General features: G+C 47.7%; 3 protein-coding genes across 3 annotated transcripts in view; all 3 read right to left on the reverse strand.

The window, feature by feature from the left end:
• Positions 1-14,950: 14,950 nt before the first annotated feature.
• DIXDC1 (DIX domain containing 1) lies at positions 14,951-81,365 on the reverse strand. Its single transcript, XM_054998391.1, has 20 exons — positions 81,216-81,365; positions 62,384-62,513; positions 59,405-59,530; positions 56,977-57,235; positions 56,013-56,120; positions 43,479-43,591; positions 40,172-40,320; positions 34,553-34,642; positions 34,404-34,457; positions 33,102-33,152; positions 28,453-28,557; positions 26,037-26,090; positions 25,234-25,326; positions 25,072-25,143; positions 24,203-24,289; positions 23,901-24,062; positions 22,138-22,204; positions 20,332-20,440; positions 20,041-20,149; positions 14,951-18,982 (listed from the first exon to the last, which is right to left on the reverse strand). Exons 1-20 carry the CDS (start codon positions 81,273-81,275, stop codon positions 18,902-18,904), a joined length of 2,079 nt encoding a protein of 692 aa, XP_054854366.1. The 5' UTR covers positions 81,276-81,365; the 3' UTR covers positions 14,951-18,901.
• A 14,795-nt stretch (positions 81,366-96,160) lies between these two features.
• On the reverse strand, positions 96,161-117,897 carry C14H11orf52 (chromosome 14 C11orf52 homolog). The gene is made up of 4 exons (XM_054998642.1): positions 117,821-117,897; positions 104,070-104,110; positions 100,588-100,634; positions 96,161-100,217 (listed from the first exon to the last, which is right to left on the reverse strand). Exons 1-4 carry the CDS (start codon positions 117,850-117,852, stop codon positions 99,966-99,968), a joined length of 372 nt encoding a protein of 123 aa, XP_054854617.1. The 5' UTR covers positions 117,853-117,897; the 3' UTR covers positions 96,161-99,965.
• A 5,552-nt stretch (positions 117,898-123,449) lies between these two features.
• The window catches only part of HSPB2 (heat shock protein family B (small) member 2), a 6,081-nt gene continuing 596 nt past the window's right edge, over positions 123,450-128,934 (reverse strand). The window contains exon 2 of the mRNA XM_054998010.1: positions 123,450-126,102. Within this exon, the coding sequence (XP_054853985.1) occupies positions 125,660-126,102 (443 nt within the window). The 3' untranslated portion in view covers positions 123,450-125,659. The remainder of the gene's footprint in view (positions 126,103-128,934) is intronic.

Below are 128,934 nucleotides of genomic sequence, written 5' to 3' on the forward strand. Positions count from 1 at the left end.
GGATTTTATCCAGGAATCTAGGCGACAGTAGTGCAGCTGCTATCTTATTATTATCAGGGCTTTTTTTCTGGGAAAATAGGTGGTGGAGCTCAGGACTGCACAATGATGTCACTTTGGGTCAGCTGGAAGGGGGGGGGAGTTTTTTAAAGTTTAAATACCCTTGGTGAAAATAGTGCATGGCCAGTGGCCCCGCCCCCTGATTGCCAGACAGAGGGAGTTTAGATTGCCCTCTGTCCAGAGATCAGGGGGCGGGGCCGCCAGCCCTGTGACCATTTTTATCAGGTGCCGGAACTAGGAGGGTCAAATTAAAGCAAAATGCTGCAGCTCGATTGTTATCAGGAGCGAGGAGGAGCTTGAACATCACTCCCATCCTACAGTTGCTCCACTGGCTACCCATCCATTTACCATGCTCAGTTCAAAGTATTAGTTATTAAACAGGGTTAACATACCTGTAACTTATGTTCATCGAGTTCTTCTGTGCTGACACACATGGGGACTGCGCAGGCGCAGGCCAGCCGCCGGAGAATTTTTTAGAGCTTCCATGGCTCCGAAGGGGCCGTTTGTCGCGCGCCTCAGCGACCGTCTTCCCACCCAAACGGTCACGTGATCCTCCAGCGACCAACGGCCCCTTCCCTCAGTTCTCCTTTGCCGCCGCTTGACCAACACACTTAGCCGTAACACCTTAAAACACATCAGATTCAGTTACAGCCACCACATCTTTGTGCATTGGAATTCACAGCGGGGTAGGAGGGAGGGTTGTGTGTCAGCACAGAAGAACTCGATGAACATAAGTTACAGGTATGTTAACCCTGTTTTCATCTTCGTTCTTCTGTGCCTCCACACATGGGAGTGTACCAAGCTTCACACAATAAGGAAGGTGGGGTGAAGTCCAACACAATTTTATTGAACAAACAAGAACAACAACAAATAGAGATGCATATATACATCTATGTAAACTGTGCAGTGATACATCAGTACTCAATATTTACACATATATACACCCAAATACACATATATAGACTCTTTCACTCAAGGGTACCTAGCAGGTACGCCAAGAAAGTCTTCCCAAGACTCCCTCAGGAAAAAAGGGAGTGTAGGACAGCCCTGGCCACAGATACATCCTGCTCCGCATTGACATCAATGGCGTAATGCCTGACAAAGGTGTCTGCAGAGGACCATGTGGCTGCTTTACAAATGTTAACCAGGGGCACCCCCCTGAGGAGTGCCGAAGAGGATGCTTGGGACCGCGTGGAGTGGGCTCTGACATGAAGCGGGCAAGCCACCCCTGCCAGGGAATAGACCTTGCTAATGGCCGTCACAATCCACCTAGACAGGGTCTGTGAGGAAGCCCTGTTACCCTTGTCCTTGGCCCCAAAACATACAAACAGGTGAGGACTGGAGCGGAATCCCTTCGTCCTATCCAGGTAATAGGCTAGGGCCCTCTTCAAGTCTAGGGAATGGAGGGCCTTTTCCCCCTTAGAGGAAGGTCGAGGAAAGAATGCAGGCAGTGAAATATCCTGCGAGAGGTGGAAGGCGGACACCACCTTGGGCAGAAACCCAAGGCAGGGACGCAGGACCACCTTGTTGGGATGAAACACAAGAAAGGGAGGGTCAGACCGCAGTGCAGACAGCTCACTGACCCTTCTGGCCGACGTCACGGCCACCAAGAATGCTACCTTGTAGGATAGCATATCCACGGGGCAGGTAGCCATAGGTTCAAATGGAGGCAACATGAGACGTGAGAGTACCAAGGACAGCGACCACTGAGGCACTGGTGCCGACACAGGTGGGTAAAGATTGTACATGCCCTTAAGGAACTGGCGGGATTGTGGGTGAGAAAACACCGTAGCACCCTCAACTCGGGCGTGAGCAGCTGATATCGCTGCCAGGTGGACCTTGAGGGAGGACACCTTCAAGCCCAGGCCACGCAAGTGGCACAAATACTCGAATACAACCCCCAAGGGACTGCTGTCAGGCACCACTCCTTTAGCAAGTGCCCAAAGTTCAAACCTGCGCCACTTGGCCGCATAAGTGCGCCTAGTGGATGGCCAACGGGCGTTCAGGAGGACTCTCTGTACCTCGTCAGTAAAGCCTACCAGGGAGGAACGATCCGCCAAGCCGTCAGGTGCAGCTTCCTGGGATCGTGGTGGACTAGGCTCCCGTTTAGGAGAAGGTCTTGCCGAGGGGGCAGACTCACATATGTCCGTTGGGACATCCGCAGGAGCTTCGGGAACCAAACCTGCCGTGGCCAAAAGGGGGCCACCAGGATGCAGTCCGTCCTGTCCTCCTCTATCTTGCACAGGACCCTGGGAATCAAGGGGAACGGAGGAAACATGTAGTGCAAGCCCTGCGTCCACGTAAACTGGAAGGCATCCCCAATAGAGAGGGGGTCGCTTCCCGCCCTGGAACAGAACGTGTGGGCCTTGGTGGTTGCCGCAGTGGCAAACACGTCTATCACCGGATGACCCCACATCTGAAAGATCGGCCCAACGCACTCTCCGTTCAGTTCCCACTCGTGGTCCAGCAAAGGGACCCTGCTGAGGGCATCTGCCCGGGCATTGTCTGACCCAGCCACGTGTATAGCACGGAGCGACACGCCGTTCCTGATAGCCCACTGCCAAGTGAGCGTGGCTTCCCGGCACAGGGCCATGGACACTGTGCCCCCCTGCTGATTCACGTAGTACATGGCAGTCGTGTTGTCCGTCTGCACCAAGACCTGACGATTTCTCAGCAGTGCTGTAAGAGACACAAGTGCGAAACGAATGGCCCTTAGTTCAAGCACATTGATATGGAGGGTCTTTTCCCTCTCAGACCAGACATCCTGCACAGACACATCACCACAGTAAGCCCCCCATCCCAACAGAGAGGCATCAGTGGTAACCGTGACGTCATGGTGCTGATACCCAAAGGGGGTCCCTTTAAACAAGTTGTCATCAGACAGCCACCAGTCCAAGGAGGAGAGGATGACCCTCGGGATAGAGAATTTGAGGGACGGAGGGTGCAGCAGAGCATCGTACCTCCGCACAAACCAGTTCTGGAGAGGGCGCATATGCAGCCTAGCAAAGGGCACCACAGAGGTGGCCGCTGCCATATGCCCTAGCAAGCACTGGATAGCGCACACGGACTGGAAACGGTTCCTCTTGAACATGGACACTAGACCCCTTAGGGACCGAGCCCTCTCCAAGGGGAGCAGGGCCTTGCCCTCCACAGAGTCTAACAGTGCACCAATGTAGGACACCTTGCAGTTGGGCACCAGTTTGGATTTCTCAAAGTTCACCAGGAGCCCCAGGCGTTGGCAAGTGCTAAGTACCAAGCCAATGTCCCGCACCAGCCTAGACTCCGATCCAGCCATCATCGAGGTACGGAAAGATGGTACAGCCTTCTTCCCGCAGAAAGGAAACCACAGGGGCTACACATTTCGTGAACACTCGTGGGGCAGTGGACAGGCCAAAGGGGAGCACCTTATACCGGAAAACCCTTTGCCGGTAAACAAAGCTCAGGTATTTCCTGTGCTCCTCCCGTATCCCCACGTGAAAATATGCGTCCTTTAAGTCAAGAACCGCAAACCAATCCCCCTGTTTCAGCAAGGCGATCACAGCCGCCAACGTAACCATTTTGAATTTGGTCACCTTGAGGAAGGCATTAAGGCCCCTCAGATCTAAAATGGGACGTAAGCCCCCATCCTTCTTAGGGACCAGGAAGAACCTAGAGAAGAAACCCTTTACGGAGTCCTCATAGGGCAATTCTTCCACAGCACCCTTGGCCAAGAGCGACACGATCTCCGCATCCAGCTTGGCCATAGTGTTATTGACAGCTGTCAGGGGTGAACCGCACCTAGGCAGCTCAACGAACTCCAGCCCGTATCCCATTTCAACAATTGTTAAGACCCATGAGTCAGATGTTATTGACTCCCACTCAGGGAGGAGTGGACTCAGTCTGTCCAAAAAGTTCGGGGATACGGCTGGCGTGACCCGTCAGTACTGCCTCCCGGCGCCCTGCTGATCTCTCTGCTGGGCCGGTTGTTGTGCCAGACGAGGCTTGAAGGGCCGACGCCTCCTTTGCTGCTGTGCGGGAGGGTAAGGCCGCTGCTGGTAGGCAGGATACTGCTGGTAACCCGGCCGCTGCTGTTGGTATCTGCCCTGGTAGTGGTAAGGGCCGGACCGGGGAGCGTACCGTGGCCTGGAGGCGGGCTTGTCCGCAGGAGCCAGACCCAAGGACCGCGCCGTCTGCCGGTCCTCCTTTTTCTTCAGGGTCTCGTCGGTCGATTTGAAGAACAGCGAGTCCCCTTCAAAGGGCATGCTCTCCACCCTGGAACGCACCTCTTGGGACAGGGCTGTAGACCGCAACCAGGAGTGGCGCCTGAGGACCACCGCCGAAGCCATTCCCCGAGCAGCAGTGTCAGCAGCGTGGCTCCCAGCATTCATCTGCTGCTTAGACAGCCTGACAGCCTCTGTCTGCAACAGGGAGACGACAGCCTTCTGCTCAGGTGGGAGGTCTCGAGTGTAGGATGCCAACTTCTCCCAGAGGTAGAGCTGGTAACCAGCCATGATAGTCTGGTAGTTGGCGATCCTCAGACCCAGCGAAGCGACAATGTACTGGCGCCTGCCCATGGCATCCAGCTTCTTGCCCTCTTTATCGGCAGGCACCGAGGAGTGACCCGACCGTCGGGGGTTGAATTCCTCCGTGACCAAGGAGGAAGGTGGAGGGTGCTTCACCAACGCCGGCCAGGTGCCCTGCTTGATTTTATAAAGCTGCTCAATCCTCTTAGATGTTGGAGGCTGGTCACAGAGCACCTTCCACACCTTCTCCACGATCTCCTCAATACCCTCGAGCATGGGGAAGCCAATAGACGCCGGATTATCCCCGTAGATCCGCTTGAGGAGCTTGTCCTTGGTCTGGGGGACTGCCGAAGAGATGTCCATCTCGAGGGCCTGAGCCATCCTTGCCATGTGGTCGGAGTAGATGCGGAGGTCCTCGAATGGGGAGCCCGTAGATGGCACCAGATCGTCAGCCGGCGATGGCTCGGACCAGGACTCCGATTGGTAGTCGCCGAGGCTCTCCACATCGCCCTCCTCGGAACCGAGCTGGGATTCCTCACCCTGGGTCGGAGGGGGAAACCACGCTTGCTTTGACGTCGAAGGCCTCGGTTCCGACACGGAGAAACCGGCAGGTGCCCCTTCCCACTGGCAATGGTATGGCGAGGGAAGGAAGGAGGCTTGACGATGTCGGGACGCAGCGGACCGGACAGACCGGACACTGTCCCCGGACCGACGTCGCTCACGACCGGCAGCAGGTGGAGATGGACGGGCAGGAGATGGACGGCCCCGATGAGGAGACGGGCTCGGTTCCAATCTCGGCGACCGAAGGGCAGGAGATGGCCGGCTCCGACGGCGCGGGCTCGGCTCCGGCCCCGACGAGAACTCTGCGGGCACCGTCTTGAAGGCCATCGGATCCGGCACCGGCACGGAGACTTCCTCTGGTTCGGGGGAACCCAGATGAGGGGAAGGCGTGTGAGGAAGCACGATGACCTCCTCCTGGGGAGCGGGATGCGGCGACCGATGATGTTTGGTCTTCTTCTTCTTCTTTGCCGGTTCCGAAGAAGACCTCGGAACCGACGCGCTCCTCGCCTTCGAAGGGGACCTCGGTTTCGATCTCTTAGATTTTATAGGGATCGAACCGGTCGTCGGTTCCGACCGAGGACTCGGTACCAGGATCCTCGGTTCCGATGTCGGTCTCGGATTTGACCTGGTGGAAGATGCGCTACGGGGCGGCCGCACCGGTCCCTGCGCTGGGGAGGCCGCTCTCGACGCCGAGGTACTCGGGGGACGCGATTTCGACCCCGACCTCGCGGAGGCCACAGAGCCAGCTCTTGAGCGCCTTTCGGCAGAGGGGCTAGGGCCGGCCTTAGGTAACGGGGTCCCCTCGGACATGACCGACTGCCACAGAGATGAATTCAGTCGGGCCCTCCGATCCTGCCGGGCCTTGTTGGTGAAGCCCTGGCAGATCTTGCAGGCCGACACGTTATGGGTCTTCCCCAAACAAAATAGGCACAGTTCATGGCCATCGGTTTTGGCCATCTTGGTGTGGCATTGGAGGCAATGCTTGAAGAGAGCCGTTGAGGCCATCTTCAGGGGCACGCGAAAGAAGGGTCAAAAAACAGTCCGAGTCAAATTACCGAGTATTTCGTCAAAGTCCAGAGGGAGATCCGATAGAATAGTCGAGATCCGAAGTCCGAAGTCCAAAAGCCAAGATTAATCAGTCAGAAAAGCACGAAGCACAAGCACAGAGCGAAGCTCACACGTTCTCTCCAAGCGGCGGCAAGAAGAGAACTGAGGGAAGGGGCCGTTGGTCGCTGGAGGATCACGTGACCGTTTGGGCGGGAAGACGGTCGCTGAGGCGCGTGACAAACGGCCCCTTCGGAGCCATGGAAGCTCTAGAAAATTCTCCGGCGGCTGGCCTGCGCCTGCGCAGTCCCCATGTGTGGAGGCACAGAAGAACGAAGATGAACATACAAAGTTCTTCACGGCTTTGGTCCAGCATACCTACGGGACCACCTCCCTCCCTATGTTCCTCCACGGCAACTTCGCTCATCTGAACAGGGTCTCCTGCAGGTGCCAGGCTGCACACAGGTGAAGTCAGCAGCAGCCCATACAAGGGCTTTCTCTGTAGTGGCCCCTATCTTGTGGAATGACCTGCCTGAGGAAGTCAGAAGAGCCCCCACTCTCCTGGCTTTCTGTAAACGATGCAAAACTGAACTATTCAAAAAGGCTTTTTACTCAAATGGGAGGGCTGTATTGTAGGGAAGGGGTCTCAGGTGCTTCACTAATGAGTTGGGGATCGTAGACTTCACCACCATTTTTACTGCTTTAAATATGTACGCCTATGTACAACCATCGCTCCATGCTGTCTAATGTTAGCCCTAGAATTGTTTTGCTTCAGTATCTCTACTATGTCTTGGATCCTTGCTAATGCTATGTCTTTAAACTTGTATATGTTTACCTTATGGTATTGTATTGAAATGTACTTACTTGATGCTGATTGTATTAACCTCATACTGTGTAATCCACCTTGAGTCTCAGTGAGAAAGGCGGACTATAAATTACGTAAATAAGTAACTCCATTCCACTGTGTTCCCGCTGAAAAAAAGCCCTGGTTGTTATTATTATTGGATGTTTATAGTGTCTTGGTGACGTAGGAGTGCCAATTCTAGACTGGGAAATTCCTGAAGATTTGAAGGTAGAGCCTGGGAAACGTTGTGTTTGGGGAAGGGGCTTAGCAGGGATGAGGTACCATACAAAGCTCCCAAAAGAGGGAGGGGCAGAGGCTTATATCTTTCAGGCAGCGCTTTCACTGCATGAGGGATGTTTAGCTGACTTCAGTGGGCACAGGCCAGGGGTAGAGAGCTGGTGGCAGATTGTGCCCCTGGCACACATTGGGGAAACAAAAAATGGAAGCATCCCAGAGCCTCAAGCTTGACTCAATCCTATGCTGATTTACATCAGTCTTAAACCATTCCAGAGCCAATCTGCCCAAGGTTTGTCTGTCATTGTCAGAGAAAAACAGGGTTTCTCACCTGTAACTGTTGATCGTCGAGTCTCTTCTGTGCAGACACACATTGGGACTGCGCAGGCGCAGGCCAGCCGCGGAAAAGATTTTTCTAGCTTTAAGAGATGTGAAGGGGACGTTCGGATCCACCGCGCATGCGCGCCGGTGTTCCCGCCAATTTTGAATGCATATATATCCGAACGTCCCCGGCATTCCCTCAGTTCACCTGAGCCGCCGGAGAAACAATGGAAGAAACCAAGCACTCACAGCGGGGCAGGCGGGAGGGAATGTGTGTCTGCACAGAAGAGACTCGACGATCAACAGTTACAGGTGAGAAACCCTGTTTATCGTCTTCGTCCTTCTGTGCAGCCCCACATTGGGAGAGTAACTAGCATCTCACCAATGGGGGCGGGTGTGAGTGTCTACTTGAACAAGGACTGCAGGACAGCTGTGCCCACAGCCGAGTCACGTCGTGCATGCACATCCACAGAATAGTGCTTGATGAAAGTGTCTGCAGTGGACCATGTCGCAGCTTGGCAGACGTCCCGGAGCGGCACTCCTCGCAGGAAGGCAGCAGAAGCAGCTTGCGCTCGAGTGGAATGAGCGGTAACCAACAAGGGACACTGGACTCCAGCATGCTGATAGCAAAGTTTAATCGTAGACACAGTCCAGCGAGAGATGGACTGGGCAGAAGCAGGTGAGCCCTTGCGAGGGCCAGAGTAACACACAAACAGGGCAGGAGACTTCCTGAAACATTTGGTGCGGTGCAAATAAAACAATAAAGCACGCTTTACATCCAATGTGTGTAGTGCTCGTTCCCCTGGGGATGAGGGTGTTGGAAAAAAGGAAGGGAGGAACACCTTTTGCTGTAGGTGAAATCTGGAGACTACCTTGGGCAGAAACTCCATGCTAGTGTGGAGCATGACAGTACCAGGGAAAAACTGCAGGAAAGGAGGGTCACACCGCAGGGCAGACAGCTCCCCAACACGCCTAGAGGACGTGATTGCCACCAGGAAAGCCACCTTCTGAGTGAGCAAAGGTAGGGGACAAGAAGATAGAGGCTCAAAGGGCTGGAGCATCAGCCGGGAGAGAACCAGGGAGAGACTCCATTGCGGAATGGGATGGGCCCTAGGAGGGAAGGTCTTGAACAGGCCCTTCAGGAACTGCTTGGAAAGCCAGTGAGTAAAAACTGTCTTCCCATCAATCTGCTCATGGAAGGCAGAGATTGCAGCCATGTGGACCTTAACACTGGAAAACGCAAGGCCCTGGGAGCAGAGTTCCAGGAGGTAGTCCAGGATGACAGGAAGCGGGCAACTAAAGGGAGAAACCCCCTTCAGGGCCAACCACCGGGAAAAACGTGACCACTTCCTCTGATAGGACAACCTGGTAGACGGTTTCCGGGCATTCAAGATCACCCCAAGCACTCCAGAAGAGAGGCTCACTCGCGGTTGCCCAGAAGCCAGGCAGTCAGATTCAGTACAGCCACATCGTGATGCCACACCCCGTCCCTGGTTAAGAGGTCCGGGGCGTGAGGCAGGGGGAGGCATCGCCCCTGGGACAGGGAAAGTAAAAGGGGGAACCAATCCTGGCGAGGCCACCGAGGGGCAACGAGGATACAGTGGGTTCGGAAGGCCCTGACCCTGGAAAGAACCTTGTACAGGAGCGGGAAGGGCGGGAAGGCATAAAAGAGCCCTGGGGACCAAGGTATTTGGAAGGCATCCCCTAGGGAGTGGCGGCCAATGCCGGCCCGGGAGCAGAACAGCGGGGCCTGTTTGTTGCGGGCAGTGGCGAAGAGGTCGACCAAAGGCGTGCCCCATGTGCGGAAAACCTGGTCGAGGTAAACCCTGTTTAGGGACCACTCGTGCTGAGGCAAAAACACCCTGCTCAGCGCATCCGCCGAGGTGTTGAGATCCCCGGCAATGTGCACGGCTCTGGGAAGGACGTTGTTGACCATGGCCCAATTCCATAGAGTCGTTGCCTCCTTGCAGAGCTTGAGCGAGACCGTCCCTCCCTGCTTGTTGGGGTAGTAGCAGGCCGTGGTATTGTCCGACAGGACCTGAACCCTCCTGTTCCGAATGGCATCTGCAAAAGAAGCGAGGGAGTAACGGATCGCCCTAAGCTCAAGAAGGTTGATATGCATGGATGCCTCAGACGGGGACCAGATGCCCTGAGCCGAAAGCTGTCCACAGCGCCCTCCCCATCCCAAGTTGGAGGCATCGGTATAAACTGTGACCTCAGCTAGGAAGGGGCCGAAAGGACAACCTTCAGACAGGTTTCCAGGGACAGTCCACCAGGCCAGAGAGCGCAGCACCACCCTGGGGATGGAAAACCTCTGGTGCTGACCCATGGTGAGGGGGTTGTACCTCCGGACAAACCAGTTTTGCAGAGGCCTCATACGCAGGCGCGCAAAGAAAACCACCCCTGTGGAGGAGGCCATAAGGCCCAACAGAGTCTGAACCAAAAGGGCCGTCTGGTACCGGCAATGCATAAAATGCCGGGCTAAAGCAGAAAGCCTGGCCAACCGGTCTGGGGGCAGGTAGGCTCTACCCAGCAGGGAATTGAAATGGACCCCAATAAACCTAATGGCCATGCCTGGGGTCAGGATAGACTTATCCCCATTAACCACCAAGCCCAATCTAGCCAGCACGGACAAAGTGAGGGCAATATGGGCCTGGAGAGAGTCAGGCGAGGGTCCCACCAGGAGCCAGTCATCCAGGTACGGGTAGATAAAGCAACCCTGGGACCGCAGGTATGCCACTACGGTGGCCATGCACTTTGTGAACACTCTGGGTGCAGAGGCTAGCCCAAAGGGCAACACTGTATATTCATACACAGAATTCCCATACACAAACCGCAGGTATTTCCTGTGGCCCTCAAATATAGAAATGTGGAAGTAGGCATCCTTCAGGTCTAGAATGGCTAGCCAGACGCCCACTTCCAGGAGCTCCATGACCCGCGCCAGGGTCAGCATGCGAAACTTCTCAGCCTTCAAATAACCGTTGAGGCCTCGAAGGTCTAAGATAGGCCGGGAACCTCCACCCTTCTTATCCACAAGGAAGTATCTGGAGTAAAATCCCCATGGGGAAGTAGAGATATTGACCACCCGGACAGCACCTTTGGTAACCAACTCCATAACATTATTGTGTAACACAACATCACAACATGGAGAACAACGGGGAGGGAGAGAGAGAGGGGGTGCATCCGTAAACATTAACTTGTAACCATGGGCCACAATGGACAGGACCCAAGTGTCAGAAGTAACACGTTGCCAACAGGGCAAAAAAGGTCGAAGCCTGTCCAGAAACTGGGCAGCAGAGGAAGCACCCTCGGAGGCCAACAGGGGAGCGTTCAGGCGTAGTCAGAAGACCGAGGGCTTCTGCGCCGAGGTCGAAGGCTTGGGTGAAGAGGGCTGTTGCCTGCCCTTGGACCGGCCGGAGCGCCTGGAAGGGTGACGCTGCTGGGCAGAGTAGGATCGGTGACCGTAGGACTGGCCCGAGAAGAAGCGCCCTTGACGCTGCTGGTAAGGCTGGTAAGGGGTCTGGTAGGATCGGAACCGACCATAGCGATACCTCGGACCCGACGACTGGGCTGAGGGGGCGACTCCGAGAGACTTGGCCGTCTGCTGATTTTTCTTCATCAGGGAGAGGGACTCATCCGTTTTCTCCGAGAAGAGCTGGGGCCCCTCGAACGGGAAATCCTCCACCTTCGCCTTCTTCTCTGGAGGCAGGGCCGTGGACCGGAGCCAGGCGTGCCGACGCAGGACCACCGAAGTTGCCATCGCTCGCGCTGCAGAGTCGGCGGCGTCCTTGCCAGCTGTCATCTGCTGTTTTGACAGCTTCACGGCCTCGGCTTGGAGGGCCTTAACCAGGTGGCGGCGATCCTCCGGGAGGTCGGAGAGGTAAGAGGACAGCCTCTTCCACAGGAATAGATTATAGGATCCCATTATGGCCTGGAAGTTGGCAATACGGAATCCCAAAGACGCGGATGAGTAGAGTTTCCTGCCCACGCCATCCAGCTTTCTGCCTTCTCGGTCCGCCGGGGCCGACGAGGAACCGGAACGGAACCGAGCCTGACCCTCCTCAGCCACGATGGATGAGGGTTTCGGGTGATTGAAGAGGTACGGGCAATCATCTTGCTTCAAACGGTAGTACCTTTCTACCTTCTTTGCCGTCGCGGACACGGACGCCGGCGTCTGCCAGAGCGCGAGAGCGTTATCAACAAAATCCTCCACAGGGGGAAACGCCACCGACGCGGGGGACCCGGAATACAGTGCCTCCAGCAGCTTACTCTTGGGCTTGGAGGTCGTGGAGGAGACGTCTATCTCCAGCGCGGCGGCCATCCGCACCATTTGTTCGGAGAACAGCCTGTAATCGTCATTCGGGGACGACGAGCGGGGCCCACCCACGGTGTCATCCGGGGAAGGATCCGAGGCCGCGTCCGAAGAGCACTCCGACGGGGACGCCAGACCTTCCTCATCCTCGGAATCCGAAAACTCCGGCAAGGTTTGCGTCGGAACCGAAGATCGGTGAGCGGCCGGGGCCGACGGATAAGTTGCAGGAACCGACGGTCGCAGAGGCAAGCCCGGAGGTGGAGGAGCGGGTGCTGGGAGCCCGACTGGCTGAGCCGGAACGGAGACCATCGGAACCGATGGATGTTGCAGGAAGGGTAGCGACTGCTGGAACCACGCCACAAAATCCTGCCAGGAGGTCATGTTCCCAACCCCCGCGACCGGCTGGCAAGGGGGCAGAGGAGCAGGCACCGGCGCAGGCCAGCGAAGAGGCATCGGAACCGACGAGGTAGACGGCAGTGGAACGGAGGCCTCTGAAGGCGCCGGGGCGGACGGCAGGGAGCGCTCAAAAGATTGGAACGGTTCCGGGAAAGGCGGAAACGGCAAGAATTCCTCGGGAACCGACGGAGGAGGCGTGCAAGGAGGCGACGGGGTGTGGAGACTCACCACGTCGTCGGGTATCAGGACTGGTTCGGCCGGAGAACCAGGCAGCGCAGTCGGAGCTGGGGACAACGCGCGGCCCTTGGCCCTCGACTTCGCCTTGGCCTTCTTGGATGGGGGCTCCGAAACAGCCTCTGGAACCGAAGGCTTGGAGGAGGACTTCGGCTTGGGCGCGGAACGCTTCTTGGCCTTCCGGCTCGAAGGACGATCCCCGGAACCGGAATCAGGTCGGGCCTCCGGAACGGGTTGCCCCGTCGGTTCCGAGGGGAGCGGCTCTGGCGACTTACGAGACGGCGCCGGTGACGGAGCGGCGGAGCGTGGCCTATCTCCCGAAGAGCCCGATGGCTTGGGGGGGAGAAGGTTGGCATCCCACAAGAAGGCACGGAGCCTGGCCTTCCGATCACTCCTTGCCTTCGGAGTGAAGGACATACAAATGGAGCAGCGCTCGACAACATGCCCCTCGCCCAGGCAGATGAGGCAGAGCTCATGGCCGTCCGAGTGGGTCATCTTAGTGCCGCATTTATGACACTTTTTAAACAAAGATGTCTGCGACATAATGAACGGTATCTCCCGACAGATGACAAGGGGAAAATACCGACCAGCAGAAGAAACGATCCAAAACTCCGAAGAGACGCTGAGAACGAACGCTAGACAATAAGAACCTTTTCGACGGCGGCGAAAAAGGAACTGAGGGAATGCCGGGGACGTTCGGATATATATGCATTCAAAATTGGCGGGAACACCGGCGCGCATGCGCGGTGGATCCGAACGTCCCCTTCACATCTCTTAAAGCTAGAAAAATCTTTTCCGCGGCTGGCCTGCGCCTGCGCAGTCCCAATGTGGGGCTGCACAGAAGGACGAAGACGATCACGTTTTCCTGAGCCACAGAACCTTTTGCCAGATGCCTGCAGCAGCTCTGTATACACAGAGAGAAGGGCGAAACTGGTGCAGTCATGCCAATGTGAGGGGTCCAGTTTGTTATCTTCCAAGCCAAACTCCAAAGTAGGCAGGAGAAGCCGAGGTCATGGACTGCAACGGACCCTGGCAACAAGCCACATTAAGGAGAATGTGCTAACATTGGGGGAGCAAAGAAAACTAGAGTTGGCTGGACCAGTGGTCTGACTGTATCACTACAGTATCATGTCATTTCAGATGTTCAGGGTCAAAACAACAGGCTTAATTCTTTGCGAGGATCCTAGCTAGCAGCAGACTCTGGGTGGTCATCCGGAAATTCTGACGCCAAGGATCGCTGCTAGGTTGGAGCGCGCGCTCTGCTTGCTGGAAGTTACGTTCGTTTAACTGGCAATGAGATCTCCTGCACAAGCTTTTTCAACAAAGGGGGTAAACAAACGTATCCCAAGAGACTCCTTTTTTAAAACTTAAGAATATTAAGAGAATATGCAGTAGTATTTATGATTTGGAAAGACAGACATGGGAAAGAGATGCCAGTGCAGGCTAAGACTTAGTGTAGATTAACAACTTTTTTTAAAAAAAAAGGCACCTGCCAAACCTCAAGAAGGAAAATAAGCACAGCAATTTATCATGGCATCTAGCAGAAAACAGGAACTGTCCCTGGTAAACAGGAACAGCCGGAGCATCGGTTGCGCATTCACACAACCATCCACACACGGTAGAATGACTTTATAAACTCAGTAGTTTATAGAAAATTTAAAATGAAATATTAGTGATGCATGGGGGCGCTAATAAAATCATACTGAGTCAACATAACCAAATCCAATCCATATCTAAGTCCATCTTTCATTGGGTTCCAAACCTGCTGTTTGAAAAATACCTAGTTTGGCACAAAATAACCTGCTGGCTAGTCAGGAGGCTGAGCCTGGAGTGTGCATGTATGTATGTGTGTGTGTGCAGGCAAGAGATTTGACATCGCAGAATACCAGATATCAAGGACGTGAGGTCGAGAGGTGAAGTATACTCTCGTGTTCAGGGCACAGCAGATGCCACTGCGGTGAGGAGGGTTCACATCACAGCTCACAAACAAACTGCTTGTTCCTTGACTTAACTTGAAGCCATGTCTGAAAAAGCAGACTGTAAGTCACTTAAGAGGTGCTAAGCTGATTTCCATTGCACAATTTCTTGCAAAACAAACAAACAAAATTGGCTGGCATAGCTATTTTTTGTATGCAAAGTGCTGGGATCCTACCCAAGTATCTTCAAAGTGTAATTCCTCCAGCTGCCAAAGCTTCCAGCCACCCAGAATCCAGAGTAGGAAACACCTGTTGTGTGGCTGCCTGCCCACTTTCTTAGATCAGAGCAAGGTTGCAACTCCGGCCACATCCTCACCAACTGACGACCTTCTTTCCTCAAGGACAACACAAAGACACGATGCACATCTCTGAGAAGAGTTCTTGTCCTCTTCTGGTGCATTCGGAAGACCTCTCTCCACTTCCTGCCCCCCAAAAGTGAAACCAGACTCCATTTGTGAACTCTCTTTATTGAAGATCCCCCTCCCCTTTAAAGTCTTGGTCCACAAATCTAAAGCATATCCAACTCTCACAGAACATCAATGAGTTTCAGACCCCTCTTGGCCAGTGCATAGGAAGGTGAGAGTAATACTTGTTTTAACAATAATGATTGCAAACTTCAGCATTTTTATGGAAAACAAAATATTTTACACAAAGCTTGCATGGCTGTGCTGCAAGGGCATTAAACCAGAAGAATTTCAAAAGGAAGGAGAACAAGTACCAGATTTCTGGGTAGAAATGTTGAGGGTAAATCGGAGATAACAGAACTAGCGCTTCCTTTGTAATCTGTTGTACTGCAACCTCTCACTTTAAAGAATTGATTCCCCCCCTCCCCCAAGGCTGTTTTGGGCCTTTTCCACTGAAAGGAGAGCAAACAGAAATTGGTGCATGGTTACATTACAAATGCATAAGGAATTCAAACCAGTTTAAGTGTCATGGCATCTCCCAGAGGATCCTGGAAACTTTTAATTTCATGGGGGTGCTGGAAATGGTTACGCTTCCTCGGAGGAGGACTGCCATTCCACAGGGAAGAGAAAATGTCTGTCAAGCTAGTATAAATACACCGTTAGTGCTACTGCAGGAACACCAAACCAGGGCACTGTATAGAGGTTAGCATGTAGAAGGTAGATTTGTGTCTAGGGGGAGATGTCAGTAGTAGAGAAATACTTGGTATGCTGCAGCTTGAGAATTAATGCTAAAAGATCTGGGCTGTAACCATGTGTGGACCTATCTATGATATACTTAAGCTTCAGCGAATTCAATGGTGGCCACGCGGACGCCGGTTATTCGCTCTGAGCTTGGTGCTGTTTTGAAGCACTTTTTTCTTTGCTTCCCCCAAGTGTTGCAGCTTCCCAGGTGTTCCCCGTCTCTTCTGCGATCCTTACCAAGCCTGATTTACTGCAATGATTTGGGAATGATCGTAGTAAAGCTGGAATGGACACCGGGAGGGTGGGGAATCCGGATTTTCCCAATCCCACTCCTACCCGAACCGTTTTCCCTGCCCCGAGCCCAACAATAACCATTCTCACCATGCTTCCACGGGCCTTTTTCAAGCTTTCATTTAAAAATAGTAATGGGCATTGATGTCACATTATATTGATATTTCAATGACCCATAACGATAACCTGTGAAAAAGCCCCTCCCCCAGTGGCGTGAGTTGGGGAGGGAAATAGTCACTGTGGGAACTGGGGCGGGGAAAATACGGGGAAACCCCGCATTGTGGAAGCCTACAATGGTGGTTGCAGCAACAGAGAAACCACATGAAAACATCACCAGACGGAACAGATCTGTATCAAGCAGCCAAACAATGTGCATAATCGCAGCGAGAGCATCCTTCAGTCTTTCCTGAGACGAGGGAGGATGTCAGCCCCCTCCCTGCCTCCCACCCCAGATTTCTGGCTGTGGGGAGGTAATACAATTTCAGTGACACATGCCCTGGCTGAAATAAACCTAGCTGTTTTCTTTGTCTTTTTTTAAGTAAAGGTAACGTCATGCCATCATTTTGCGTCCTACTAAAGTTCATGCAACAAAGAAACCAGTAATTCCACGACAAGAAGAAGGTTTTTTCCCCTTTATCCCTCATTGCACTCTTTCCTTCGGAATCCAGCAGACGCACAGAGGCTTGCGCTCTGAATGCTAACAGCCAAGGTGGATTCTCACAAGGGGAGGGGGGGTGAGAAAGGCACTCCCGCACTTTCTGTACACTGAGGGTGTGGCATCACAAGCAGCACACAAATACTGTTTATACAAGAAATTGCTGGCAAAATATAAAACCATTAAGAACCTGTCGTACCTTCATAATAAAATAAAGCTAGTTATGGAAGCCACTTTAGGTGGCATTAACAGGATGCTGTATAAAACATATAAGCGTCCTCTAGAAAAATGGATAAAATACAGTGCAGTTGTGGGCGCAGAAATATACAGAAAAAAGCACTTGCACAGGTATAAAAATATACACTTGTCCTTGAACCATGACGACAACGTCAACAGATACAAAATAATTCCAGAAAACAGGAACAGGTATACAAAAGGACACATCTGGATCTATAAAATGATAAAACCAGGTTTCCTTCAAATGTTCAGCCTCACACAAAAGGGGACGCAGACAGGCTGACACAGAGATGCTCGTTCAGGGAGTGCTGGATACATGCATCAAAAACATGCAGGGCTGTAGCCCAGTCCTCAAAGCACACCACGGGGATGCAAGGGCTGGTGAAGCAACATGGAGATGGGCTGGTAGAGCACTCAAGGAACTGGAGGGGAGAGGCCGAAACCCCAGCTGACCAAGAAGACAAGCCTGCTTTGCAGTTCAGCAAGGCCCAGGGCATGTGGACAGAGGATCTCTTCCCGTGTTCCCTGTTCAATGATCTACTGGGCAATGATCTACTGAAAACACAGGAACCTGAAGCCCCACCCCAGCGGACTAGGCTGCATGAAGCTGGGTGTGTTCCTTCCCTGGTACTGACTCCACTCAGCCTGTGATAGCTGCAGCCTCTTGGCTGGACTACCAGAGCATCAGTTTGTGGAGAACAGTAGCCAGTACATGAAGTGCTGCTCAAACTACAAGACGCCGTTTCTTCCACAAAACCTGCCCTAAATGTTACACTCTGCCTCCATCTCTGTTTCAATTTGATGATGTTACACTAGAAGTCAGAGATCGACCGTGAAGAGAAAGGGATCTTGAGGGTCAGTTCACACCACTGTCTGCAGCGACTGAAGACAAGCAGAGGACGTGGTCACAAGAGAAGCCGAAGTGCCTGTGAAAACACTTTCAATCCCGTTTTGCTTGAGGCAAACAAGTCAGATGATGCCGCCATAGGAGAAGGGAGCCCAAATGACTGCTGACCGTTTTAATCCAGAGATCAGGGAGGGCAGGAGGCTGGTGCCTCACTGCAGCTCTCTTGAGGAAGGTTCGCAGAGTGATCCTTCTTGCACCAGTCCCCCGGGGCGGAGATCCACCTGAATCTGAACCCTCTAGTGAAGGGTTCAGTCCCCGTCCCACGTGGGTCTCAACACAAGCTGACTAGAAAAGATATTGGTCGGTGGTGGGAGTGAGGCAACGATATGAACCCTGAGCTCTAAGAAACAGAGAAGCCACCAGGCCACGGCCCACCCTTCATTCGTTTACCATTTGGGCCTTCCGTTTTTTCTCGCTGTTCATCCAAGAGCATCGAGAGGGAAAGAGTGTGTGAGAGAGAGGCATGGACAGGAATCTTTTCTGCTGCTTGGTCCCTGGAGAAGAATTCTTGCAGGTTTCAGAGCTGAAACAGGGAACTTTCTGTGAAGGCAACACAGATATCAAGGAAAGGAGCAAAGATTCCTCACCCACATCCCAAAACGAAACCGCAGTTGTTTAGAGTCTTCCAGGACAGCAAAGCAAAATAGCAAAACTGTACGGATCACCCTGATAACAACAACACGGAGCGCAGTCCAACCCGCTGTTGCACTTCAGTGAAGGTTCTGTTGGGTTTCTGGTGCTGACAGAGCAGGGAGAGCTTCGCTGCCAGGAAAGGAGTCTGATGCAAAGGAGACAGCTGCCATGGCTCCGCTGCGCTCAGGCAGGTGCAGGTCCATCCGAAAGTGCAAGGTTCCTTGCAACACTGTATGCCACCAATGAAAGCGATCTGGATTACTGGCAGCAGCAGGGACAAGAAGCAGGGAGAAGCGCACAGGTAAGGCCAGTAGAGATGGAACAGAGAGAGGTGGTTTCTGAACTTCACAACATTTGGCCACGGAACTCAAGTGCCGGATGTCCTCCCATGTGGAGAAACGTTATACCCGTCGTCGTTTTGCAGAGAAGTCCATCTCTTTCTTTTGGCAGTTTGAATCAGATGCATCCCAGTTCACACCCTTTTTGGTCAGTACCTGACAAGTGCCACAGCCAGTGGCAGATCTTCACGGTAAAAGGTGTTCAGGGATCCGATTAGTTCTCCCCATGGTCCTCTTCCACCCAGGCGACAATCTTCCCTTCCCACCCAGGGATGATGTCATCGTCATGAAAAACCTACGAGAAAGGCAGAGAAAGAACCTGTTTGAGGATGTTTGGGTATCTGCTGGTCACCAGAAATGGCACAAGGTCAGCAGCTCTCTTTGCACTAGGCTTGGGCACTCCAAGGACATGTCCCGATTGGCACAGGTATAGAAAGCAAGCTGTGAGCCAGGAGTCTCCAGTCCAAAATGCACCTCACCCATCAACTTGCTTGCCACTGTTCTTTCAGCCTCGACACAACTGACCTATGGAGAACGTAACCATACCAGTTTACCCCACAAAGCATATATAAGCAGTAAGTATTACTGCCGTTACGAATCGGATGATTATCAGTGTAGGGACTGATAATCACTTCTTTCCCTCCTTACAGATGGAAGTTGGCTGAGGCAGCCACAGTGAGAGCCAAGGCTGCCCTAAATGAGTCCACAGCAGAGCATGGACCTGCAGCCCAGGTGTCCGGAGATGCCAGGTGGTTCTCTGCTCCCCACACTCCCTTGGCTTTTTGGCAAGTGTGCCCTTGTTTGACCTGAAAGCTGAAGTACGCGTGCATACTGTGGAATCTCACAGGTTTTGCATTATTTTCTGTTTCCTGCAATGCAACGGGACTCTTTCATACCTGCACAAAATCAGCAGTAACACGCAAACAGGCTGCAGCCTAGCAAATGACAATCAGACTTCAATATTTAACCGCTCTGTCAAAAAAATTGTATTACCTGAGCTGAGTGCAGCAAAATTCTGTCCTCCTCGAGCTAAACCAAATAGGATCCCAGTAGAGCTCTGGTGCTCTACTGATGGATACCCGCAACAGCTGGTTTGTTTGCAGACCTCACTCTGCCTCGAGCCCTCAAGGGATGGCAGGAGGTAGGCAGGCTGTGCTTTAGGGTGAGATTCCTCCATCCCCTTTCCTCCCTGCCATGATGCAGGCCAGGCAGGAGCACATGGAGATAAGGAAGTGCCCTCCTCGGTCCACTTTCATTTTGTCTCCCTCTTCAAGCGGATGGTGCTCGGCATACAGTGCCCCCCTCCCCACAAAACAAAGCTGGAAGGGAGTCCCAGGCAGAGACTGCTCCTACCTCCTCTTTGACAGTGCCAAATTCCGGATCCAGGGCCTTGAAATGGTACCGGTGCATTCCTTCCCGATCAATAGCTGCTTTGAAGTCCCTTAGAGTCACCTCACCTAGCCTGTTCACACAAGAGCAGAAAGGAGGTTACAGATGGCCCCACTGAGAGCTTGTGGCCTGGAACTGGGCCTGGCCTCTTGGGTGCATCCAGCACACTGCCTGCAGGGAGAGAGTCCCACCGAGAAGCAAAGAAGCAAAGCAATTTCCCACTGCAAGGACATAAGGTAGGGCTGCTGGCCTTACCTCTTTGGTATGTTGACCATGAAAGGTGTGAGGGAACGATCCGTGAAATAAAGCACTTTGGTGCAGGTGCTGCTGCTCATCGCGGGGGTGCTGTGAGAATGAGGCAGTTCTGCAAAGAAAGGAAGCCATGGGCAGTGAGAAAACAGCCTCCCTAATGCATGGAAGAACACGCTTTGAATGCAGAAAACCCTGAATTCAGTCCCCATCTAAAAAAAAAAAATCCAGTAGGATTTTGGGTGGCAGAACTGAGGAGCACTAAAAATAGTTCTGCCAAGGCCCCTGGAAAGCTGCAGCTAGCAAGAGTAGGGGGCAGTGAGCAGATGGCCCAATGGCCTGACTTGCTATATAAAACAACTTCATACATTCCTCATACGAGAGGCTAGAGAAAGAAAGCATGTGCCCAGAGAAGCATCATCAGCCATCACCAACAGGACTGTGGGATGTTCCATAGCATTACACCAAGGAACTTTGCCCAAGATGTTCATGGCAAGTCCCAACCTATCTGAAGCAGCAGTTGGGGTTTCTCTTTGTTTGTTTGTTTCGCCAGGCTCAAAGCACAACTCCTGCCCCCCAAAATCAGGGGAGCAAAATCAGGGGAAGCAGTGCTCATATGTGGACTGCAAGGGCTGAATTTGCACCCGGGGTTCTTCTTTGTCTCCTTTTCAAAACAGTCACATGGATGCATCCTCATACTATATCTATACTGTTTTCCCATAGACGAGTTGCAGAAAGCGAGGCTGTGGGGCTCCTGCAGGGCATTTAAACAGGAAAAATGCAACATGGGATAGCCGCATCGCCATGGCATGGACAGTTGGCACCACACTGGTGCAGGCAGGGACACAGCATGGACCGTGGAGGCACAAACCCAAAGCACTGTTTGCTGATGAGCGGTTTAAATGCTCCCCTTTTCCTTTTGCTTCAAGCTTAATTTATTACTTATGAATTAGTTGCTAATTGTCCATTCTTGTTTGGGGGAGGCTGGAGAATTAAGTATGGCTTTACAGTTGAAGGCACACCCCTTCATTATTCTTCTAATTTTATATTGGTTATAGGAAATTATGATAATGTAAACATGAGCAGTGACTTTGCCTGCAATGTGAAAAAGCAAGACTTAACCGTACTGAATTCCCACTCACTCAACCCCTAAATAAGAGCAGATAATTAAAACTTGTTTAGTGAACACCATGGCTGGCTGTGAAGACAACAGTAAGTAATTAATTTGGTTGTAAATTAAAAGGACGAAAGAAAAATTGCTGAGAAGCAGAAGGTTTGCTGATGGGACTGACTTCCAAGCAAATATATAACAGGCCCGTCTGCTGGGTTTTTCTGGAACTCCAGTTTCAGCCCTGCTTCTGGCTTAGTGAGGAACAGTGATATTTCAGCAGTGCAAAACTACATTTCTGTAGACAGTCCCCAAAAAAACCCCTTTGAGTGTTTGGCCATCCCATCCATCAAGCAATGGAAGAGCACAGCAAAAAGAGGCAGCGCTACCAGCCATAGCCACTAGAGGACAGAACTGGCTTGTAATGAAGCCCCTTCGACATTGCAATGTGGCATTTCCTCCTTGATCTCCAAATATGAATTACGACGGTTCATCCTTTATGCCGAAGAACTGCCCAAGAGCTATAACAATCTCCTAACTACTGAATCCAGGCAGATTCCCACAAGCAAGCACGACGAAGACAAGGGGAACCACGGCTAAGAGAGGAAGACGGAAATGAGAAGAGGGGGAGGTGAAAGCTGTAGCCTCCAAAGCTTGAAACTGCCAGCTGGCTGGGAGGAGGGCGACTCTGGAACTGCACTCACTGGAATTAGAGGGCCAGGAGTCTTGGTACTCATTGGCTGGGTGGCGGGCAGGTGACTTCCCTCGACCCTAGGCAGGAAAAAAGGAAACCAAAAGAAAAAATAAAGGTAACGAATTCTGCACGTGCTCACAGGCACTCATTATTTGAAAGGAGGACCAAGAGTTTGGAGCTAATGTCTAGTGGTGGCGCCACCCAGAGGCCCAAGATTAACAAACTGAACTCTCTTCTCTGTGGATGAGGAGGAGCCGTAGAAAGTGATTTTTTTTCTTGACTGGGTGGAAAGGCCCACTACAAAACCCAGGGTCTACTGGGCTTCCCATTTTGACAGCCGACTCTCTACTGGTCCCTCTTCCCCCATTGCTGAGCAGAGCAAGCAAAGGAAGAGGACAGAGGATGTGGGCAGCGGGTCTGGTTTGCCTGCCACATAACAGCCAAATGCAAGAGACACAACCCCATCCTCCGACTGAAAGGTCACCGGAAAGAAAAACAACAGATGGGTTGCGCTGATTAAAGGTCCTAATATGCAAGCCTGCACCAATTGAGGCAAAGGCACTCTGTGTCCATCATGTCAGCAAAGCAACCCCCCCCCCCCCCCGAGGACAAAAATAGGCGGCACCAGGCTTGTTTCAAAGGCCCCACAGCAGCAGCAGCCCATAGAGGTTTCTTTAGCCTCCAGATGGCAAGTGACTCGTACCCTTTCTGCTCCTAGGAGAGGAATCTCCCACCTCAAGGGTGCAAGTAGTCTGCCGAAAGGTGTGTGGCCAACCAGAACAGGAACGGGTGCCTAGAACAGGGCACATCTCCCCATTCCACCTTTTTGAACCTCCAAGGGCAGCTATGCCAGGCAGCCTCCAGATGTCCTTCAGCTCCCTGTCTTCACATCCTAAACCAGGAAGAGATCCTGGGACTCCCCAAATCTTTCAGCCTCCTCCCTGCCCCTTTCTTTGATACCGGAAAGATATTTAGCTCTCGTTGGTGTTGGGAGTTCAATTCCTGCCCCTCATGTTGGCCTGCATTGCCTCACAGGCTGGCACGGACCTGCGTCGGCCTCCTCCCTTATCATGCAGGCAGTGCCGTTTGGGACTCCAGCAAGCCAAACGCGCCCTGAGACGAGCTGAGTCAGGGGAAGGAAGGGCTGCAGCTCAGGGCGCTTGCTTTGCAGCAAGAAGCTCCCAGGTGGAGCCTCTGCTCTCTCCACTTAGGGTTTCAGGAAGCAGATGACGGGAAAGGCTATTTTTCGCCTGAGGTCTTGGAGACCCGTTGCTGATCAGAGACTTTAGCAATGAGTGAGATGGACCCATGATCTGATGGTATAAGGCTGTTTCACTGGTGCACTGGGCCCTCGCCAGTGGTAAAGTGCATTGCCGCCAGTGCGCCATCCTTGTGAGCGTAGATGCACCTATGAGCTTAGAAGACCTGCCCTCTGGCTGATTGCTCTAACATTGAAGCAGGAAGAAGCTCTTTGCAGACCTGCGTAAGCAGGGACATCCCAGGTGATCAGATTGCAAGAGGGATCCTGGGGCTATGTGCCATAGACTCTCAGCACATGGCAAGCAAGAAGGGATCACAGATCAACGGTACTGGACCGGAAGGCCATTTCCTACTTTGGCAGGATCACAGACAATCCCCTCCCACATGCAGGTGACCTCATTTCATCCCGATCAAAACGTCCTGCCAACAGAGCAGGCGTGTTGCAAGAGCTGCTGACAGAGTGACAGCCCCTCTGGGTGAACCACCAAGCCAGGCCCCGGGAATGCCTCTTACCCTTCTCTCCTGCCTCTTCTGCACCTCCAGGCGGTGTAATCTCTCCATTAGGCTGGAGATGCCCTGCTCCAGGCTGTCGATGGTGTGGTGCTGGGGGTCGTGCCCACTGAAGCTGTTCCGCAAACTCCGCAGGGCCTCGCGCACCAGTTGCAGGTCATTGGTCTGGCCAAGCAGGTGGCAGAAATCAGAGAAGGCAGAAGCTGATGGCCTGCACTCTTTGCCCCCACGTTCCCAGTTCCCATCTCTCTGCCAGGCAAGGATATTCCACGGAGACCCAAGGGAGGAGGAGGAAAGATACTTACCCCTCTGTGAGTCGTGGAAGCTGCTCCTTTTCCTGAGGGCGGAAGGAAGCCATTGCTCTGAGAGCTGTGGTTGCTGTAGACAATTACCTGCTTGGCAAGATAAAAACATACCCCCAACCATCAGAGGCCAGGCCGGGCCTTCCCTCACAAGGAATTATCAAGGAGTCAAAATATATTAAGCAATCCAACTTCATTTGCCACCCTATTCTCTAGGTGATCAAGGGTGAAGATAGATGTAGTATTTGGGGGAGCACTGGAGACAGTTTGGAAGCACTCTCAGGGCACTCAATCCACAAGCACCATTCTTTCATCTCTGTAGGGCCCTGCTTGGGGAGGGGGGAAGAACCATTTGCAACTGGGCAGCAAAAGCTGATTGTGCCATTGGCTGGTGCCCATGATGACACTAAGCAACTCCCACCACCACTTCCCAGAGTCAGTTTGCTCTTTAAAAATAATGTCTCTCTTTTTAAAAAAAATTAGTAAGTCAAAGGATGTTAACCGGGAGCATATGTGACACTTTTTATACTTAAAAAGGTAGAGGGGCTGCTTGAAGCATGGGGGGAGGGGAGGGACTGATCGCTGAGCCAGTGTTTGGTGGTTTGGTAGACATCGGCCATTTCAGCTGCAAAGCCCGGAGGGTGCTGTGTTCAGCTCACAGCTGAGAAACCCGCTGTGAATCTTTTCATATCATGTCTGTCTTTTCCCAGCAGTCCAGTCTTAAGAAGCTGCTGTTCTGTCTACTGTGTGCAATCAGAAGTTGATCCAGCTAAACAACTGGAAAAGCCTCCAACACAAGCCAAACGAGGAAAGCCTCCTTCCACCCAATGTAGCCTCTGCAAGCCCTCTCCAGCTGTTAAAGACTCACGCACCTCCTCGGCGTCCTTCTTCATACACTGAGCCAGCAGGGCTTCTTTGTGCTCCAGCTCTCGTTCCAAATCTGCCTGTAGAGGGGAGAAGCGGGTCAACGGGTAGCAGGGCCCAGACAGCCGGGATGAGGGCAGGTCTGGCAGGCGGGGGTGGGGGTGTCATACCTGCTGGTAGCTGGCCTCGGAGAGTTGCCGCAGCATCTCATCCATCTTGGCCTGGTGCTGGTGCAAGCGCCGATCCTTCTGGCCCAGCTCCTTCTGCAACACAGAGAGAACGGGGAAACTCAGCAATAACAACATTCAGTTTATATACCGCCCTTCGGGATAATTTAATGCGGTTTACAAAGTGTGTTATTGTCACCCTCACAACAAAAGGAGGGAAGGGCATGCCTGGCAGTGGTCAGCACAGCCCATGCAGCTGTAGCTTCTTTGGAAAGGTCACCCGGGTCCCTGGGGTGCTGGGCTGCTTGAATGTCGCAGGGACACAGCACAACTCGGCCACAAGCCAAGGAGCCAAGAGAGCAAAAGAGGCAGAGTTGTAGAGGCACCAAGGACAGATCTGGGGGCTTGCCATCATTCCAATGGCCCCACAGCCCCTCCCGGACCCTGGAAAGGCAGGAAGACTCCCTTATTCTGACAGCGTAAGAAGAGCCCTGCTGGCTCAGACCAGGGGCCCATCTAGTCCCGCTTCCTGGCTCACACAGAGGCCAACCAGCTACTCAGGAGGGCCAACGACAGGGAACGGAGGCAGCGGCCTTCGCCTGCCCCTTGCCTCTGCTGTTCAGAAGCTGACTGCCTCTGGATGTGGAGGTTCCTTTTAGTCGCCAGGAGGAGCAGCCACTGACAGACCTCTCCTCCACAGATGTCCATTTCAAAGCTGTCTATGCCGTGTCCGCCGCTACATCCTCTGGCAGCAAATTCCACTTTTTAACCACTCGCTGTGTAAAGAAGCGTTTCCTTTTCCTTACTTTGCATTCCGCCAGCAGTCGATTCCTCTCTTCCAGCTTCCTCTGCAGCTCGGCCTGCGTAAATACAAGTTGCCCTGTGAGGTGAGTGTGTCGCTGGCCTCTAGGAACCAAGCCCAACATTCACAACACACCCCGAAGCCAATGAGAGCAAAGCATGGCATGAGCTTCACAGATGCACTGCCTGTCTTCCAGGCCCTTCAGTGCCTGTTGCTGTCTCTTCTACACAGCACAAAAGACAGGCCGATGGGTGTGGCTCTACTGGGGGGACAGAACAGGTCCCCCACTTAAAGCCCTGCCCTCTGTGCCCTCGCTTTCAGAGGGGAGGCAGGGCTTTTTCAGCAGTGGCATCGCACCTGTGGAACGCCCTTCCCCATGAGGCTTCTTGCTTTGTTTCAGGCACCCAACCAAACCTTGCCTGTTCACCCAGGTTTTAATTAAGAGACTGCTGGTTGTTGTGGGTTTTCCGGGCTGTATTGCCGTGGTCTTGGAGACTGGAAACACTTCGGAACAAGAAAGCGCATCTACTCTGTTCTTTAACCTTTCTCCTACGCTGCAGGGACACAAGAACCGTTCCAGCTTTTCTCACAACAAAAAGAATCTTCAAAACCACACAGGCGAACCGCATTTATGACCGTCTAGAACAGGCCCCCTTACGTGAGAGACCAAGACCACGGCAATACAGCCCGGAAAACCCACAACAACCATCGTTCTCCGGCCGTGAAAGCCTTCGACAATACATAAGAGACTGCTCTTTTCATGCCATTTTAGACGGGAAACTGATCTTAAGCAGTCAGCAGCCCTATTTTTATGATCTATGTTTTCAAGCTGGGCTGGGACTTGTTAAATGTTGGACTTCAATGAGTATCTTTTGATGCTTTGTTTTTATTGCTTCTGTTTTGTAAGTTGCCGAGGGCAGCTTCCTGGAAGGGTGGCATAAACACTTTCTAAATAAGTAACAAACTCCCCTTGTCCCAGCCCCGTGGCCCTAGTTCTGAGCTGAGCATGGGTTGCAGCTGGTTTTTAACATCAAAGTCCACCCTGGGAGACCCAGTCACAGACATGCGCTGTCTCAGTGCGATGTGCCGTTTGGCTCCTCTGTGCTTGCTGTGCGTGGCACACGATGATCTCGATAGGGCCTGGCGGCCTCTGTGGGGACTGGCAGGACTGGGAAGGCTTGCAGGCCTGTTCTAATTCTTTTTGTGGCCCACAAGTGTTGCCTCCCAGCTGGGTCTGAGGAGGGGCTTTGATAAGCCTGACTGTATGGAAGGAAGCTGGCCATGCCGGGCATATTCAGGAAGTCCTTGGTTTGTTGCAGTGCCTTTCACCACCTGGGTTTGGTTACTGCTGGCCCTTCAGCTCCACCAGCCACAGATCTGCCCACTTTCTAACTCACCCCAAAGCTGGCTGAGCCCCTTGCTCCATGGCCTCAACCGAGGCTGCCTGCAGTATAAGAAGAATACGCAGAAAGAAAAGAAGTGGAAGAAGCACAATCGTAATCACAAAATACAATTATATTCCACAAAATTACATTTGCAAACTCCACAAACGTGCAGAATCACAATTCTTCCGCTACAATAGGTAAATGTGATACAAAAAATTCAAGCTGCAATACATGTAGGCAATAGGCTATGTAGAGGTACCAGTCAAGAGTCCAATTAAAGACCGATCGTGGTCATATTAAGTAACAGTGTGAATGCGTATACAAAAGCCAGTGCTGCAAGCAGATAATTGGTGAAGTAAGTGGATGGCAACGAGTATGAGCCGGCAGTCTTTCTTCGCTCGTTTCAGACTGCAATGTCTTTCTTCAGGCCACCATATATCAAGGAAAAAATTTTTTCAATCCATTCAATTCCACCAGAGTACCGCATCCGTAATACCATAAGTTATCCAATTGGATAACTTATGGTATTACGGTGACATTGGATAACTTATGGTATTACGGATGCGGTACTCTGGTGGAATTGAATGGATTGAAAAAATTTTTTCCTTGATATATGGTGGCCTGAAGAAAGACATTGCAGTCTGAAACGAGCGAAGAAAGACTGCCGGCTCATACTCGTTGCCATCCACTTACTTCACCAATTATCTGCTTGCAGCACTGGCTTTTGTATACGCATTCACACTGTTACTTAATATGACCACGATCGGTCTTTAATTGGACTCTTGACTGGTACCTCTACATAGCCTATTGCCTACATGTATTGCAGCTTGAATTTTTTGTATCACATTTACCTATTGTAGCGGAAGAATTGTGATTCTGCACGTTTGTGGAGTTTGCAAATGTAATTTTGTGGAATATAATTGTATTTTGTGATTACGATTGTGCTTCTTCCACTTCTTTTCTTTCTGCGTATTCTTGTATTGGAAGTGGAACTCCCCCTCTTGTTTTGTTGCAGTATAAGAAGGACATGCTCACATGCTGGCTGTGCAGCTCTTCCTTATCCATGCTGGTTCTCAGCAGCTCTTGCTTCAGCTGAAGAATCAGGGCGTCCTGCTGGGCCAGCCGCTGCTGCAAGGCATCCTGGGAAAACAAATGCATCCTCTTAAAAGATCTACAGGTGCAACAGGGTGAGTGAGCAGCACAAAGGCAGAGGAGAAGGCCAGGTCACAGCAACTGGGTCTGGAGGAAAGAAACATGTACATATCACCCCAGGTGAGCATGTTAGGCCTAAGCCCAAACTCCCCACCACCACTGAGCTTGTAATCTGCTAATTTGCCAGCATCTGCAACGGCCTCTCTGCCAGTGGCAAAGGTGAAGAAATGCTTGGTCCCTGGAGGCTCTTTTAGGTTGGCACAGAGTCACCACCTGGCTGCAGTATAAGTTCCCCCCCCCATGAGGCAGAAAGAGGCATGTGTCAGCCACAGCCGCAGGGCTGAGAACATAAAACAATGAGTACTTCTCTGCAAAACCTCTAGTTACAAGTCTCTAAAGGTTTCACTGATCACCACAGCCTAGCTGTCAAATTGCAGGTGAAGTAAAAAGCCTCTGCCTGGACTGTGCCACTTCAGACTGCAGGTGGGGGATCACATGACTGCATGCAGAAATGTAGCATGACAAGGAGAAGGCTAGGCTAGAAACTTTCCCCCTGACACTGAGTTTTCTGTGTGCAGGAAATATTTGTACAGAGGAGCATCCTGTCCTGTCAGCCTCCAGCTACAGTATGAAGTGGTACAGCCCAGACAGAGGCTTACTACCATACTTGCTGTGTTCAAGAATCAGATCTATCCTGTGGGTCAGAAAGGAACTGATCCCTCACAGCCCTGGTTTCATTTTGATTTCTCTATAAGCAAGCAGCTTGGCTTACTTACTTGAACTATCAGAATTGTCTTACTAAAACCACCTCTGTCTCAGCATGAAAACAGCACCTTACTTGCTCCCTCTGCATGCCTGAGACAGATGCTTTGAGGGCCCCTCTCCAGAAAAAGAGGAATGCATTCCTAGGCAAGGAAGTGCACATCACATATGACTGCAATTTAAAGTCTAGATGGTCATGGGAAGAGGAGAGGATTTAGGGCCAAACTAGACGTGACGGTGTCCTTGTGGTCACCCCAGGGACACCACCACTATTTTAAAATTTTAAAATGCCATGAGGGTCCAATCTTGATTGGGAACACAGCACAGCAGGCTGAAGAGCTCTTGTTCACACTCACTCACACGCACACATACACACACCCCGGGTCTTATCAAGTGCTGAAGCAGCCATAATCCCCTCTCCCCTGCCGTAGTTTCAGTATCTGAAAAGGTGTAGGGGGAACAAGAGCGCTGTGCTGTGGACCCAATCAGGATCAGGCCCTCTTAAATCTCTTTAAAATGGCACTAGCGGTCTCGTGGTGGCCATGCGGATGCTGTGATGTCCAGCTTGGCCCTTAGATGAGCCAAGGCCCAGAGAACACAGGGAATCTATATTCTCCAGCTGAGCCAGGGCTCGTCTCTGCAACCTGCGCTTCATGTTTCTGTGAAACTGACAGTTGGCGCCACGGATCACTCTTTCGATTTCTTTCTTTTGCGACAGGGAAGGAGGAGGCAGCCCTAAAAATACTTCTTGCTCAGGAGCAGGTTATCACAGAGCTGGTGCCGCCGGAGGCAGACATCCCAACAAGGCAGGGATAGAAATACGCTCAGCAGCCGCCGCCGACCATGGCACAGCAATTGGTTCCCTGAAGCTGAAGCCCACAACGACCGTCAGAGAGCCTGCAGGGGGGCAGTCGACTTACGCACCCCAAACAAGGGCTGACGGTAACAAATTGCCCAACGACGGGACTCTCACAGAACCCACTTGTCTCTCTCTTTCGGCGGCCCTGTACCCCCCATGCACCTCACACTGCACAGCAATTACTGGAGGGAGATAGGAGGTGTGAATTCACCCCAAGCCCTTCTAGAACATCCTCATTTGAGATATTTTAACATCCCTTGGCACCAGAATCAATTTTCGGGAGTCAATATTGAGGGTTGTTGGCAACAGCTGTGAGTGGAGCTAAGGGGATGGGGGAAGCCCTACCACAATACTTATGGGGTGGGGTAGCTTCAAATATTTAAGCATCAGGGGGCCTGCGAGGTAGACCATTGAAGGGAGAATCTTATCCCTACGTCCAGTTGGTCTTCCTCCCGTGCTGTCTCCACTGTCCCTCCTTCCCTCACCCTCGCAGCCTCTCCTCTCCCTTTCCCTTCTTCCTCCCTCCAGCTGCTTCCACCCATTTTGCTCTATGTTCCCTCCCTCCCCTCAGCTTTTCTCCCCACCACCCGTCTTCCTTCTTGTGCTTCCTGCCTCCCCACTCTTCTTCCTCTCCCTACCAAACATACCTCAGGTTTCAAAACGAAACTGCAGCAGGCACTCTCGATCACCTAGGCAACTGCAGACTGTTGCCTGAGGTTGTCTAGGCAATCCAAAATGGCTGCAGAGATCTTGTGAGATTATCTCACGAGATCTCGGCATACGAAAACTTTAAAATTATCTTTTCTCCCCTCCTTTTATTTATTTTAAGATTTTTTTTCCTGCAAACCTGAGGTCTTTCCCTGATCTGTAGAAATACCCGGGGTTTTTTCAGACTTGTGGGCCCTGTGTGCAGATTTTTTTGATCCATGCTTTTGGGCCATGTCCAGAATCAAATACAGAGTTTTTGTGAACAGAAACAGAAGAAACACAAGACACTAAGTTAGGGGAAACTAGTTTGGAAATAGCAGAAGAACCCTTACTATTCAGCCGGATAGCCCCAATAAGTGCTTATGGGTTAATATGAGAAACCCCTTTTCCAAATTTCTCTGTTTGTTTGGAATTTAATTCCGTATAAGATAGGATACACATACACAGACTTCTGGATAAGGACGTTTCAACGGAGGGATTTACTTGGACAGAGGACCTGTTTTAAAATGCAAGGATTTTGGGAAACAATCCACACATCTAACTGTGAGTTCTCCATGACGGAGATTTGGCTTCTTTTCACAAAAATGTAATTCAAAGTGTATTAACAGCAGTGGAAGCCAGAACCCCCACCTGAGAACAACTGGATTTGGAAAGTCTGGGACTTAGCAGCAAATTTGTACAACAGCTCAACAAAACAAAGATCACATTACAGAGGAGTAGCAGCTATTAGATTACTTTTCTGGAAGGAGTAGTAGCTATTAGTGTTAGGGAATTTTGGGGTAGCCCCTTTTATCCTATTAAATCTCATTGATCTGGACTGCTCAAAGCTTGTAAGAAAATCTTTTTACACCCTATGTTTTGCATTTCTGATGCATTAACATTGTAACATAGAGGCCATGAGAAAAAGCACAGAGAGTTTACTTCCACTATACACTGAAAGTTAAGAATTGTTTACATCCACTGTTATTCAGCCCTGGCCTTCGGGCATTCTCTCCCAGTTATGTTATGAAATTAATGGTGCCATCTAAGAATGTTTTTATTATTGTATTCCTTTCAAATGCTGGCTATGAACTGTCAATCTACCATGTTCTGAAGGTCATATACCTCGACTTGATGTTTGTTAGAACAGTTTATTTACAGAACTGTGTGACATCTTATGAGTTGTGTACATTTTTTTCTTTGTTAACTGTAAGGTATAAAATACAGGTGCTGATGCTTTCCTGTATGCATCAGTTACTTAACTGATTGCATCAGGCTTATTGAAAAAATAAACCTTTACTTCTATGATCATCAGGTTTGAAGCCTTAATTTATTATTTAGACAATTAGAGAAGGGGGACCTCAAATTGGCAAACAGAGGTAATAAAAGGTTCTCCCAACAATTAGATTACTTTTTTGGAAGCAAAGACGCTAAGTAAATAACAAACACGTTATTTCAATAAGGATGTGAACAGGAAATGATGGGTGGGAGGAAGGGGAATGGACATTTACAGCGGTCGCTTATATTGTTTTGTAAAATGTAAATAAATAAATACATCTTTAAAAAATATTCCATCAGGAATTGATCGAGTTTTTCTTTGTCCTTTAGAACTGAATCCCAGAGCAAGAGCTGCTTCCTCCATTACTTTGCTGTTTGCAAAAACCCACGTTAGCATTAAGAAAAAGGCTCGCAGTCACACACGTAAATCAGCATTTGCACTCTCAGCACAAATGCAAACACTAATTAAATCTCTTTGTGATCCCCTCCCTCCATGTACTTGTCATGTTTTTAATTTGCCCCTGAACAGCATTACACTCTTGACGCTATGAATATATGTATGTAAGACACTTCATGTGTCTCACATAATGTCGCTATCAGCTCTGGGCCTGACCTAGAAGCAGGGGCCCAAAGTTCATGATTCCCACTCCACTGCTTTTAACACCCTCCACTTTTAAAGAAGAGAATGGAACCCACAAAAGCCTTCTCTGTTCTTTTAAGACTCACAATGTGGAAGTGGATGTTACTCCAGAAGTTGCTAGGAAGCACCTTTTTTCTCTACTGTTACAGAGGTGAATTTTGAAAGGTGCACCTAGCATGTCCTGCGAGCACCATCCAGGCATGCAGGAGAAAGTAAGCATGGCCCCTAACTGTGGAGACACCGAGGGGTGTTTCTGCAGGCCTTCATCTCCGACCCTGCCCAGCCACAAGCCCTCTCTTTCCTCACCTTCACTCCTTGCAGATTTCTGGCTTCTTGCTTGTGCTTCTGCAACTCCTTCTGCAAATATGACACAGATAAATTACAAAGACATCTCTATGTCATCATCTCCAAATCAGCCTCACCTTTCCCAGCCCTCCAGAGTTTTGTCCCTCCCATTTAAAACAAACCTCTTGTTCCTGAAAAATCAAACAATATTTGGGAGCAGGAATTATTTTAATGAGCCCGAAAGGACCGCAAAGAAGAAATCGTTTCCTGAACTAAGCCTCGCTCCCCCACCCCCATGGCCATCCACTGCTCCCTTAACAGCAAATGGGAAAGCCGTCCATCCCTTGACGCCTCCCATTCAGTCGAGCGCTGCGAACGCAGCTTCCAGCACCAGTTCTGGGCTGCCAGCCAACTTCTGCCTGGGCCCCACAAGGAACAGACGTGACAGAGGCAGCTTTTTCCTGAGCTGCTTTTATCTCCCCAATTAACACGCTTACATTCAGATGTGGGTAGAAACCTCAATGGTCACCCGGGATAGTTTTCCGAATACAGCACGTTTCAGAATAGTACTGAACAGTGCCTAGAGAGCTGGGCTTTATATCCCTCTGTTGTGGAAGAGGGAAGAGTGAAGGAGAGAGAATACAGAAGTGTACATGGTGATAATCAAACTGAGGAATACAATAATTAACATTGAATGCAAAAATCCTGTGGGACCTAGCACAAGTTTCTAGTCCTCATGGTTAAACAGAAAAGCCAGGAAACGGGCAGTTTAAGCCTAATATTTAGAAAACAGTTGCAAATTAGTGGTACGTGGGTGGAGCTCTGATTCCTGGGGCTAGGCACACTATTTTACTGCTGGTTTAAGGTTCCTGCAAGACTTCACAGCTGATGGGGGCCAGTGGGATTCTGGTCCCGGAATAGCATGAGCTGCACGGCTCACACAGCTGATTTCCAGTGGCAAGTGTAAATGTGCCCTGGTGGAAAAGATCTCGGCCTTTCCTTGGGACACATCTCTGGTTGAGCCTTACAGCCTTTTAACACCTGTATGGAGAAAATACATGCAGAATATCCTGCCTTGAACATTCAAATGGTCGAGACTTGCACGTTAGATTCAAGACTTTCACAACTCAGAAAGTGATTGTGCAAAAAAGCCCATGGTAGATAGGGGGGGGGATGAATTGGGCTAATTTATCCCCAAACACAGCTGCATACCCTCAGACAGACCCCTTAATAGTCTGCAGCATTAGGATGTTACTGAGTATTTTCTAACTTTCTAGGCACCAAAAAAACCTCTCTTTCTGTCTTCAGCCTGCTGCCTCTTACCTTGAGCTCCTGATTCTCCTCCATGCTCTGGTCCAGTCGGCTTCGGATTATAATCTGAGTGCAAAATGTTGCCATTACTGACAGGCACTTGTGCAGAACAACACACAAAAGCCGTTTCTGAAAGGAGACAGGCATTCGGACTCACTCACCAGCTGCTCTTCAGGGCAGGCCTCCTGTTCACAAAGGACAAACGATCTCTCTTGCTCGTCCTCAGGTAGCGACCCATTGAGCAGTAAGGCCTGGCGAAAGAAGAAAGGGGAAAAGACACGTCCAATCAGGTGCCTCCTTGGAAACGCACTACGGAAAAATTCCACCTTGTCCTGAGAGGATCAGGGCGGAAGGTGTGCCTGTGTCCATTTCAACTACAGGCATTCAGCTGGGGTGGGGGTGGGGAGGATTGAGTGCTATCCTTAAGACGACAGTTTCAGAAATGAAAGGCAAGGGGCTACTGCTTCAGCAGAGGGCCTTTTAGGGACAAGCCTGACGTGCATCCAGGAAAGACCAGTCTAAACAACAAATTCAGAATAAATCGAAAAGAGTCCAGTAGCACCTTTAAGACTAACCAACTTTACTGTAGCATAAGCTTTTGAGAATCACAGTTCTCTTTGTCAGATGTGTGAGAACTGTGATTCTCAAAAGCTTATGCTACAGTAAAGTTGGTTAGTCTTAAAGGTGCTACTGGACTCTTTTCGATTTTGCTACTACAGACTAACATGGCTAACTCCTCTGAAATTCAGAACAGTTATTGCTTGGGAGACTAACTCAGCAGAAGGAAGAGGGCTCTAGAGTGGTGAGGCAGCTGGGAACTGCTGGGATTGATGGGAATGGTGCCTTTGCTAAGCATTAACTAGGAATTGTTCAGGGTCATTTGACAGGGTGGTCTGAAGGGACGGAGCACACTAAAACTACAACAAAAATCTCTCTCTCTCTCTCTCTGTCTCGCTGCTAGCAATATGCAAACATCCACGTTTCGGCAAAACTCTCCACTGAACAGAATATAACAACAGTAAGCTTTCTGTCAGAAACAGAGCAAGGCACATTCTAAGAGACTGCAGATCTCTGCACTGATGGATGCGAGGCATTTCCAAAGCTGAGAGCTGTCTGTGTGGCTTTGGTTTCAGGCCTGGGTGCAGAACCAAGACGGTTTTAGCTGCCTTGGGGAATGATCTTCGTTTAACATTAGACAAAAGGCAGTCATCCCTGTTGATCCCTGTAAGCTCTATCAGTGGCCTTTGACACCGTTGACAGGTTCATCCCTATTTATTGGTTAGAATATGCAGTTGGTGTTAAAGGATAGGTCTTCAGAGGTTTCAGTGTTTCTTGTCTGATTGACACAAACAGTTTCCATTGGAGGAGCAGAATCAGCTGGCCGGGATCTCTCTTGGGTTCCATTCCGTCACCCAGGATCTTCATTATTTACATGAGGCTGCTGAATGAGATCGACTGGTACTGCAGGGCTGGGTGTCATCAATATGCAGATGACAGCTCTATATTTCATTATCTAAGCCTCCAGATGCATCTGTCTTAGCTGTGAAATGGTGCTTTGAGGCCATGGCCCAGTGGCTAAGACAGAACAAGCTAAAGCTGAATCCCGACAAGATGGAGGGGATGCTAGTCAGGAAGGCTAAAGTTTTGCCGGGTCTGGATGGATGTGCTGGATGAAGCAGAGTTGGCATTTGCAGAGCGGGTCTGAGAAACCGGTTGAGATAACGGCTAACAGTTCCATCCGTCAACTGCAGCTGGTTTGCCAACTCTCTCCACTTTCTTAGACTCAGCCATTCTAATCCATGCTTTCGTAACCTCTATACTACTGTAACATGTTCGGTGTTGACCTGCCCTTGAAAACAAACCAGAAACTACAGCTGGTTCAGCCCGAGGGGTAGCCAATGGGAACACATCTTGCCTATTTTAAAACACCTACGCTGACTGCCAGTTTGTTTCTGAATCCAGTTCAAGATGCTGATTATAACTTTTAAAGCTCTTTATGGCTCAGAACACACATACCTGAAGGACCATCTCTCCTTATATGCCCCTGTGAGCTAACTGTTGTCCTTTGCTTGCTACTTTCAAGTTGTTCCCACACTTAAGGTGACCCATTTGACATCTACTGCCGCCCGCTTCTTCTCCATAGTAGCTCCCACCTTGCGCAACAGGCTCCACGAGGAGGTATGGGGAAATTATCTTTAGAAGTTTTTAGGAGATGCTACAAGGCCTTTTACTTGCAAGGGCTTTTAATGACGTTTAAGCTGCAGGCATTTTGAGGACAGAGGCTGTTAATGAGGCTTTATTGTATTTTGTATGTTTTTAACTTTAGAATTGTAAGCAGTCTTGAACCACAATGGAAAACTTTTAATTAATGAATAAATTAAGTAGTTTTTGCAAGGCCTGGTTTCAAGAGAAGGTGGTATCTCCCAGCATGTTTGGCACTGGGAGGCAGGGTTTTGAAGACAGTTATATTACCCCAGAAAACATTCACATTGCAGACCACAATGGAAGCATAAGGGCCCTTCCAAATAGACAACAAACCCCACAAATATCTGTTACCACTAAAACTAGTTCATACACAGCAGAGGTGCTTCTGTGTAGAATTCTGCTTAGCCAAACTTACTTTCCTCCCCTTTTGGCAAAATGTTTGCTTTTACCTGAACAGGCAGAATGTCTGCGAACACTCTATGGCATCACAGCTCAATTCACGTTCTGGTGTGTGTCCTGCAGACAGCAGTCAGCTTTTTAGGTTATAAGCATGGCCACTGTAGGAGATATGGGAGAACCTGGCCATGTTAAAAGGGAGCCTGCAAGAAAAGGGCAGTCTCCGATCCCAGAGACAGGACTTGAAATGACTAACTCAGTGGCATAGACAGTCTAACTGAAATCCTGAAAGAACATCGGCTGAGTGGTCCAACTGCATTCTGCAGTTCAGGGAGACGGAAACTCCTGCAAAATACCAAGCAGCTGTATGTTTGCATCCATGGTGCCAAGGCATCCTCCAACTCTGCCCAGGAGGATATACTGCCAGAAGGAACTGGGAGGCAGGAACTCGTCCTCTAGGGAATGCAGTTTGCCTCTGAAGTGCAAAACTGACTATTCAAATCCAGTTTCTTGGACAGTGGGATCAGCTGTCTCCCTTCTCCTGGGAGATAAGGGGCCAACAATGCCAGGCAGCTGCCAGTCACAACACCAGCTGCCTCTCTTGGCTCCCAGGGCATGAAGGAAAAAAAGAGGGGGAAGTCGAGCTCTCCTTCAAGGTATGCTGTGCAATCAAATTCTACCAGGGCACCAAGCAGTTGTGTCACTTTTGCTCACTGATGGCTGCAACTGCACTCTTCTCTGACTGCCCTGCTTGGAGCTGCCAGCACAATGCGGTCTTTGTTCTCTCCTACATAAATATTTACCATTCAAAGCCAGCACAGTTGCCAGGACAGAAAGACCCTAGTTCTTGAGAGTCCAGAGCCTTCGCTCTCCAAGCTGAGCAGCAAAGAAGCAAAGGGTATGTTTTGGAGGTGACAAAAGTGAGGCAGTTGCATTGTGGCTTTGTAGTCAGACAGTCTTGCTGGAAGGGAAATGTGAAAATGCAGCGTCCAGCCCAAGCTTCTTAAAAACCAAACGGACTCAGTCCTTTTATGGCACTGGATAATCACCCTAATAACTCAAGGGATTTTGATCCATTGTTAATCTGATGCAGTTATCACTCCCAATCTTATGTGGACCCTCTACTTGTTCCCTCCTTAGCAGAACAATTTGTACTTGGCACATGTTTGTTACATGCACTTCAGGTGTCTTCGTGCTTCTGCTATGGGATGCTGCATTTCCATAGTACTTGGCATTTTATATCTGGGAAGACACGTTCCTTCCCCTGGACAGGACATCGAATTGCAGTTTGCCACTTGTGTTTGGAATGTAGTCTCACAACTGTCATGGGCTCCAACAGAAATTATTCCCCTTCTGCCACTACACACCAGCACATGTAGCAAGCATTTTTATTTTGCCATTGTTTAAATACACTTGGTGATTATGTGCACACACTGGATGCTCAAGCAGCAATGCACTGCACAGAGTGGCTTCCGCCCACTTCAGCAGGAGGGCCAGCCACGTGCCCTTCCGCAAAGAGATGGTACAATTATCACAACGTGTCGTTCATGCAGCTATTCCTGACAAGCGCTTGAACACTTCAGCGGGTTCAAAATGAGGTGGTCAGACACGTCATCATCTCCGTGATCACATCATTCCAATACTGACAGATTTTCACCAGTTACCATTTTGTTGCCAGGCAGGATTCGAGGGGCTAGTTTTTGACTTATAAAGCCATGAATGTTCTAGGACTCAGACTAAATATCCAACTTCCTCCATGCAATTCTGTACAAGGATCCGGGTATTTTCCCAAGGCTCTTCTCTAAGTGTCCCCAGCATTTAGGCAGGCAGCTGCAGGGAGAGGCTGTGGCTCAGAAGTCGAGCAAAGGCTTTACATGCAGAAAATTCCAGGTTCAGTCCCCAACGCCTCAATGTAAAAGATCTCAATTGGAGGTACTAGGAAAGGCCTTTGTCTGCCTGAAAAAAATTGCCAGCCGGAATAGATATTACCAGGGCTTTTTTTCAGCGGGAACGCGGTGGAACGGAGTTCCAGCACCTCTTGAAAATGTTCACATGGCTGGTGGCCCCACCCCCTGATCTCCAGACAGGGGCGGCGCGGAAAGCAATCTAAACTCCCCTCTGTCTGGAGATCAGGGGGCGGGGCCACCAGCCATGTGAACATTTTCTCTGAGGACAACCCACTGAGTTCCACCACCTCTTTTCCCAGAAAAAAGCCCTGGATATTACTGAGCTAAATGGACTAATGATCTGCCTCAGTATAAGGCAGTGTGATGTGCTTCTTCTAACCAAAGGGCTTTGTGGTGGTGGTCTCCCTGCCTAGGAAAATTCATCTGGTGCCATCATCACTAATATTTAGGTGCCAAGCAAAGTATGTTCTATTCAAGTTTTTAATAACAACTAAAGTGGCTTCCACACAAAGCTCTTGCTCTGCAGCCTCCCACCCCCAAAGGTAATGTTTTTTTATTTGGGCTTCCACATGATTTTGTCATGCTTGCGTTGTCCTTCTAAGACTTCTCCAGCTCCACGGTATATGTATGAACACCCTGGGAAGATTTTACCCAACGCAGGCTTGGCGAAAATGTGGACAGGAAATTGTGGATTTCCATGTCTCTCTACTATTGATTTTAAAAACACCTTGTGAAAAGCCCACCAGAGGCAAGAGAGGGGGAAAGGAGGGCAGGAGAAGAAATCATGGCGGTGGGCGGGGGGGCTGCAGAAGCTCCATCATCTCATTGCTCGTGCCTCTCCATTCACAGTGGCGATTAAGTCAAACTGGGAATCATTCCCATGTGGAAACAGAACAACTTGTATGGTCTTCTTTCTGGTTGATTTTTATTCCAAGTTGTACTGGTGTGGTTTTAAAACCGAATAGGTTTTTTTTTGCTTAAATTGCTCATTTATTTCCTTAAATAAACTTTTTAACAGAAATTTTCATTCCAAGAAGCAGCCAAGCCACTCCATTCTTTCTGGGGTGCCCTGCTCTTTCTGAAAAAACCTGCCTCAGCACTGAACCGCATGTCGCTTTTGCAAAAGCAGTGCTGCAACAGCCTGTGCTACAGCCAGGGATGAAGCCTACCTCTTCAAATCTCCCCTCCCCCCCACCACACACACACTTCATTAGTAAGGCAGGCTAATTAACAAGTCACTGCTGAATGCACAACAGGGGCAAAGGCCTTTACCTGTAGTCCTGAAATCATCTTCTTTGCTTCCTCCATCTCCTTCTCTAAGTGATCTTGCTGCTCCAGCAGTTGCTCCTCCCATGAAGTCTCCAAGCTTGTGGCAGGGCACCGTGCCTGCCACTCCGGGGGAAAAGGAGAGCCCGTCTCTTCTGCAAGAGGAACAACGTCATGGCTGGGGAAAGAACTGAACTGCTCTGGACAGACACAGCTTCATTTGAAAGGGCAAGGGAATAAAACAAGGGGAGGCCCACCGCCAATTTCTACTGTTACAATTCTCCTGTTTTATTCTTGAAGAATGCCACAGAGTGGGGTGAAAACTCTGCTAGGGAGAGGGCTGTGTGAAGTCCTAGCAGGCAGGCAGGAAGGGCACACCACGTCTCACTGGAGTTGCAGCACTTGAGGGCGTCTGCAGGTAGCTAGTACCACCTCTGTCCTGCTGTCATACACGCAAAACCTCTCCCAGTGAGAGCTCACAGGGCTGTACTTAACAATACACAGACCGATCCAAGACACTCCCGGGGCATCACAAGGGCTTACTCCCACACGGACTTGTGGCTCCTGCATTTGGACAGCCTCTCACTTGCTATCAATTCCTTATCAGAATGTCAAAATCAAAAAGAGTCCAGTAGCACCTTTAAGACTAACCAATTTTATTGTAGCATAAGCTTTCGAGAATCACGTTCTCTTCGTCAGATGCATAGTACAGAAACTGGTCAAATATAGAAGAGAAGGGGAGGAGGGGAGGAGAGTGAAGATGCAGTTAGGGGGGGAGGGGGAGGATGCAACCAAAACATTCCTTTGCTAGTAAATGTAAACATCTCCTTTTGGTGTGGGGGTCAGTTGGCTTCAAAGGAGTTTGCCCTGTTAGTTTGTAGCAGCCCAACAGCTAGACCATCCAATTCCAATGCAGTATGAGCCTTCGATAACCACAGCTCTCCCCGTCAGATGCATCTGACAAAGAGAACTGTGGTCCCCGAAAGCCCACGCCAGGTGCCACTGGGCTCCCCGCCTCTGTACGCAGGAGCCCTGCGGAAGCTAAGCAGCTTGGATCAGGTCCATGCCTAGAGGGGTGAGACTTCCTGGGAACCACCTCCTCCAACCAAACAACTCACTCTGAGTTCCATGATGGGAGAAAGGACGGGACAGAAACGCAAAAACGAACTCTCCAATGCAGATGGTGCGATTCCTCCAAATAACTGAGCAGAAGTATTTTTTTTTTAAAAAAAACAACCCTGGAAACCACATTTTCCCAGGCCTCGTTCCGGCTTCTGTGCATTATAAATTCAGACACACTCAGACTGGGGATCTCAAGCTTTTGTTTTGAAGGGTCTCCCCCCTCCTTGCTTGATTTAAGGACAAAGCAATCTACCCTGCACTGTGAATAATAAAAAGGGGCTTCTCTGGGACCTTTTCCTTTTTCAACTAAGAGACGACTATGGTTTTGTTGCCATCGTTCTAGGCATGGGATTTAAACTCAGCCATCAATTAACCCCCACCTCACTAGCACGAGGTACAGAAACCGTGCTGCGGTTTTGTAGTCTCTCTCTTAGTTGGCGTATCTGAGATGTGTCCTTTGCAAATGTAGTTATTTCAGGAGAGAAAGCAGGAGAGAGACACTTTTAAACCAACTGCACATGCTAGCCAAAGCAGGTCAATTCACCCACATGGGAAAGCTAAAAAACAGCATCAATGTCTTACGGGTGAGAAAGCAGCCAAAACCATTCCAGACTGACAATGCTGCCAAGAATAAGGGCCATTTCGCATACTGTGCAGATGCAAACCTAGGTCTGCCCGTGAGTGTCCATTCAACAAGTAACTGAAGGCAGTTATGGCTTAAAACTCTTCAGAAATGGGAATGTGTGAAGCGGCTCTGAGTTGTCTTAATGGGATTGACCTGGCCATGACTGTGAAAACTTCAGACTGCAAGACTGTCGTTCAGAATCCTGTGTTCATCTCTTCTGCAGAAAAGGCCTTTGACCGGAAGGCAGATGAGTCAAACTCAAGGGCTCTGTGAGGCCGTATTTTTTTCACCAAAACAGAGAGTTCCATTTACAGCACAGGCTACTGCCACTTGTGGATTTTCCTTGGGTGGACTGCAGGATGCGCGCATTCCTTTGGGGGAACATCCACACGACATCATGTTCATTCCCAGAACAACTAGAGGGGTTCCCGGGGCCTCCCCCTTGATACAACTCAAAAGAGGAACTCCAGGGTGGCTGCACGTGGAGCATCCACGTGGACACTCCAAGTGCAGGCAACAGGGTGAGGAGCTAAGCTCCACCTTCAAAATGGTGGCACTCTGCTCCATGCTTCCTCCCTCTCCTTTTAGCCCTTCAACAGGTTTTGTTTCTTCACAAGCTGAACAAATACAATTTTGCACCCTATCGCAGCTGGGATGAGGGGTGGGGGGCAACATGACTGTTGTTGCTTGGGGGCTTCTGTGCCCATGCAGAGGTGGCATCAACAGAGAGTGATGCGGAGGGGGGGAGGGGATGCTGCTTCCACAGAGAGGGTGCCTTTTTTTTTTTACTCCGTGTGGAAGCAGCCAAATAGCAGCAGCCCTGCTAACAGCACTGGCTTTCACATTGCAAATATGGTTCAATAATTAGCATAAAAATCAGTGGGGATGACGTACGCCAGGGGTCTCCAAACCATGGTTCAAGACCCTCCGTTGTGAGGCAGAGCACCACCTGCCGGGTCACGAGTCCCCAACCTTTTGGGAGGACCTGCTGTATGTGCACATGTGTAGAAAGCCACACCTTCTGCCTCGCTTTGCGTGCAAGCTGAGAGGAATAGCAGATCAGTAGGGCACGGTCACTCTGTAGGGCTACAATCCTCTTTGGCTCTAGCCCTCGACTCATTCCTCACTACAATACACCTCCTGGCGCTCAGCTTGTGGTTCCTGTCCCCAGCTTTTCTGATCTGCCATCCTGTCCTGGCCCTGACACCAGTGAGTTCATAGCTCTGCTCCCCTCTTCCTGTCATAGGACTGGGATATCACACTCTTACGCCTTAGCAGGGGTAGTTAAGTGTACATCCCAGGCCTGGAAAGGTTGAAGACCACCGCTGCAGGAAACACAGAGAATGCCCACAGGGGCCCCACAGAACCTCATGGATGTTAGACTTAACACTCCTACTAGAAGTACTATTGCTAGGATGAATACAGGGGGAGTACCATTTGCAGTCCTGGAATCTCACCAAAGCAGAACCAGAACAAACTCTCATGGCAGAAATCTGTGCTGGTGCAAGGGAAAGATGTGGATCCTCTGGTTGGGGCCCTTCACCGGTTGGCCAGATGTTCTCCTACCTGTTCTAATCTCAGCTTCTTCTTCACGAACAATATCAAATCCTGCCTTCTCCTCCGAAGGGGTGGAGCTGGACTCGCTCTTGGCGCTGTTTACGGGACTGGGCGATGTGAGGCTGCAAAGGGGAAGAGAGGAGAAGGCAACTGTCCCTTTCAATACAAAGCGGCAGTGAAGGAATGAGCCCATCTTGGGACAGGAAAGAAGTCAGCCGGCATGCCTCAAGAAGTCCAATTAGCTTGAAACCAGTGGTGCATGTTCGAGAAAAGCCCAGGACAACTGCCTTCCACCAATAAACGGGGAAACCCACCAGAAAGGTCCCTTTGAACGGGACAGGAGTTGCACAAGGGCACAGGAAAGGTTGCCCCCGGGCCAGATCTTTCCGTCTCCCACTCTGCCACTCTCAATCATGTTCAAACTGTGTGGTCTGCTGCGGCTGCTTCACCTTGCCCTGATAGGTCTGCGTCTGACGTCAATCCCCTTCGCTGAAACTTCTTTTACACTCTCCCCCCTCAACCCTGACACATCTATAAAAGCTCAGAGGGTTTGGCTCATATTCTAAAAATCAAGCTGCTCCGTCTACGCTGTGGCAGCAGTTCTGCCTGGAGGCAAATGCATCGGGGGCTGCAATCTGCTACGCAAGGCTCCTCGCATTCCCACAGTTCTTGCTTGCGCCTTGCTTCTGAGGCTACAAGGGGGGCTGTGAGTAATGGGTCAGAAGTCAAATCAGATTATTTTTAACAATCACAAATTCCCAGAAGGACCTGGACACCAACCCATGACCTGCCTTTACATTCTTAAACCCCAGTTCTTTTTTTAAAATGGCAGGCATTCCAGATGCATCCTCTGATCCAACCTCTCAGACTTCTTTCCCCTCCCTCTCGGAAATTCTTTCCGTATCCATTGCCCAGACAACAGCGAACAGCATCTAAAACTCACTGACCCATTTAATGCATCCCCAAAGAATTCATCCTTGCAAGTGTGAGCAAGAGTTAATGTATCGTTTTCCCAGAGATGGAAACAAAAGACAGAACAAACAAAAGAAACAGAAAAATGGGATGAAGAAAGCAAAAGATTTTTTTTTTTAAAAAAAGGAAAAAGAATGCCTCTCCAGCACATTTCCCAGAATCTTCCCAGCGCTTCTACCCCAGGCTCCTCAGCAGGGATAGCACTGGCTAAGAGAAACTTCAGCAGGGCTCCATAGTGCCAGGTGTGCTGCATAAGTACAGGTGGTACCAACTCCCCCTCCCCCAACCCTTCCATCTGAAAGCAGGGGGGGATCAGGCTGGCCCTGGAAATACATGTTGAAATGATCCTTTGCCTAAATTGGGAAGAAAAAACGAAAACATCACAAAACAGAAACAATGCCTGGTGCTGCTCTTGTGCCTTTAAAAGCAGCCAGGCGGGTTGATGTTTTCCCCATCGCTTTATTTCTGTATCAGAAACCGGTCCACCTGTTACATTTCAGCAGAACAGACTGGTTGCTATCAAGTGCACAGAAGCAGGACAGGTAAAAGGGCTGCATCCCTACAGGACTGTAGCAAGGTAAGAGAAGGCTGGTATGCCACGTGGCAGACGGGGATTCTAAACAGAACAGGGGGGCACCTGGCAACATCAGCCCAGGAAAATAACTCCAAATTGTGCTCCCCCATCCTGTGCAATTCATCTCAGGGTTCACACACAGCCCAGAAGATGCTCAACAACATTTCAAACTGCAGTTGCACCAGGATTTTATTCACAACCTCAGCTATGCTCTGTCTCCAGGCTGCTTCCTAGCATCTGAGATAATCATGCAAGTCCAGTTTTATTTACAGCTTGTGGGCTCATGCATCGCCAGCAGTAGGGGTCAGGGGGCACCCTGAAAGAAAACAAGCCCCCAAGTTGGAGTCTATCGCTGAAGCCCAAAGCACTGCTCAAAGGCTGCCTCCCTCCATTGATTAAAACTTGCATCGTTAAAAGGGGGGAGGGGGGAGATGGCTTGGCACCATTTCCATGAGAAAAATGTGTGTTTGGAGCTGTTGGGATTGTTAAAAGGAGGAGTTCCAGTTTGTCCATCATTAAAACCCAGGGAAATTAGGTCTGGAAAATTAAATCAATTCCAGCAGGATTTATGGCACAGGAGAGAAGTCTGCATAATTCCTGCCTCCCTTACCTCACGGACAGGTGACTAAGGACCACTAGAAGGGTCTTAGCAACCAAGCCCGCACCCCCCCCATCCATTCCATTTTCACAAACAGCCCTCATCTCTGCCCCCCCCCCATTTAAATGACAACAGCACAAGTTGGTGGCTCACCATTTGACCTGCTTCCCTCCCATGATTCCCCTTTAAACTCTGCCCTCACAGAGTGAGTCACCCAGGGAGCCTCAGCAGTCTGTGGGTCCCGGCCAGAGGCATTCCTTCGTCCCCTTCACGTGCTTGGAATTTCTGCACCGAGGATGTCAGCTCCTGTCAGACTAAGGGAGAAATGTTTGCCAGGCAGACTCCCTCGTGCAAGCCAAGACATTTGCAGCAGGGGGGAAACGAGCTCCCCTGCTTCAGCAGGAGCAGGTCAGTGATAAATCTGTAGCTCATGAGTTTGGCTTGGGAGGCAGGAGCCAATTCAGCAGCCCGGGTCTTCGAGTTGGCTCGGTCTCCGGTTGGGTTGTTTGTTTCGCTCGGTTGCATTTTGGTCTGACGTATGCCCAAATTCTTGGATCCCGAGCCTGGATCGCATGTCCTGGTCTTCATCCCATTCCAATCAGTCCAGCCACTCCACGTCTCCTAGAGAGACCCAACGCCACAGCCAAGCCACGGAAATTGCTCCTCCACCCTCCGATCCTGCCCCTGAAGCGCAGCATGCAGCACTCCCCCAGTCCTGTGTGCCTGCGTCTGCCAGTGCCTGCGTGCCGCTTCTTGCTCCGCTCTCTGCAGCTCCGTCTCCCTCCTGCTGTCACCAGGGCTGAGCGAGGCAGAACCTATTCTCTGAGATATCCAAGCCCAGGGTGGAGGAGGAGGATGGCTGATGAGAAGGGGGAGGGGCTGGGGGGGGAAAAAGACGGAGGCGGGCAGGGGAGGAAGGAAGAGTGCTTGAAGCCTGGGCAAAACAGCATGAATTGGGCAACTCCACTATGAATCATATCTGCTGGTTCTCCCCCCACAGGAAACTGTGACGACAGGAATGTGCTTTTGATCCACAGGGAATATATGCCACAGATACGCATAGAAATGCTGCACATGCACACACATGAACACACACATGTACGGGTTCTGTATGTGAGAGTGAGTGGGTGGGTGTTTTGATCCAGGGAACGTGCTCTCTGGCCATGTGGTTTTTAGGGGAGCAAGGCGAGCAGAGGCATACAAAATATATTTCATTAATAAAATGGTAGCAGGTCTTTTCCAGTCAACTTTGGGTAACCTATCTGTTCCTGTTGATTTATTTCCTTTTTGGAAGGAATGCTGTAATTTCTATCTGGTAACCAGAATGCATCAAATAGCTGTTGGTTTACTTGAGTTTTTCATAAAAATATTAACTGGCATCAACTGTGAATGTAGCATCCCTTTACACCCAGAGTTTGGGGATCACAACTGCACACATGCAAACACATCACACTTCCCTAGTTGCCAAACACCACGACTCAGGGGCCCAATCAAAAGTCTTATCTATCTTTCATGGGAGGGGGAAATGAAGCATTACATCAGAGGGTAACCTCCAACAGTCACACCTGGCTCCTTGGTCACTACCAGCATCAGCTTCCATTGGTCTGTATAGAGACTTCACAGAATGGAGGCAGAGCCAGGCATAACTAAAGACCCAGTACTCGTCCCTCTACGCAGAAGACTTTCTAAGCACCAAAGAGGCCAATGTCATCAAAGCAAACCTTATGCCCAAGAAACACTGTAGTAAGAAATCATTCCTACTGGGGTCCAAGGATAAGAAGAGCTCAGGTTGAATAATTATCATACGGCTGTCTGCCTTTCATATGGAGCAAGCTGCAAGGCCAAGAAAATAAATCATTTACAAGACTGTACTCAAAAGCAACAACAGAGAGACTTGCTCTTCCTGCCCTGTTCAGGTTGCAGCGATGTGCGACAAGCACAGCAGCATAACACCCACAACCATGACTTAGTCCCAGGCTAGACCATACGACTATCTATCCATTCGTTCATTCATTCGTTCGTTCGTTCGTTCGTTCAAAATGTTCCTGTGCTGTCTTTCCATCCAAATTCAGGGTCTTCAAGGCAGACACAATAGCCGCATGGGCTGATTCTACTTGGGACCACAGCGAGAGGGAGCGGCTCCTGCCTCCCTTCTGCACCCAAAATGGTCCTGGGGGTATTATCTGCCACGTTTTGGAGATGCAGGGGAACCCAGACCCATCTGAGCCAAGCCTTTTGTCTGTTTCTGCAAGGGTTCATTGTAGGCCACCTTGAACCCTCAAGAACTGGCTGGTGAGAAGAAACCAATACCACATAATCAAGGTAATAATCATCATACAGTACGAGCAAACACACCTTAGACCTCTTCTCCAGCATCTGTGCATGAACAACTAGCTTTGTACATGCATTTCTGAATGCTCATGAGAGTTATTTTTAATTCAACTCAGGGCTATGAAGGAAGGTGGATGGCTCCCATTTGCTTTATAACTTTACTAGCAACAAAGCCCATTGTGGGGAAAAACACATTGGGCTCTAGAAAACTGATTTGGCAGGCCCCTGTTGCGGGGCTCTGGGAGGGTCTCACTGCCGTGCTGGGCCTCTCTGCCACTTCCATGGCTGTTATGGGGCCTAGGGAGGGCCACGCCACCACACCAGGCCTTCCTGCCACTTCCGTAGCCCCTCAGAGGCCTGGAGCGGGCTGGGATGCCTAGTCTTCTTACCCTCCAGGCAGAAGACCTCGCACTCACCTTTGGGTCGTACTCGCACACGCGAGGCACATGCTCTCCCAGGCTACACAATGGCGTCACTTCCGGGATGTGATGTCATTGTGCAGGCTCCATGACATCCTGGGGAGCACTCCTGCAGTGGGCCAAACTGGCCTGCTGCAGAGCCCAAGAATGCTGCCAGGAGGAGCAGAAAGGGTCCTGGGGCACTTCTGCGCTCCACAGTGAGCTGAATTGTGCTGCTGTGGAGTCCGGGAGCTCTGCCGGGGGAGGGGGAAAGGGCTCTGGAGTGCTCCTGCACTCTGCAGCAGGCCGAACTGGGCCACTGCAGAGCCTGGGAGCACTGCCAGGGGGCACAATGGGCCCTGGAGCGCTCCTGCACTCTACAGCTGCCCGATTTGGCCCCAATTTTGGCCAAATCGAGTGTGGAGCCTGGGAGTACTGCTGGGGGGAGGGGGCACAACGGGCCCTGGAACACTCCTGTGCTCTGCCGCAAGCTGAATTGACCATTCAGGATGCTGCAGAGCTGGGATGCACTTCCGGGGGAGGGGTGCAAAGAGTCCTGTACTCCACAGCAAGTCAAATTGGGCCCGTTTGGGGCTGAAAATGGGCTACTGCAGAATGCAGGAGCACGCCGTGCCACCCAGGAGTATGTTTTAAATGTATTTATATCCTGTTGTAACCCACCCTGAGCCCACTTGTGGTGCAGGCAGGCTAGAAGTCAAATAAATAAATAACAACAACAGTAATAATTTCTGTTACTGTGCTATAGGGCCCTTCCCTATTATGTGTGAGGAAGTCCTTAGTGTCCCATATTAATCCCGAAGAACAACAGTCCCCTGCAATCACAATCACAACTCCATCTCACCTTTAAGCCTGCTTCTGAAAAACCTGCCCCTTTGCCACCCTGATTCTGAATCCACCACAGTTAAAGAAATGTTAATCTGCATTAAGCATTCTGAAGCATGTGACCCAGATTTAAAAACAACCTACCTAGCACCTTTAGAAGCATCACAGATCGGTCTTGATGCTGACTAAACGCTAATTCTGCCCCCAGGGGCCCTCTCTGCCCTGCAGCCATTCTCTATCCCTCCTGCACACACAAATCTTCCTCCTCTCCTCTTTGAGAGCCATGCAGCCTTGCCCAGTTTGGCACTTACTGCTGCCATTCAAACAGTCGCTCTCTGTGCTCGCGAAGATTCTGCCCTTTGGTGCCAGATTCCGGCACTTCTGTATACAAGTGTCTCCATCTGCTTCCTTTCATGCAAAGCAAGCTGTGTAGTTGGCACTGTGGGGGACAGGAAGACATTGTTCTGTGGGGCTCCGGGATCTACTCGCCCACCAAAGACCCTGGCTCTGGAAGCATTAATAGTGTTTATTGCTGCCCACCCCCCATTAGCACACACCAACCACGTTTTTTTCCTGTGACAACACAGACGCAGTAGTTCTGAGATGGCACCTCCCCCTCTCCCCCCTTCCTTTAAGTCTTGCTGCTGAGCTTTACAATGTTGTTCTGCCCATTGTCCACACACAGCTCCCAGGTCAGTGTGCTAATTCATAACCAATGGATGTAGAATATTTCTAACTCTCAGGACATTATGAATGAAATCTAATTACAGACCTGGGTTTAATTAAAGAGCATTTTCTCTCCATCTTGATACAAACTCCGATCGATTTCCTAGCAGGCAGGCAATCCATCGGAATGCTTCTTGGCCCTGCAGGATTAGGAGAACTCTGGGAAATTTGCACATTGGATCAAGCCTGTCAAATACTTGGGGTCTCCACTAGCCCCCGATCCTGTGGGCACAGCTGAGTGGGAAGTTAGATGTCTGCAGGGAGGCAGCAGTGGCGCTCTTTGGAAGTTCAGGCAGCTTTAACTCCATCAGGGAAGTCTCAGTAGGGAATCCGGTACATGAAGATTATGAGGGTTTAGGTTGCCCATTACAGACAGGTGTTGCCAGGAGCATCTGGGCATTCAAAGGAAGTGCCAACTGAAATGACAACATCACTCCGCCCCGTCTGATCAGCAACCACTTACCACATCGCTCCTCCTGGCAGATGCTGACACACAGACACACCCTGGAGAGAGTCAGTATGAAGGAAGATCCCAAGCTCTGGGACAGCTACACTCTTGACGGGCCCTCATCAAGCTACTTAATTATTAATTACAGTAACCAAAGAGAACCCCGGGGACCAGATTCCAGGGACAAACTAAAAATTTTGAAAGGCAATCTACCTTGTACTCTTCCTGTTGAGTTTCCAGATATCTGTCTTACCCCTGCTGGGAATAAAATGCTAGGCTAGACTACTGGGGCTGCTTCCACATAGCAACAGTTCTCCACAAAGGTCTCATTGCTGTTACAAATGCAGAGGCATTCACAACAGCAATGGAGCATCCACGCAGCAGTTTCCCCCGTTCTTCCCTTGCTTCTGCCCCATGGCATTTTAAAACAACTGATCACCACTCGACTGCAACGTTGTGTTACCAAGACCTACTAGTTCCTCCGAATTCCCAGATTTCATTTAAAAAACCCTAAGAATCTAGCCCTTTCGTTGCTGCAATGAAAAGGTCTAGAGTTGTTGGATTTTTTGTTTTTATAAAAAATGAAAACTGGGAATTCAGAGGAAATGGAAAGACTGTTATTGTCTTATTACACTATAGTGATCTAGCAACTGCAGATTTTTTTAAAAGCCCCCCCCCCCCAGCCATCCAGTAGCATGGGGAAGAACGGCAGCCCCTGGGCCAGAGGCAAGGGAAAGGGCACAAAATGTGCATGGGAGCTTCATAAATGAGCACCTTTCTGTCCACGTGGTGGGTAAAGGCATTCTGATTGCGAACTTGCCAGATTTATCTAATGAGGTTCAGGAAAGATTGCAGCAAAACAGGACCCCCCCCCCCCCGAAAACAGCCTATGAGTGGAGAATATCATATGGATGCCCCGCCCACCCCCCAAAAGCAACCCTGCTCCAGTCTGGATGCTAAGCTGCAGCAAAATCCTCATGTGGAAGCAACCCCGCTCTGATCCAGCAAAGCAGTTCTTCTGGAACACGATGCTTCATACACATCCAAGGGGACATTCTTGGCCCATATTAGAGAACTGACCAGGACGCTTGGGATGAAGCAGCCTCTGACATACATAGCACCAATAACCACATTCTGCAAACATGAAGGTAGCTTTATATTAATGGAACAGTTATGGGGGGGGGGGATTCCAGAGTGCTCACAGATAACAGAAACTGAAGTTCTCAGATTGTTTACTGATAATATGGCAGAGTTTAGGTTAAGAAGGGAGGGAGAGCTGTTGCCAATTAGAACAGCGGAGGGAACTGCAGGAGGCAAATTGTAATTACCCACCCTGGAATACGGCCAGGGCTCAGAGCACCAATCACCCTAACTCTTGTGAAATGTGACATGCAGTTTTTAATGAGCTCACACGACTAAGGACTCCCTTTATTTCTCCTGAAAAGGACATTTTTGGTGGGTACATTCTCTCTTTGATCCATATACCCTAAATCTAGGGCTTCTCTATAGGGGCAAGAACAATTCTAGGGGAGCCACAAGTATTTCTGACAGATTTTTACCAAATCAGATGTGTGGGTGTGTGTTTCTTGGACCAGGAGGCATCATACCCTATGCAAGCTGGTGGGCAAAGAGGCACTACCTCAAGGCAGGGTGAACGAAATCTCCCATGCCAAATGATGAGGCACGTCTGTAGATTAATGGCGGCAACAGAATCACAGCCTAGATTAGCAGGTGTTTCCCCCTCGCTCCCTGCCTTGGTTGTTTCCTTGGAGGCCTTGAAGGACATCATGTTCTTGTCCTCTAATATGTTTGACTGTAGTGCCCACCATAAGAGTTAGCTTTTGGGGAGGAGAGGTTCAAATCATATCATGTCTGTCTTGTCAATGACAAGTCCCCTTCCAGCACAGGCTGAGAATCCTGGCTCCACCTTGCCTTCTGAAGTGGTCCGTCCATCCATCCACCCATCCATGATATTTTAACCTCGTCCACCCTCCAAGGAGCTCACAGGGCAAAATGCAGGCCTCTCCCCTTCATAATTTATCCTTGAAACAATCATGTGAGATAGCTTAAGCCGAGACAGAGCGAACTAGCCCAAGTTCTGTGGCAGGGTGACCGCTGGAACTCAGCTCTCCCCTCCCGTGTACTCTGATCGCCTTGCCACACCAGTCATCTATCATGGACAAAGCCTGAAGGTATTTGAACGTACGAAGCTGCTTTACACTGAGCCAGGCCCTTGGGCCATCTCGCTCTGTGGCTCTCCAGGGTCTCAGGCAGAGAAAGACCTTCCCAGACACCTGCTACCAGAGATCCGTTTTGAAACTGAAGATACCAAGAATTGAACCTGGGACCTGAGTGCATGCATTGCATGCAGAAAGCACCGAGCCATGGCCCCTCCCTACGTGAGCTTGTGAAGCTGAATTATAGCAGAACTAGAAAAAGAGCCCGTTGTGCAAATAAATACAATGGGCTCTAGAAAGCTGGGGCTGGGGAGGGCTGATTGGGGGGGAGGAAGGGCTGGCAGGTGGGGGGAAAGGGGGGTCTGGGGAGAGGTGAGAAGCAGGAAGGGTCTGGGAAGCGATGGCTGGTAGGGAGGCAATGGGGGTTTGGGGAGGGTGGAGAGGCAGGAGGGGTCTGGAGAAGGCTGGGAGGCGGGATGTGGAGCCAGGGAGGGAGGGCAGAACAGGTTCACTCTTCCCTCCACATGCCCAGCTCCAGCAGGCCTCGCAGGGCGATGGGCACATTGCTCATGCCCCATTGCCCTGTACCTGCCGAGCACGGCGTGGCGCGGCGCAGCGGGGCTCCGAGATCGACAGGCGCTTCGCCTCCACCCGGTCTCCACCGACAGCACGGCGGTGCGGCGCAGAGCGGCAGGACTCCAAGGTCGATGGGCGCTTCGCCTCCACCCCATCGTCTGGGCTCCACCAGGGCTTGAGCGTTGCTCTTCCTGCGCCGCCCGCTTCCTCCAGCTGGGCTACCTAGCCCTGGAACAGCGGCGCCCTCCATTGGCGGCGTTCCATGGCGCGCTTTTATCCTGGTGTGCCACGCAGGCGCACCAGGATAAATGTGCGTCATCGGAAAGACGCTAAGGGAATTATATAGTAGGATAATACCTGACACCTGAGGCCCTTGTAACTGGAGATGCCAGGAATTGAACCCAGGCTCTTCAAAGTTTAAGATACCGGTTTGTAAGCCTGCCTCGTGACTGGGGTTGGAAGAACTGGGGCATCTTTATTGTATTTAACTGCATACCTCTCAAGACTTTTTTTAAAAAAGCACAGCAGCAATGCAAATTATTGGACATTTTAAATTTGCAGGTGGGTTAATGAGCTGACATGTGCAAAAGGAAAAATGTCCGTTAGCTCCCCGCCACCCACCTTGCCTTACCCCTTCAGTAAGCATAAAGGGAGGGGCAGCTCAGGAAACTTCAAATGAGTCCTTTTTGTATCCCCCAATGCTTGTTGGGAATGACAAGAAAGCTCTAGAGAGCCACACCGTCTGTCTAGATTACAGGGGATTAGGGCCGGTTCCAGGTGTTGGGGGATTCTAGGTACGGAGTGCTCAGGGGCTCCTCTATGCCCACTACAAGGCTCCCTTTCTTGCCTGCTAACCCACATGCCCGTGCCCGCCTGTCCATCCTTCCTTTGCCCACTTGCAAGCTGTCCCGCCACCTGCAGTCACAGCTGCCCACATTGCCTGCATGCCCTTTCCCCAATGGTGCTGGGTAGTAGGTGCAGCTAGGAGCGCCACTGCTATGGCCACTAGGAATATGTACTGCCCACACCCCCTTCCTCAACAGTGGTAGACAGCATATGCAGGCGGGAGCAGAGGTGACAAAGCACTCACGAGCAGGCAGTGGAAGGGTGCAAGTGCAGGCATCAGAAGAAACGCATGAGGAGGGAGTCAGCAGAAGCCCATAAAAGAAAGCCAGAGGGAGAGAAGAAGTCAGAACACGAATTCCTTCAGCTAGGAATGGCTTAGTGCCCTTTCAGAGCACAGACTCCAAAACTGTAACCACATCCACGTGCAACAGACTTTCACAGTACGGACACGTAGCACTAGTGCACATCTGACCCACCGGTCAGCACTACTGTGGGCAAAGCCTGCCGATCTGAGGGAGGCCATCTCCTTTAGCCTGCTTGGCAAACCCCACCGTGGTCAGGCCTGGGTGAAAAAGAGCTGAAATTACAGCCAAGCATCACTTCCTGCAAGATCCCTTTCGCAAGGGCCTCCCTGTCCTGGCTCCAGCCTCAATTAGCTTGCAAGGTCCTCCGAGTCCACAGCTCTTGCGATCACAAGGCTATTTATAGCAAGGCGCGAGTCCTCTCTTCCCTCGTGCAGCTCTCAACACTCCAGAGGCAACATGTCCACTGGAAGAGCTGCAGCAAAACTCTTTTTCTACCACGGGACAGATGGGTAGAAGGGCCCTTTCAGAAATCAATTCTATGCTAAACCAGGTTGACTATGGACATCCGCGAGGGGGGCGGGGGGTGCATGTTTGAGCATGTTTAGGTTAGGAATATATAGGAATATATAGGCAATATAAAGGTACCTTTACCTTTATATAGGAAAGCACAGGGGGTGTGAAAAGTGATAGATGAAGAAGGCATAGTAGCTCAAGAACAGCTGCCAGCCCCCGTCACTTTCAGTCACAGAAAGGGTGCTTTTTTCTTTTTGGTAACAGTCCTTGACAATTAAATCGGTTTTTCTCCACCCATCTGGGCCACGAAAGGTTCCTCTACAGGGTGCCTGGCTTCCTCCAGTACATCATCAAAGGTTTCTTCTGCTGCTCTCTCCCACAGAGAGGGGGGGGGGAGAGGCTCTTACAAGCAACTATCACTGTGCCCTCTGAATCCTGCTCCCCCAAATCCTGCCAAGCAACAAAACCCCAGATTCAGCATAGAGCAACAGCCTGACGAACGGAAAGCAGCATGCCTATGGGCAGAAGAAGGCAAACCGATTAATGAGCTTCAGAAGGTACATTTCCTGAAGCCACGGTTGTAAGGGGCTGAGCAGTAAGCACCCAAGAGAACGCACTGGGGACCAGGTCTGGAAACAGTCTTGTGGGGTGAGTAGAGAGGCATCTGAGCCTTCTCAGTAGGGAAATGGTGACCTTATGGATGGATTCTGGGGGAAACAGCTCAGTGCTAATGAGCAAGCTCACCAGAGTCTCTGGATTCAAAAGCCAGAGAAACAAAACAAAGGGCAGCATAATTTGCACAGCTGACTGCATTATTTGGGGGGGATTGGGTTTGAAATATTTTTGCAAGATTTGGGGATGATGCAAGAAGGTGAGCCAGAAAACTGGAAGGGATATGATAAGAGGTGCAGGGGCTAAAAGCTATAGAAGGGGCCAGAGAGCTATGTTTTTAAACTCCTGTCTATAAACTTGAGGACTTAAAAAACAAAGGCAGACGTTTTCCCCAGAAGGAAAATTCTGCATGGAACTCTGGCTGCAATCCTCTGCATGCTTATCTGCGAGTGAGCACCACTGAAGATGGTGAAACTTACTTCTCAACAGACATGCACAGGATTGTGCGGTCAAGAGCCTAAGCAAGGAAACAGCCTCACTCGTTTTTCCAGCTCATCAAGTGTTGACCTCCACATCAGGGACAGATCTGGCCCAGCAACGATCTGGGAGGGTGGCATGGATTACCTGGAGGATCGCGACTCCGAAGGCACACTTTGCTGCCCCTCATACTGCTGCACCAGTGCGCGGACACTCCAGTACGGATGCTCGATCTCATCATCCATGCTGCTATTTCTGAAGACAAAGCAAAGGCAAACAAAAGTAAAATTAAGGCAAAGCCCTCCTGGGTTTCACCATGAGCCGAACTTCATGGAATGTATTCATAAGATTTTGCTTAACGCTGCCCCCACACCCAGCTAAAAAGGCATGTCATCGCTTCTTTGCATAAAGCAATTAACTTAAATGTGTTCATTAAAAAAAAACACTACTCATAGCCTTGTTTGCCAGTGTGGTGTAGTGGCTAAGAGTGTCGGACCTAGGAGATCTGGGTTCAAGTTCCCACACTATGACAATGTTCACTGCAAGTGACCTTGGGCCAGTCAGCCTATCCTACCTCACAGGGTTGTTGTGAGGATAAATTTGGGAAGGGAGAATCTTGTATGTTGCCCTGAGCTTCTTGTAGGAGGAAGGACAAAAAAGTACTAAATGCAGAGTGGCCTGAATAAAAAAACTTCCTTTAGTTCTCTTGCCATCAAACCTCCCCTTTAATCAGTTCTGACATGGCACTGATCCCCCCCAGTCTACTCACACAATCTATACCAGAGTTCCATAAGCAGGTACACAGTAAGATGCTCTGCCAAGCTAACAGAATGAGATGACTCAAGCCACTGAGCCATGCTATATGCTGCAGAGGCAGTAAGCACCCCTGGTAGAGAAACAGCAAAAGAAAAATCCTACACCCCCAATGTTGCAAACCAATCCGACCTACAGAAAATTCCTTCCAGACATCAGTGGATGTCATAAATACGACATTAGTGGAGAAACCTGAATATCACCAACGCCCACCAAGAGTCTTTGTAAAATCTTCTGTTTGCAATGGTCCTGGACCCAGCAAATGTTCACACAGCACTGGACAAGCAGAACAAATTACCTCTGTCTATGCCGAAAAACATCTCGTCCTGAGCGTGAGACATCCTGGCGAACATCAGCCAGGGCTGCCATGGCACCTTGGGCAACAGCAGCCGCTGAATGAGGCCTGTGATTGGCCACCGGTGTTGCTGCTCCCGCTGGGCTCTTTCCCATCATGCCAGGTGAGGCCTGACTGGCAGTTTTACTTGAGCCAGGTTTGAAATGAGCAGCTAAGGCGAGGATTAGCCTCATGATGGATTTCAGGTTGCCATCGACGATGTCTACAAAACACGGTCAAACCCCCACAGCAAAATTATTCGCATGAAACTAGCAGGTCTCAGACTGGACAACAGTAATGGCTTTTGTTAAATTCAAGAAGCATATTTCTAAGGGCAAAACACAAGGCTGCCACTGAATACTGCAGGCCCGTGTCAAATTCTTCCCTCTCCTTTCAACTCACCCCTGACATCACTACAATGAGTATATTTCTGCTGCCACTAACAGCAATCAATGAAGTGGAGCTGAGGGGGGCAGGGAAATGCAGGTTATGCTCGCGTCAAAATAAAGAGTAAACTAAACTCGATGTTACAGAGTGGCACCCCTGGAGGTGCGGAACGTCCTTAGAGCAGCCGGTGTTCTTTGTAACATTGCAGCCATTAGGACTTGCCACAAGAGAGGCTGTGAGGTGCAGTGAGAAGACAGATGAACTAGCACCAGGAAGACCTGGGTTCAAATGCCCCCTCAGCCGTGAAAGCAGACGGTGTTGGCTAATCTTGGGTATGTCTTTCAGCCTAACCTACCTGTTATGGACTGTTGGGGAACCAAAATGGGAGCTGGGGAAACCAAGTAAACTTCCCCTAGTTCCTTGGAGGAAGGGCAGGATACAAATCAGATAGCTAGATGGATGGCACAGCTAAGTATGAAGCAAACCAAAATAAAATCACAGACTGACACCTACAGGCCAGCTCTTGACTGCATGGGGTACACCCAGGACTTCCAGAAGGAATAGAACCTCATGTCTATGGGCGTATTTTCAAGTAAACAGCACAACCTATGGGACTAAGGAAGGAATTACTATGAAATACGCTACTCTTTTCCCATGGGATCCAGAATGTTTTCCTTCTAGGAAGTACTTCTGTTGCACAGGCATCGTGTTTGATAAGCATTCAAAGCACCTTATCTTCTACTAGGGAAAGTGCAATTCATCACCCGGCTACTGCAGGGGCTGCAATGGCTCAGAAGCATCTGGTGGACACTGCTTCAGGGAACGCAGCTCTGCCCTCCTCCCCACCCCCCAGCACTGCCAGACTTCTTTAGTTTTATTTATTTAGAAAGCTTCAGAGGCTGAGTGTTTCCTCCTTTCACTGCTCCAGAGGCACATGGATGAAGCACGCAATGCACCCATTGCTTGGATAAACCCAAAGAGAATGACTGCTGAAGCCCTATCAGATTTGAGGGCGGGGAAAATGTTCTCATTCCCCCATCCATTCTCTCCAGCTATCATCTGTTCCTCATTGTGGAATGAGATATCCAAGACTGGAACAAACAGATGGGCCAATGTCAGAGGCTCGGTTGAACCAAGAAGGAGGACTTTTCACAATACAAACCCAAGATTCCACCAACTGTTTCTCAAGATGCCACCTATTGTGGATGGATACCCAATCTCTTGTAAATTTGGAGGTTTGATTCCCCACTCCTCCACTTGAAGCCAGCTGGGTGACCTTGGGTCAGTCACAGCTTCTCGGAGCTCTCTCAGCCCCACCCATCTCAAAGGGTGTTTGTTGTTGTGGGGATAATAGTAACATACTTTGTAAACCGCTCTGAGAAGGCATTAAGTCATCCTAAAGGGTGGTATATAAATCGAATGCTATTATTATTATAAATTCCCAGATTTTCCTGGATGCCAAGAAAATCTTATTCAGATTGTCCTGGCTGCATTTTATATAAAAGCTAGTACAAAAGCTCTTGTGTGTCATCCCCTAAGCAAGGGAGGGGGGATTGCACAGCCTCATGTTGGCACAGAAGGCCCACTGTTTACTCAAAATACTGAAAGGACACCCCACTGATGATTAGAACCTTCAGGGCTGTGCTCTTCTTTTTCTGGAAACAGTGTGAGGATCAGGCGCTTTCTGTTTCCAGGGGAAGCTACTGTGCCCCTTCTCAGCCACACCCCAGGCCCCTAGGAGAGGCAAACACTGAGGGTACTTTGAACCCAGCAAGAATGAATGTTCCTTCCTATTCATGTGACGTCTGTGACTCAGCTGATGCCTAAGCAAGGCTGAAAAGCAGTTGGCGACTCGGCACTGTCTCCGAGATCTCTTTTCCGCCACATGTCCTGTTCTGTTCAGCAATGGAAATGATGGCAAACATGGTTCTGCTTGTTTTTACAGAATGGAATTTATGTATTCAGCAGCCTCCCTTGTTCATACGTTGACTCAACGGGTACTCACCTTTAGCTGAGGTCTGGTGCATACGGATCTTTTTGGATGCCACAAACTGCAGGACTTTCTCCACATTTTCCTTCATTTCCTGCTGGCTGGTGGGACTGACCTGCACGCCACACAGTTTCTCACCAGCTGAGAAAGGAACATACACTAATTATCAACAAGAAGGCCCCTGAGTCACAACAAAGGCCTGCTTCAGCAGATCCGGGTGGGCGAGAGATAAGAGTGGGTCTCCCCAGCCACTTCTCCTAGGATGCAGAGGGGAGAACAAACTGTGATTTTGCCCATCTTCTCAGGGCACTGAGAGGATGGAATAATTAGGCAGAATGTTCACCCTGCAATACTGAGCAATCTATCATCATTCGCTGCATCCGCTGGAGGCAGCCCATGCCTTGCTGGAATGCTGCACCATGCTGCCTTTGAAAAGAGCGGCATTTGTCCCCCCAACCGTATGCCCCAGCCTATTATTTCCTTCTTTCAAATAAATACTGGCATCTCAGCAAAATCAATGTCCACACAAGCCCTGCGAGAAAGCGAAACAGCTACTCAGATATTCCCTGTCATTTGTCAAGGATACCAGGCTGGAGAAAGGAATCAAGGAAAACACGCCTTGAAACTCACGCAGTATTCGTAAGGCTTGCTTTCTGGGACCACCGAGATCACTTCTCCCCCACCCACTTGTAGAGCTCAATCCGGTCAATGCTGGAGCAAGGGACAGGACAACAGTGGCAAAAGATCCCTGCTTAAATTCCTGCCATCTCCACTTAAAGGGGTTTAGCCAGCAGGTCTTGGAAAAGGCCTTCCTTCTGCCTGATACCTTGCAGCTGCAGCCACTAACAGCAGATAATATGGAGCCAGGCCGTCCACCATGGTAGAAGTCCCACTGAACTCCAGTGTGCTTAAGGTTACAGCAAGTGTAAGCTCTGGCTGTTTCCGCCACATGGCAACGACTCCCTGTTCAGCTTTCGTGCCAATGTGAATGCAGAGGGTTTCGCAGTGGCAATGGATCATCTGTGCAGCAGTTTCCCTTACATTTTCCTTGTCTCTGTTCTCTGCAGCTGCCCCCCCCCACCTCCCTCACAGGCCACTGGATGGCTTTTGTGGGATTAACAAAACCCAGCAATTGACATATCACTGGAGCATTATAACAATCTATCTACTAGGTTGTCAAAATTCCTGGCTTTCATTTTCTAAAAGCCTCTAGCCCCTTCTATTACAGAATTATAAGGGGGAAAGGCACATCTCTGCAACAGACAGGGCTAGAAACTTGCTTTTTTAAAAAAAACCTGAAAGCTGGGAATTGAGAGCAGCTAATAGATCTAACTGGTCATTATAACATTATAACGCTGTAACAAAATGTCAACTGCTGATCTTAAAAAAAAAACTCCAGTACAGCAGAGAGAGGAGGAATGGCAGCTGCAGGAGAACTAAGGCGAAGAAAATGGTGCCAATGCGGGTGGGACCTGCAAAAGTGTACAGCTTCCCATACACATGACACACAAACGCGCCTTGAACTGTAATCTTTCTAAAAAGCTTGTACCAAACTAATAGCAGTAAAGCAGGAAAAAACATGGAAAGTGGATGATTAGGGGACAACACCATGTAGATGCTCCAAAAAACTTACTCCAGTTTGGATGCCAAACTAGAACAAAACCTGTGTGTGGAAGCAGTCTTAATGGCTGCTATGGCTGCCCTCAACCTCTTATGTCTGCCTCATCCTCACATCCTTTTTAGAAAATGCTTCTGTGCTGTTAAGAGTTTTACAAGCCATTTGGAAAGCCAGTTTTCAGCCCCAGCTCGGGTGACTGAATTGGTTTGCTCTGTGGCTGACCTGTGCTATTCCGCCCCTGGCCACTGGAACGCTGACTTAGTATTTGTATTGAAGGCCTTGTTGGTCCCACATTTTGAATTGGATGGATAAAATCGACACAGTCTTTATGCCAGATCAAAACAGCGCCTCTAAAAAACACAGTTTTACATGTCCAGAGTAAACAGATAGGTATAGCTCTTTCTTCTGCAGTTTCTTGCAATCTCTGTTCTCCCCAGCACTGCTTCAAACCAGTGATTTTCAAGTCATAGAGAGCCAAAACACACGTTAAGAAATACCCAGGTTCAGCACGTGTTCTCTTACCTCAAGGTTTGCCGGGATCTGTAGGCGTCCTGGAAGCTCAAAGTTTAGCATTTACAGAGCAGCAGGAAGGGAAATACAGGCGCCTGCATTTCCCTTCCCCTTCCTGCTGCTCTGTAAATGCTAAACTTTAAGCTGCCAAGACAGCTACACTTCCCAACAAGCCTTGAGGTAAGAGAACAAGTTTAGCATTTACAGAGCAGCAGGAAGGGGAAGGGAAATACAGGCGCCTGTATTTCCCTTCCTGCTGCTCTGTAAATGCTAAACTTTAAGCTTCCAGGACGCCTACAGATCCCGGCAAACCTTGAGGTAAGAGAGCACGTGCTGAACCTGGGTATTTCTTAACGTGTGTTTTGGCTCTGAGTCAGGACCCACAGGTGAGCCCTACTGGATAGCAAGCTCCTGTAGAGCTGCTACTTTTTTGCTGCCTGTTGGAAGGACTTGTTGCTCATACGCATCCATAGAGTGCTACGGCACCGTGCCTCCTCCTTTTCTTTGTATGCACAGAGAGCAGCAGCAGTATGGTAAGGCAAAGATACTCACTGGCAGAGAGGCTTTGACCCTTGTCTTGTTCTTCACTACAATGAGCCTGCTGGTGCTCAGGCTGAGCTCTTGTGGCCTTCTGCCAACAGACTTAGCCTTGCTGTCCCTCCTCCTGGCACACAACTTGGTATTACAGGACTCACTTTTTTACAGATCAGTGAATCCCTGGTCTCAAAAGGCTGAATACCTGATTTAGGCAGCTGTATCTGAGAGCAACACTATAGCTCCCCCCCTCGCCACACACACACCTGTTATCCTCGGCCTACCTGGTTCCGTTTGAAAGCAGCCCTAAATCTGCACATCATGTTACTGACCTACAATCTCAATGAGAGAAGCCAGGATGACCCCATCTCGCAGATCTTGCCTTAGGTCCCGCACTGGCTTCACGGCTGGCTTCTTCTTCAGCTGTGAGTTCACCCAGGCCACATATGCCTGCAGCTGTTGCTAGAAACAGGGATCAGAACAAAAGCCTTGATCAGTTAACAGAGCAGGCAGGACAGTCGTGACACTCTGTACTGCTGCACCTTCGTGCAGCAAACAAAATCAGTAAGAGCCCAAAACTCTGTGGCCATTCAAAGGTACATAATGAATTCCTCTGTGCCCAAGGATTTCCTCCTTTATTTCACTCTGCTGGAGAAACTCCATGCATTCAACTTGGATGAAGGTGAGGATCCAACTACTTAAATCCCCTGGAAGACGTCTTAGGCACTTGACACTCTTGTGCGTGGAAGGAGACCTGGACTGCACTCATTTTTGTTATTCCACTGCTAATCCAGGTCAAACAAGTTTTTCAGACTCTCTAAAAACTTCAAAACTTGTAAACAGAGACAACTATGAGAGCTGGCATATCATAGTGAATAGAGTGTTGGACTAGGATCTTGGGAGACCTGTGTTCAAATCTGCACTTACTGGATAACCTTAGGGCCCATCACGAACTCTCAGGCTCTGCCTACCTCACAGGGTTGTGGTTTTGATGTCAGCAGCTTTGAGGCCTGACTGGTGAGAAAAGCGGCACATAAAACAAATACATGCAAATACAATTCAGCTATGTGGTGAGCGTGAACACCATGGAAGCAACAACATGTGTATGTCATTTCTCCCATCTCCTTAACTACTCATGGCTCATGCATTAGCAATGCTCTCCATGATGCCTGGGTTATGCATTTCAGCAGAATGTGGTAGTCAGGGCTGGAAATGCATTTTTTTTCCTGAAATTCATTTGATGACTTTAAATGTGTGCTTATCTATAGCTAACTACAGCCTAGGGCCTTCTGTTCAGCGATAAGCAGACCTCCTACTGCAGCTCAGACCACCACTGCCCTGGACAGACAAGAGCCAGCACAACTCAGGAGACATAATCAAGCGTATTCCCCTTTCACCGGGCTCCCTGTTATTCTGCCAACGTAGCAGATTTTAAGCCTCGCTTCCGCCTCATCTCGGCAAAGTCGGTCACAGTACACGCCTCTCTGCTGCCCACCCAGCACAAAGTCACATTCTGATCACAGCAGCACTTGTAATCATCCTGACAAGAGAAATCCAACTTCAGTTGCAACGCAACGTGGCTCCGTCTGTCTTGCTCAGAAAGGTGCCTGGCAGTTGGTGCCCTTTGAATGCACTCGCCCAGCAGAAAAGCGGAGAGCGTTCAGAAGGCCGAGCAGGATCAATCAATCCAGGACAATACAGGAAACCCAGAAATCAGAAGAAGGGAAACTTGAGGGCCAGATCAAAGCGGTACTTTTATGCTGGGGACCCCTTAAATGATTAAATGATTCGGGAAGGTGTAGTTTTTCCAGAACGGCGCTCCTCTGTGACATAATGTCAAAGAATTTATGTTACGTTCTTTATTTGCATTATTTATAGAACGCCTTTCTCATTGAGACTCAAGGTGGATTGCACAAAGAAAGTTAATACAATCAACTGCAGAGGCATTTCAATAAACAATGCAATAGGGCATATAAATGCAAATTAGTATAGGTCTGAAAACAAGTAGAAATGCAATACAGAGCTGAAGAAATGCTGAAACTGAGCGTAAGCCATTCTAAGCCTAACATATTAAACAACCCAGTAGGATCATACTTACAGCAACGGATCGTACATAGTGGTATAGTCCCTATCCTTTATTAAAGCATCTCTTTGAGACCACTTCCCCACAGTACAGTCCTTGTGTCTGAGTAAAAAGCCCTCTTGAGTAATTTGATTTTGCATAATTTGTGGAAAGCCAGGAGGGTGGGAGCTTTCCTGTCCTCTTCAGGTAGGTCATTCCATAAGTGGGGGCCACTACAGAGAATGCATGTATACAGGCAGCTGCTGATTTCACCCATGTGCAGGGTGGCACCTGCAGAAGGCCCTGTTCAGATGAGCGAAGCTGCCCTGTGGGAGCACAGGGAGAGAGGCGGTCCTGTAGATATTACAAACCAAGGCTGTGAAGAGCTTTGTATGTGACAGCCAGTACCTGGAATTTAGTCTGGTAACTGATCGGTAGCCAAGGGAGTTACTGAAGAATGGAAGTAATATGCATGCTCCAGTAATAATCCAGCTGCAGCTTCCAGACTTAGTACAAGGTGCTGGCATTAAGCTCTAAATGGTCCAGATCCAGTGTATTAAAGGGAGCCCCTTCTCTCACACAAGCCCTCATGCGTGCTGGGGCTCCACTTTGAATTTTTGCAGCACTTGAGGGTAAACATTAACCTACTGCATTGTTTCTAACTGCGTAATCTTTACTGAGTCTCAGAGAGAAAGGTGGTCTATAAATGAAGTCAATAAAGAAATAAACTCTTCTCTGTTATAAGCAAGTCCTTCCCCATGAAGTCTTCTCCCAAAGGAGGCCTGCCAGGCTCAGTTTAGCAGTCTTTAGGAACATAGACCCAGATGGGTCACTGTGTTAGTCTGTCTGCAGCAGTAGGAAAGAGCAAGAGTCCAGTAGCACCTATAAGACTAACAAAATCTGTGGTAGGGTATGAAGAAGTGAGCTGTGACTCACAAAAGCTCATACCCTCCCACAAATTTAGGAACACAGTTAAAGCACCCGGTGGGATCCGGAACCTTCCTGGCTCCCTCATCCCATGATCTCCGCAAAATGCTGCTGTGGTGAATAACACAGGACGGGGGTGAAGCAGGCAAGTGGTATTGGTGGCAACTGCAGCTGAGTACGGATTCAGCCCAATCCTTTTTCCTACCAGATTTTACCGGCTATGTGTATGCTAGACTGCTATTTTGTCGCTGCTGCTTTTAGCGTTGTGTCTCAGAAGTATCATTACTCCCACGTATCCCCTTGAAGCGCTCTGAACACATTCTCTCTTGGAAAAAAATGCTCCAGATCTGATTTGGGGAAAGGCACAGCAAAGGCATAAAAAAACAGGCAGGAGGGCAATTCTGTGACAACGTCATGGAGAAGGGGGGGGAGGAGGCTGCAGTGAGGGGGGGGGGGTCAAGAACATAAGAGCAAAACCTCCCTCTGGAAGCCACCTGTATTGTTACTTGTTGGTTTCATTTGGCTTGTTCTGTTCTTACTGTCAATATTTTATGGAACTTGTGCTGTTCTGTACATCACCATACAGTCCTTGGAGCTCAATAGCAGAACAGAAAATTCTATGGATCTTTTTTTTTTAATTCCAAAAAGAATCTGGAGCCTGTGTAGAAATGCAGCTATCAAACCAGAGCAGATGTACTCAGCGCTAGAGTCCAGTGTATCTGCTTCTGGGGTTCAAACTGTGGGCCATGACCCAAGGACGAGTAATTGGGGGAGAAGACTCTGGGCCCCTCTCCTCTCAGAGGCAGGAAAAGGAGGAGAGAGCTGCCTTAACTCTCACACTCGTCATCATGACCAGAGGCTTGGTTCCCTCCTCAGCTGCCAGCAGTGCAGGAGGCAATGGGGCTGCATAGCATCTGTGGCCTCCCAGATTCAAGCCAAGATCTGGACTGCCGTGTGGGGGCTAGACAGCCTCCTGGCCAACAGTGGAAATGGCTCCCACTTCAAAAAAAAAAGAGTACAGCTGTGCCAGGGAGGAAGTTCTGTTAAATTCAACACGGTTTACTTCTGGACAGGGGTTTTTTTCTGGGAAAAGAGGTGGCGGAACTCTCAAGCGGGAAATGAGGAAGAAACATATGGGATTCTTTGAAATCATATTATTTTCAAGCACTATTGCCGAGTATTTTCAAGAGCTGCTGGAACTCCATTCCCCCGCATTCCCCCTGAAAAAAAGCCCTGCTTCTGAATAAGCACACTTAAGACTGTGCTTCAAGTTCAGCTGATATGAATGGAATCTAAGCAACTGACTTAGTGCTTGAACCATTTATTTCAATGGGACTGTTAGCATGCATAATTTCATTACATTGTGCCCTTTGGTGCATGAAAAGAAACCCACTTTTTTATTAAAATACTTTTATTGGACTTTATCTTTTATGATACTCGTGATCTCTGTATCTTTTTAAAAACACAAATCACCTGTCTACATTGGCAAATGTCCAGTTCCTTGCAAAGAGAGAGGACTTCTCGGGAAGCAAATCAGCAACTACAGTTGCAACACGCACCCGTTTAATTAGCAGTCTGAGTAATCTCTCCCCTTCGAAGTGGAAGAGTTTCCTGCAGCAGTTTGATGCTGGAGGCTTATTATGTGACCAGAAATCTCTAACTATTTCTGATTTTCCTACAATACTCCTTAGGGAGTTTGACTCCTACAAAAGAAAAATCCCAAGCAGCAGCCTGTTTATCCCTGGAAGCAGAGATTAACAGGCGACAGAAGTAAGATCATTATTAAAGTTTAATGGCTAAGAGAATGGCAGGGTAGCATTAAATGTGCAGAAATGAGAAAACCACAAGGCACAAGCCAGCAGCGTGGAACATCAAGGTTTCTGAACTGACAAAATGAAATGCTTTATCTGATCTCTTCTTTGCATCTTAATTGTCCCCTGCAAGTTGATTACACTGGAAACATTTTTACACAGCAAAACCTATTTTGCAGTCCTAACCTAGGTGCAGAATACAAAACTGGCTGTGTTTTTATCCTAAAGCATCCACAGTAACAAACCCAGCTTGCACTTCGGCAGGCATCTGGGCAGCAGACTTTGGCACAATTTTAGAAGAGAGACTCAAGTGAGAAACATGAAAGTGTCCTGTGTTCAATTTACATATAATCCCAGCTATCTTAAAAGTATATTGGCTTTCTCCTATTGTACAAACAAATTAAAACTGAACTCAGACAAGATGGAAGTGATGCTGGTTGGGAAGGAAGAGATCTTGAAGGACACTGTACTCCCCTCTTCTGTGGAGTTCATCTGACCCTTACAGTTAAGAGCCTATGGGTTATACTGGATCCAGCACCACTACTAGAAAAGCAAGTTAAGGAAGCTGCAAAAAAAAGGCTTTCTACAAACTCTGCCTAGCCAGGAAGATGGCCCCCTACCTTTACACAGCTGATATGGCCACGTGGATCCATGCCATGGTAACGTCAAGACTCGACTACTGTCCTGCACTTGATATAGGCCTCCTCTCTGAGTTAACTCAGAGACTTCAGATGGTGCAGAACGCTGCAGCTTGGTATTGGGTGGTGACAACCAGGGCCATTGCATCTGACCTTATATATACTACAGTTTTGTCAGTATTAATAAAAGTATGTTTTGTGGTACCAAAAATTAGAGAACATTTGCATTAAAATTCAAAAGTGTGAAGGCTGAAAAATAAGTCTCCTCAACTTTTGAGCTGCCTTCTAAAGTTAAAGAAAATCTGTCAAGGCCTGCCCTAATGTATAGTTTAGCCTTTAAAAGCAGCCATTGGGAGCCTGGATATATAATGGGGGATGTGATGCTTGGGAAGCAGAAGAGAGTCCCCCTGTACTGTCTCTCAAACAAAGCCAGCTCTGCACGTAGCTTTTAGCCCCAGTAGGAAAAAACAGAAGATAAAAACAGAAGATGTCTTTTTCCTCTACCAAGAGTTAAAGCTGCCGGGGGGGGGGGGCTCTTTCCCAGCATGATGGCCCTGATCCTTCCCCCCCCCCCTCCCTGGGTGGCTGCTTCTTAACCTAAACTTCATGTAGGGGAATCAGATTCCCAGCATTAACACATCCATCTGCCTCTCCATATATTACTTCTTATGAATTATTTTTAAGTTCCTTGTTTCCTTGGATTTTTTTAATTAAAACAATTCCCTTCCTACCTTAAGTTGAGGTAAAAAGCTGACCTCTGTTTTGGCCCAGCAGTGAAATGATATCATACTGCTACACAAAAAAGGGAAAGGGTAGGGGGAAAGCCCAACACCTATAAAATTCATTTGAGGATAATTTACCAAGAAATATAATGTTATCTGACTGGATAGAAACATAAGCATCCATGAGAAGCCAGGGTCAGCACGGCAGCCTCTCGTCTCAGCATTCTTCCTTCCCCAGGGAAGATTTCAGCGCAGGACTAATTAGCAGCTTTCATCTTTAAAGTCTCAAATTTTGCCTGCTGCTCTTTTTATTGGGGGAAATATCAATTCCCCAGAAGACTTTGCTAGCACAGCTGTATATCAAGACACAGCTGCCTCTGTAAGGCGATGTTCCGGCCATCAGATATTGCAGTTACTTTCAAGTTAACATTCACCAGGACATTGCTTCCCAGGTTACAGTCTTTTACCTGCTAATCCCACAGGGCATATCTGCACCAATTATTTGCTGTGGGTTAATGCCTATTTGAGGCATCCATTATACAGGCACATGTGTGCCCTAAAGAACACATAGCAGTGCCACAAGGCATTCCTTTGGCGCAGAAAGGACTCCTGGAAGCAGATACTGCTGCCTTCATCCCAAACTATCTGACCAGTCTGCTGCTGGCTTTAATTTACCCAGTCACATAACAGTTTGAATGCCAAATAAGAGCAAAACCCCTCACGTGGAAGCAGCCTTGGGCTCTGTAATGGACTGGATGAGGGCTAACAAACGGAAACTTAATCCAGACCAAAAAAACCCCGGCAGCACTGTTGCTTCTCTAAGGCGTCGCACTCCCCTTGAGACCCAGGTCCATAGATCTGTTTTCTCAGATTCTCCCCCCTCCAATGGCAATAGTAGCCAGAAACACATTTTACCAGCTCTCGCTCATTCATCAGTTGCATCTTTTCCTGGAAAGAAATGACCTAACCACAATTGTCCATGTCTTGGTTACAGCCAGACTAGACTACTGTAATGCGCTTTGTATGGAGCTTTGAAAAATGTCTTGAACCCTGCAACTGGTGCCCAGTACATCAGCACAACTGTTAACTGAAACAAGCCAAACTGGAGCATATCACACCCATTCTACACCTGCGGCACTGTCTGCCAATTTGTTTATGGTTCTGATTTAAAGTGCTGGGACTACCTGCTTCCACATGAGCTTGCCCTCCTGATAAGACCTGCCTCCAAGGCCTTCTTCCTTTGCAGATCTCAACATAGTTTTACTGAGAGTCAAACTACATGATAGGGTAGGACACCAGTGAGGTCAGGCTCCCCCAACCTGACTTGTTTCCCCCAGACCAACATGGCAGCTGCAGGGAACCTACCCAAGCATCCCAGGGTCTGATTCAGATTGGGACCACAGCACTGGAGGTGGAAGGGTTCCAGCTTTCCCCTTACACGATTTCCTGAGCCAAACTGGCTCAGGGGGCATTATTTGCCCTCTTGTGGAGCACTGGAGAAAACAGCACAGGGGGAAGTCTGAAGCCCCTCCTCCCCTGCCACTGTAGTCCAAATCCAAATCAGGCCCTGTGACACTTGGGTAAGTTCCCCCACAACTGCTGTGCAGATGCCGGTAAAGCAGCTTTGGATCTAACTTGCAGCTAAACATTTTGTGCAGTTTGTTCCTGAGTGGCAAAACAATGGAGAGGTTGCCATGGGTAAACATAGCCAACACGCAAGGGTATGAAACCCTTGCACCATAGTAGGGTTTCATACCCGTGAGTGATGGTTTTGCTCCTGCGTGGCCACATGACACGGGGTCTTCTCGACAGTGGCAATGACCGTAGAACCCCCTCACCAGAGAGGTCTGCCTCACCCCCTCCCTGGCAGTTTTCCTGTGGCCAGGTCAAGATTGTTCTTTTATGAGAGCATCTGGCCCCATCTCTGTCCGCTGACTTTGGCTCTCCTGCTGTTGCAGCTGTTGGATTGATGTGTTCCCTCGCTTCTCTTTTTGGACACTGATATCTTTTCTTTATTTGAGTACTGATCATAATAGCTGCTGTTTTTTACTGCGGTGTTTTAATTCTTTGTTAGCTACCTTGGGACCCTGTAGAGGTCAACAGGCAGAATAAAAATCCTTTAAAACACACACACACACTCATATGCACCATCACCTACCCCCCCCAACACACACCCTGCACACCTTTCACATCTTTACTTCTCATACATCTCACCCAGACCTCTCCCACCTCACAGCCATGTCCATTTGATCTACACTGCAACCCCCTCTGAGCAGGAACCACATCCTTCCTGCGTTCTGACCCGCAGCCAACACACTGCTGGCACTAAAACAAATATTACACAGTAACAATGCAAGAAACGCTCAAGTTGCAGACTGAAAACAGCACACATTGGTCAGAACCTGGGGAGGGAGTAAGCACCTTCCTGTGGCCTGTTAAAGCACTCATCTTGACAGCCACTCACCCTTACCCACCTGTGTCCTACCAATGGAGCATGAAGCTTCCTGAGGATCCATTACACAGTTAAGCAGCTCCCTCTTGGTCGTTGCAGACATTTCCAAACAGCACAGGATTTAATAATTCCCTGAAGATTTCTCTTCAACAGTTTTGGATGGTGTTTGGCTGACAGCCGCATACAGGAGGGGTAAAAGCTAAGGTGCTAAAAATTCTCCACTCTCCCTGACTCACTATCTTCTTGCACAGGTTTGCTCATTAACAGTTGCTGTTAACAGTACTGATCACTCTGAGCTTTGGCCATAGATTAATCTGAGGCAGGAATGTGAGCCCCACATCAAAATGCACATTTCTTCCATTGCGTTACAGTGCAGGAGTTACTATACAGGGGAGCTGATTGCTGGGATTGGAGTGGGGTTAGTCATAATCCTATTTATATTAACACGGCTTTGTGTTCCAAAAGAGGGCCTGCTTTAAATTAGCTCTACAGACAGAAAAGTAGCTGCTCTTTTCAGGTAAGAGCTTTCAAGCGGTATTTCTTACTTGTATTTAAGCTGCTGTTTGGATTCCTTACCTATCTTTAAGGTCAGGTGAAAAATCTTAAAAGGAAAGGAACCAGGAATCACCTGTCAGTCTCTGAGCTGCTGAATCACAGATGTCTCTTCAGAGCTCCTTGCCAGCAAAAGGTCTCCACACCTTATACTGCAACTGTACAATATATTTTTGCTATTTTAAACACTCAAGTTAAAACTGTCGTTCAGACTTACAGTGCTTGTGGGCAGGCAGTGTTTCACACAATCTATTGCCAGGCAACACTCAAGGAACACACAAGGAAGAAGCTGCACTCTGCTCCTGTTTGTCTTTCCCTTCAGCTTCAGGGGTGCAATGGTACAAAATCACCAGAAAAAACAGGGTAGGCAGCCTTGGAAGTTAGAGATGATGTGAGAGACCATTATTTTTCTAGATTAGCTACAACAATCCCTTCCTCACTACCACTTGGTACTAGTCTTCATCTAGTCACTTAGAGTCTCTCTACACAAGATGCCTCAGCTCGTGTTCATCAAGTGTAAGGAGACGCAATGTTAACCGGCAACCGCAGTCTTAAAAGACAGAGCCTGCTGAGATCGCTCCTCAGAGGGTTTGTTAATTTCATCTTTGCCTCCCAGAAGTCTCTGTCAATTTCACCTCTCCGGCCTAAAACTGTGTGGGATCCCAACCAGAAGGCAAGGAGGAATGGAAATGGGCTGGAGCTGCCTTCCAGAGCCAGGCTTGGACCTGGAAAGGTTTTAATGGGCTAAAGTTTCCCTTCTGGCATTTCATGGCCCCATCACACAGCTCCAGTATATACTAAAGCCTTTGCCCAGCTGTTGGCTCTGTCTTTTTAAACTACTGTTCCTGGCTAACACTGCATCTCCCGACATGTGTTCTTCATGTGTAAGATGTCTCATTATACACTTTAGGAGATAGAGAAAGAAGAGCTGAGGAGGAGGGGTCAGACTAGGGAGACTGAATTTCAAATCTCTGCTTGCCGTGAAACTTATTGGCTGAACATGCACCAGTCATTGTCTCTCAGCCCACCTATCTCACAGAGTTGTTGTGAGGATAAAATGTCAGAGGGGAGAAACACATGCATCCTTGGAAGAAGGGTCGCATAAAAACTGCACTAAGCAAACAAAGAAACAAACAGCCTCACCATAGAAGAAAAACTCCTGTTTGCTCAGTTTTCTTAATTGCAGTTGCTTCACCAAATTCCGTAAGATTCAAAAGAAACACATAATGGACTGCACCGCGTCACAAAAAGATTCTGGTTTAGTCAACTTCACAATGCAGGGCAACTGCGCCTTTTTCTTTTGAAACAAGTAGGAACAATGCAGATGCTGCCTCATCCTTTCATATGGTAACAATAAAACTCCCAGGGTCCAAGGAAAACAATCAAAGTGCTGCCCAAGACAGAAAGAATTGTGGTGCTGCGACAAGTGGAGAGCTGGTATTCTGAATGGTCTGGATTGGAGAAGACCCTTCTTATCAGCTAAGAAAAAAAGCTAATTTAAAGATTTAAAGTGGCATCACTACATCTGATGACATGGCACTTTATTTTGTTTGTTTGTTTCTTTGTTTGTTTCTTTGTTTTACAGTCCACCCTCCCTGCAAGCAGGCTCAGAGCAGATTCACGTCACAGAAATACATAAAAACATATATTAAAATATTTGTTACCCCCAAAATATTGTTTATCCCCCAAACGTTTATGCTACAATAAATATGTTCGCTTTTAAGATGCCACAAGACACCTTTTTTATTTTAGGTCAGGAAAATGTTACCCCATCAAAACCAAGAGCAAGCAGATTTGATGATGTAAATCTATTAAAACATGAATACATTCTTTTTCAGTCATTACAATTTTGGCAAAACCCTCCCCATAGTCTGTAAACAAAGAACTTCCAGTTCTGTGAGGCAAATAAATTATACACCTAATGCATATCAGAATAATGAATTCACTTGGCCTGTGTTTTTTTACACGATGGCTGCATTACGTGTTTCTCCTAGCAGAATATGGATCTCTCAGTCTTTCCCTCATCTCCATCCATTCATGAAGATTCGCTTACGTAGGCAGCCAAGCAAGCTAGTGTGTTGTGGGCAGGACCCCTGGCTTCAAAGTTCAAGCCATTCAGAGTTCTGCCACACCAGTTCCCTGAGCCAAGCAATGATGCTCAAGACATTAGTTCATCAGGACATAATATGGTTAAGGCCTTGCATGATTTCTAAGCTCCTGGACATTATCTTAATTAGATAAGCTCAGTAATCTGTGAGACAGAGCTTGGTCAATCTATGGCATTGTTCTTGAAAGTAGCCAGCAAGGCCACAAGGGAACAAGAAGTTCTACAAATTGATAAATGGTGATGGGGGGGCGGGGGGGGCCTTCCAGGAATTACAGTAAGATCATACTGGGCCTACGAGCAATCCTAGCAGACAGCTGGAATTACATCCCAGTCACATCTGCCAGAGAGTAAAAATTTCATCACTCATATCCTTCCCAATTTCTCTTCAGGTAAAAACATGACAGGATAATTTCTTACAGGCTAGTAAGCCATGAATGCTAGTAAGTGTGGTCAGCCTGGGAAAGTTAGAAGGGCAGGATACAAAGCACAGAAGGAAACAAATACTTCCTAAAGGACAGTCCAGAGATTTGGCAAAGGTACCAGGTACGAGCAGACAGACTCTCCTAACGGGGAGCTGTCCATCTCAAAAGTTGAAAGTGGTACTGGTTACACCCTAAACAAAAAGGTCAGAGGTAAGGAATTGGTAGCTACACATCTACGGATTGTTGGGGATTTGCAAGTGTTTCCATTTCAGTCACGAAAGAGTTAAACTATTTGTGTTACCTACTTAATTAGTAAACTTACTTTGCATGTAACCATTAGGGCTTCCACCATAGAAGGGGGAGTCTCTAAGCATAATGAAGTAAAATTAAGATTTCCTATTGGGCAACTTGTTTATGGGGGGGGGGGCAATTAAGTGATGCTATGTACTGAAGTTTTATTGCTTTGTTCAGTTGCTGTTTTTATCTCTTTCAGTTACCTTTCTAGCAAAATGTAGTCTATTAGCAATTTATTTTTTTCCAAAGAAACCCAATTTTTATCCTCTTAGTAAAGTATTTTTACAGAGCTACACTGGAGTCTGTGTCAATTCTCATTACTTCCAATGCATAATCTCTGCTGATTATCTTACACGGATCTTACTCTGCAAAGAATTAAGCTTCTTGTGTGGCTCCAATTTTTTTTAAGCATGGCATTCTGTACACAATGCTGGTGCCCCACAGTGGTTACGGGCATGAGAGCTGGCAGTCCCTGGTCTGGATTTTACTTCAGTCATGAACTTGCTAGGCAGTCTCATGCAAGCCATTATCTCTCATTTTCAGTACCTTTATCTGGAATACTGGGGAGGGGGCATCATAACACTGAGCTATTTTACTTAATGCACCTTGATGGTTTGGGGGCTAAAGAGGCTACATTACAGCCAGAAGGGTATATTTGCTGCATCTAATTTCACTTTACTCTGTAGCTCTGACAATTAGAAAGAGGCCACGAGAACAGCTGCAGTGGGGCTATGAAGTCTGAGACTCGAATCCATCTCAGACTTTCTCCCCAGCCTGTGATTATTCCCTTTTTCTGCTGTTACTGCTGCTGCATGACCATTAGCGCCTAGCAACAGGTTCTGTAAGTTTAAAAATAGCTGGAACATTTCCCCCTGATTTTTAGCCTGTTTCCAAGGAGAGACAATCAGAGACAGATCAAAGGAAGGATGGCTGTCAAATTCCCAGTTTAACTACTTTGATTCTGTAAGCAATTACATGAAAGTTGTTCTTTGCATAAAGCCCAAGAGGCCTTATCTTGTTCAGGCAAGCCACAAGAAGTGTGCCAACTGGCCATTAAGAGTCACATTTCCCCCAAATAAAGATCTTTACTCCCTCTCTCATCTTTTCTGGAAATGTAGTCTTTATCTCAGCAAAAGCAGTTCTGTGTACATCTTTCAGCCCTATAAATCTACAAAAGGCACCTTCCTAGTTATGGGTGTCATCCTCTCTGCAAGAAGGGACTCTGCATTTGATTAATTTAGGTTTTTTTCTTTTTATTGTATTTTAATGCATTTGTTATTGTTGTTTTTACGTTAAGTCATATTGAGTGCCATAAAGTAGAAAAGTGGCTAATAAATATTTTAGGTAGGTAGGTAGGATAAAAGCCCCATGGCACAGAGTGGTAAGCAGCAGTACTGCAGCCCAAGCTCTACTCATGACCTGAGTTCGATCCTGGAGGAAGCCGGGTTCAGGTAGCTGGCTCAAGGTTGACTAAGCCTTCTATCTTTCTGAGGTCGGTAAAATGAGTACCCAGTTTCCTGGGGGTAAAGTGTAGATGACTGGGGAAGGCAATGGCAAACCACCCCGTAAAAAGTCTGCCAAGAAAACATCGTGATGCGATGTCCCTGCATGGGTCAGTAATGACTCAGTGCTTGCACAGGGGACTACCTTTACCTTACTTAGGTAGGTAGGTAGCCTCAGTAGGTGAGCAACATTAAAAGTCCCAATGCAAAATAATTTAATTTGTTAAAAATCAATTGCTGTACTTCTTACACCCTAAAACCGCATCTATCATTCCCCATCTTTCCTCCCACTCTCCCACCATTCCCTCACCTAATGAGCCAGGAATTTTTTCTGGTCCTTCTAAAAGGTGAGGTTTTCAGTTATTATTTATTTCTTCAAACAGAAAATACATGTTCATATTCCTGTGATTCCCAAAGAACAGACTCTGCCTTGTGGGCCGAACTCCACCGACTGGCTGCTGCGAATCCCTTGGGGGGGTGCTTCTTTCATCAAAAATCTCAACTGGTTCCGCTGCATCAAACAAACCAAAGGACCACTTGAATGCCTATTCAATCATCTCTCTCTGGAACATCATTTGATGCTTTAGAGAAGGAAGTAACTTTTCTCCTTTTCCACATAGGCAGCAGTTACAGGTTCATGATAAGTGGAATTAATGACTTAACAATATAGTCATCTTTCCTCTTTCATTGGAAAAGCAGAAGATTATATTTATTATATTTTATTCCTCCATTTCTGCAAGGAGTTCAGGGTGTTCTGTGCACACTAATCTTCTGAGCCTGGTGAAAAGGTAACTGGTTCAAGGTCACCCAGTGAGCTTTACAACTGAGCAGGAACCTGCACTCAGGGCTCCCAAGGTTAACTCTGTCCACACAGCATGCTGGCTCACAGCTCACGACCAGTGGCAAACAACCCTCCCTTCATAAATCCATGCACATAAAATCCCAGATGTGTCTCTAATGGCTTGGGAGCATCTGCCCTGCACTCTGCAAACAGATGGGCCAATGATAGATGCTCTTGATATAGTAAGAAATCTTTCAAAATGCACCAATACTTAACCCCCTTTTTAAAAAGGAAAAACGAAAAACTAGAAATAATAAAATCAGAGTTTTAGCACAATGGAACTGACTTAGGAGACAAAAAGAGTTGCTACAAAAAGCCTTAATATAACAGAGAGAATGAACTCAGGCCTTGTACCCCAAACCATGGTTCATCTAACTCAATTCAGTCATGCTATTTCTCATCTGATTTCTGAAATTTTATTTCCTCACTAGAACACCAAGAACACTAACCCAATGACCAGATTCTGTTGTCCAAGTCTCTGTTCTTTGCAACCTGCCCCTTACAACAGCCCTGCATCCCAACAACACCATCCAACTGGAAGGCTGAATTATTAAACAATCACAAAAAGGACAAGGTTTCTTTCTGAAATGTCTGGAAGCACCCTAACTGCATAGCAGACTGACTAACAACTGCAGGGCTGGGCCAGTGCAATTCCAGTTGTTAATTTGCCACCACTCAGCTCTAAGATGATGCAGAAGTTACAGGGTCATTTAGCTCATGGACATTTAACAGCAAAGGAACATGCGCTAACCAGTTCCCTGGCTGACCCCTCAGAAGTCAAGGATGATGTCAGTCACAGAGAGAACAGCTTTTGTCAGGTGCAAAGGAGACCTTCATTCCTTAGAACGTAATAAAGACCACTTTAAGCCAAGAGAAGGCGCCTGACAGTGAATGAAAGCAAAAGGTGGCTCACAGTCAGCCAAAGGAGAGAGTGATAGGAACAAAGGGGATCTAGTCAGTCACCCCAACCAATAAAGTCAGAGATTTCCAAGTACAAACCACAGACTAACAGCAGTACAACCGAGATCCTTATGAAGCCACAGGTGTATTCTGGCCTGAATGAATGTTGAAGCAAGACGGAGATTACTTGTCAGCCACACGTTTGTCCAAGTACATACTTATGTACCTTTTCATTTGCCTTCATGAATGAAGATACATCATTTTATTAAAAGGAAAGATTAGTATGTTTGTAGTCTGTAGGGTTGTAAGGATGTAAATTTAAAATGCAGTCAGGAAAAAATGCTTCAGGAGCCAACATAAGGAAATGTGTACAAAAGAAACACACACACATAATGTTTTGTACTGTTTCTAGGTTGTTCCCATCAAGGTTTTTCAAGGCCCTCCTGAAGTGCTTCACGTGTGAGGGCCATAATTACCAATTACAAATCCTACAGACTTAGGAAAGCGTCAATTACTATGAGACAGCTGGCACATGCCTGTCAAAATAGTAAATTTGGTATCACATACAAGTGAAATATACAATTAGGCCGGCGCAACCTCTGCCAGCCCAGGACATGCTTCCCTTTGGCCTCTGACGTTGAATCAGTTTCTCCCTCCTGCTTTTCTCAGTCTCTGACATGGCGTCTCTTCCAACAGGCCTCCTGAACTGCATAAGGCAACACAATTTCTGGCTCCATACAGGGCATGGGGTACATACTTGTCTGAAATGGCAGCAGTTTCAAAAGCAGGAGCTCATTAACCTTTTAGCAGGTGTAGTGGAAGGAGTCTGGCTAGTCAACAAAATCAGAGGATGATAAACCCTCCTGGCTTCCCCTTCCAGTTCCAAGCATAAGACTGGAGCAAACCCTCCATCCGCAAAATGGAGGCAATGGAAGCGGCCCTTTCCGTTTTCACTTGCACACTGAACCTGTCTCTGCCTTTCACAACAAAATGAGACCCAACCTCCATTTTGATTCCCTGCCCTTTGGCCATAGAGTAGTGGATGTTTAGGAGAGAAGTTCTCAGCCCACATCCAAAACAGGAGAGCTTTTCACCTGCCCTTTGCATTTTATTATAGTAAGCGGCCATTCCTGCATCCTTCTTGAAGGTGCTAGAATTACAAAAGAGCAAAAGTACAAAGGGCATCACGTCTGTTAAAAGCCTTACTTAAAAATGTATTACAAGAATGAACTCATATTTATTCTCTAGCACCCCCATCCCTCCTACACTAAAGGCCTGCCCGACCACTTGCAGAAGGTGCTCGAGGTCCTGGCTTGATAAAGGAAGAGATTCTAGAGCTGACAACTGGCAAACAGACACACACTCCTGTATGTGCTTTTTTTGTTCAAAATCAGTATGTTGACAATATACTTAAGAGGGCACTCTTTGGTAATTTTAGAAACTGGGACAGCACATAGGAAAGGAGGTCATCAGAGGGCAAGATCAACACCATGAAACATGCTCAGAAGACTATGGGGCACCAACACATTGGGATAAACACCCACTGCCCATTCACCATCCTACCCCTTATTAGAAATTACCACGAACAAAAAAGGATTTTTCTGAAACCTCATCAGGACAGCACCAAAAGATTCATACTTCAGGTGTTAAGTGGAGAAGAACACTGCCCACTCCTGATACAGAAATAAGAACGTTCTGACGTCTGTTCTATGGTCAGCTGTTCTTGAAGACAGTCCAGAAGCTCCAGATGGTCCACAGTGCAGCATCAGGATTGCCAGGCAACATGTTACTCTGGTGCTGGGAGATCTTTGTGGCGGCTACCAGCAGAAGAGCCTCTTCCATCAGGGGAAGGCACGACCATTAGCAGAAGGGATCCACAGGATCCAGACCACAGACCTGAGAGCAAGCATTGTCCGCTGGATACACATGATGCTGCCTTATACTGAATCAGACCCGTAGTCCATCGAAGTCAATACTGTCTGCTTAGATGGCAGTGGCTCTTCAGGGTCTCAGGCAGAGGACCTTCACATCACCTACTGCTTGGTCCTTTGAACAGGAGATACTGCCAAGGACTGAATCTGGGACCTGCTGCATGCCAAGCAGGTACTCGACCCCCTGAGCCATGGCCCTAGATCTTGGTGATCTCTGGCTTTAATCCTGTCCCCACCATGACCTCAGTGGGGACACTTCCAGACTTCCAACTATCTCTTTTGAATTCTGTGCTTCTATTGATGGAATATTGTCTTTCCAAACACTTAAATGTCACCTGGAAAATCTGCACAAACTGCTACCCACTTGGACACTTGCGACAAATTAAAAATCACCTGGGCAGGAAAGATGTACCATGGTTGGTACACGGCTACCTAATATGAGTATGTGTTGAGAAGCAGGTTAGAATGTTTTTTGTGGCCAAGTAACTTAGATGGACTTATTTGCAAAAATGTCAAACTCATCTGAATAACTGGTGGAATTATCTACGAAGGCTTAAATGTTATCGGCATATGCTTTGGCTGTCTGTCTACTGCCCTTGGGCAAGTCATTTTATCTCAAGAAGCTCAATTCCATGCATCTTTACTTGGAAGAAAGCGTTCAATGAAAACAACAACGATTAATAACAATAAATAGTCCTGATTACTGATCCCAGGAGAGTCCTTTAGGTGCAATTAGGTTCCATCCAACTTTCTGTTGGATGGTAAAGACCAGGTTTTTTTTTCAGGGGGAACATGGGGGAACGGCGCAGAGGGCCTTCTAAACTCCCCTCTGTCTGGAGATCAGGGGCGGGGCCACCAGCCCATGTGACCATTTTCTCTGAGGGCAACCCACTGAGTTCCACCACCTCTTTTCCCAGAAAAAAAGCCCTGGTAAAGACTAAAGAACCATCTGCCAAAAGAAAACCCACAAATGGTGGCAGGGCATTAGAAGTGAAAAGGGGAGGGGGGGTGAAAGAAAAACCACAAAAGAAAAGCTTTCCCTTGCGTTATACAGAAAGTTCTAGGCTCTCCTTATGCATTCCCCAGTCCATGTTACTGGCTATACTCAAAAAGGATCTATCTGTGAATAAGGAAAATGGCAAGAAACGCTCAAGAAGGGACGGGGGCTGCAGCAGCACCACGGACAAGCACTACAAGTGGCAAGGTTAAGAAAAGAATGTGATGTGACCTCCACCCCTAGGTGGAAAGGGAAACTGCAGCTAATCCCGAGCATCTAGACCAAGCCTCACGCTGGCCTCCCGTCTTCTCAGCTTACACCAGCAGGAAACCCTTCCCTAACGACACAGTTTGGCTGCACCATCACAGATGGCATTTTTTGGTAAAGCAAAACAGCAAATGCAACAGACTGGGTAGGCTTTGCTTCTCTGCTTAGAAAACAGGTTGGAGAGCACGCGTATACACACACACACACACACACACACAAGACGTCAGCCAGGAGACTCCTCCTCCTTTAAACTTTCCTCCTTCTAACGGAAAAAGCAAAAAGAGTTGTTCAAATTGTTTTTTATCCTAGCCTGCTGATTCCTGATTCTTCCAATTGCTTAGAACTTCGGGGAGGTGGGGAGGAGAAGAAATTACACACGAGCGCCTTCTCAGGGACTCTGCATGCCCATAAAATCGACCGTAACATGTTCAGCAGCAGCCAAAACACTTATTAACACTGAAGTGAACCTGTCAGTTCCACAAAGCAGAGTTTCCCCCCCTGGCACCACCATGTTTATATTGCTGTCTAGCTGGACAGGTGAGGTTGTGAGGTATCTTGATGCATAAACCAAGGGGATCACAGAACCGAACTCCCCCAAACTCATGAGCTCTGCAAAGCACCAGTAAGGATGCCCAAGGCTTCCACTCCACTTCCCCAAACCTCACGCTGAATTCTGCCTCATTTCTCCTGGAGGACTTCAGCTGTATCAGAGAAGAGCTAGAAAGGGTCGTTCATTTACCTCTGTGAAGCCCTCCTGCAGAATGTCCAGCAAATTTCCCCGTGCCAAACAGGCAAGCATTCTTCAGAAGCCCAGGGAACGGGCTCAGTTCTCGGAGCACGCACAGCGAATCCTCCAGCCAGCCCAGGGCACAACCTCCTCCTTCTCCCCCCCTTCCTTCTCCTCCTCCAAAAGACAAAGACTTGGAGCTCATGGGAGACTTCATTCATAGTCCCATATGTGCCGCCCGTTACTGCACGCAGGATACTTGAGCCAAAGTCAAGACTCATACTGGGCATGCTCAGGAAGGAGCCACTGGGGGGAGCAGCAGGCGAGATGTCGCACCACGTCGTTCCTATAGAAACACCTCCACTTACCCAGTGCAGCAGGCGTAGGAACTGGTCAGGGAAAACATCTGAAACCGATTTCCAAAGCCTGGCCCCTCCATCTGAAACACGGCAGACTGTGTACAAAGCTATGTAAGGGCGCGGGGGGGGGGGGGAGTGCCAAGCCTGCCTCTGCTGAGAAGAGAAAGAAAAGCAAGGCTAAAAGTTGCCACTAACTTTGAAACTTACAAAAAGCTGAAAGATGGCTTCAGAGCAAATGCAACAGGCCAGACACTACCTGATACACTCCCTACGTGTTGTAAGCAAGGGAAGACTATTCCAAAAATATAAAGAAGTCTCTGGCTTAGCAAGCAGTATTACACTACAGCAGGAGAAGCTAATGTGGGACATCAGCATCCTGCCAAGTTTGTCCATGTTTATCCTAGCACTAATCTTTGTATTTCCAGTAGGTAATATACTACCTTCTCTCGGGATTTTTAAAAATAGGATGAATTCCCAAAATTGTAGCTGTACATTCATTATATGTAAAAAGGAGATGGGGGTGCAAAGGGGCAGAGTCCGGTGTGAATTTGAAGTTGCAGAAGCTACACAAAGGGTCTGAAACACCTTCCTCTCCCCTCCCACCCCGACGTTTGCTGGATCTGTATAAAATCTTTTTGTTTTTTTTTAATAATAATTAAAAAGAGATCTAATAATCAAGAAGGGACAGGGAATTATTTGCTCAAACTAATCCCAAGAAACTTTACAAAACAAGTGCAATGCTAACTGGGGGGGGGGGCGGGACTAGCATGACAAGATATATTTCGCACCATGTCCTCAAGCCATTTTCAGGGGCAGACAACATTAAAATGAGCTGCTGCAGACCAAAATCTTCTACTAGGGATACGACATCCATCTCCCAGGCCCTTCCTGAAAAATATAGCAATGACTAAAGTAGTACTTGCTTAGAAGGTTGACAAAACCAGATGTGGGTTATGCAAGATCAGTCCTGGGACTGTTCCATCCCCACGCTGTTGAAATCGCTAGATAATAATTCCATGATGTGAACTTGGCCATCAGCTACTAAACAAAATGACGCAATTAAAACAAAGCCCTTCCCTCCCGAGCCTGCGCGTTGTTACTTAAAAGTAAGTCCTGCTGAGTCCAGTGGTACTTCCAACAGCCTTAATGTTCGAAGCCACAAGGAAGTGGGGCAAAGGCCAAAGTGCAGAAGGGAAAGTTGTTTCTTCTTGTATGCTTTGAACAATGACCACTTTGACTACGTAGTTTGTGGTTGCTTCCACACTGAGGTTTCTCTCCAATTTAGCATCAATACCGAAGAGGGTTTTTTTGGAGCATCCATATATAACTGTGACCTAATGATCCACTTTCCAGATTGTCCCCTGCTTTGCTTCATTCTTTCCCAAACCTGGTTTGATAAGATATTTTTGGAAGGTCAAGCCAAAGCACCTTTGAGTAAGTACCATGTAGACCGGAAGGTGTGCATTCTGCAAGGTCCCACCCACAGCAGTGCCATTTTTCTTGCCTCAACATCCTCCCCCCACAGCCATCATTTCTTCCATACAACTGGGGGACTTTTTCAGGCTTTTTAAAGAAAAAAACTGGCAAGTGTTGGATCACTACAGAGCAATAGCTTTATAACGATCAATTGCCATGATCTACTAGATTCTCTGAATTCCAAGCTTTTATTTTTTTAAGTCAGTCTCTAGACACTTTCATTGCAGAGATCTCTCTGCAACATAAGGAGCTCAACACTTTTTAAGAAATAAAAGCTGGGCGTTCAGAGGAGCTAGAGGATCATGGCTACGGATCAGTATAACGTGACTGTGCTATAGCTTTCTAGCAACTGCTAATTTATCAAACAAGCCTGAAGAAATCCTCCAGTATTGGTGAAGGAATGACGGCCATGGGGGGCTGAAGCAAGGAAAGTGCAGGAAAAAACGCCACATGGCTGCTAAGTTGCCTCTGCATTCACAGTGGTTACGAGAACTACATGAAGAATCATGCCGTGTGGGAGCAGTCGGAGACATTCAAGACCTGTGGAAACCTGGGTTCATCAGGTAAGAGGTGAGGACAAAGGAAGGGCATGTTAGTACATGGGGGAAGGAATATGAAAGGGGCTGATGGCTATGAGAAAGGAGAGCAAACTAATTATGGTGGGGAAATTCCATGTGTCAGCCACTAGCGTTTATGCATCTTTTAGCAAAAGCTGTCCACAAATTTAAAAACAATTCTTCAGTCACCCCAAGGAGTACCGGTCTCACTCTAAAAAAAAAAACTTCAAGGAAATTGGAATCCACTTTGGAATTCTAAACAATGCACTGTGTGGAATGACATGGAGAACATGCATAATTCTTATTACGACCGACTGTAACGAAAGTTCAGGTAGGCCAAGATTCTGTATTATACCCTTTCAAAGGAAAAAAAAAGGAACAAATAGAAATCCATGTTGCCTGGATAAGAAAAATCCTCAAGTTCAATTTGATTATTACTTGAACACTTGGGATCTAACCATCCCCCACCCTCACACAACTGCTGCCTCTGTGCACACAAGATTAAGACGTATCTGCAGTCTTTTTTCCTGTAATAAGCAAGAGCTCAGTGGCCTCAGGAGACAAAAAGAGTGCCTGCAAATTCTGCACAGCTATGAGGGTTTGATGCTTAAAAAACCCCAAACCCAGATTCTACTGCAAAAGGCCTGCTTATTATTGTATACGGATACCCAAACAATTGTCTCGGCATTAATAAGGCCACATGTCAAAGTTGTGCTTCGGCAGCATCAACATCAACAACAGAGTACAATAAAATACAATGTACTTGGTCGAAATCAAAATGTATTGGCACAAAGCACTGATAAATCGTATGTGCAAACAGGCGCCAGATGCTTCTTAAGTGGCCTCTAGTTCAGTTTGCCATTTTGAAATGTTCCATTTCCCCGTCAACTGCAATACAGATACTGATCTTTTCAGAGCAGAGTGGCTGCCAGGAAAACTACCCCAGCCCTACATCAAAATCACAGAATAAAGTCAATTAATCCTCTAACATAAAAAGACAGAATCCTTCGGAATAATGTTTACAGCAATATGGCAGGGGAGGTACAGGCAGGACTTAATCTCTTCAATGCAACGTTTAGATTATGAACACAAACATCAGAAGGTTGAGTAATACCTTTTATCAGATCAGCATCTGGTGGGGGATGAGCTTTAGATCAGCACATGCAGCCCTTTTGGGGGTCTGCCAAACTCTGTGCTCAGGATACCAAGCAAATTTCATGCAAGTTTCCACGAGGTCAAGAACCAATAATCAAGTAATTGTTTTATTCATCTCTTATGTAACTGTTTCAGGTGGGCAGTAGCACCAGTAGCACCTTAAAGACCAACTAGATTTCTAGGGTGTGAGCTTTCGAGAGTCCCTTCTTTAGACATTTAGAAGCGGAAGTATGTAGGGTTTTATCCAGCCAGAAGGTAAAGTAAGGGTGTAAGGTACAATAATACTGTAATTAGCTTGACAGAGTTGAGGTGTGAAAAGAAGACAACCAGCATCTGTAGAGAGAGAAGATTCAATGTCCCTGTTAAGCCACAGGGGGTCCATTGTTCCAAATCTGCAAATAATGTCAAGTTCAGTAGTCTTGCAAATGCATGTAACTATGTTCACACATGGGAGATGGAGTTCAGGACACTCCTGCAAGCTTCCCATTCATTGCAGTGGGACATGAGCAAGAAAACTTGTCCATGAAATATGCTTTTCCCCACACTGCTTTGAAAGGCAAATAAAAGTTCCATTGACCTCTATGGTGAGAGGCTATACGCTATAGCGGTTAGAGTATCTGGCTAGGATCTGGAAGACCCAGGTTCAGATCCTCACTCTGTCATAAAGCTTGCTCAATAGCCAGGGGCAGGCATCATTCCTCAGCCTGACCTACTGTGCAGGGTTGTTGTGAGGTTAAAACAGGGAAGGGAGGACCACGTATTAGACACACTATGGAGCTCCTTGGAGGAAGCATGAAATAAAAACGTACTCCTGAAAACTATTCAGTTATTCCAACCAGTTCTGCTCTCCTGTCACCATCTGCTTCCATTGTGCCACTGACCTGGCCATATGGATCCATCCTATGTTACCCTGAGCCTAGACTACTGTAATGCACTCTATGGGTCTGCCCTTAAATGCAAATCAAAAGCTACAGCTAGTACAGAACGCTACTACTCTGGTGTAATCTATCAGATTGGGAAGTGACCTCTATCAGGGATAATTTTGTTTTCTCACAGTCCTTCAGTCCTAGCTCTATTGCATTATGTTGTTTTACTAGGCATCTTTGCTATTAGACTCAAATGTTACCATATTGTGTAATTTACTTGCAGACTAACTTACTAGCATTGTTTTACTAGGAGTTATACACGGCTCCTAGTAAAACATAGCTTTGTTTTACTAGGGGCTGTTATTTGAGGCCTTTTTATCATTGAGGCAGCCCAGGACTGAATCTGAGACTGCATGCCAAGCAGGCTGGGCTGGTTACGGGTATCTTGTTCCCCCAGACGAGGCACAACCATCCCCTCCTGGGCTCGCGCTGCCGGGGAATACCTGATCCAGATTCCCGCAGGAGTTTGGCTGGACCCCGCCGGCAGCAAGCAGCCCAGAGACAGGAGGAGGATGCCAGTCACGTTCTGTGTCACTGATGGCTGGGGCCCCGCCGAGTCCCCGCAGTGCACCAACACCATCCATACTGGGCTTACCTTTTTTATTTTACATTATTTATAGTCTGCCTTTCTCACTGAGACTCAAACCGAGTTACGCAATGTGAGTCAGTACAGTCAATTTCAGACACATTTCAAGAAACAACGTAATAGTATCTATAAATGCATCCTGCAAATATTTAAAACCGGCAGAAATACAATACAGAGTTGAAGAAATGCTGAAACAGAGAATAAGCAATTCTAACCCTGACATATTAAACACAATAAAAACTACCCAGTAGGATCAAAGTTACAGCAATATACAGTATGTAGTAGTAAAGTCTACAGTCCCTACTCCTTTACTAACGATGCCCCAAGCAATCACGTAGGCATCATCCTCGCAAGCGGATAGCTTGAATGGCTTGGCCAGAGAACTGGCCCAGAAAGCAGGCACTCTGCCACACGTACACACACACACACACACACACACACACAGACCTTGGTAACCTTCCTAGGATCCCTTCAATTTGAATAGTATATTGAATCCTTGATATCTGAAGCACTGCGGATGTGCCCCAACAGATGAAATAAAGCACGTTGCCTGCTCAAAGCAGTCGATGCTGCCAGCTGCTCTAAACAGCTTACTCTGCCGCTAAGTTACAGAGGACAATGCAACCTTTCATTCAGCTCCAGAAGTCATAATAAATGAGCTCACGGGAAAGGGACTCCTCTGGCCTGGCTGAGACGCAGATTTGCTGTTGATAGAAGTAGATTTGGGGGGTGGGAGGATAATAAAATCATCTAATGTACAAGCACTAATCCCCAGTTCCACATGGGGCCCCATCTGGCTCCACTGCCCGCAAAAGTCTTACAAAACATGAACCAGAGTTGGCACTATCCTGGCACAAATCCATGCTCGTGTCATTTCACAGGGAAACCCAAATACACCATGCACAGGGATGTCTGGCGCCACAAGAAGATCAGCACTATAATCCTCAAAGCGCTTTGACTGCTAGCACAAGGTCCCAATACACCCCATGGGGGTTGCAGCACAGCAGACCAAGCTGCTAGAATTGTGTGTCAGACACAGAAAGCAAGAGGTTAGCAAATGAAAATGCTACACACACACTAGGAACTCTTGGTCAACTGCCTCACTAAGCCTAAGTTATAACCCATCTGACCAAATGCTGCTGTGGAACTGGGGATTAATGCTTCTTCTAAGAATGAGAGAAAAGACAACTAGAAGGTTGATACAGCCAGGGCTTCCAAGGCTTCCTGATGCCTGAGAAAAGTGCCATTCAATAGAAGGCACAGGCTCTCTGATCATTCTGTAAACTTACAGTGTGGGAGAGTACACATAATCAGACAGTGGATTTGGGGTGTACACCCCAGTTTCAGCAACAGGCAAATTATGCTTCATGTAATCGTGACCCCTGTGGCAGGAATACAGCGTAAATGATCCCGCATTCTGCTAAGCTAACAAAACACTGCAAATCTCTTGAAAGATAACTAAAATATAAGTGCCTTGGGATGCTTTAGAAATAATAATGCCTGGTTTTTAAGCCTGGAAAGTATAATCTCTCCCATACATCTGTACATCAGCACCCATGACACAGATAAATAAAGCAAATTATATATTCTCTGAGTTAAAAAATCAAGACAACAGCCTCCTGGTCCCTCTTCTCAATGCTGGAGGGTTCTAACAGCTGCTCAAGTGAGCAATGGAATAAAATGGACAGAATGTGGTCTCAGTACTGCTCAGAAAATACGACATGATAGAAATTCCAAGACAGGGATCTGCAGAGTCAAACTGTGGAAAAGTGCTACTTTGGGAATGGTAAAGATGTCCTTTAATATAAAAGCAGCAGTGTGGCCGTTCTTCCACATCCACATTTATTGCAGATCTTAGTTTCTTAAAATTCAAGATAAAGACCACAGATCTGACTTCCAGTCCTTTGTACAGCATCCACCAGCAAGAGGGCACCCTGCCCAGTTCCTAGGTATTAGCTATGAAGCAAGATTCAAAATACTGACCAGAAGCAATTTTTGGAAAAAACAGTTGTTACAAGAGCTACTGCTTAAAGCTGCCCCAAGTGAATACAAATGAAGGTTTTATGGGAGATGTTTTGGCCACCTGTGACCTTCAACAAATGTCCAAATGGTTGAGGATGGTGACCTCTGGTGGCCAGTTTCAGCAAAATACATGCTCGCTACCGCAAAGCGCTTCTTTACATCCATCAGGGCCTTGCCCAGACAAAATCTCTGCAAGCTATTGGAAACCATGCTATTTCTATTCCTCATCTGGCCCACTCAGTAAGGATGAGTGTGTGGAATAAAGCAGAAGCCCCAGCAGCGGCAGCTAGAAGAAACACATTAACTTGGAAGTAATTTCTACAAAAATGCACAGGAATCCAAAATTATTCTGTTTTCCTATAAATGGAATCTACTGTAAATGAATACACAAAAATGTCAAATGGAATTGCTCTGTAAAAAAAATTCCAAGACTGTGATCCTCTATCCATGGCACCAATGTAAAACTTCACATTGATCATAATACAGACAGGAAATATTCAATTAAAAAAACACAAACACATCATTTATTCTGTGACCAGCTAGATGCTTTTGGGTGCCCACAAGTAAGGTATGAAGTCATCTCCAGTTTATGCACAGTATCTGGAACTAAGATAGCAAGCCGCATCGTAATAGTCACTGCATAATAGTCTCTGATGAGTATCCTGTGTGACCAAAGAATGATAAGATCCAGTGCAATATTCAAAATAAATCACCTTCATCTAATGGTGATGATTGGTCTGTCAGCATCCATTTTGAGAAATAACTGTATTTCTTGGCCATATATTTTTTAAAAAAAGGGAAATGCAGCAGTCACCTTCATTTGTAGCCTTTACGTTTTGTTATGCTCCAGTAAAAGACTGCAAAACAACAAAGGATTTAAGAGGAACAGATGTCCATGCAAAGCGTGGCTTTAAACAACTAGTGGAGGAAACAAGGGACCATTAACAGAAATGTCTGGTTGCCACTTTTAGTGGCCATATGATTATGCGTTCACACTGCTGCTAAGATGTTGCTGTTCTATTTGTGGTTGTTGGTTTATTTTAACAGGTTTTTGGAATATTGGCTCTTGAGTGATTTTATATAGGATGATTATGTGTAAACTTTCCTGATGATGATATGCAGGATATAACTAAACCACTAAAATTAGATTCTATAGGGCCTATTTCTGATTGGGAATTTTAAATTGCTTTGTCTAAGAAAAAAAACACAAATGGCTATGAAAATACAGCAGAATAAATAATACAAGCATGTGAAAAAATCCTACACAAAAGTTTTCACCATATGCTCACACTATCACATATTTGGATACAATACACATTAGACCACTCCAAGCAACTGACGAGCAGAACCATTTTTGTGGTAATTAGTTCTCAGATAAGTCCATTTTCCGCTTCTATCTACTCTATTACTTCCACAAAGAGAAGCTGAAGGGGGGAAACCAAATAAGGCAAGAAGAATCTGGGTCAATCAAATGCTTCCTGTTTTATTTTCTAATTAGCCACAAAGAATTGATAGAACACTTACTGAATTTTCAGCTGGCTGTAATGGATTACACGGCCCAACTTCCACCGGGGTCCCCATGCCAGCTCTTAGGAAGCAGGATCCAAAAGGTGGATAGCTTTCCACCTGAACACAGCTGCTGGAAGGATGTAGCAACACTGTAGCAACAAACTACATTTCATTTTAGTTCTTTAAAGGAGATATCTTCTTATGCTACCTGCAGGGAACAATCGAGAAATAAACAGAAGACAAACAAAGTGAAATTGCTTCAGAAACAAGAATTAAAAATAATAATAACATTCGATTTATATACCCCCCCTTCAGGACAACTTAATGCCCACTCAGAGTGGTTAACAAAGTATGTTATTATTATCCCCACAACAAAATAGCCTGTGAGGTGGGTGGGGCTGAGAGAGCTCTAGAAGAGCTGTGACTGACCCAAGGTCACCCAGCTGGCTTCAAGTGGAGGAGTGGGGAATCAAACCCAGTTCTCCAGATTAGAGTCTTGCGCTCTTAACCACTACACCAAACCACTACACCAAGCTGGGGGAGCTGGGGGCTGTGGCATGGCAGTCAAGCATATTTTTGATTAAAACAGACCTCACACTCGCCTCCTCACTTGAGATGCGAATGGCAAACTCATATAAATATGTACATGGGTTCCTCACCTCTCCATCCCATACGGAAGAACATCAGAGGTGCCAGTGTGGATCAGACCAGAGGTCCATCTAGTTCAGGATTTTGTTTCAGCTGTGGAAAGCCAGCTGTCAAACAGGGCACAGAGGCCGAGAACCCGACGTTGCCTCCTAGCACTGGTATTCAGCCTCTGGACACGGAGCATCCCTCTACTTGCCATGGCCTGTGATGGACCTCTCCTCCATGAGTCTGTCTAATCTCCTTTTAAAGCCACCGGTGTTCATTTTCACCACTACGTCCTCAGGAGTGAATTCCACAGTTTCTTTATTTGTTGTGTATTCTTTTTGTCCATTCTGCATCTATCGGCCACCAACTCCGGCAGATGCCCCAATGTTCTAATATTATGAGAGAGAGGAGGGAAAAGTTCTCCCTGCCCACTTTCTCCCCTTCATACATAATATTATAAACTTTAGTCATGTTCCCATGTGCCTGTATTTTTTCCCAAACCAAGAAAGTCCACAATGTCTAGCTCGGCCCTAAGGAGATTTGATGCAGAGAAGTTAGCCGTGTTAGTCTGTGGTAGCAAAATCAAAAAGAGTCCAGTAGCACCTTGAAGACTAACCAATTTTATTTTAGCATAAGCTTTCGAGAATCACAGTTCTCTTCGTCAGATGCCTGATAGAGAGAATGGCATCTGACGAAGAGAACTTGATTCTCGAAAGCTTATGCTAAAATAAAATTGGTTAGTCTTAAAGGTGCTACTGTACTCTTTTTGAAGGAGATTTGAAACATCTCACAAAATGTGTTTGGAGTTTTAATCCAGGCAATATATTCCAGACAATTGATCAAAGATTAGTTATTTAGGACACTTTAGCTTAGCTCTTTAGCACACAGAAGAACTATAGTGATTTTTGAAAATCCTGAAGAAGTTATTTTTCTGCCATTTTTTTCACACTCAGAAGTGTGTGCAGAAGGAGGATTCCCAAACTAAGCAACTATTAATCCAGCAGGGTATAATTATTAATTCATTAATCTGGAGCTGGAGATGACGGTCTTGTACAGGAAATCCTAGTGCAGTCTCTTCATTTGTCAGATGAACAACTTGAGCCTATGTTTACTCAAAAGTAAATTGCATAATGAAATATACTCCCTTGTAATTGTAGTGGATAGAGTGTTAGACAAGGACAGGGAAAATCCAACTCCAAATGCTCTTTCTGTGATACTCAACTGGATGATCTCTCTCTCTCAGTCGAACCTGCCTCATAGGATTGGTCTGAGATAAAATGAAGAGAACCATGCAGTCTACCTCCATGCCTTTAACTGCTACATAACTATATTTCCACACCAAGAAAAAAAATTCATGAATGCTATCAAAGGCATGCTATCAAAGTCCCGGTCCCTCAAATGTGGCATCACTAAATAGTGATTGGCTGGAAACCTTTGGATTATAACCTTGACTCAAAATGTGCTTTTCTCTATCGCCTAAAATACACAATTCTTATACTTACTTAACCAAAAAAAAATTTCATTTTCAGTCTACTCCCAAGAATTCTCATGTGAAGAATCTCCCAGCTCTGGGATGTTCTTAGATACCAGAACAATACGATACCAGAGCAATACAAGAAAAATGGTCAGCTGACGATTCATCAGCCATATACACTGGTACTTGTTCACACCAAGCACACAACTAGTGCTTTACAATTAACTTATGGAACTCTCTGCCACAGGATGTAGTGATGGTTGCTAAACTGGCTTTTAGATGAGCTCAGTTCTAGAAGAATGGGTCCATCAAAGGCTAGTAGCCATGATAGCTAAACGGCCCCATGTTCAGAGGCAACATAGTCTCAGGTAGGTAGCCGTGTTGGCCTGCAGTAGAAGAGCAGGACTTGAGTCCAGGGGCACTTTAGAGACCAACAAGATTTCCAGGGTATGAGCTTTCAAGTAAGAGTGCCCTTATCTGAAGAAAGGAAGTACCTGATGAAGGGAGCTGTGACTCTTAAAAGCTTACACTTTGAAAATCTTGTGGGTCACTAAGATGCTGCAAGAAGAAAATCCTGCTCTTCTAGTGCAAAGCAACATGGCTACCAACCTGAAACTGCTAATACAAGTATTTAGGTAAACAGCCGTATGGAGTCCAGGGGCACCTTGGAGACCAAGAAGATTTTCAGGGTGTGAGCTTTCAAGAGTCAGAGCTCTCGAGAGTCAGGTGTCTGAAGAACAGAGCTGTGATTTTCGAAAGCTTACGCTCTGAAAATCTTGTTGGTCTCTTAAGAAGCTAGAAGACTAAAACCCTGCTCTTCTACTGCAGAGCAACAGGGCTACCCACTTGAAACTGCTAATACTAGTAGTTTTAGGTGAGTAGCTGTGTCGGTCTGCAGTAAAACTGCAGGATTTGAGTCCAGGGGCACCTTAGAGACCAACAAGATTTCCAGGGTATGAGCTTTCGAATCAGAGCACCCTTATCTGAAGAAGGAAAGTATCTGAAGAAAGGAGCTGTGACTCTCGAAAGCTGACACTCTGAAAATCTTGTGGGTCTCTTAAGATGCAAAAGACCAAAATCCTGCTCTTCTACTGCAGACCCACACGACTGTCCACGTGTAACTGGGTAGCTTCAGGTAGGTGGCCGTGTTAGTCTGCAATAGAGGAGCAGGAGGTTGATCTTACAGCCTCTTGGAGCCCCACAAGGTTTCCAGAGAGTGAGCTTGGCATCTGACGAAGAGAGCTGTGGCTCTCGAAAGCTTACACCCTGGAAACCTTGCTTGTCTCTTCGGTGCTGTTAATGTAAAAATGCCAACGAAGAGAAGGAAGGCTCCCCGCTGCCCCCCTTGAGCCACCTGCGCCTCCTCGGCGCATTTCCTTCGCTTTTTTGCCGGACTCCCCGCCCCGCCCACACAGCCCGCGTTGTGCCTCACGAGGAGAGTCGCTGCCGGATCGGGGCCTGGCCGCCCGCCTGCCCTCACGCCCCGCTCACCCGCTCCGACGCGGCGCTCCTGCCTTCCCGCCCGCCGCTCCGAGGCCTCGCGGCCTGCGGGCCATTCGCGGCGCCGGCGCGTCTTGGTTGCCCCGGAGACGGGCCTGGGCCCTCCGCGACGCCCCCTCGCGGCCCAAAGCGGGATGGCGCCTGGGAACCTTTCCCCCTCGCGTCTAACGGTCGCATGTGCCCCAGGGCTGCCAACCTCCAGGGGGCGGCTGGAGATTTCCCGGAATCCAGGCCACAGAGATCAGTTGCCCCTTTGGGGGGGGGGGAACTCTATGGCATTATTTATATCCCACTGAAGTCCTTCCCTCCGTCCCCAAATATCATTTCTCACCCTAGAGGAGTTAGCTGTGTTAGTCTGTAGTTGAAAAATAGTAAAGAGTAGGGTTGCCAGCACCAAGTTGGGAAATTCCTGAATATCTTGAGGGTAAAACCTGGAGAAAGTGGGGTTTGGAGAGGGAAAGGACCTTGGCATGGCATAATTCTATAGAGTCCACCTCCCAAAGTAACCATTTTCTCCAGGTGAACTGATTTCTGTGGCCTGGAGACCAGTTGTAATTCCGGGAGATCTCCAGCCACTACCTGGAGGCTGGCAACCCTAGTAAAGAGTCCAATAGCACCTTTAAGATTAAACAACTTTATTGTAGCATAAGCCTTCAAGAATCACATGCATCTGACGAAGAGAGCTGTGGTTCTCGAAAGCTTTACTATTAATCATGATAACCCTCATATTTCAAGATGGGTAGCTGTGTTAGGCTGTCTGCAGCTGTAGAAAAGAGCAGGAGTCCAGTAGCACCCGTAAAACTTAACAAAATTTGTGGTAGGATCTGAGCTTTCGTGAGTCACAGCTCCCTTCTTCAGGGAGAGCAAGAGTCTATAGCCCCTATAAGGCTAACAACATTTGTGGTCGTGTGGGACACAGCCCTGACCTCCCCTAAATTCTGAGTAGTAAGCAGGGGCCCTCAGAGTCCCTGAGTGATGTTTTATGCAACTCTAGATATAGCACAAACATGTATCAGAAAGATGACTATATGAATGTAGATGTAATCATGTTTTATTATTTTTGTCTTTACACAGCCACGCTAAGAGAAGCCCCTTACCCATCTTTCTCTTGCCCTTGCAAGCTAACAAAAGTGCTGACAGTAGAAAATGAAACTGCATTTCTAGAATCTGTGAGAACAAAACAATTAAGATCCCGGCCTGTAGAATCTCAGTTCCCTCACTGGCAACATTGCAAGAGATAGATGGCCATCATCCTGCCATAGATGGGGGCACTTGTATTAAAGCCTTTGTTTCGGGAATGCTGGGAAATGTTCTTTGCCCAGCACCTATATCATGTAATGGAATAAATTAACAATGGGTAGTTGTTCTGCTAGTTACATCAAGGATGGGAACGGATCCGGGCTAGTCGTGAAAATGACACACATCTGCCCAATGGATACTTGAACTGATATCAGAGCTGCCAAAGAAAGAGTGTTTGTTCTTTGAAATGATAAACAACTTTTACAAGTGTTAATTGAGTAAGGGGACAACCCCTTATTATGATAAACCAATGGAATGATGCTAAGTCATATGTACAGGTAACTAACTCAGCCAATAACTTACTGAATACATAATGAACCCAAGGTGATAAAAGTTGGTGTAATGTTTCTGACCTCTGAAGAACAGTTGGTTTTACTGGGCTTTTATTGCCCTTGTATCCACGGTCTTCTCTCTATTTGAATAAAGTAACTCAGTTTCCACTCCTCATCGGACTCTATCTGTCTGCTTCTTCTGAATTGGGCCTGAGGCAGAATAGGCCACGAATTTGCATGGTTCATGACGAAGAGAGCTGTAGTTTTCGAAAGCTTTACTATTTCTCAGTCTAGATATGATAACCCTCATATTTCAAGATGGGTAGTTGTGTTAGGCTGTCTGCAGCAGTAGAAAAGAGTCCAGTAGCATCTGTAAGACTTAACAAAATTTGTGCCAGTACCACAACAAAATTTGTGGTAGGATCTGAGCTTTCGTGAGTCACAGCTCCCTTCTTCAGGGAGAGCAAGAGTCCAGTAGCATCTATAAGGCTAACAAAGTTTGTGGTAAGGTATGAGCTTTTGTGAGTCACAGTTCCCTTCTTTGGGGAGAGCAAGAGTCCAGTAGCACCTATAAGGCTAACAAGGTTTGTGGTAGGGTATGAGCTTTCGTGAGTCACAGCTCACTTCTTCAGGTAAAGCAAGAGTCCAGTAGCCCCTATAAGGCTAACAAAGTTTGTGGTAAGGTCTGAGCTTTCGTGAGTCACAGCTCCCTTCTTCAGGGAGAGCAGGAGTCCAGTAGCACCTATAAGGCTAACAAGGTTTGTGGTAGGGTCTGAGCTTTCGTGAGTCACAGCTCCCTTCAGGAAAAGCAAGAGTCCAGTAGCCCCTATAAGGCTAACAAAATTTGTGGTAGGGTCTGAGCTTTCATGAGTCACAGCTCACTTCTTCAGATATCTGCTCTTTTCTAATGGTAACCCTAAAACATTCAATCCAATGACTCCCCTTCATATAGAAGGGGGAGGGGGAAGCTGCCTTGTTTAATGTCTCTTCACATATTTCACCACTAAAGTCTTGCCTAGTTATAGTCTGTCCTCCCCCCCCCCCCCGCCCGCCCAATCCTCTTAAGGCTTGTCTCAAACTAAGCCCTGGGTGAAGGTAATGGCTTAATGCCTGATTCTATCAATCATTAATGTGGTCATTTTTTCCTAACACAGAGTAATCAAAAACCAACACAATGTTCACTGTGTTACCTATAAAAAAATATTTATTTTCAATAATAAAATGAGCAGCCCCCAAACTTTGGAGCCCAGAAATTAGCACTTTTCAATCAGACGTAATATGATGAAAATACTGAAGGAGGAGAAATCTTTTCCAGAAACACCATCCACATAGATGCATTCTAGAAATCATCCACTTAGTAACATTCTTTTCACTATACAAATCATTGGGGGAGGAAGAATGACTCAAGATCTATACACATTTCTCGGCTTCTTTCAGCTTGGCAATTGCTGCAAATAAACAGGAACAGCTTTCCTTCATATAATATTTAACAGAGGAACCACTCCTACATTTTGCCGGTATAAGCCAGTCCATTTTATGACCCAAAAGCTAAACTTCTATTTGTTATTCAATGCACATGCGCTGGTAAACCTGGGCAGGAACAGACCGATGCTGAAGACGTGCTGGAGTTCCAGAAAAACATTTCACTGACATACATTCGTCACTGAACTTTGTGCCAGCAAAACATGAAATCCACTTTTGTGTACAGGCAGATGAGTCATTTCAGCACATCGTGTTTGTCCCTCTAGCAGTTTTATTTGTGAAAGCTAAAATTAACTCGTGGAAGGAATTTATAATTTGTTTAGTACAGGGAGGCACCACCAGCCTGGCATCAAAGTTACCTTTCCGGAGATACAAGCCACAGGCTATCTGCACATTTACATTATAGGAAATTCGCTTCATTTGCAAATGAATGGTGCTAATTCTCAGGTGCCGGACAGTTTGCATCTCCTTTGAGATGCTGTTTGGGCAATTTCCAATGTGCTTCAAGAAGTAGAATATTCTGAAGGTGATCAGCAATTGCAGTCTCAAATTACACATCACTGGCAAGAAGAGGAACACTAGTTTAGGTGTATGTGGCACCAAGTTTATCTGTTATAGTTTGATCCCAGGGTTCCAGCAACAGGGTATTTTCTTTTTAATCTTTAATGACAATGCAAGCTAGTTGACTCCAGCTGTGACTGTGATTCATCACCAAGACAAGACACACTACTGTTGAAAGGCCTTATATATATCATTGTGTAGAATACTTTGTTTCAAGTAGGGGATACTCCCTTCAAATTTCAGTTTCTCCATCTCCTTTCCTTGCCTGGCATTTAACTTTCACCCATGTAATATTTTCAGGTAGGTAGCCATTTGTTCTGCAGTAGAGCAATAGGATTTGAGTCCGGTGGCACCTTAGAAACCAACAAGATACCAAGAAGAAGGAAGCTTTGACTCGTGAAAGCTGACAATCTTGTTGGTCTCTAGGGCGCCACTGGATTCAGATCCTGCCATGTAATATTGTCTCACCAGCTGCATCTTTCAACCAAAGGAGACTTTAAAAAAAACCTGTTGCTTCTCATCCATCTATCCAAAATCCTGAGTAATTGTAAAATCAGCTTAGAAATAACAAGATTGCAGAATATGTTCACTTCCTAGTTTCGGAGTTTGTTTCCAGTTTTACCATGAGGACTAGATACATACATGAGATTTGGGTACACAAGCCACAGAAAAGTACCTTGAGAGCCATGATATACTATGACATCTCTAGACCGTGGTCTTTCCAGTCCTGACTACATATAGAACACCAAAAAGATATGTGTGTACATGATCTATGAAACAAAGTGCAAATTTTTAAAAAATCAGATATATTATTTCAAAACTCATTAAATGTTCACATTGTATCTATTTAGTTAGCATCTGTTAAAGAGGCAACGTTGCTATTATTTCTTTCTCCGCCGTTCATTTGATTATCTGTTAGATACATTGTACCTCCAAAATTAGGCATCTGATACTAGAGCCATCTGCAATTTCAGAGTTCCTTCTGGGCAACTGGCGATAAAATATAAACCCTGGATTCTAGCAGCTCATTTTAGAGCTATTTCTATTGCCATTATTTGCGAGCAGAATATAAAAGAGCCCAGGGCCTGTTTAATCAGAGATCTTTCTAATCCAATGACATGGCTGGAAAACAGATTTCATAAAGGCCCCTTTCTAGTTCTGCCAGGTGTTTAAAAAAGGAGGAACCAATTTATTAGCAACAACATAAAGGGACTTTATACAAGAGCAATATGAATGGGTGTTTGGATACCATTCTTCTTTGTGTTGCTTGATAGGCTAAATCCCAAAGCATTTTTCCCAGGGGGAAATCACATTTTATTCATAATAAAGACTAACAACTCTAGGACTAAGATGGGGTTAGCTGTCCAGAGGGCTTCCCGTAAGTGTAGCAGCATAAACAAACCAGGTCTTAAGCTGAACCAATATGTATTCGCACATAAGTCTTTGTGGATTAAATTCTTCTTATTGTGTTTGAAGAAGTGGGTTCTAGCGGAAAAAAACTATTATGTTGGAATAAATTATGGGTAGGTTCTTAAGGTGCCACAGTGCAACAAGATTTCGGTTTATTTATGCTGCAACAGAATAATGCTGCTACCCCATTGGAATTATTGTCAGAAAAAGAGGTTCATACCTTTCTTTTTAGATTGTAAATTTTTAGATTGTAAATTGGATAGATTACATTATCATTACAGGAAATACAGTAAGGCAGAGGAAAATAACTGAAGGCTATCAGAGGTCAGATCTGTGCAGTTTGTAGCCCCCTTCCAATCTCCCCATTATTATTGCCTCCCTTTACAAAATTGTGCATAGCAAACAAATGGGAACCCAGACAGGCTTTGCATTGCCTTCCCTGTGCTAGAAAGTAATTCTGGATGTGGAAACTTGCCGGTGGTCCTTACATAAGATCGGGGGGGGGGGTTCTGGGAAAAGAGATGGCAGAACTCTCAAGAGGAAAATGAGGAAGAAACAGATGGGATTCTTTGAAATCATATTATTTTCAAGCTCTATTGCTGAGTATTTTCAAGAGGTGCCAGAACTCCGTTCTCCCACGTTCCCCCTGAAAAAAAGCCCTGCATACGATATCTCCACTGCATAGAAATGGGGTGGTCTGGCAAATCAGACTTATTAAACTCTTCATACCTCGCATGTGTTTTTGATATCAGAGGAAACCTGTTGCCATTCTGCCATAGGGGGCAACACTGCCAGTCCCGTTCTCTAACTCTTATTTTCCTAGGAACTGAGTTTGTGCGGATGTGTTCCACACAGAAGCCTTGCACTCCCACCCGCATAAGACTGGCAATGCAAACTCAAAGGAGGAAAAAAACCCTTGACATAAATGGGATTTGATAACTGAATATAGGGCCACTCAAATGGAAAAGGTTTTTGCTAACCTTGTTTCACCATAGCTTGCAGTAACAGCCTATTTATTTGTTTGTTTACTGCTGTAGCAGACTTACACATCTGAGATTATGTTAGTTGCTGTTTAGTTTAAAAAGTAAAAGTGTGTTTTAAAATGTTCATTTGCTCTCTTTGTGCTTCCTTCACAGTACTGCCTGCTTTTGCTTTCGCAGCAAATATTGTTAATCTGGTAATGAAATCCGCCAAGAACTGACCTGGAAGAACAAAAGTCTCACAAACATCTATATTCTTCTGCTCAGGTTTCCAGTTTTTTCCACCTCACAACTTGATTCTCACCCAGGTTTGGGGGTGTTCACCTCATAAAAGGCCATCCAGGAGAAACCTCCCTTTGCCATCTCGTCCCAAAGGCTAATTTTCTTGGTGCACCCAAGAGAAATGTTTTGCCTGTGCTGCAGCCACATCTCCAGGAGACATGCAGCCAAAAGAGGAAGGTTCTCTAAGCGTGTGTAGGCTGGAGCCCTGGCGCAAAATCCACAGACCTTCAGTCAGGAAATATTTCCATTGCCAAGGAATGATGAATGGGTCATCTGCTCTTACACCAGCGTCCCGTTCTTGCTGTCGTATTTTAGTGGGGCCCGGGGAAAATTGAGCGTGGCGTACTCTGTGGCATTCTGGGACTGCAGGCTCTTCACCTCCTCGGCTGAACGCTCCCGGATTTTGCTAAAGACCTGGATGTCTGCGTAATGCACATTGCTCTCATCTCGCTTGATGCACTTGGGTTTGCTCACGGTGGCGTAGACAGGGAATTCTGACACATCATCATAAACCGGTGCAACATCAAATCCCTTCACGTAGAAACAGAAATGTTAGGGCAGGTGAATCACTGTCATTTAAAATGTTGGTGCCTTCAGCATAAATGCCAAATAGCACTCTCCCCCATTAATTAATGGTAAATCCGTTCGAAGTACTCCAAACAAATACTACAGCCCACCAATAGTTCTGCACTTACTAATGAAATCAGAATTGCAGCGAAATGTACATGAAGATGAAAACACCAAAAAGAAATACCAGCTGTTGTGTGTATGAATTAAGGCCGAGATAAAGAGCGTGTTTGCTGGGTAGCACTTAAACTCACAGGCAATGTTATCATCCCGCTTGGAAGGTGAAAGCAATCGGTTGCAATTGGCAGCAAACACTTTTGGGGGTTTGGCTTACCTGCTTGCTCTCTGGATGCTGCAGACTCGGCTTATTGATTCTTGTACCTGTAAAGAAACAAATTGATAAAAGGAGTGATGAACACAGCAAATGAACACCAGCAATCCTAACGTATAATAGGAGCTGGCTGCTAAACTGAGATATAGCAACTCCTGCAAAATCATGAGAATGCCATTGCAAACTCCCATTTTTAATAAATAATGGAGCTTACGGATTTGAGGATACCTCTGAAAATGTTAGGGCAATGGGGACAGCTTCCAGTGTCCTTCCCAAAGGAGCATTTCTTTATTTAATTAATAGACCACGACCCCAGACCCTTCTTCAAAATACCAACTGAATCCTAACTTTGTGGGAAATCCAAATTCTTTATTCTGTGTTGCAAGGTGTGGGGACAGAGGAAGAAAACGGGAACAAAACATTCCAAATTCCACCTTCTAAAAAAGCCCAACGTCACAAAGTTGAGCCACTAAAACACATGGAAATGAAGAACAAACATGTAGACATTTTTGCATGATTGCTGAGCGCACAATGCAAAATTTGTTTTTCACACTTTTCCAGTTTAAATTTAGGTCCTCCGCAGACCTTGAATACATGAGCTCTTCTTCTTCTTTAACACGGGACAGCCGTATTGGACACAAGGCCATCATTCCCTCCAGAAAGCAGAAGTCTGCTCCTTGAGGCTTTGGGCTAGTGGCCATGGCAACATGCTAGCATAAGGATCAGAGGGTCTGTATGGCCCCTTCCAACTCTATGATTCTATGATCACAAGGACAGAGTTTTCTTTTTAGATTCTCCAAGAAACTTGGGAACATTCTGTTTATTTCTCTACCAACTTTCACTCTGCTGTTTATCAAGGAATGTGTTTTGTAAAGCTCGGCCATGCAGGACAGCCGGGTAAACATTCCGTTTATTTCCCTTGGCTCCTCCTGGTTTGTTTTTAAGACGAGTGTTTTCAGCTTTATGGAAACACTGAATTAAATGCTCCTTCACCTACACGGTGAGATAGAGTCCATAATGTTCCTCATCTCTAATCACAGTTGAAAAATCAGGCACAGGTGGTAGGATTCCTTTTCCTCTTCCCCTCTCCAGTACAAATTCCCCCCAACCCTTCCCTCAATGACTATAATAAAAGAGCACACTTGCTGTGCCCTTAACCATGGTTAATGCTGAACACATATCACTATTTATTTATTTATTTTATTGCACTTCTAGACCGCCCTCCCAGTCAGACAGGCTCAGGGTGGTATAACAACATACGATTTTTACATAAAGATTAAGAACTATAAAAACATTAAAACATTATTCGATATACAATTAAAATTGGCGGATATAAATATTAAAATATAGCATTTTAGACGCAGGGCTTGGCTCGTTGAGTTTGAAGCTAGTTTGTGAGAGGGTTGCCAATTCCAAGTTGGAAAATTCCTGCAGATTTGGGGGTACGTCCTGAAGTGGGCAGGGTTTGATGAGTGGTGAGACCTCAATGTGGTAAAATGCCATAGATTCTACACTCCAAAGCTGCCATTTTCTCCAGGTAAAGTGATCTCTGTAGTCCTGAGATCAGTTTTAATTCTGGAAGAACTCCAGCCCCACCTGGAATCTGGCAACCTTAACTGGCAAAGGGGAATCTGGTTAGTATTCATCACAGTTAAGGTCTACTGTTTGGTTAGTCTTTTTTTGACTATTTGTATTAGACTTCCTAAACAGAGTTACACCAGTCTAAGCTCATTGATTTCAAAGGACTTAGACGGGAGTAACTCTACTTAGGATTGCACTTAAAATCTGTTTTTACTGTAATACCATAGGAGCCTCGTGGTGCAGAGTGGTAAGATGCAGTACTGCAGCCCAAGCTCTGCTCACGACCTGAGTTTGAGTCTGGTGGAAGCCGGGTTCAGGTAGCCAGTTCAAGGTTGACTCAGCCTTCCATCCTTCCAAGGTCGGTAAAATAAGTACCCAGTTTCCTGGGGGTAAAGTGTAGATGACTGGGGAAGGCAATGGCAAACCACCCTGTAACAAAAAGTCTGCCAATAAAACGTCGGGATGCGACGTCCCCCCATGGGTCAGTAATGACTCAGTGCTTGCACAGGGGACTACCTTTACCCAGAGGTCATTTCGTAGAAAAAAAGCCGGAGGAACTCATTAGCATAACTCATGCATAACTCATTAGCATATGCCATGCCTCTTGCCATCACTGGACGTGTGTCATTAGTATAACTGATCTGCATATGTCACACCCCTGACATCACCTAATCTGGCTGTTTTGGACCCAATCCTGGCCATTCAGAGCCCAAAATGGCAAAAAGGGGCTGAAAAGGGGCCCCAAATGGTCAGGATCGGGCCGCTGATGAGCAGGAGAGTGATCCACCACCCGTCAGAGGCATGATCCAGGCCGTTTCGGGCCCAATCCAGGCCGAAACGGGCCCAAAATGGCAGTCAGGTGGGTGGGGCCACCTGACATGTGACCTCTTTGGGGAACTGCCAGAACTGCGTTCCTGTGCGTTCCCCCTCGAAATGAGCCCTGCCTTTACCTACCTTTACCTACCATAGGAGCAGTTAAGGCTGAAAGACAGTCTGCAATAATAACACTCAGCATTTCAATGGTCATATTTCACATGCAGCATCATGATATCATTCATACAACAACTCTGTAAGGTAGACTAATATGGTTATTTATTTATTTACTTCATTTATACCCTGCCTTTCCCCAACGGGGACCAGAAGCTTACTTGGTTCTCTGCTTCCCCTTTTAATTCTCACAACAACCCTGTGAAGTAGGTTAGGGTGAGAGTGTGTATGACTGGCTCAAGGTCACCCAGACTTCCATAACAGAGGGTGGATTCGAACCTGGGTCTCTCAGAGCTTAGTCCGACACTCTAACCACTACACCATACTGGTTGGTTATCCCCATATTGTAGATGAGAGTAGCTTGCCTAAAACCATTAATAAGTAAGTGTGTAGCAAAGGAGAGATTTGAACTGGGACCCTTTAGGTCACACTTCGTACTCTTAGCTACATGCTAAGCTAGGCCAAGAAAGGAAAGAGAATTTGCATGTGAGGGATTAGGGGCTTGGTAGAAGGAGGCGGCGATCCTACAGTCTCTTCCAGATCTCGTAGCCCTGTTAGAGATTGGAAATTATTCATCTGCGTGCCATCGCAGGTCTGTATACCTCCATACGCTTAAATCAGAGGAGTATTCTTCCTGAGCAAGACCCATGGAAATAGAGTTCCTAAAATATACAATTTAACTTCAGAAGGAGCTCTGAAGATGTGTCCTATGATCACCAACACAATCACTGGAAATCAGTGGCAGTTTCCCCAGGGAATGTGTTTGAGGTCACACAGAATGTGTTTGAGATCATAAAGAAAGACACATCTGGCTGGAAACATCTGGTAAGCAACCCACATTTGAGGCTGCTCCTGGTGAGAATACCAAGCCTCACATCAGCAATGTGCTCCAAAAATGTGGCACTTTTTTTTTTTACCTGTCTTTACGTTTTTCCTCTTAAACGGTGACGGCCAGTTGCTGAAATAAAAGAGAGAGAGAATGAGATGAATTTCAAAGCCTTTGAATCTCTGGTGACTTTCAAGCTACCACTTCTAGTGTTCATTTACCACCAACAATGTGCCAGGCATAACTGCCCTTGTTTGGAACTCTTCTGCTGAACAGCACAATCAAAAGGGGAGGGGTGCACAAGGGATATTGAGAAGAAAAGCTTTGCTGGATCAGTTCAATAGTTTGTCTAGTTCAGCACCCGGTTTCTCCACAGCGACAATCAGGTGGTGTTAAAAAGCCTACAAGAAGGGCTTTTTTTCCAGCTGGAACACAGTGGAACGGAGTTCCAGAACCTCTTGAAAATGGACACATGACCATTTTTGCAGAGGGCAATTTAAACTTTTAAAAACTCCCCCCTTGTTCCAGCTGACCCAAAGTGACATCATTGGCCCTGGGAGCGTGCGCACACTTTGCAGGCACACATGTGGTACCGGGGCACCACCTCCCGCCAAGAGTTGCCCCCTGTGCTGGCAACCCACTGAGTTCCACCACCTCTTTTCCCAGAAAAAAAGCCCTGCCTACAAGTAAAGCACACCAAGCAGGCAAAGAGGCCAATGCAGATGGAACGGGAGATCCACTGTTCCTTCTCTGGCATCCTTATAGTGATTAAAGACATTGGCAGATCCTCAGAGTTAAATTTTGCAAATTGTGTCTGTCCTCTGAAGCTGCCGTTTCCTCCAGGGCAACTGATCTCTGTCTCCTGGAGATCAGTTGTGATTCCAGGAGAACTCCAAGCCCCACCCAGAGGTTGGCAAATGTATGTATTTACGTCATTATAGTCTGCCTTTCTCAATAAGACTCAAGGCGGATTACACAGTATACATAGTACAATCAGTATCAACTACATTTCAATACAGTATCAAGGATATTTCCATAAACAATGCCATAGGTTAAATAGATACAAGATTAAAAGACATAGCATTAGCAAGAATCCAATACAGAGTAGAAAAAATGCTGAAACGGAACACAATCACTTCTAGGACTGATATTAGACAACATGGAGCACTGGTGGTACATAGGAGTACATATTTAAAACAACAGATAATTTGCATGGGAAAATTTGCAATTATCCAATGTAGTCATTTATAGAGGTTTTATATTACACATATTCTATAAAGATCGGAAGGCTTCTTGGGTTCCCCCCCCCCCCAGGACACAAGCAGCTGCCAACGCTCAACAGGTGCAGATGTACATGTCACTGGGGAATACTGCGCCTGTTGAATTTCAAGCCTCTAACGGGGAGGAAAGGTAGACATCTTATTCCAGCTTCCCATTATATCCTTGCTGCTTTGTCCCTGAGTGTTCCTGCTGCATGCCAGAGAGAGAGAAAACTTCTCAGCTGCAGAAAAGTTTTAGGAATATTGAAGTATGCTGTGGCACTGGCAATACTCTCTTGAACTGCAAATGGAAAAAAACAGAGAGGAGGGGGGAAGCTTGGAGAGCGGGTGGGGAGGCCGTTGCTAAGATACCCATCTAAAAACTCGTTTTTCCATGGAACGGGTTGGAAGTGCCAAGACCTGCTGGGCAGAGAGCCCACAGTTAGCGGCTCCATGACCTTCTGCGGAAACAAACACCCATCTCTCCTCATGGTGCCCCCGGAAGCCCAGGGCTAGCGGGCTGACCCAGAACACAGTGCACCGAGCACATTTTGGCTGGCTGCGAGCAAACGAGAGAAAAACAGTGTCATCTGTTCAACACAGGCCGCTCCCCCGCCTCCTCACCCCAAAACCGCACGCTGCCTTTTGCTGCCAAGGAGGCTCCACGACAACCACCAAGAACGCCTGCTTGGGTGTATGCACGCACGCTTGCGCATGCTCGTGCAGACCGAGGGCTCCCCACTGCTTCATTTCATTGCCACTTGACTGCCCCTGCTTGTGGGCGCTCTGGGTGCTTCTCTGAAACTGAATCCGCTTGTCACGTTTGGACAGGCGGTTTTCGTAAATGAGAAAAAAAGGACTAAACGTACACGTTCAGCAGGATCGATAATAATACTTAGCAATTGCCTTGCACTTCCAGTTGCCTCACATGCTGTATTTTGTGGTCAACCCTGTCAGGAAGGTCAGTCTTCTCTCCTCCATGTTGCAGACAGAAAGCCAAGTCCATCATGGCAGAAGCAAGAGATCTCCTGAGTCATCGCTTGGCCTCTGCCTTGCACCAGCCCTGGCATGGCAAGCGAGCGCCAGAGTGTTTCCTGGGCTGTTCAAAGCAAAGGTGTGGGTTTATGTGGGAGTGTGCGGGGGCGGGTCTGTCGGCTTGATTATATTCCACATTAAAGTATCCATCCACCCAAGAGGAGCTCGGGGTAGCATACGTGGCTCTCTCTTCTTCGTGTTATTCTCACAACAACCCTGCAAGGTATGTTAGGCCCAATGGGTCCCCCAGAGAGCTTTGTGGAAAACTAGGGAGAAGAGTGCGCAGCCTAGCCGTGGTCTTACGCGCAGGAAGTTGTTCAAATATGTGCTCCCCCAGGCCGAAAGAAGGCAGTTTAGAAGCAGCTCTATCACTTAAGGACATAAAAGTAGCCATGCTGGATCTGACCAGCAGTCCCTCTAGTCCAGCGTCCTCTTTCCAGCAGTGGCAGGTGAGAAGCCACAGAGGAACCCATGAGCAGGGCCCACCGGCACCAGCTCTTCCTGCTAACTGCTTCCCAGCATCTAGCCATCAGAGTCCTCCAGCCTCCGCTCTCACTGGCCCCACTTGCCTATCACAGCTAATAGCCAGTAATAGACCTATCATCCGCGACTCTGTCCTATTCCCCGTTGAAATCCATCTAAATCAGTGGCTACCAGCCCATCTTGTGGCAGTGAATTCCACAGGTCAGTTATAAGTTGTGCGTACCTCCTCCTGTCTGTTTTGAATCTACTGCCCATCAACTTCATTCGATGCCCCCAAGTTCTATTCTTACTGGAATCCTGATATTATTATGTACTTTTCCCACAACAGGTATAGTTTTGTACACTTCTATCACGTCACCCTGCAGTCACCGTTCTTTCTAAACTGAAAAGCTGCAGATGCCTTCACCTTCCCTCAAAGGGCAGGCACTCCAACCATGTTATAATTTTGGGGTCACCCTTCTCTGTACTTTCCCCAGCCCTTCAGCATCCTTTTTGAGATGTAACCACCAGGATTCCAAATGCCTGATTCTACAGAATGTCTAAACTGGCTCCAACATAATTAGTGCTGGTTTGGAGAAGCGGGGGTCTCGAGACAGGGAGGCAGGAGTGTCATGTCTGCATCCCTGCATCCATGTCATTGTGCTATATGTTCTAGGTGTTGGACCATTGATAATGCTGTTAATGCTGAACCTTGATTTCACTTTGCAAATGCTCTAACCATAACTTTCATTTCTCCCTCTAGCACTCTGAGAACCGCAGCTGTGTCTTATCTTTTCTTTGAAGCACAATGAAGTGACCTTGTACTGTCTGAAATGTTATAGTTTACTCTCATTCTTTCCCAAGCTCCTTCCCGCGGGCGCAAAACTGTGGTCTAGCTGGGAGGGGGGAAATGAGTGGGTATTTAGAGTTGTACTTTCCTCGCGCCTCTATTCCTATCAAGAAAGCTTGTACTACTGAGATGCCTTTCTTGCTTCTGAGTAACTCTCTGGAAAAATATATGGAAAGGTTGGATTTCTGAATAAAACCACTTCACCAAGAACTTGGGACTTCTTTGTTGCAATGGTACAGGGACCTATCTACCATACCCTGTCTTCCATAGCCTGACAAGGAGCTGAATGCAATGTCCCCAGGGCTGGATCTAGGGTTGCCAGCGGCCAGGGCAACCCTAGTCCGACCCCTCGCACGTGCTGCATAATGACATCAGTTCTGTCACGTCATCACACAGGGCGGAGCATGCCACCTGTTCGGTGTGCCAGCAGAGGCAGTGTGCGGGGCTGGGAAGCCACCCGCGCCATTCGCCTCCCCACAAGACAGGGGCCAGCCGGCCACCCCCTATCCTGCAGGGCAGGCGAATGGCGCGGGCAGCCTCCCAGCCCCCCGCGCTGCCTTTTGCCTGCCCCGCAGGACAGGGGGCAGCCGGCTGCCCCCTGTCCTGCGGGGCAGGCAAAAGGCAGCGCGGGGGGCTGGGAGGCTGCCCGCGCACTCCCAGCAGCTGCTCCCGGCGCCCCCTCCCTGGCGGCACCAGGGGCAGACTACCCTCTCTGCCCCCCCACCTCAATCCAGCCCTGAATATCCCTGCGAGGTTGCAGGAACAACATCCCTGCAAGTGGAGGAGATTCCTCTGGCCCCGGCCATTATCAACAGCTGCAGGGAACTTGATCCCACCAACCCTGCAGTAAAAACTTTGCCCTAACTACCAGTTGCCCTGAAATTGAAAAAGTGAGAGTACAGAGACTCTGGCCTCTGCTACCAACTCAAGAATGAAGGGATCCAGGGGAAATACACTGCCTCTAAGCAAGCAAGGGGGGACCAGGTATTATCCATTCTAATCTGGTTCTAGCACGGTCTGCCCAATCACCCTGCTCTGTCTTTTCTTCCCCTGCCCTGCCTTCGTGTGCCTTGAGGTTTTGGTTTGTAAGCCTGTCTTTCCTGATTGATGCAATCTACTTTGGGAGACCGTTGTCTGAAAAGCAGGATATTAAGTGTAATAATCCACAAACAATGCCAGCTCTCACTATCAAGTTGCATTTAACCAAGTTGGATCCTGCAGTGCCCAAAGGAGGCTTGGGAGCAGCAGTGCAGGAGGTCAGCAGCGAATCCTGGGAAATGCACATTTTGGTAGCAGAGACAGGCCCAACGGAGGCAGCCTTGGGGTGGCAAATCATTCTCGGCTATGGCATGCACCCAACAACTAAGTCCATAATTAGAAAATCGACCTCGGGAGGAAACAGACAGCAAGGACCAACTTAACAACGAAGCCGGAAAGACCCAGATGAAAGCCTGAAATTCCCTCCCAGCAGAAAATTACTGCCCAGGTTCACTGGTATGGTGTAGCATTTGGGATGAGGGAAACCTGGTTTCCAAGCAAACTCTTGCATCAGATTCTCTGGGTCAATTTGGACCAGTCACTCTTTCTCAGCCCAACCTACCTCACAGGGTTGTTGTAAGGATACACTGAAGGGGGGAACGATATGCTGTCGCAAGCTTCTTGAAGAAAGGGTCAACTACATATCTCATAAGTGATTTTCTGAAGTGTTTCCCATATCTGTGTGGTCAGAGTCACACCCTGCCCTCCAGGGCAGCAGGCAGAGCCCCAGAAGAACTCCCGTGGAGATGTATGAAGCTCCCCTACCCTCCAGCCTCTGCTTATTCTTTCCACCGTTTTACAAGGCTACCCAGTGCAATTAAAATAGTTCTGCTTTAAATATAATCACTGGTGTCTCTGGCACGTTTCCTAAGAAATACAAGGCCCTGTATCAGTTTCCTGAGCTGCTTTTCTCTTGTATAGGCCAGCCAAGTGGTGGATGGCTTTTAACCAGCCGCCTGCAGGCAACGGCTATTCTGAGGCTGTCGGCAGGCTAATCCGCCCCCCCCTTGCCCGAAGATGGATTGCATCTGCCCGCCTCAGTCAGAGCAGCTGGAATTAGAATGGATAGAACAGGAGAGCACACAAAGAGTTTGGCTGCTCCTTCTTGAAACCAAATACAGCAAAGTGTACCCTTTGAGAATCGCTCCTAGTCTTTGCATTCATGCCCACCTTTGCACAGGTGTGTGGCCTCTAAGCCAAGATATTTCTGGCCTTTCCTACAGCACTAGGGGTACCAACCTCCAGGTGGGGCCAGGAGACCCCCACCCCACCCCAAATTACAACTGATCTCCAGGCTACAGAGATCAGTTCCCTTGGAAAAAAACCAGAGGAGTTAGCCGTGTTAGTCTGTAGTTGCAAAAGAGCAAAGAGCCCAGAAGCACTTTTAAGGCTAACCCACTTTATTATAGCATAAGCTTTTGAAAACCACAGCTCTCTTCGTCACATGCATCTGATGAAGAGAGCTGTGGTTCTCGAAAGCCTGTGCTACAATAAAGTTGGTTAGTAGTCTTAAAGGTGCTACTGGACTATGTATTGTTGAAGGCTTTCACGGCTGGAGAACGATGGTTGTTGTGGGTTTTCCGGGCTGTATTGCCGTGGTAATACAGCCCGGAAAACCCACAACAACCATCGTGCTACTGGACTCTTTACTATTGTGCAACTACAGACTAACACGGCTAACTCCTCTGGATCTACTGGTAACTAAGAATCTTTTTAAAGGATGCTGTGAGATAGCTTGAAGATCTGGTGGTCTTCTGCAAATCCGACACGTGCTAGGAGAACAGATATGTTAGTCTTTAAGGCACCACAAGACTCCTGCTTTCTCTTTCAGGGTGCAGATGTGGTTGGATGCAAGCCTGAATATTTCCCTACTCTCTTCTCTGTAGAAGGAAGTCCTGCCTAACCCAGTCCTGGTCTGGACAGTCTAAGTGCGTTCTTTTGTGCAGGGAGTTTCTGGGTGGAGGAACATGCAAGCACACAGCCCTCTACTTGTCATTTTATGTTACCTAAGGAAGCTTCTCGGTTTAATACTGCTGAGCATATCGAGGGCCAGGTTTGAATTTGCCAGCCCCCAGGTGGGCCTGGAGTTCTCACAGAGCTGAGAATGATCTCCAGACTACAAAGATCCCCTGGAGAAAATGGCAACTGTGTGATGTAGGAGAAACCGAAGTCCCTCCTCATGCACCACCCCAAATCTTCAGGAATTTCCGAAACCAGAGTTGGCCATCAGACCTGAATCTTGGCCACATGTTTTGATCCAGCTCAGCTCAAGTGGTGGAAGCGGCTCAGATTCTTTGCCCCCAGTTTAGGCCAGCCTTTTCTGGAGAGGCCAGACACGGCTGCAGGTCCACACCCCTTAGTAACATCCAGATAGGATTACAGGAATGCACGCACACACGCACACACACACACAGCTCTTTTGGAAAAGGGTCTGGAAACTGCAGCTGGTACAGAATACAATGGCAAATGCCGTAATGAGTGCTGTGACTGGGAGGGGTAAGATGCCTTGAATTACACCCAGGGGACCAAAATCTCTGGGAAGAACATTCTTTCCTAGGGAAGGTAGTAATAAACCGCAACACTGAGACGAGTTTCCTATAAGGAGATAAAGGTCTGTCCAATTGCCAGGAAGGGACTAGATGGATAGCTATTTGGAGAACCTGACTGGGATGATAAAGGAGGAAGATGTGCTCCAAGATGGTAGGAGAAAGGAGTTCCAAGTGTCCCACGAGGAGCATTGCTTCCCAAAACTCAGGGCTGGGTAAAGGTTAAAAGAACTGGGTTAAAAGACGCAGCTAGACCAAGAAGGGTTAAAAGATCTGAACACCCTGTCAAAGGTGCTCAAGCTGGACTGGGAACAAGGGAGGGAACAGAGGGATGTCTGGCTCTATTTGCTATGTTCCAGTGGACTTGTGCCCATCCCAGGAGGGAAGGGGTGTGTGTGTGTGCGCACACAGCTCCCCCCCCCCCCGCTGTGACAATGAGGATTTGGGGAGCTATATTATCTTTGGGGTGAAAATGTTCTGTTATCTTCACTGGCTTCCAGTTTGTTTCCAGGAGTGATGATGACCGTGAAAGGTATGAGTGAGGTTGCAGGTAGCCACGCTAGACTGAAGCAAAATCCAAAACCAAAAGTAACGTTACGTTATTTATTAGACATCTCAAAATGGTAAATGGGATCACCAGAAGACCAGACATTTGAACCTGTTCAGAACTTCTGCTGGGGTTGTGAACTGCATGACCCATGAGACAGACCATCGGGAGGAGGAAAGGGGGGAGGGGGGGTCATGAACAGATGCTAAAAACTCAGCCTCCCAGGAATCTCTGCTTCTCTTCTGGCACCTTATCAAGGCTGTTTTATCAGGGCTTTTTTTCTAGGAAAAGAGGTGGTGGAACTCAGTGGGTTGCCAGCACAGGGGGCAACTCTTGGCGGGAGGTGGTGCCCCTGGTACCACATGCGCACACACAAAGTGTGCGCACGTTCCCAGGACCGCACCATGACGTCACTTTGGGTCAGCTGGAACAAGGGGCATGTTTTTTAAAGTTTAAATTGCCCTTCGCGAAAATGGTCACATGGCTGGTGGCCCCGCCCCCTGATCTCCAGACAGAGGGGAGTTGAGATTGCCCTCTGTGCCGCTCCAGCAGCGAGGAGGGCAATCTCAACTTCCCTCTGTCTGGAGATCAGGGGGCGGGGCCACCAGCCATGTGACCATTTTCAAGAGGTGCCGGAACTCCGTTCCACCACGTTCCAGCTGAAAAAAAGCCCTGTCCATAATATTTCCATTCCTGCTGGATACTTTGGTTCTCTTAGTGCTATTTGTACTGTTGTTGATCTTTCTGTTGCCTTTACATTCTGTTAGCTGCCTGTGCAAGCTTTAGTAGAAGGCTAATTGGAAAAATATACTCAAAAACAAAATTAATAAATTGGGCAAACTGGTCTTTAAATAGGAGTTCTTAACGTGATGGTCTCAGAAGTCTATGGCAGGATCCATGCATGTTAGATGTTGCACTATCATCAATTGATCCCGCAGTTGAATTTTCACAATAAGGCAATAACCACCTAAGTGTGAATCCAGTCTTATCCTGCCAAGAGCCCACAAAGCTTGGTAGCCCTCCCACCCCCAGTTTAAATCTCATCTGTGTTGAACTGGCTGGGACTCTTATGGAGTCTTATATGGAGTCATGTCACTGACTGACTGAGGGCCAAGCCACAAGTGACAAATGACACTTGAACGGCAGGTGAACAGACTCACGTGTATTCCTCCCTGTTAACTTGTGCTCCATTTGTGCTCCACTTGATCAGAACTGTTCATTAAAGCAAAATATTGTACTTGTACGATCTGAGAGAGGTGTTTTATAGCCATTTAATTCCACTCCTCCAAAGAATCACTGTTCACTTGCGCTCCACTTGATCACTATGTGGCTATTTGGATCACTATGTGATCAAGTGGCGTGCAAGTGAACAGGGAGGAATACATGTGAGTCTGTTCACTTGCCATTCAAGTGTCATTCGTCACTTCTAGCTTGGCCCTACATCACTTCCTGGAAGTGACATCATCACGCCACGTAGTGATCGAGTGGAGCGCAAGTGGATCGAGTGGAGGGCAAGTGGAGCACAAGAGAACAGGGAGGAATATATGTGAGTCTGTTCACTTGCCGTTCAAGTGTCATTCGTCACTTGTAGCTTGGCCTTAAGCATAACAGAATCCCACGGGAGAAAGCTCTTTCTTCTTTGCCTATCTGGAAATGCCAGCGACCGGCAGCAGGCAAAGTACATCACCACTGAGCCACAGATCGGAGCGTGCACTGCTACAGCGGCTCAGCTTGGATCCGGCCAGCAGCACGGCAGTCCCAGGGGATGATCCTTATGTCTAAGGGCAGAACTTGCAAAATGTAGGCATCTGAGAAGCTGCTTGGGTGGCTTGGCCAGAGGACCTGAAGCCAGGTTGGAGATGTTCTTAATTTGTTCCGTCATTTCTGTCAAAACCAATGAGGAAATGGAACCAGCCACGTCGGTCTGTCTGTACCGCATTGCACTGCAAGCACGCCACGTGCCCTGCCAGGAGACGGCAGAATCACCCACGGGGCTCCCGGGACAGACCATGTCCTCCGTCTGCAGCCCATCAGAAGCCGCAGCCAGACAAAACTCTCCAAGTTGTGCTCCTAAATGGCACGATATTGATTTATTTCATATGCTGCGCTGAGCCTCCAAAATGCTCAGGGTGGCCCCCAACAGTCATTAAAATATAGAACAAGAACAATAAAATCCACTTTTAAAAGAAAGCAATTAAGTAGCATAAATAAACGTAGAACGCTAGGAACAGTAGATAAAGCACCAAATGGCTATTAAGATAGCAACCGACTAAAACAGCAATTAAAAAACCATCCCATAAAAGAGGATGTCTCTGGAAATCACAGACAAATACACAACTCAGCAAAAAGCCTGGGCAACTGATCATGTTTTCACCTGGTGTCCCAGACTCTATAAAATCAGCAACAAACTGACTGCTTTTGAGAGAGTCCGGCTGCATCTGACAAAGAGTGCTGTGGTTCTTGAAAGCTTATGCTGCAATAAAGTTGGTTAGTCTTAAAGGTGCTACTGGACTCTTTACTATTTTGCAACTACAGACTAACACCTCTGGATCTATGCTTGGGGAGGGCATTCCACAAGCATGGTGCTACCACAGAAAAGACCCTGCATTCAGCTGCCACCCCGTTTTTCTCAGAAAGAGCAGTCTAATGTTACTGATCTCAGCTAAAGGCCTGGCTCATGTCCAGAATGGACAATAATATATTTTCTTTCTACAGAAAATCTCTATGCCACTTCAAGATCTCAGCTGAAAGACAGGTGGAAATCTGCAGAGATTTCCACCTTTCTAGCCCCCTTTATTGACTTGAGGCACTTATGGGTGGGTGGGGGTCCAAACTTCTGCCTGCCTGCACTAAGGGGTCTCCCTGGTCCTCTTGTGTCTTACATGAGCAGAGAGCTTGGACTCACGGGAGAGATTTGTGCTTTTTCTGATCAAAGCCTCTTTGTGCTCAGTTTCTGAACTGCTAACAGAGAGGAAGACTTGCCCCAAAGGAGAAGGGAAACCTGAAGGGCGTAGCAGGCGATCAGCATTTCACAAGGAATCAGCATTTGAGTTTCTCTGTAAGTGGAATTCAAGTAACTGACCAGAACATGCATTCAGCATGACAATGGCTTCCTTGAGCATTCCGTGCAGCATTGCCAGTCATGCGGATCCCTTTCTAGAGCGCAGGAGAATGTCCAAGGTGCTTCACACACACCTGATTGCAAAGCGGTAGCTGTAGCAACATAAAACTTCAGTAGCACCTTAAGGACTAACAATATCAAGTGCAGCTCACATTTTGGAGATGTAGGGGGGAAGGGAGTTCTAAAGGAAAAACAAAAAGTTGGGGCAGAGGGGTTGAGAGAGAGGGGTGGGTATGAATTTCATCCCGAGTTTTTCAAGTGGTAAATTCTCTCTATAGGTGACCGGAACAGGATTAGCAGTTACAAACAGCTAAGCAAGAAGCAAGGACCTAGACAGATCATGAGAGGGCGGACAGGAAGGGTTACATCAGTGCTTAGTTCTCGTGGCTCCTCCTTACGTGCCCAGGGTAATGCCAATCACCACTTTGGGGTCAGGAAGCAATTTTCCCCAGGCCAGTTTGGCCAAGGATCCTGACGGTGTTTTGCATCTTCTGGACATGGAGCAGGGGTCACTGGGTGTGTGTGTGTGGGGGGGGGGAGATAGTTGTGAATTTCCTGCATTGTGCAGGGGGTTGGACTAGATGACCATGGAGGTGCCTTCCAACCCTATGATTCTATGATTCTAAGATGAAATCAAATTAGGGAGAATAGCAGTTATGAGCAGATAAGCAGGGTGCCACTGGATTTCTGTTTTATTATACGTAGCTGCAGCAGTCTTTGCACCAGCTCTCCAAGGCTGAGCCGTGTCATTGTAGAAGAGCCAGCCTATTTTGTCCCACCAAACAGGCTACACTCATTACCGCTGGGGTCTGCACTGCTTGGCTTGGCCCCATCCACAAGGATAGGAGACTCGGGGGGGGAACATTTGAAAAACTGAGAGCAGCACCTAGAAATCCAAGCTCTTCTCCTAACCTTAATCAGTCAGACCGAAGCATCAGAAAGACTACTGGAGAAAGACCTCCTTAGCCTCAAGAGGAATTCGTAACTTTGTACGTTCTCTAGGAGAATCAGGTTCAAATTCCCACTCCCTGATAAAGCTCACTGTGTGAGGCTAAGGCACTCATTCCCAGCCCACCTGACCTTGCAGGGTTGTTGTAAGGATAAAAAACTTCCCCACATCTGAGTGTGCCTATGCACTGAAAGTTTTGTATCAATTTAATTCTGGAACGCTCCTCAGCTCTTTGAACGGCTCCTAATTTTACTTATTTTACAGCAGAGGTAGGGGGGATGCCATTATTTTTTAGAAATAAAACACGAGTCAAGACTCTCGGCAACATCTGGCCAGCTTTACAGTCAAGATGGCAAAGAATCCTCCTTACTCTCCACTAGATGCTGCCCTTTCTCTTTTAAGCACGAGGCACCATCCTCATACCACCACAACAGAAACGAAAACCTTTCACTTTGCAAGCGGATACTAACGCTGCTGGGCATAAAATCTCTTTCTACTGCTTTTCCTATTAAATAGGAGGTGGACAAAACAGGGATTTGAGCTGATTCCCCTATTATCAACTCACCTGCTTCTTCCTATTTAGGGTGTGTTGATTTGGGACATAAAGGGAGAAGGTGAGATTCTTTCAAGGCATAAAGAGCGACTGAAGCCGCTAGAAGGGTTTTAGCGACCCGTTTATACTTTTTAGGATTTCAGAGGTGGAGTCCCACACAAGAGCTCTTCTGGCTGAGCCCTGAATGGGAAACTCCCTGGTTCCAGTCTTGCCTGGGCTACGAGATCGCTTGGTGTGACCTTAGGCAAACCGCTGTTCCCAGCACACCATATGAGGATAATAATGGACTTTTAAAACTTGCCAATTTTGTGTCCCAATGTCCTCTAGAGAGTTCGAGAGAGATCACAATGGGTTGCTTCCAATCTAACAGATAAAGGGAAAAAACCCTTTTCTGGCCTTTTCTTGGGCTTTTCAGAGCAAGAACAGTTTCAGTTTCTGTGACGTACAGAAATTAGCAATCACCTGCTTATAAGGGGTGGGGGGGACTATAGTTAAAGGCGCAGGAGCAAGATCTGGTGGCAACCTTTGCTAGTCTGCATTCAGATAAGACTCCTGCAAGATCCACGGAGTGCCAGTCACATATTTACCCAGGCCTTCATGAGTGGCTACTTTCTGAAAGTGCTGGAATTCCAGCCTGCTTCTAAAAGTTCATGTGCTCTAACCTCTTCCTGTTGCCGGATACGTATGTACTAATAGTGCTTTGTGCATGGTCAGAGGTACTCTTTTTCTTTAACCTAGCAAACTGCATGCTCAAGGGTGGAGATTTGACACTGAAATAGATTCTGGGGCTGAACCCTGACACAACCCCACCTCCTGAAAACTTGCCCTTCTTTGGTGCAGACCCCGGAGAAGAAAAGACCTCTGTTGTGGAAAGTGTTTTTAAAAGGCACCCGTACTCATACATAAGGTTGTCCCGATTTCCACTACTTCCCATCTCCTTCTGCCGATCTGCACTAGGCTATTCTTGAGGATCCACTCTCTGTGGCTATGTGGGGCGATTTGGCACACAGAAGGGCCACGAAAAAGGGTGCTGCCTGGAATTTAGTAGCAGTGAGTCCTGTCAGCAAAAAAACACACACCCTGGTTGTGGATTTGCTGCTTTGCCTGCCAAAGTGAGGAGGAACAGGGGGCCGTGCCCTCAGCTCTTGCTGCATCAGCATCATGGGTCAGAGAACAACACAACAGGCACCCTTTATTCCCTCTCCAAGATCAGTATCCTGGAAAAGCAGGTGGTCTCTCTACCTTGTGCCTGGCAACTAGAGGGGCAGGTAGGGGGAGAAGAGCCATCCCTTCGTGGAAAGTGAGTTACCCGCCAGGAAAACCAGCCCAGCTCCTGGGACTCCACAGAGGGGAGTGCATTTCCCCCCTTTCAGCCACCTACAGCTGGCAAAAGTTGCTTTATACACCGAGTCCTCGGCTGCCCAAGATTCCCTCCTCCCCGCCTCTTGCCAAGTTCCCTTGCGACCAAGGCTTGTTACTCACCAGCCTCCTTTACAGCAGCACTGATTCCCCATGTTGGTCCTCAAAGCAGAAACCTTCTCTTTCTGGAGACCGGAGCCTCTCTGGAGCCCAGCAAGCTTGCACTTCCTGGTTCCCTGTTCAGCCCCAATCCAAGGGAGTGTCTGGAAGTGTCAGGTTTCCCTCTATCAAGGAAGGGAAGGCTGTGTGTGCCATCTACTGGACAGACATCCTGAGGCTGCTGCTGTCCCACCCACCCCTCCCCCCTTGCTGTCTTGGCACCGGAGTGGCAGCTTGAATTAGTATTGGTTCTCAGAGCTGCTTGGCACACCATGCCTGGGGCATTCAGCTCTCCCTGCAAAAGCTGAAAAGGGTGACAAACTTGGCACACTTACACAGAGAAGAACTTATATCCATGTGCATGGGCAAAAATATTTTGCAAATATCCCTAGCTCTCCCAGTGGGGACAGGGGCTTGTCAGAGGTTTGCATGATTCGCTTCTTCTCCTTTCAGTTCCTCCAGTTCAGGAGCAAGGAAGGTGGAGTGGTTAGAGCGTTGCCCTAATATTGGGGATACCTAGGTGCTAATCTCCATTCAGCCACAGGGTAAACTTGGAAGCCCTCTTGCGACCTAACGTGCCTGACAGGTTGGACGTTAAGTCTTAACAAAAACAATACTGCAAAGCCTAACTAAGCCAGAATTTGTATTATCAAGACCTGAGAGCCAGTTTGGTGTAGTGGTTAAGAGCGCGGGACTCGAATCTAGAGAACTGGGTTTGATTCCCCACTCTTCCACTTGAAGCCGGCTGGGTGGCCTTAAGTCAATCACAGCTCTCTCAGAGCTCTCTCAGCCCCACCCACCTCACAGGGTGTTTGTTGTGGGGATAATAATGACATACTTTGTAAACCACTCTGAGTGGGCATTAAGTTGTCCTGAAGGGCGGAATATAAATCGAATGTTGTTGTTATTATCTATAATAAAATATTCTTAATGCAAGTTTGTGTATAGTCATTCACAGGGCTTTTTTTCTGGGAAAAGAGGTGGTGGAACTCAGTGGTGGAACTCAAGAGCTCACAATGACGTCACTTTGGGTCAGCTGGAACAATGGGGGGAGGTTTTTAAAGTTTAAATTGCCCTAGTCGAAAATGGTCACATAGCCGGTGGCCCCGCCCCCTTATCTCCAGACAGAGGGGAGTTTAGATTGCCATCCACGCCACTCGGCGGCGCAAAGGGCAATCTAAACTCCCCTCTGTCTGGAGATCAGGGGGCAGGGCCACCAGCCATGTGACCATTTTAAGAGGTTCCGGAACTCAGTTCCACCACGTTCTTGCTGAAAAAAAGCCCTGGTCATTCAACAGGTATATCACTTTATCCACAGCTGGTTAGTTCAAAAAGTGCATATGGCTACAGAGAGCTTTCAGCTCATGTATGTCAATCCTATAACATACTAAAGTGATAATACCATTCAATATTACATATCTCTATTCCTATATACACTTTATGGACTACCTGGCTGTGGATGCGGTGCTATACCAGTTGAATGACTATACACAAACTTGCATTAAAAATACTTCATTATAGATCCTGATAATACAAATTCTTAATTAGGCTTCACAGTATTGTTTTTGTTAGACTTTCTTATCCCTGATACTCTCATACCCCAGGTTGGATGTTAAGGTCAAATGGAGGGGGCAGTATTCTGTACATTGCTACACCCAAGCTTTCTGGAAGAGAAGAGCAGTATAAAAAAGTGTCAAGTGGGATGTTATGCACGGGGGTTAGCCCTAATCTCCCACATATTTGGGGATATTTTTATGCAGTTAGTTATGGGACTACCTACCTTTTCTCTAGACTGGGTTCCTGAACCTTTAACAGTAGCCTAGGTAGGTAAAGGTAGTCCCCTGTGCAAGCACTGAGTCATTACTGATCCATGGGGGGATGTAGCGTCACAACATTTTCTTGGCAGACTTTTTGTTACGGGGTGGTTTGCCATTGCCTTCCCCAGTCATCTACACTTTACTCCCAGGAAACTGGGTACTCATTTTACTGACCTCGGAAGGATGGAAGGCTGAGCCAACCTGAACCCGGCTTCCGCCAGGATCGAACTCAGGTCATGAGCAGAGGGACACTGCTGGGGTGTGGGGGCACTGCTGGGGTGTGGGGGGGACATGCTCTGGCCATTAGCTGTGTTGTGGTTTGTGGTTTAATGCGGGAAGTGGTGGTCTCTGGCCAGGGCTTTTTTTCTGGAAAAAGAGGTGGTGGAACTCAGTGGTGGAACTCAGGACTGCACAATGACGTCACTTTGGGTCAGCTGGAACAAGGGGGGAGTTTTTTAAAGGTTAAATTGCCCTCGGCGAAAATGGTCACATGGCTGGTGGCCCCGCCCCCTGATCTCCAGAGGGGGAGATCAGGGGGCGGGGCCACCACCCATGTGACCATTTTCAAGAGGTGTCAGAACTCCATTCCGCTGTGTTCCCGCTAAAAAAAAGCCATGTCTCCCGCACTGAAGAGAAGGAACACACAGACCTCAATGCATTTCTGTGCTGGGAGAACAACCGACTCCTCCTTTTTACAGTCGTAAGAGGCATAGGGCTTATGGATATAAAACTAGCATATGTTCTTGAACGCCAAAGTGGTAGTGCAGGCGTAAAGCACAAGCAAGCCTAGCAAAGGTACAGCAGCTGTGTAGACAAACAGGTCTCTTTGAACTGCTCATGTATTTTGAACATCAATCTTCTTCCATGGAACAAATGCTTTATGGATCGATAAGGCATTTGGACCGCCTCCCTCCCTGTGCTCTTCCACAGCAGCTTCGCTCTTCTGAACAGGTTCTCCTGCTGCAGGTGCCACCCTACACATCGGCGAAATCGACAGCAACATGTACACGGGCTTTCTCTGTGGTGGCCCCCACTTTGTGGAATGGCCTACCTGAGAAGGTCAGGAGAGTCCCCGCTCTCCTGGCTTTCCACAAACGATGCAAAACAGAATTAGACAAAAAGGCTTTTTACTCAGATGGGAGGGGTGTATTGTAGGGAGGGGATCTCAGATGATCTGCTAATGAGTTAGGAGCCATAGACCTCACCACTATGTTGTATTGGATTTTGGTTAATGCTATGCCTTTGTGAATATCTATTTACTCTATGGCATTGTTTATGGAAATGCTCCTGATATTGATTGTACTAATCTCACACTGTGTAATCCGCCTTGAGCCTCAGTGAGAAAGGTGGATGACAGACAGACAGAATTTGTACTGACTTATCTGTCTGTCTGTTTGTCCAGATTCTTAACATCTGTCCAAATTATTACAGTCATTTCAAATTTCCTTTTGTATTGGCAATGCATCTGAACACAACACACTGTCTTATGCTGGCTAAAACTATTCATCTATCAAGGTCAGGCACCTGTCCCCAGTCTCGGGAGGGGGAGAGGTCTTTTACATCACCTACTAGCTGAGCCTTTTAACTACAATAGCGAGGATTGAACTTGCGACCTGTGCATGCAGAACATGTGCTCTGCTCCTGAGCCATGCACCCTCCTCAAAGCAACATTTCAGTGTTTCAGATGCTGTTTTTCTTCGTTTTTTTCACACTCCTTTGTTGCTACCGAGCAACCCAGAAGTCCTAGCGTAACCCCCCCACCCCCACCTCGCAGAATGCCGTTGTTCAGGCAAAGGCAGCCGGAATCTGTTCTTATTTCAAAGAGTTCTCTGAGTTTTCTTTGCTCTGAACAAAAAAAAAACCCTCCAGTTTTATCAGGAGGCTGCTTCTTTCAGCTCTTCTCTGAACATGTGCCGCGTTCACTTGTTTTGAGCTTCACTGGGAAAAGAGAAAGGCACTGAAAACATGATCGGTGCCAGGCAGTTCTTGGCTGCCACTCCACATTCCCTTTTCATAACGTGTCTGTGGGCACAAAAGAGAGTCTGGGTCCCAGCACCCGGGCTTAACAATGCCAGTACTGTGGGGTTTGTGCTTAGCAGGCAAAAGTCTGGAGAGGCGATGGCTTGCTGTGCATGGGCCAGAAACTGTTTCCTCTTTGGGGGGACAAGGATAAGACCAAGTCTGGGGTCTGTGGCAGAATTAGTCTCTGGGATGAAGAAGGAACTGGGCACTGCCTGGAGGAGGTGCCCGGAAGTTGAATGGGTCAAACCAAAATTCATCAGAGCCACATGGGATGGGGGAAAATGGAGGAGGCCTGAATCAGTAAACACGGCGAATACCAACAAGTTTCAGTAACAACCAGTTCAGGACAGAAATTATTGTTTTGTTGCAGGCTGCCGTTTTAAAGACTGGTCCGACAGTTGGAAGGTTGACCTTGCATTAATGAGACCAGCAGTCAGACCTCTGCGTAGGGCTGTCAGCCTCCAGGTGGTGGCTGGAGATCTCCTGGAATTAGAAATGAGCTCCAGGCCAGAGAGATAAGTTCCCCTGGAGAAAATGGCTGCTTTGGTAGGCGGGCTTTATGTAGGGTTTCCAGCCTCCAGGGGTGGCTGGAGATCTCCTGGAATTACAACCGATCTCCAGGTGAGAGAGATCAGTTCACCTGGAGAAAATGGCTGCTTTGGAGGGTGGACTTTATGGCATTATACCATTCTGAGGCTCCTCTCCTCCCCAAACTCCGCCCACTCCAGGCTCCACCCCCCAAATCTCCAGAAATTCCCCAGCCTGAACCTGGCAACCCTAGCTTTATGGCATTATACCCTGCTGAGGTCCCTCCCCCCCCCAAAATATCCAGAAATTTCCCAACCTGGAAACCCTATGCAGCGACTCAGCGGGCAACTTGGTGTTTGTGCCTGGAATTAAGAGTACCAGCAGGCCTGGTGGGAGCATTAAAGCGGGGGGAGTAGAAGAAACCCCCTCGGGAATATTCCAGGCTCTGAATATCCAGATTTAATCCTTACCCCCTCCCCAATAAAAGGATCGCCAGTCTTTTTTACTTATATATAAAAGAGGAAAGGTCATTGGCAGTTTTCCCAGTAAACCTCTCCTGAGATAATTCTCCCGTTCTGTCCAACAGGCATGAAGGTGCTTGGAAGGCTGCAGCAAGCGCACTTAGCACTTATCCTTTTGTGAAAAGAATAATAAAAAAACGAAGTCCTGCGGCAGGCCTGCTTAGGCCTCAGTCCCCGAAATGGCATGTGCAATTGTGCGTGTGTTCTTCTGCTGCAGCGTTTGCCCCTATTCTCACTTCTGTCAGGATGCAGGCAGTAAGCTTCTTTGGGTAGGAGCCTGTTTTTTAAATGTGGCTTTACACACACACACACACACACACACATTCTGCACCATGGCCATTGTGGCATCCAGTTGCCAACATCCAGGTTGGGCCTGGAGATCTCCTGGAATTGCAACTGATCTCTGGACTACAGAGGTCACTTCCCCTGGAGAAAATGGCAGCTTTGGAGGGTGAGCTCTGTGGCATTATACCCCACTGAGTGGTCCCTCCCCTCCCCAAACTGTGCCCTCCCCAGGAGCCACCCCCAAATTAGGAGTTTCCCAACCTGGTGTTGGCAACCTCCTCCACTGCTAGAGCCCTTCTCTTCCTGTGGCCATAAAACCTCCAAGCCACAGCAGTGCGACATCAGTAGCACTTTTCAGGGGATCTGTTGTGGTGGACGTTTGCTCGCTGACGGCAGTGCAGACAACAACAGGCAGTCGAATAGGATTAAGGAGGGGCTGTGTTCAGCGCAGATATTTTTGCACACAAGCTCGCCTCTTCTGTCATGCTTTATTTCTGCTGTGTTGCCTGTTCTTCTTTTGTCTCTTTTATAAAGTTATACAATCAAAACTTTAAATGTAACAAATGTAAAAAGAGGGGGCGGAATCAAAGTTGATCAACTTCAGTAACAGAGTGATGGGGGAAAGGCTTATATTAAAAGTATTGTATTAGTATTATGTGTATGTTTTCCACGGATATGTCAAGCTTTCAGTTAAATAAACATTTGATCTCAGCTGCTTTTATCTCTTTCTTTAATTCCTCCCTCCCCTGCTTTGAAGGGATTTTGTTAGCAGACCTTAAATACGATTCCTTCCTTTGATTTTTTTTTCTTAAATCATATTTAATTTATATATGAATGCAGGACTTTTTTTCTGGGAAAAGAGGTGGTGGAACTCAGTGGTGGAACTCAGGACCTCACAATGACGTCACTTTGGGTCAGCTGGAACAAGGGGGGAGTTTTTAAAAGTTTAAATTGCCCTTGGTGAAAATGGCCAAATGGCCAGAGGCCCCGCCCCCTGATCTCCAGACAGAGGGGAGTTTATTTATTTATTTTTTAAAAGTTTTTATTAGGTGAGTACATATTACAAGTAACATTTTTATTTAAAACCTAAATATCAATTTCCCCCCACCCTTTCCCTCCCCCCTTTTCTCAGACTTCCAACAGTTTTCCAACCCTTATCTTATTCTATTCCTTACTTATCTATTCCATTTATAAATTATTATCTCATATTTCCCTAATAAACTAAATAATATCCATTAAATTCAGATCTATTCAAAACTTATACTTAACAATAATTAAAACTTCACTTTAAATGGTAAAAATCCCTATCTCCAATATTTTCCCCAATTAGTAACTTTCAAATTGCCATAATTTCCCCTTCACATCCCATTTTTTCTCCAAATACTCCTTCAGTCTCCCTAGACAGAGGGGAGTTTAGATTGCCCTCTAGAGGGCAATCTCAACTCCCCTCTGTCTGAAGATCAGGGGGCGGGGCCACCGGCCATGTGACCATTTTTAAGAGGTGCCAGAACTCCGTTCCACTGCGTTCCCACTGAAAAAAAGCTCTGCATGAATGAAAGCCTCCCTTATAGGGTTGTCAACAGACTCGGGAGAAAAATGCCCTGTCCCCTTAACAGACTTAATATGTAAAAATGGGCAGGTGAAATTTTCATGACATGGAGATCAATAACAACCTGTTGCAAATAACATTCCATTAAGCCTTTTTTAAAGGGAGAGGACACTTTTTCTCCAGACCTGTTGACAACTCTGCTCCAGGAAGAATAGGAAAACTGGAAGAAAGCATAACTGAGCATAAGGTAAAAGAACTGAGGAAAAGGATGCTTGTTAGCTTTGTAGGTGCAAATGGTCTGAAAGGGAGGCCAGTTGCCAGAATCAGTCCCATGTCAAACACAACACTTTTGAACATCAAGGGTATGTAGATAGGGTGATACAAGGGTTGCCAGCCTCCAGGTGGGACTTGGAGATCCCCTAGAATTACAACTGATTTCCAGGCCGCAGGCATCAGTTCCCCTGGAGAACATGGCAGCTTTGGCGGGTGGACTTTATTGCAGTATATCCCGCTGAGGTTCTTCCCCTCCCCAAACTCTGGCCCCCAGGTTCTATCCCCAAATCTCTAGGAACTGACCAACCCAGAGGTGGCAACCTTAAAGTAAATGACAGGACAAGGGAGCAGCGTAAGAATGCAGTTGAAGTCATATAGGATATTACCACACTTCTTAGGGTTGACAACTGCATGGAGGGGGAAAAATGCCCCTTTTAATAGGGGCTTAAGGGGATCTTATTTACCAAGTGATGTTATTTGCCACCATGTCAGGAACAGCTTCCGCTGCCCCTTGCCACACATTATGCTGTCAGTTAAAGGGACAGGAGCTGTTGGCAATCAACTGGTTTAGTAGCCATTCCCTCTTCCCAGAAACTCCTTGGAAACCTGGTTCAATGAGTAGGGCGTGGCTACCCAACAGAGGATTCTCAGCCTCTCAACAAACTACAATCCTCCAAATTCAGAGGAAGGCAATAGGCTGGGCCCAGCCTACTAAGCCAAACAAATGGGTGTCCCGTAGGTGGTCATGCAGGCGTATCACCATCCCACCTGGCCCTGGCCCCAGTTGAAGTGTTGTTGGCAAGCACTTTTAGGACTGAGATTTCTCCTCGGAACTCCCTCCTTGCCTTGCTGGCTCTTCTTGGCATGTTATTTTCACATCGATGACTTTGGCTTTCACTTCCTTCCCTGTCCGTGGAGCCTCAATGCTTAGGATGCCATCGTGGGTCACGGTAGCTTTAACCAGCAAGGGGTCGGCATCCAATGGGAGGATGTAGGTCCTGGTGAACTCCCGGGAGATGAAGCCATGCCGGTCGGCTTTCTGTGGGTGTTGAGCGGTCACCTCCAGGAGGTTGTCCACTGTGCGGACGGTGATCTCGTTGGGTGTGAAATGGCAGACATCGAGAAACACCTGGAATTTGTGGTGATTGAGGGTCACCTCAGAGACTCCTCGGTCTAGCTGCTTGTTAACCCGAGGCCGTATGTAGTAGCCATGGTACAATGTGGGAGTGAGAATGTCTCCGGGGGAAATGCCTGAAATAGATGGGAAGAAAGGGCATACATTATCTCCAAAACAGGGTCTCATTTTAAGCTCCCCTTAGGATCAGTGCCAAAGCAACAAATCTGTTTGGTAGAACTTTTCTTATTTACCTGCATCTCATTCAGAGGCCAAAATGGAGCTATCCACGCTTAAAATTGCTGTTCTGGCTTTCCCCCCCATCCCTCGGGGGGCACCAATATTTTCTCCTCCATGAATGGAAAAGCAACTGCGGGGGCAGGCGTTGAGCAGGACAATGGATTAAAACATAGGGGCATCCCTTTCCAAGTATGGAAAAGTAATTGAGGAAGTCGTTTCCAGTGAAAATAGCCAGTAGAAAAAGCTTGCATCCGTTTCTCCAAACAAAGTAGTAGTGTTGCGTAGTAAGACATACAACAATACAAGTTGCCAACTACATTCCTGTTTTGATGTGTAAATCTGAGGGAAACTTGTCCTGTGTAGCTTGTCAGTGTATATAGTTTATTGTTGTTGTATGTCTTTGTAGCTTGTTAATTCCTCATTGTACATATCTTATTAGAGTTTGATGTTTTTATCATTTGTAAATATATCATTGTGCCATTTTGCATTACAAGCATATTTCTTTCTGACCTCTGGTATTTAGTACCTTTTTTCAGACACAACAACAACAGTGTGCTTATATACCACGCTTCTGGATAGATTAATGCCACACTCAGAGCAGTGAACGAAGTCAGTGTTACTCTTATCCCCACAATACAGCAGGGGAGCTGGGGCTGAGGAGAGTGGCTCATCCAAGGCCACCTGCTGAGCTCATGGCAGGAGTGCGAGTTGAACTGGCAGAGTGCTGATTCACAGCCCAACCACTTAAGCACTATGCTACAGAATTTCTCTACCACTGCAATAGCAGCTCTCCGTTGTTCCTTGTCATGGGGGCAAAATAGAGTTCTGCATGGCGTGTGCCTCTCCCAAAGCTGCTCCAGATGAAAAGAGCTTCTTCTCTGCTTCCAGAAAATGTATAACCCCTCCCCCAGGGATCTGAACCTGGACCTCCAAGGGGCTAGTCCCAGTCCTAGGCTGGGTCTCCAGTTCAGGCGTGCACATGAACACTAAGGCACTATTTCACACAGTGCAGCTGCGATTTTGAATGGATTGTGGGTATATTTTATTCTAGTTTATTTTTAACTGGAAGAACAATCACCTTTCTGATTTTCAGACAGTGTGGGGCAGGTGATGAAATGAATACTCAGTGTCTAAAAGGCAAGAACAGCCTTCAGCAATGCGTAACTTGGTGGGGAGGGGCTCAGCCTGGACACTGATCTTCAGTATAAACATTGAGCATTACAAACACGTCACTAATTTTGCATGTGAAATGTTGGACGGTGTGGCAAAGCTCCTTCTTCGCAAAGCCTTAATTCAGTGGTGCTTGCAGTTTAGCCCTCTTTGGAAAGCTCTGGACACCTGAAGGGGGGGTGCACAAAACCCCAGGGAAGTCTAGTATCCAGGGCCCTGAGGTCTTTTCCCCAGGTCTCACCCGTCAAGACTGGATGCATCCAATAATCCTAGCCTGAATTTGGGAACCTTGAGAAGAGCCGATGCTTCTTCCTTTTATGCAGCTTTACAGAGCGGTTTGGTCACAGCCCCCTTCGGATGCTAGTCCTTGGAAAGAACCTGTAAAACCTCTGGGGCCAGGGGCTGCTCCCCCACCAGGATATCCCATCTTCCCACTGTTTTAGCCTGGCGATTGTAGAGATGCCACTTCACATCTCATACAAGAGCCGGCGACTGGAGGCTTTTCTCCAGTTGTTACCTCCACCATGTTCCAGGCCTATTTCAGGAATGGGACTTTTCCTTTCATGGATCCTTTAGCTGCTACACCCTTCCCGCCAGGTTTAGCTTTGAGGTAGCTGAAGTACCAGGGTCCCAGGAGGTGCTGCCTGCTGGGCTCCAGGGCAGGAGCAATGCCTCCCAAGTCCAGGGAAGTTCTGGTATCTCCTAAGTGCCTTGCTGCCCACTTTCCTGCCCAGCTTCTTCCCTGTGCCAGCCAGCTGCTTCTTCTCATGCCCAGCCCTTGTTACACAAGCCTCTCCCCTCCTTCCCTGCTCACTCATTCTTCCCGTATCTCCCCTGCACTCTCAAATAGTGTGTGTAGGGGGAGGGTCTTTCTTTTTGCTTTTGGAACTCTTTACGTTGACGGCATTGTTAACAGCAACATGGAAAATGTTCTCTTTATCTTTTCCCCACCCCAGTACCCAGAATCTACGCTCAAACAGATGTAATAATTTTCTCTCCTTTGCACCTGCCATGGGGGGGGGGATCGCTAACAGACGATTCCCAGCAGCCTGACGAAACTACAATTCCAGGATTCTTTGGAGGAGTGGAATTAAATGGCTATAAAACACCTCTCTCAGATCGTACGAGTACAATATTTTGCTTTAATGAACAGTTCTGAAAAGGCTTTCTTAAGTAGGACACGTCACATGCAGTGCGGATTCTCACACAAGTAGGAAAAGGGCTGGAAAAGAGTTAGGAGGATCGACAACATTGCTGCACCATGCAGTGCAACACAACTCACACTTCAGGAATCCAGAGCACAGCTAAGAATAACATTTGGGGAGACCTGTAGAAGCTTTTGACAGGTATACTCAGAAATCATGACGCTTGCAGCCTTTGGGGCAGCGAGAGCCAAGCTACAAGCGAGGAATGACACTTGAACGGCCAGTGAACAGACTCACGTGTATGCCTCCCTGTTCACTCGCGCTCCATTTGTCATTTGTCACTTGTAGCTTGGCCGAGTTTTCTTGCAGGAGCCTAATTACAGCTGCATAACACCATCTTCATTCCATCTTAAA

The sequence above is a fragment of the Eublepharis macularius genome, chromosome 14 (genome assembly GCF_028583425.1).
Source record: "Eublepharis macularius isolate TG4126 chromosome 14, MPM_Emac_v1.0, whole genome shotgun sequence".
In the NCBI taxonomy this organism is placed as follows: domain Eukaryota; kingdom Metazoa; phylum Chordata; class Lepidosauria; order Squamata; family Eublepharidae; genus Eublepharis; species Eublepharis macularius.

Excerpts from the sequence above, each read along its gene's own strand:
- DIXDC1 (XM_054998391.1), bottom strand. The coding sequence starts at position 81,275 with ATGCTTGCCTGTTTGGCACGGGGAAATTTGCTGGACATTCTGCAGGAG. Across the intron at positions 56,121-56,976 it reads GTTTTTCGGCATAGACAGAG|AAATAGCAGCATGGATGATG; the intron begins GTAATTTGTTCT and ends CTTTGTCTTCAG. Across the intron at positions 25,327-26,036 it reads GACTGCTGGCGGAATGCAAA|AAGGAGCTGGGCCAGAAGGA; the intron begins GTAAGGAAAAGG and ends TCTGTGTTGCAG.
- C14H11orf52 (XM_054998642.1), bottom strand. The coding sequence starts at position 117,852 with ATGGGGAATCAGTGCTGCTGTAAAGGAGGCTG. Across the intron at positions 104,111-117,820 it reads TGCTGCTGTAAAGGAGGCTG|CAACTGGCCGTCACCGTTTA; the intron begins GTGAGTAACAAG and ends CTTTTATTTCAG. Across the intron at positions 100,218-100,587 it reads AGCATCCAGAGAGCAAGCAG|GGATTTGATGTTGCACCGGT; the intron begins GTAAGCCAAACC and ends TTCTACGTGAAG.